The sequence below is a fragment of the Haemaphysalis longicornis genome, unplaced genomic scaffold, assembly GCF_048455015.1.
Source record: "Haemaphysalis longicornis isolate Haplotype H1 unplaced genomic scaffold, Haemaphysalis longicornis Haplotype H1 scaffold_5, whole genome shotgun sequence".
NCBI lineage: Eukaryota > Metazoa > Arthropoda > Arachnida > Ixodida > Ixodidae > Haemaphysalis > Haemaphysalis longicornis.
In genome coordinates, this window is record NW_027526385.1 from 120,766,259 (window position 1) to 120,888,371 (window position 122,113).

The window sequence follows — 122,113 nt, forward strand, 5'->3', positions numbered from 1 at the left end:
AGTACCTTTACGAAAATACTCCTAGCGAACTGATTTGACCTGGTATACTACCAAAAAAGACCCACGAGTGCGCGAGTATGTCCTTTAAACTTGTCGCGCAAGTTAGCTAGATTTGTTTTACGTGCCTTGACACCTCACTCGATGCAGCCACCCCCACACCGAAAAAGCAGAACGTGTATATCTGTAGAATTACTGGTGCATTAGGTTAAAATTTGGTACAAGGATGCTCTATTGTGTTATGAAAGAGAAGTGCGTAAGGATGTTATGGCATGTGCAGATTGCACGGCGAAAATAAAAACTTCGCGCTGCAATGTGTAAACACGTCTGCCGGGACGGCAAAGCTTCATTAAGCTTCTACGCGAAATTCACTGAATAAAATCAAAAGCGCAAACGTGACGAAATATAAACAAAAACTTGTATGATACATGGACTGGATGGTACAACGTCACGTTGACTGGATGAGCAACACAAAACGGAGGATGACGAAGGACCGATGTACTTGCAGCTTTTGCTATACTTTCCTACTCCACGTTCGGGGGAGGGTTCTTCCAGGTGGCCTCTTTGTTCTCTCTGTTATGTCGTAGCGCGTCGCCACCGGCGAGCGTCTCGGCCTGCATTGGCTTATAGCGCTCTGCTTCATGCAGAGGACTTTATGCCCAAGCAGATGACTCCTCTGCTTTTTTCTGTCTTCGGTGTCGCCTCACTCCGTTACGGGGAACGCGACGCCATTAAACCACAGTTGCCTAGGCTTAAGTGATCAGCACTCAAAGAAGTATCTCTTATGCTTGGCATTCACTGCGCACTTGTCGAACAGGGGCTTGCAACCCTGCTGCTTACAGTGTGACGCAAGCCACCCCCCAGTATTGTTCTTTACGTCATTGCCGTGTTGACGTAGATGGTCATTGAGGCACCGCCCTGTTTGGCCGATATACCTCTTCCCACAGTCCAACGAAAGGCTGTATACAACGCGTTCTGTGCAAGCCACAAAGCGGTATTTGTGCTTTTCGTGCACGTCGGTTTACAGCCATTAGTTGGACTGTGGGAAAAGGTATATCGGCCAAACAGGGCGGTGCCTCAATGATTGTCACCTTGAACACGGCAATAACGTAAAGAACAACACTGGGGGATGGCTTGCGTCACACTGTAAGCAGCATTGTTGCAAGCCCCTGTTCGACAAGTGCGCAGTTGTTGCAAAGCATAAAAACCAGCTTACGCGAGAGATATTAAAGCTGACATGATAGCGAAAGCGGACCACGACTGTGTTAGTACTGCGTCTGTCGCCTTATCGAAGAAAGAGCGTGATTTTTTTAATGGAGTGTGCCGTGTAAGATTGTATCGTGACGTGGACCAGTGGTCATGTCTATATATATCTGTTTTTGTCTGCTAATAAAACTGTTGGAAGTAGCGCCTTCTGCGTCCCACTCGCTTGTCCCTGTGTCCTAGCGCTTCAAGGCTCCGTCGTGTTTGTCAAGTACCGAACCTGGCCGTCGAGATCAATTACCTTATCTTTCCATTCTTTACGATATATTTTAAGGTGTAAATTTATGGAACTCAGGTGATTCAAATGTTGACTAGTCCACATTTGTATTCTAAATTCTAAGTGTTTATAAGAGACGTTAACTATCAGTGTTTTGCAAAGCAGAGTTTAAGACCCCTTTGTTGGTTCTGTATGTAACGAATGGGCCACGGACTACGCAAGTGGAGTCAAACGCTGTTTAACACATCGAAGACTGTATTCAACAGGAGGGAGGACAAGCACGGAACAGCAGACGGTGGGACTTTATAGACAGGACGGATTTTACCCATCCGGGAGCACATTCAACCGCCTGAAAATAGCCTCGCAGTTCGGAAGGTTCGAGAGCAATGCCCGATAAAAAAGTCAGCTCACGTTCCGTCGCGATGCGTTTCTGGCCGATGAACAGCAGGAACGGCAGCGCCGAACAGCCGGAACGGAGCGTCAGCAATTGGTGCACCAGTGCCGTGATGACGGTGCATGACCGAGGCGTCTCACGGGTCAGTGTCCACTGACCGCGCCCTGTTCCGCCGCTTGGTTCCCAGCCGTTTTTGTTCCAGCCCTCGAGATCACTTACGCGCGGTCCCTCTTCCTTGTCATCGTCGCTGTCGTTCTGCCTGTCTCAGTTGCGCGGCCAATCACTCGTATAGCCATTCATCCCAGTGTAGCTTCCCTTTCCAGCATCCTTTCCTTCTGATAATTGTCAGCTGTTCTGGAATATCGGCTGGGCTGCAAAGAACGCAGGTTTACGTTTCTTACACGCGAAGTGTGAGATCTTGTGTGAAATCTTCCGCACCACCTTCAAAGACGATGACCAGGTCTTTGAACATAGAACAGAAGGTGGAAAAGCCTGGAAGTTTTGGAAATGCACTGGTAAGAACATTTTGGCATGCAAACTGAATAGTATACAGAAAATGAAATACTTGAGTTCCTGAACCACGCATGAACAGGAACAACAGTATAGGTGGGCTCCAGAAACAGATGTGAATTTTAATATACCCGAATAGAGGGCACACAGAAAAACAAAAGCCCTAATCGAAACCTATTAGTTTGATATTTCGATGATGCCACTTTTTTATTTCTTGTATTCGGAAACGAAAATTTTGAATTGTATGGTTGACAGTTGTCATTTTTATGGGCAGTGAAAAACATCGTCCTCCCACCAAGCCATCACCTGAATCTGTCGCCTGTCCTTATGCAAGCGATAGATAACTACACGTAACTACTGAGCTCACTCCAATATGTGGATAGAAAACAATTACCAGCCTATCCACTCCGTGAAAGTGAATGACCAGCCAAGCTTAATACAATACCATCTCACACTGGTGAAAAAAGAATTTACACGTGTTTTTTTCAATAAAACGGTGATGGTAGTATGTATGGCTCTGTAACTACATAGAAAATTGGAAGGGCTAGAATTTTGTTTCAGCGAGTAACCTTATGACTGTTTTGATCCCACCGGTGGATACCCGTTCATTGAGAGGATACTAGAATTCTACCACGCTTGCTCCTTCCCTGCGAGATACTTGATGAGAAAAACAAGTGAAACATGATGCACCAAGATAGACATTTTTGCAATTTGTTGCCACATAGTTTGCTGGAATACAGTTGCCTAAAACATTTGTTAGAGATTTTTCTGTAACAGTACTCCTGCACCAGAAACGCATGTATGGAGAGCACACGCACACTATCTAGCGCTTTTATTTTCACTGTGAAGAAGTTAAGTAAAGAAAATGAAAGTAAGCATAAAATGACGGAGGTAATGGCAGGGAATTGTAGCGTCAGTGTTAGCATGAAAGTTTCAAAAAACCCAAGATAGAGCCATTTTGTGCGGAGCAGTTATGGTAAACTGAGCTTTACAGCAAGACGTAATATTGTTTTGCAAAACAGCACTTCACGAAATCCCATCCATAAGCAGCTTATGTGGCAGAAAGTTTACAGTAAAAGCTATCTCCGCTTTTATGCAGGACGCCAGCATCGCAGCAATTCAGCGCCTCTGGGATGCCGAGCTGAAAAACAAAAAATGTGTTTATCATTTTTGCGGGGTTAGAGTTGATTTTTACGCATGACGTATTAAGAATAAAAAAAACAGTTTGTTCTGTGATCCAAAAAGTTATTTCATACCACCAACTCTACAATACTAGTGTTACAATAGCTGATGGTTTACATACTGCGGTAATCAGATATTTTTCATAAATTCCAAAATACGTCAGTAGAATAGCCCAAAATTGGTGAGATGCCTACAACCCCAGGTACCAATTCAAAAGCCAACCTACCTGAAATAAAAAAGAATAATTTGTCTTCACTGGTTCACGTTACGCGTTGAAAGATGTTATATCGCTTCTGAATGTAAAAAAATTATTTTCATGAACCCAAGAAACGCCTCATCGCAACAAATGTTATAGGCTAGCTCTGGCGTCATCTTCTCTGGAGAGGTGTTTGTAAACAGCTCCGTAGCCCCAACAGAAGTTGTACAGTTGGAAATCTCCAATTTCTTCGAGTCTAAGGCTCCTAACCTCAAGGCAGAGCTTCCGACAAGTATATTCTCTTATGCGAATTAAAGTGACGTTTAAGTGTACGTACAGAATTTCGTTGAATGAGCACCGACTGCCGCCTCTTTGTCCTTGAGGTTTCACCCAGTTACATGATGCTGCTTCGCAACCATTCCTTATTTTTGCGGCACGTGACACACAACGCTCAGTTGTACTCAATTTTTGGTTTGCACCCATGGCTCGTCAATTCACACTGCGTGAACATTAAAGTTGCGACTACAAATCCGCCTGTGCGACATACCATGGCCTTCATGGTGCAGGAGCTTCATCTCTGCAAAAATGCTCGGTGACACGTATCATGGGCTCTGATTCGCCCCGTTGATCCTGTCTTCGGAGGTAGTGTGGCTCGTTTTGACACTCTCTTTGATGCCAAATACATACTGTCCTAGTGAGCCAAATATACGGCATTCAGAAGCATCCATTTCTGTGGCACCAAATCCCCTCCTTATAGTTGGGAGGAACGGTTAACACGACTTTGTTGCTCTTGGTTGTGGGATACTGGTGCATATCCTAATCATGTCAGATAAAAAACAGTAGTGGAAAACGGGCGTCCAACATGTTTGTTACTTTTCCGGGCATTTGTGAGGACGCGTTGATACGTCATTGTTACTTTCGACTAAGAGTGTTGTGCTTTCTCATCTCAAGATGAGGAAGCTTCCATCAGTGAAAAATTGCTACTGAAGTGAACGATTGGAAACGTAGCGCCCGCTCTGGCTGTTGAGCGCTTTTTAAGCGGTTGTCTAGGAGCGCTTTTCTCCTTCAAGGAAATTTACCCGTGCTATGGCTTTGGATGTCTCTGACCAGTCTCCGCATAACTCGCCGACATGATCATCAAAGTTGCATGGCACCTATAGCCATCTCCTACGCTAAGTTATTTCAGCTGCAAAAAAGCGGAGTTCCAGAACATCACATCGAAGAACGGTCACAACTCCCAGTGGCGGGGTATGAAATAAACAGTGTTTACAACCTCCTATAGGAAGTAAACTGGGTTAACTAACGTCTCAATTGGCTGAGCAGCACCCTTTGGGACGGCATGTTACGGTCTGATGCCTATTTATTCGGCCAACGGATTGATATAAAGCGAGTAGTTCTACACGTTCTTGTTTTAATCCTACGTCGTTAGGGGCCACCGTGGGTTTGTTTTCGCGAGCGCTTGTACACAACCTGAGTCCAGTCCAGTGTCTGTGTCATGTACTCACTGGTGTGCCGGCGACGACTGCACACATCATCGATGAATACCATATAAGATTGAGCCCAGCGGCACCGAGATCACTTGAAACCAGCAGTGGCTGTGGAATATGCGTCATCTAATACACATTTTAATGATTTATTTTAGTGGTGTGTTACGTCTTTACACCATTAAAAGATTTGTTCTTGCACAGCCACTGCCAAAAGTTTTCTAATTATTAGGTGCAGTGTGTACATTTGCGCCCAGCACAGCGGTAGTGGCGATAAGTTGCTTTCCTTGAAGCACTGCTAAATCAAAAGAACCAACGGATCGATGTTTTGGAATCACAAAAAAACATTTAGCGGCCAAGTGAAGAAGCGCACGCACGTGCTCCGTTTAAGAACTGTAAAATATATAGTAAAACCTAAAGACGCTGAATTCGAAAGAAAAAAACGCATAGAATGAACTGGCAAACTCATCAACAACAGGCGGTAAAGATTACGGCTTGGTGCATCGGCAGTGCGAACGCTAGCAGTGTCAGCTCCAGCCGTAGCAGTGTCAAAAAATAAAATCGCCCGTTTGAATGCTCGCCTTAGCGGGAAACAAAAGTAACCTTCCCTACCTAGTCCCTGAATACGTCTACTTTGTTTTTCCTAGCGCAGCTTCTATATAAATGTTGTGCAAGTGAAAATTCTATGTTCATTTCCAGCGCGTTTACTGGGGGTTCTGTTCGCTTAGTGCAGTGCTTACTGAGCTGTTTTCAAAATTTCTAGCCATTTTGTTAAAGAAGTAGCCCGCATTATTGTATTGAACATTACCTGTATATCAGGTGATCTTGGCGCGTAAGGAAGCAAGCAAAAAAAAGAGCACCTCATATTAATCAGTTTTGGAGGAATGTAATGTTGAATTAAATTTCCTCACTTTAACGATATAGGGGAAGGTAGTAGAGCAAGTTTTAACTTTTACGACCAGCGGCGGGGTCTTTAAATCGTTGACCGGGCACACACATTTGCTGGTTAGGCACAGTGACGTTCAATGGTCGCGCGGCTGCTGAAGTCACGGTGCAGGCCTTAGTGCGCAAAGAAGTGTCCGCCGAAGATCCCAAGCCATGGCGCAATGTCAGGGGGTATGACACACCTCATTTGGTCAGGAGGGTACATCATTCGAGAAACAGGCGGTGGCGATAGGGAGAATTACAAAGTGGGGCTGTAGTCATACTCCCTTTTAAAATAGCTGTGTTTCACTGGGCAACCCACTTCGTGGAAAACTCATTGAAAGAATTAGAATAAGCTCGCTTACAAAGACCACGCTTGCACCAACCCTTTTAAAGCCGGTTCCATCAATGAGCTTGTGTACATTTCCGAGGACTTATCTTCGGAAGAGCACTCTACCGTGGCCTATATCGTAATACAGACACCCTCAAGGTTTTTTATGAATTGTTTTTTACACTGAAATTTATTCGTCTGAACGCTGTCTGTAACAGGAGACAATGTGCTCGATACTAGCCAAAAACAGCTTCACTAAGATTAAAAGGCGCGTAGAAATAGTTAACAAGAAATTTCTATCACCTAAGAGCCTAGCAAGATATTGACAGAAATGCAAATTGTGTCGTTACTAAACCTCAGTTTCAAACGTTCATACACATCGTAACTTTTTTTATTTATTCCCAAGGCAAATGTTGTAGAGCGCAATCCTTTTTATTGCCTTTGTGAGCCTTGAAATTGAGAAACCTGTGCAATACACATCAATAAATCAATCCCTTCAATTCTCAAAGCCTTCGTAAGAACAAATATGCAAATGCCTTTATCTCCTTTTTTTGGCGTGCCTGCACATAAAAACGGCGATGAGGGTGCGGTTCAGAGCGTTCGGGAAGCGTACCGTTTGGCGCCCGAAATTGATAGGCAAATGATACTGCAGTGTTCACACAAGAATATCCCGCTAACAAATACCCAAAGCTCGGAAACTAAACCCCTCGGTTGATAGCGCGTGTCTGCGTGCAGGCCGTTACATTCTGCGAATGTTCAAGGGCTTCACTGGTGAGCCATGCACTATCTTTCCAACAACAGCAACGGTATATTGAAGCGTTCACTAGACAACTATTGTCGATGCCGACGTATGGACAAATATACCGTTTAAAAAACTGGTCGCATATCCCTGATGTGTGAACAGGTATCCAAAGAAGGACCTCTTCGCTTTTCGAGAACCTAATGGCGAAATTGGTATCCCCGTATCTTGCCTTCTGCTGTTTAGGGCTCGCACCAAGAATTAAGTCTCCCCATACGTCGGCAGTTGGCCGTAGAGATTGAATAACTGCTGATTGAGTGACGAAGAAGTGCAGCTTGCTGGGCCAGTTGGTACATTTTGAAGGTGAAAAAACCAGCGAAATAGACGGAAGACGTAGAAGAGACGAGACAACACACACGCTGGACTAGCAACTGAGAATTTAATTGAAAAACAGAAACAACCAGAGAACGACCAAGCCTACGCATGCGCAACAAGTACGCACGTTCTGATAAAACGCTATCGTAATACACTTTTTTCCGCTCAGCTTTGTAGGAACGCGATCTCTTTATCGCTGAGGGAGATGGAAGAAACACTCACGCAATTTCCTTCTTCCTGTTGGCTGATGTAGAGCGATTCAATTATTTCCCTCTCTGTTTTAGTCCTGCCTCTTCCCAGAATCGTCACTCTTTCAAACAAGGCCTCACATTTGCCCTGACGTTTGCACTGACGACAGTGATAAGAAAGATGACCGGCTCCTTGCCCTCTGATCAACGCGCAGTGCTCTCGTAACCGGTCGTTGATGCATCGACCTGTTTGGCCTATATATACCTTACCACACGTCAACGGAATGTTGTAAATGACTCTTTCGTCACACTTTACGAATTGCTTTTCATGCTTCGTTTTACACGCACCTCTCTTTTTTCCCGCATTTTCAATGCGCGTGCACAACCCAGACAGCTTACATGGCGCGGAAAACACTAATCGCACACCATGCCGCGAAGCAATTTTCTTTAAGTTGTGTGACACTTTATGAAGGTAAGGCATCACTTGAAATTTTCTTTTTTCTTTGTTTTCATCAGGCCTTTGTTCACTTTTCTGTTGCCTTTTAAGCTTAACATGGATGCACTCAGCGACTGCCGTAAGCACTGTGCTGGGAAACCCTGCTGCATTTAGCCTCTGAGCCTGACAGTCCAGGCTTTCCTGGATTGCGTGGACACAGCTTTTTTAGAGTGCACTGCGGAAACATAATGTGGCTATGCCTCTTTTTACCAATTTGGAGTTACTCGAATCAAACGGAAGCAGCGCCTTCTTAGTCCTAGGTGAGTAAATCCAGCAAACGTGGCTGTCGTCTTTAAAAGTTAGCGTTAAATCTAAAAACCTAATGGTTTTATTCTCAGCAAGTTCAAAGGTAAAATTTAGGGTTTCGGAGCACGCCTTAAAATGCTTTAAAATGTCTTCAGCCGCTTGTTTCGGGCAGTCGGGCAGCCGCTTGTTTCGGGCAGTCCTGTCTAAGTTCGATCAAAAGCTTAAGGGAGTCACAGAAAGTGACGTCAGAGTGCTTCGCATGTTTCGTTACGTGGATGATTTTTTAGATGTTGTAAAACTTTTGCCCTCTGACTGCCCGAAACAAGCGGCTGAAGACATTTTAAAGCATTTTAAGGCGTGCTCCGAAACCCTAAATTTTACCTTTGAACTTGCTGAGAATAAAACCATTAGGTTTTTAGATTTAACGCTAACTTTGAAAGACGACAGCCACGTTTGCTGGATTTACTCACCTAGGACTAAGAAGGCGCTGCTTCCGTTTGATTCGAGTCACTCCAAATTGGTAAAAAGAGGCATAGCCACATTATGTTTCCGCAGTGCACTCCAAAAAAGCTGTGTCCACGCAATCCAGGAAAGCCTGGACTGTCAGGGTCAGAGGCTAAATGCAGCAGGGTTTCCCAGCACAGTGCTTACGGCAGTCGCTGAGTGCCTCCATGTTAAGCTTAAAAGGCAACAGAAAAGTGAACAAAGGCCTGATGAAAACAAACAAAAAAGAAAATTTCAAGTGATGCCTTACCTTCATAAAGTGTCACACAACTTAAAGAAAATTGCTTCGCGGCATGGTGTGCGATTAGTGTTTTCCGCGCCATGTAAGCTGTCTGGGTTGTGCACGCGCATTGAAAATGCGGGAAAAAAGAGAGGTGCGTGTAAAACGAAGCATGAAAAGCAATTCGTAAAGTGTGACGAAAGAGTCATTTACAACATTCCGTTGACGTGTGGTAAGGTATATATAGGCCAAACAGGTCGATGCATCAACGACCGGTTACGAGAGCACTGCGCGTTGATCAGAGGGCAAGGAGCCGGTCATCTTTCTTATCACTGTCGTCAGTGCAAACGTCAGGGCAAATGTGAGGCCTTGTTTGAAAGAGTGACGATTCTGGGAAGAGGCAGGACTAAAACAGAGAGGGAAATAATTGAATCGCTCTACATCAGCCAACAGGAAGAAGGAAATTGCGTGAGTGTTTCTTCCATCTCCCTCAGCGATAAAGAGATCGCGTTCCTACAAAGCTGAGCGGAAAAAAGTGTATTACGATAGCGTTTTATCAGAACGTGCGTACTTGTTGCGCATGCGTAGGCTTGGTCGTTCTCTGGTTGTTTCTGTTTTTCAATTAAATTCTCAGTTGCTAGTCCAGCGTGTGGGTTGTCTCGTCTCTTCTACGTCTTCCGTCTATTTCGCTGGTTTTTTCACCTTGAGTGACGAAGAAGCAGTGACAAGCGTAGCGAAAAAGGAGGTGTCGAAGGGAAAAAACCGTGGGCTACGTAAAACGAGAAATAAGCGCGAGTAACCAGTGTCACACTGGACAACTGTATTATATGAAAACGTCATAAAAGATAGGAAGACGTCCAGATTCAGTGGTCGTGCTCACGTACATAGAGATGACATCGGACAGTGTGTAGTTCGGCCGTTCGGTAAGCCCATTCGTCGGTGGGTGTTTAAGAAACGAATGAAGTGAGAGCAAGTTTTCTAGATGGTGCTGGCCGCGAGAAGTGCGTTTCAAAGAATTTGTGGAAACGAATGCCTCCCCACAGTCGCCCATCGAAACCCAAACAACTTCAATACTGACGATGATGCGAGAAAAGGTCGGCTACATCTAAGCGGAACCAGACCCGAGGAGGGCGGTCTTTGAATATCTAGTCAGGTAATCGACGCCAGTTACGACCCACCGGCACCCATTCAATGATAAAGCCAGCGGCCCTTACACGTTAAGGCATACGTTTTTAAAGCGGAACAGAAGGGCAAAAAACCCGCTGCAGCAAAACGGTAAGAAGGGACACATCGCTTGCGGTTCGGGCTCGAAGAGCAAGATGTGACGTACTTGGCTACATTCGCTGATATGCCCTGCCACAAAAAGAACCACAAAAACCATTAAAATCTTCTGGAACTGGAGGTGTGCAGTGGTTGCGAAGTCATAAAAACCGTGACGTCTGCGAAGCCGGACCTGTAAAGAAACGGCAGGCACTCTATTATAGGCCGAAGAATTGTTTTGGAGTGTTACCGCACGGCAATTATAAGGAGAAAGTTAGGTCGGCGTCACACCGGCTATTCGGTGATGAACGAGAGCCACAGAGACTTCTAATTAATTGGTGGCAGTAATTATTTGCCCGTAATTGGAGCATGGTTGAGGGGCCCCATAGGTAAACTTGGCCGCCGAGAGTAGAGATAGGCAGCTTACCGTGGGAAGCATAGTGGGAATCGCGAAGCAGCGTCAACACCTCAGTGCTTTTTACATCACTTGAACGTAACGGTGATATGAAACTGCTTATGGCCCCGTATTCACTTTCCTAGGCACCCATATAAGTGTTTCGTCGTTGATAGGCAACAGATGGCGTGGTGATTTGTCACAATGGTGAAATTACGACCCTACAAATACGGGCGAAACATTTGAAGAGATCATACGACACCTAGGCATTCCTGTTACTTAATGATGTAGTTTTTATCAGCTTGTTTCATTGAGCGACTAGCATAGCCTGACTCTTTCCCAAACCTTAGCATCGCGTTGAAGGAGAAAGAAACGAAGGCCGCAAAAGCTTCCATCCATCAGCAACATATCAGGTGCTTTGTAGTCAAAATGACCCATGAATTGGTCAGATGTAAGGGCTCGAAAGGCTTTTTGCCAATTATCTTATCATGGAAAGGGGAAGTTTGCGCGTAAGATCTGGTAAAGGGGAAACGGAAGGGTGCCTCTCATGCCTATAAAGCACTGAAAATACTACGCCAGGCGAGAGTGAGTTCGCAGGGCTTTTTTCGGGAGTGCTGGGCATTCGAAGCATGATGTCTGTTCATGGGGAGCCATGTACAGGACTTTTGTAGTTGGAAAGTTATTCGAGCGGTTACTAAACGCATGCTTGCACGTTTTTTACCAATCTTGCCTTCTTTATCCTCCACAGTACGGTTTCATAAAGGGTAAATATAGAACAGCAAATCTGCTCGCCCTACATCATGGTTTATAAGAATGCTGCGATCGAGGAGGCCTGTCCCTAGGTGAATCCTTCAATTTCGCTGGACCTCTCGACACCATTTGGCATAAAGGTATATGTTTGTATTCTCATCACTTCCAAAATAATACGTATCGCCTTCTAGAGTTTTAACTCGAAGGCGGAAATATAGGATTTGATTCGGATCCTAGTTACAGTTTAGATTCAGCAGACACAGGAAACCCCGAAAGTGCCCCTAACAAGTCCCTTAGTTTAGAAAGTGCACGATGACGTGTACCTGACGTAAACGATGACGTGTACGTGACGTGGAGATGCAGAAACGACAGCATTATTGTCATGCATGGTCGCACGCGAAGGTAGATTCAAATTTGGGCTGCGTAGGCCTCGAAAAGATCACTGAATGCAACAGGCTTGCGAAAATGAAATTAATCCCAAACAAATGTTCTTGCTTACTCGTCACGAGGTGTGAGCGAAGTGCATGTCACAAACGAACAGTTCGCTGCATAGAACGTCCTTGAGCCATGTGTCCGAGATGCGGCTGCTAGCTGTGTTTTTAAAGGCGGTAGTCTTTCGTTGGCTACTTGGACACGAAAATATGGTCTTTCTGTGTGTCTATCTCTGTGCCCCTCGTTTAGCCGCTTGCCCAAAGTTAAGGAAGACGCTGAACAATAGGTTTATAAACCAGAGCCAAATGTAACCGTCTGAGTCTGGTGGCAATGATCATACTTCCCAAAATTCTTGACCAAGAACAAAAAATTTTAGGCATATCTGAGAAAGACATAGATACACAGATGATAATCGCAGTGTGGCGTTACTAAAAAAATATGCTCCAATCCACGCTGCGAAGGTGGTTGGAAAGCAAAGCTTTCAACGACACCTACAATAACTGCCCATGCGGCGTCACTTGAATTCACACACGTGTCTCTACAAAGAGTGAAACCAGAGATTCTGCCAGCCGTTACCTTGAATTCGCGGGGGCGACGTCCGGAACGCAACAGCAACGTCGGCTAAGGACGGGCTAGAGTGGCGGACGCCACCGCTGTAGCCCGGCCTTGAGTCGGGAGAAAGAAAACGGAGAGGAGCGTGTTTCGAAGAGTGAGACAGCGGAACCTAGCCATCCTGATGTGCCAGCTTGGGGCTACACCGTCGCGCAACACAAGCGCAGTCACCGAAACAATTCGGCATGCGAGCTTAGTGATTCCCATTTATACCGATTTAAACTAGTTAGTTCAGTAAGTTCGAAAATTCCGAGAAAGCTGAGGGACCTTTTATAATAGCTATTTATAAAAACCAGTTGCTACTTGCGCCTTTTGTAATTCCTCTTAAAACACAACCGAATTCGTATTCACCAATTTAGAAAACAGAGTCCTATTTGTGGCAAGCAGTGTGCAAAAGGAAGCTTTTACTAGTTGCTACTTTGGCCTTTTGTAATACCTCTTAAATCAAAAGCGAATTCGTATTCACCGATTTAGAAAACAGAGTACCATTTGTCTTGGGCAGTGCGCAAAAGGTAGCTTTTCTCTAGCGGCCAGATGTCTGTATAGGGTTTGTACATTTTGTTTTCCCGCCCTGCAAACCAATCCTGGACGTATGTTTGCCACAGGACCACTTAACTCCGTCGGGTTCGGGTTAATCTGGAGGTGCTGTCGAGCAAGTTAATCAAGCTGTGTGAAGGCAGGGAGCAATGGACGCGAAGCTGCACCAAAACAGGCCCAAAACAACCGCCGCTTTAGCTGACAATAAAGTCCTATCGCCGCCGCCACCGCCGCCGAGCAGGCACTTGCGCGCGGGGAACGCTAGGTAAATTGGCGGAGCCATCTATAGCAAGCTCCGTGAGTGATACCCTCTGCCCCCCCCCCTGCTATCCTTCGCCGCCGCCTCCGCCGTGTTGGAAGTTTCTTTTCCCGCACGCCATGAAAGAACCGTTGGCAGGCAGAGCTAGAAAGCTTTGCTTTAAAATGCAGACATGTTAACTTATTAAAAGCGCTCTATAAAAATTACAAAATTCGTCGGCCGCCGTTTTTCGAACGGCATTTTGAAATATCAAACGGCAACAGTAATGAAATGTTCCATTTAGTAGGTTACTCGTGCCGTAGGGTGCTTGATTGACGGGCGTATCTTCTGTACGGCACCGCTGGCATCGAGGCAGCCGGCGTCGAGCGCTGGAATGCGGAAAATGTAAATCGACTTGAGCAAGCTTCTACCGTGTTATCTTGGAAGGAGCGCTACGGGAGACGAACAGCATGAGAGGTGAGAGAGAAAGAAAAGGGGGGCGTTTACTGGAGTTGGGCGCCAGACCACTATCGTCTTTCGTCGCCATTTTCAACGAAGTGAGCAGATACGGGACGCATGTTTTAACACATGCTTCCATTGGTCGCCCATACGGGCCGCCAGAACGCAGGGGTTAAACAACCAGCGCTATTACATGCTCGTTTCTGACGCATGCACATTTTCATTGAAAGCAACGTCTCCGTATGTAAATTGACCTCGTCGCTTTGCTTCCGGTTTCATAAATTGATATGTCATTATCATCATCACCAACAATCAAGGGATCATCATCATCAGAGTTTGTGCTGCGTGGAATAAAACCGGCTTCCATCTTGCCATGTCGTTCATGGCTGGTGCTCGAAGTATTATTCGCTCGGAAGCGATATAGCAGTGGCGACGAGGATAGGACGGCATCTGGACCAGCTGAGGAGTCGAGCTGAAGAACAAGACTGTCGCTCAGAAGACGTTAACCAGCAGGAACCCGCCACCGAGAGTACCCCGTCCTCATCGCAGGTGGACTCGACTTCATCTCCCGCTACTACGACCTCAGTGCAGGACAGCCCGGAAGCAGCCGAGGCGGGAGCGGGCCACCCGCCAACTTTGCGAAAATCGACAAGGCTCCGACGGGCCCCTGACCGCTACGGCTTTTCTCCTGAACGCTTTACCTATTAAGGGGGGAAGAGATGATATGTCATCATCATCATCACCAACAATCAAGGGATCATCAGCATCAGGATTTGTGCTGCGTGGAATAAAACCAACTTCCATCTTGCCATGTCGTTCGTGGCTGGTGTTCGAAGTATTATTCGCTCGGAAGCGATATAGCATAAATGACATCTGTTAGATGGCGCATCAATCAGCATCACATGTGGGAATTTAAATGGCCTTCAGGTTCGCGTTACACACAATTTGCTTTAGCTGGAGCGTGCACCAACACGAGCGCTGCCATTGTCATGGCTATGTACGCCGCCGTTTAGGTTGACAGATATTTAAATATTTTAACTAACAATATAATTTAGTGTCAAAGGTAATGTCAAGATTACTGTATTTTCTCAAATGTATTCAAGCAGCCGCCTGTGCAAAAGCTGTTCGCAAGGTGGCTCAAGGGGGCTCGCTTTTTTCTGCAAAAACACATTTACGCTAGCAGATAGGTTTAGCCTCAGATTTGAAAGAAAACAGATAACTTGTTGAAGATTTATTTTTATTGAAATCACGTTTGGAGGCACAACAAACAGTGAAGGCGCAGCAAGAAGTAGTCAGCGACCAAGGCAAGTGCGAGCCGTTGGCATGGAAAGGATGCTCGATAGCGGTACCACTGTGGATTAGCGATCGCCTATTTGATGGAAAGCTGCCCCTATACAATTTACCAACCTTACTTTTAAACTGTGGATATTGAGAATACCTTGAAGATTCAGCGAAACCGCACTCTTCTGAAAAGGTGTTCTTCTGTTTCGAGAAATTGCTGAGGCTCTACCTTCGGGACTTCGATGGGGCCAAGGGCATTTAGTTCCTCTACATTTTCTTGAAATTCTTTCCGGTGCACGAAGAAGTAATAGCCAAAGAGCTCAAAATAACCGAGCAGTCTGTCTGTTCTCATGCACCCACAAGTACAGAAACAAAACATTCTGGCGATACTGCAAGTTTCTTGTTTATGCAGGCATGTGATATGACAGTAAGCCAATTGGGAAATTGTACTTTTTCTGAGCTATAAAAACAATCACTTTTTTTTCACAGCTACGACACCCTGAGCCTACAAAAAATAAAGCTTCTACTGCAAGTATTCACAAACGTATGGACATTTTGACCGAGCACGTTATCAATTTCCTTTTACGCGCTGTCATCAAAACCGTGTGTTTAGTGGCGGTTTTCTATTTGTTGACCAGAACTGTTGCCCAAAAAGCCTGCATTTCTGATTGTGTTCAGAATGCATTTCAGTTTGAGTTAGAGTGGTGTCGGCAAATGAGTCAAATGCCGAAAGGATTAAAAATGGTTTTTCACGTTTACATCGCACTCACGCTAATAAGCTGGTAACCGAAAAACGTTGGGAACATAACGAACCATCGCACAGGAAATTTATTGATTATGAAAAGCATTTGAGTCAGTGCCCGATTAGCAGTAATTAGGGCGTTATGTGATCGTGAAGTGCACAGGATGTACATTGCGCTCTTCGGATATTTATAGTACGCATGCACGAGAACTATGCGGCTGTATCATATAACTCGTAGGTTTCCCAAAATAGTTTCCGGCAAGAGGCACACTATTCCGCCAATATGTAAAACCTCTCTGGAGGCTCTGTTCAGAAAACTGAAGTGAAGAAAAACAGGGCCGCGAAATGTTGGGAATACCGGAGGCTCTTCTGCTTTGCAAACGACAGTGTCTTCTTCAAATAAATCAGCCGCATATTGTAGAACATATTCTCTCGATGATGATGATGATGTTTAGAGTTTAATGGCACAAGGCCGACTAAGGGCAAAGAGCGCCAAACAAAAGTGATTACATGAAAGTGACATGGAAGTAAAAGAACATTTTAGTAAAAATAAACAAAGTAAAACACAACGTAATGAAGATGACTGGTGTAAAGGGCCAGGTTGTCAACATGCATGATAAGAAATGAGGTGTAAAAATTTTACGTCGGTGAGAAACTCGAAAACGCGTTTGATTGAAAACAGGGCTTCGTCTCCTAAGAAGTATGACGGGTGTGGTGGAGTATGTCGTGTGTGTAGTTGTGGGAAGTGTTTTCGTCGTGTAATGTCGAGTGCCTTACATTGTATGAGGATGTGGATCACGGATAGGGCCTCTCCGCACCTGCTGCACAGAGGTCTTGGAGATCCAGTGAGCAGGTGCGAGTGCGTTGCGTGCGTGTGCCCTATCCGTAAAATAGCCAAGGCGACTTCTATGTATCTGTTCCGTGTGTCGGAGGTGTACGGTCCCAAGTGAGGTTTTATTACGTGTAACTTGTTGTCTGTCTGTTCACTCCAGTGTGTTTGCCATGTTTTGCGAAGTTGTTGTCTGCTGTGTGGTTTCACGTTGGTGTAGGGTAATGTGGTTATGTCTACTGTATTCAAGAGTGTAGCAGCAGCAGCCATTCGGTTCGCTGCTTCGTTCCCGGCTATACCACAGTGGCCAGGGACCCAGCAAAGAACCAGTTCAAATTTGCGTACATACACAGATATAATACCCTTGACTATTAAATTTATAACGTGATTTTTTGAAGCCTTTGTTGACGACAACGCCCGCACAACACTGAGAGAATCTGTATATATAATGGATTGTGGGATGTGGCTTTGAAGGATATGATTGACAACCAGAAGTACACCATAAGCCTCTGCCGTAAAGATACTTGTATTACTGTTAAGAGTTCTCGTGACACTAAGGCCGGGCCCATGCGCCGCGCAGGACACCGAGGTGGAAGTTTTAGAGGCGTCCGTATAAAATTCAGAATATTGGTACTTCTGCTGCAGATACAAGAAGTGCTGCAGAACTGCACATGTGGGAGCTCGGTTTTTATCTACCTGTGCGAAAGATGTGTCGCATGATACAGGGCGGAGATGCCATGGTGCTATAAAATCTGTTTGAGAACTTTGTATGGTGTCTAAAAAGGAGACAGAAAGCTCTGACGCTTCCTCTCTAACTCTGTAAGAGAAGGGCGCAGAGAACGATGGTCGATTTAAAAGGAGTTCACTCATGGATCTATCATAAAAACTGATTTAAAAGGATGGTGAGGCATGGATGAAATTTTAAAAGCATAAAGGAGGTCTGTGTATGCTCGCTGACGTTGTAGGTTCCATTTGTTGCACTCGACATACAGGCTTTCAACTCGACTAGTCCGGAAGGCGCCACACGCCAAGCGGAGCCCCAGATGAAGCACAGGGTCCAGCATTTTCAGGGATGTTTTACTTGCTGACCCATAAACAACACTACCATAGTCCAATCGTGAACCTATCAAGCTGGTAAAAACACGTAAAAGAAGTTGTTTGTCAGCACCAAAAGAGATGTGCGACAGACCCTTAAGGATATTCATTGTTTTTAGGCATTTATGTTTTAGCTGTTTTACGTGTGAAATGAATGTAAGCTTTTCGTCAAAGGTTATGCCTAAAAACTTGTGTTCCTTTTTGACAGGAATCAAGACACCATTGAGTTGAATGTCAGGATCCGGCCGGATACCACGCCTCTTGGAAAACAAGACACAAGTGCACTTCCCTGGATTAAATTTAAAACCGTTGCTGTCTGCCCAACCAGCTAGCTTGTTAACACCAAGCTGGACTTGGCGCTCGCAGACAGACAGGTTACAAGACATAAAGGATAATTGAACGTCGTCTACGTAAATGGAGCAGGAAATTGATGGTGGTAGCGCCTTCCGAAGGGAATTCATTTTTACAATAAACAAAGTGCAACTCAAAACTCCACCTTGCGGCACGCCGTTTTCCTGCACCTGAACCCTAGAAAGTGCAGTTCCAACTCGCACGCGAAACGTTCTTTCAGACAGGTAACTGGCAAGCGTGTTCATCATGTTACCCGACATGCCAAAGGACTTGAGGTCGCTTAGGATGCCATACCGCCACGCGGTATCGTACGCTTTTTCTAGATCAAAGAATACTGTCATACAGTACTGCCTATGGAGAAAAGCATCTTTTATATACGCCTCTAATGCAACGAGTTGGTCGTTGGTAGATCGCCCCGGCCTGAAGCCCGCCTGGCAGCTCTCGAGAAGACCATTGTACTCTAAGAAGTACACAAGCCTCCTGTTCATCATCTTCTCGAAGAGCTTACACAGGCAGCTTGTCAGGGCAATGGGGCGGTAACTGGCAGGAGAGGAAGGGTCCTTCCCTTCCTTTAGGACAGCCACTACTATGGCCTCCCTCCAAGAGCGTGGAATATGCCCCGAAAGCCATATTTTATTGTATAGGTGTAAGAGTGTTTCAAGAGTGTCTGGGTGTAGGTGCTGTATCATGGTGTATGTAATCTTATCTGCGCCTGGAGCTGAAGGTTTGCACGTGCTCAGGGCAGCCCTCAACTCATAGAGAGTGAATTCGGAGTTGTAAGAAATTTTTGATTTGTCTTTGTCGTGTAAGGGCTTTTTTCCTGCTGATGTTTTGTGTTTCATGAAAGTGTTTGTGTAGTGTGCTGAACTAGACACGTGTTCGAAGGGTTGTGCAAGAGTGTTAGCCTGGTCTTCTAGTGTGTCCCCTGTTGTGCTAACCAGGGGCAGGCTGTGTGTCTGTTGTCCTTTGAGCTTGCGTATACGTGTCCAGACTTTGTGTGTGTCTGTGTATGAATTAATGGATGTTAATAAGGTGTACCAACTCTCTCGTTTTTCCTCACGGCGCACACGTTTTCCAAACGCCTTGGCCCGTTTGAACAAAATAAGGTTACCCGGCGTGGGGTACCGACGAAGGATACCCCACGCCTTGTTCTGGGCCTCTCGCGCCCGCCTACAGTCCTCATTCCACCACGGCCTCCTCTGGTTGCACGGGGCACCAGAGGCGTGGGGAATGGACTTTTCGGCGGCGTCGAGGATGTGCGCCGTGAGGAGTTGTGCGGCTTAATCTACATGTAGGTGTGCTATGGATGTGTGGTGTAGTTTCGATGTCTCTGTAAATGTGTTCCAGTTAGCTCGTGCTTCGTTGAACCTATTATGGGAAGATGAACTGGTTGGGCCTTTACCTATATATCTAAGTGAGGTGGGGAAGTGGTCACTACCATTAGGGTCAGTTCCCACACCCCACTCGAGAAGAGGAAAGAGTACTGCCGAGCCAATAGCCAAGTCAAGACATGTGTATGTGTTGTGTCCTATGTTATGATATGTAGGCTGTTTATTGTTAAAAAGGCATGCTTCAGAAGATGTCAGGAATTTCTCTATCAGGCGACCTCGGGCATCCGTTCTGGATGAGCCCCAAAGAGAGTTGTGAGCGTTAAGGTCGCCTGTTAGAATGTATGGTTCGGGCAGCTGGTCAACCAGCGCCTCGAAGTCAGAGTTTAAAAGTGAAACATCAGGAGGAATGTATATGGAGCATACCGTTATCAACCTATTAAATATTATCGTTCGAATTGCCACAGCCTCAAGGATTGTGTTCAAGGTGACAGGGTGGCATGCTAAGGATTTGTCGGCGATTATGGCCACACCGCCAGAAGAGTTGTGCAGCAAACCCTGTCCTTTCTGTATACCAGGTAACTATTCAAGAAATTTGTGTTCTTGGAATTCAGGTGTGTTTCCTGAACACACATTACACTTGGCTGATTGCTATGCAGGATCTCATAGACGTCGTCAAGATTACTTAGAAGGCCTCTGCAGTTCCATTGAACGATATTTTCTCTTCCCATTATTATGTGTTAGAGCTACTGGAGTGTGACTATTTATGTAGGGTCTTTCGGGGCTTGGACTCTTGGACGGGGTTTCTTTACCTCCTCTGGAGGTTTAGATGGAGGGACCCGTTCCTTCCGCTGCGAAGCAGACAGGAAGGGTCCCACATCCAAGTCATCATCTGATTTGGAAGGGGTACCAGGCGTACCGGACCCCCCGGACCTCGCACCCTTTGCGGTGCCCTTCGTTTTGGCCGCGACCGCCGAGGGCGTCAGGAGCGCCCCAGGTGGCACAGGCGCTGCGGCGGAGGTGGGAACTGCTGCGGTTTCCTCCAGCTCCAGCTCCATCTCCTCCGGGCCCTCGCATGTGCTTCGGGCCGGTGGAGAGGAGGAAACAGAGGGTGCAGCAGTATCCCCAACGGACGTGGATGCCACCACAGCCGCTGCTGACTTAGCAGGCGGTGCGGTGGCGGGTTGGGTCGCCAGAGGCAACCCAGGGGGGGGGGGGGGGCGAGAGGCGGGACCAAGTCCGATTTGTGGTACTGGGTCCCCGCCGAAACAAGACGCCGCTCCGCCCCCCGGCGAGCTGCGTCGGCGTACCTCCCCAAGGGGAAAGAGGCGAACCTCTTTCGCGCCTCGGGGAAGGAGATGTTCTCAGTTACTTTCACGTGGATGATCTTTTTTTCTTTGTGAAACTTCTCACAGCTACGGGAGTATGCCGCGTGCGGCCCCTGACAGTTTGCGCAGGTGAAGGTGGTGGAATCACATTTTTCAGTGGGGTGGTCGTGTGCGGTGCATTTTGCGCAGGTCTGTTTGCCGCGGCAAGAAGTCGTAGCGTGCCCGAACCGCTGGCACTTGTAGCAGCTGCGCGGGTTAGGTATGTACGGACGTACACCACACCTAATGAAACCAGCATTGAAGTGATCAGGAAGTTTTGAACTGCTGAATGTTAAGAGTATGTGCTTTGTGGGTATTTCTACATTGTCGCGACGGATGGTGATTCTCCTGACAGCTGTTACACCCTGATCCTTAAGACCTTCTAGAAGGTCGGCCTCTGTTTCACTTAGCAGATCTGGTTGAGATATCACCCCCTGCGAGCTGTTGAGGCTGCGGTGGGGTGACAGTGATGTCCAGATCTGCCATGCGGGTTTGGGTCAGGAGATTTGTGGCTTGCTGCTGCGTCTTGACTTCAACCAACACTTCGCCTGTTCGTAGTTTTTTCCTCGAAAGATTTGCCAACAATTCCTTCAAGGAACTTGGAGACGAGGAATACAGATTGGGAGGAGACGGGTTTGGATTTGTCGATTGATTCAAGGACCAAAAAACGGGGATAGTTGTCATGTTTCGGAACGTTGATAGTTGGTAGGGGTGGAAAGGAAACTTCGGTGCGGCCCCTTTTCGGGGGCCGATCACGTCTGGGGGGGGGGGTTTGAAAATCCCATATGATACATTGGAAAGCAGGGAGACGGGGGTACTTTCTCCTTTGACCTTACCCTGGTAGTCAAAGAGGTCCCAGAGCTCCCTGCCTGGTAGACAGGCAGGAAGCCCATCGGCCGGAGCTTGACCAAGGTTCCGACGGCCACCGTTTACGGCTTCTACCCTTCACCTTAAAAACACCTCGCCACGGTTGGACACGGCTTATGTTGGGAGCTCGGGGTCCGCGGTGTCGCTGCTCACCGTCACCATGAATACTCAAGGTGCCCCGTGCGGGGGAACATATTCTCTCCCATTTGTGCTCGGGAAGTTGTCATGCAGGAATATATATTGAGGCCACAATTCAAACGTTGTGTACACTAAGCATGCCATAGAACGTGACATCAAGGTAGTTAACAAAATTGCGGCTTCAGTAGGCGATTAGGTCTATGTTTTGCAAGTCATAAGTGCTGATCTCCATCATGAAAAGAAATTACCCGCAGAAAAAGCTTTGGGGGGGGGCTGCTTTTATAGACATTCTGATATCTTAAATAGTGGGGTTCCCCTGTAACTTTGTGACCGTGTCAGGCGACTTCAAAGACAACTTACATCGGCCCAACGGGCTATGGAAATACAAATGGTAAGGGTCACGCATGGGCATAAGAAAACAACTGCTTGGATAACGGGACAGACTGATGGGCCGGACATTCTAGATGAAATAGGACAAGACAAAGAAAATGGGCATGGTTGGCACACGTAATGTGCAGGAGGCACAACAGGTGTACCATCCATTTGAAACGCTGCCAATAGACCCTTATGCGACAGGGTTCGGCCAAAGCCTCCATGGAAAGGGGACCAAAAAAACGTGAGGGCAAAGGATCCAATAGATGCGGTATGATGGAAATCTTTTGGAGAAGTATTCGTCCTGCATTGGACAAAAACTGATATATCAGTGTGTCGAACGTGAACCGAACCGAACCGAAACCAGGAGCCGCATCGGTAGTTTTGCCTGAACTGAACGAAGGAAAATAAATAACGGTTACCGGTTCACGGGAAAATTGTTGAACAACCCGTGGTTGATAACACACGGTTAATATAATTCAGGGCGTTTTTCCATCTCACGAGATTAGTTTTGTAACATATCACGCACATTTTACCTTCAGAACAGTAACAACGCTTTCAGCGCTCTTTGTGCACTCGAAACATTGGGAAAAGCATTCCCGGCAGTGTTTCAATGGTGTGCTGCTGCTGGTTGCGCGTGCAGAGTGCAAAGGTGAACAAGACACATTTTCCGTATTATGCAGGCCATATAGAACAGTGACTCTGCCCTTCCTTAGCAGCGACTGTATAGGAGCAGTAAGGCTGCATGTTTGTTTCACTGCGGAAAAGGAAATGGTGACACTGTAAGAGTTCCGCGTAGTTGCATTATATAATTTGAATTTGAGAGGTCCCGTACATAAAAAGTGTGAATACTTGACAAGTGTTAACCCCAAGATTGGTTCTTTGGCTGAGCCACGGACATCATGCATATTCTATTGCCACGCCTGGCCGCTAATTTTTTGATCTAGACGAAAACTAAAAACACCTGTGTGTTGCTTTCTCGACGCGGGTTAAATATTCCCAGGTGATCAAAATTTCTCTGCCACACCGCAATCGGTGCACCTGATAGCAGAGACATAGGTTTGGGGCCTCAAATGCTCAACATCATTTTTTACAAGTGTGTTATAAAATGACAAACCATATCACTTAGGTTCCCATTACTCCGTATTAGGTTCACATAAGTACAATTTCTGCTCATTTTCGGAGCCTTGAACCATCGAACAAGAACAAAACCACGGGATATATTGTTCTTTAGACGTCCCTCCTTTCTCCGACCATTCAAGTAACTAAACTTGCCGTCACTGCGAGGGCAACGAGTGCCGCGGTGCCTCTTACAATCGTTAGTAGCTCAGAACGCGTACAGCTGACAAGGTTCGACCGGCCATTTGCCGTTTAACGGTGACGCCAGAACTTTGTTACCAACCCCTCTAGTATCTAACCGACGCAAAGCCAACCAGATCACATCTCGTGCTGTGTAGCGACAAAACTACTTATATAATGCAACATGTTTTGAGGAATAGGATAACGAACACGGGATCTCAATCCACCATATGCTGTCATCCCATTCCCGAGTCTTACCTGTGCCGACGGGGTTGCGCTTAGGATTCGTGTGGTGGTGGCATATACTCCTACCATAGCCCGCCGATGGCCTGACTCTCGAGATTATTTTGAAAACAGCGGATGCTCAGTTTACCACCACGGCGACGAAATAGCTCCCATCCATAACTTGCTGTGGATGCCCATCGCCTTGCCTCCGACGAGGGCGCGCCATCTTGGGGCCGCAGACCTTTGCATAGACGACTTGACAACATAAACTTCATGGATACATGAGCCTCATCATCGTTCTCTCCAGGAAATCATCAGCGAAGCGAACATTCCTATGTCAATTTATTCAACTTTCCTGCTCATCAAGTCACACTCACTCATCTATGCCCTGTGGCAAAATAAACGCTCTAGAAAACGTTGGAGATTTGTGATAGTCCGAGAAAATCTAAGATGGTGTTTTTATATTGCTATCAAAATTAAAACATGTTTCCGACTTAGATGCAATACAGAGCATTGTTCGAATAAACTGCTTATTGTACATAAAGTAGGAGTTTCGCAAGAAATGAAAAGTTACTGGTGTATAGTACAAAAAATTTAATTTCGTGGCTTCTCAAGATGCAGAAAAACGGGACCTAACATTTTAGCAATATCTGATAATGAGCCATGGTTGTAAAAAAGTTCCTCAAAGAGTTATTTTTAGTAATAAAAAATAAAAAGGTAATTCTTTTAGCCGTACTTATTCTATAGCGAAAAAGGACTGCGGCGACAACGGAGATACTTTGCGTTATTTCATACGCTTCCTCCATTCACTTGGTCGTCGACATCTGGGGAAAGATAGTTCGCCGGTCTCCTAATTGCCGTCGAACTCAGGATAAGTGAGCTCTGAAAAGCAACAAAACTTATAAAAAACCCAAGAAAGAGTCTGAATAGATAAGCTAAAAGCAATCTTCAATTGGGTAAATGAATTGGCATATTTGTATCTGCTGGATAACAGGATTTGGGTCATTTTTATATGAAGTACGATTTCTGTAGGCGTTTGCAGGGCGTTACCTCATTCATTTTCTTGCCAACCCTTGTTTAGGAGAAAGTTGCCCAGTTTTCTATGTCAGTGGTGTTTTATCTACTTTGGTTTTGGTTTTTGGATCTGGACCGTTTCGAAAAAACAACCTTAGTTGCTCATATCCGGCTCACAGGCGTTCCCGGTGCACTTTTCTTCGAAACACAGCTTCTGACGACTGCACCGTGCACCACCCTCACTTACTACCAGCTACGGGCGGTGCCATGTCACGCTTGGGCCTCCTGTAAGGACCCCCGGCTCTCAAAGGGTCGTCTTTGGCACCGGACTACCGCCACATGGGCTGAGCCATGGGAGCCGCTGTGGGCGGCACCAGTCTTCGTGAGCGATTACTGACGAGAGCAGCGGCAACCGCGGCCGACGACAGGAAGCGGCAGGCATAAACGTCCTGCCGCCGATACTTTGAGAACGACCACCTCATTTTGCAAGATCAACCGTGCGCAGACCTTCAACGATGAGGCATCAATTGTTGTGAGCTTCGAATTAACCACCGGCGAAGGATCAGCTGCTTTGTGCTCTTTCTATGCTTGTTGTTTTCGACTGAGCAAGTATTAATGAGTTGGTTATACACATCCACCGATCTCTATCGACGCTGCGACATCTCTGGCAACTCCACGATCCGTCGGCAAGCAACAGGATGACCCCTCGGGGCCGTCCACTGCTTTGGATCCAGGTCACCGGTCGCTAGGCCTAGCAGCCCAGTCGGTGTACATTACCGCGTTTGGCGCCGTGCGGCTGTCTCACATGTCGGAGAAGCTCGGAATAGCTCGATCCACGCATCTGATGGTGACGCCCACTGCTACAGACGCTTCTACTGACATGGCACTAGACGACTCACCACCAATGGAGGTAACGCCACCGCTCCCGCTACCTCCGGCTGACCCGTCTAGTCTACCGAAGCGCCTGTCGGATCCAACAGCACCCGCAGTCCCGACCATTGACACAACTGCGCCAGAAGCCAAACGGGTGTGTACACTAGCCACAAACCCATCACTCCTACGGTTGGATGAACAAGCTACATCACCGGCTGCCCCACCACCCAATGGAGCGACAGGCGGTTTCCAGTGCGACACGGGTAAGGCTACGAAGCCCTCGACGTACGAGGTTGCGATCAAGCCTCGGGAGCGCTTCAACATTTTCTCACTTCCAACGAAGACGCTCGTCAGCTGCCTAGGAACGTCTGGATTTACAGGCTATGCTTACCACAATCGCACCAACTCAATATCAGTATCGGTGTCATCTCTGGACGCTGTCGAGCTATTGTGCTCCCTGGATTGTATTCCTCTTATACCTGAAAAGAAGCTGTCTCTGCAAGCGTAACTGCTATCAGGAACTGACATCAGGCGCTATGTCGTTTCTGGTGTGGACCCCGGAGAAAGTCCAGATGACCTTTGGTCTCGAATTCGGTGCGCCACCCACCAGGTGGTCCTTGGTCGGTACATGGCCTCCGGCCGTACGTGCCTTGTTACTCTACGAGGCCCACTGGAGCCACCCGAACATTTTCTGCACAACGGGTGCGTACTTCGCCCTCGTCCATACAAAGCCGGAGTGGTCCACTGTTATCGATACTTTCTTCAGGGACACATGACCAAGTCGTACCCATTCCCTGCACCAGAACCACCGGTACCAATGCATCGGAACCAACAGCTAAGCCGTCGGCTGCATCGCAACGGACCGACTTTCAGTGTTTCTGTGCCGTACAGATGACCATGGGATCACGCACAAAAAATGTCCCACTCAATGCAAAGCCATTGTCGCTAAGCGACGCGCGTAAGGACGCCAGTCTGGTCCCCGCGAAATCCCTACGTCGAAATGGTTTGGTTGATTGGAGGAGCGCGAGATATGGGAAGCCTACGCCATCCGAAAAGAAAAAGGCTGTATCAGTTCGCTATCGATTGCATTGTGGACAACTGAGATGGAACTACTTGACAGTTCGTAGGCAAGGGCATGCGCATGACAAATATTCTATACATTTTCATCAAGATTGATTAACTCTTACTGTCGCGTCATCTGAATTCTTCTTTGTAAGTTGTGTTTGTTGTGATTAATAATCATTTTGTAGTATGCGCTTCATTTGTGTGTGTATATCCTCGTCCGTGTCCCGCCTAGCTCCAGCAATGTTCCGAGTAAAAAACCAACCAGCCCAATTTCAAGCTCTGGTAAACTAATTGCCTGCCTCGCCGTTTTGATTTCACCGCTTACGCTAATCCATCTATACCGGATCGGCGCTGCGGCCCCACCAGCTTTCCGCCAGGCAAAGCCCACATTTATGTACTTACGTCTTCACCACAAACTGCGATCCCCTTGCGCACGTTGTGTACGGCATAACAAGAAGTGGTTGCGGTTAAGGTGCAACTGCTCCGATGCGCTGTAATTCTTGTGTCATGCTATGTGCGCCCACACAGAGGACGTGCACCTCGGCTACGATTGGGCTGGCTATCCTGTGTGCGCCGTTCGAACGCAGCCTGTCCCATACTTGTGGCTGGGGACTTTAATGCCCCTCATTGTGACTGGGGTTACCCCACCTCACGTGAACGCGGGCGTGTGTTACTGGACCACTTTAGGTATGCAAACTTTACGCTACTGAATGACATCGCGTGCCCTACGCGCCGATGTATTCATCCTCGGGTGCAACCGCACTCACCGGAATTAACATGGTGGCTTGGGGGTGATACGGTATCATGGCAGCGAGAAGCAGACTCTGGGGCAGGGACCCTCACCCCATTAGGAATGGCATTACCCCAAGCTCTACGCGTTGCCGTAGGCGTAGCTGCACGGTGGTCAATTGGGAAGACTTTCGGGGTACAAACAATACAAACCTCAGCCCAGATCCCATCGCTGTTATTAGGCATTCTCTGAATGAGGGCTCTCAGAAAACGTGGGTAGAGGAGTCCCTGCCAAAACCTGACCTCCGACTTTTGCAGCTACGGGCCCAGCGCAAGCAAGCTGAATTGGCTGCTTCCCGAGTTACCTAGTCTGTGGAGGCACGAATACGCTTACCACGTTTGACTGCGGCTTCCAGGCGTCATGGGAAGCATCTGTCAAGGCAGCGATGGCTGAGGTGCTGTGAATCGCTCGGCCCATCGGCGACTACATCATCCATCTGGCGCACTTTTTGTGCGACGGGAAGTGGAGGGCGCACTCCGGTGGCGGCCGCTAGTGCATGTCTGGCATCCGGCAGAACTCCCGACCAATTCGCCGCTGATGTTGCCCGTGCCTTGTACACTGCCTATGACATCCTTCCAGCCAGTAGCCCGTTCCAGCTTCCTTGGTCACACAAAGTTGGTTCACCACCATCAGAAGTCGCGGCTCATGGAATTCAATCTGCTTTTACAATGGCGGAGTTCCTAGCAGCGATTGACCACGCAAAACTTCGAACGACTCCGGTACCGGACGGCATTACCTATCAGGTGTACAAGAACCTCAATGAACCAGCGCTTAGCCATCTCCTTGACTACATCAACGATATTTAGCTCCATGCCGATATACCAGAGTCGTGGCTTCACGCCGATATCGTACCTATACCAAAGCCACGAAAGCCACACCACCCACTTCCCAATTTGTGCCCGATCACCTTGATATCCACGATTTGCAAGCTTTTAGAGCACATGCTGGTGGTCCGGCTTCAATGGCGGTTGGACACCTTCCAATGGTACCACCCAACCAAGATAAGCTTAGACCTCGCCTGGGTACAGAGGGTGGGCTAGGCTATTTGTCGTGAATGGTGCTACAAGGCGGTCGTTCACCCAAAGTGCGGACAGTCCTTGCCATCGACATCCCTAATGCCTACGACAACGGCATTCACGGGGAAATCTAGGAAACTCTCCGAAGCCTTTCTCTACCAGACAATGTGTGCGCTTTCATCGAGACCTTTCTTACTGAAATATCTTTTTCTATACGAATCGATCGGGCAAGCTATGGACACTTCCCACCAGTTCGCAGAGTACCTCAGGGGTCGGTTATTTCGCCCCGGCTTTTTATTATTATGATGGTGCCGCTTGCGTGGCATCTGGGCTCCATACCGGACCTGCATTTGCTCGTCTACGCGGACGACAAAATGGTATGAACCGTTCACCCAGACCTGCATCGGCAAAGCGTGTGCCTTCAACAAGTCCTGACAGACACGCAGACATGGTGCCAATACGCTGGACTGGTACTTTCAGCAGATAAAACAGCCATTATGACTGTGGCCAATGCTTGGGGCAGTCACAAACTGGCGATTTCTCCCCTCACAGTCCAAATGTCCGGCCAACCCATACGCACTGCCACATCTCTTCGCGTGCTATGGTTGAAAATTTCTGCGTCTGGGTCGGCTGCCATGTGGCTTTGATCTGCCCGACAAAAAGAAGGACAGATGCTTCACCTGATTCGACGCATCTCGCAGAAGTCTGGGGGCTCCTGCTCCAAGATGGCTCGGCTCCTGTCGAGGTCAGTACTGCAGCCTCGACTGGTTTATCAGGCCCAATTCCAGTACATGACTCAGATAGAGTGGGCCCGACTTGAGCCTATTAATAGAGCCGCAATGCGCACCATCACCTGCCTCCCTAGAATGACCGCGATACCATCGCTCGAAGTGGAGGCTCAGATGAACACGCTTGACAAACTGGTCGAACAACTTCGCTGAGCCCGTATGCACAAACGTACTTTTTTTGTGGAAGCAGTGGCCTTAGCTAATTATATGAGCTATTCCCTACCTACTTCACGAGATCGCGTTGTAACCAGGCCGCCATGGCTGTATAACCAAGTTACCGACAATCGACCGCTGACTCGACTTCACACTCGATCTACCGGAAACACATGTGCGAGAGGATCACTACTGACGGGGGAGTCCCACCACTAGGCGGTAGAGGCCTTTGTGGACGCTGGGGTCCACGATTGCCTTTTATCCACTCTGATTCAGTGTCCAGTCTACCCTGACGCCTCTCAAAGTTGCTTCGAGCAAATCATCCGCACCCTGCCATCTCTACTGGCAGAGCTCACAGCCATCCGGGATGGCCTCCAGGCACTAACGCGTGCCTTACAGCCCTCCCCAGTGTGTTCCATCCTGCATCTTTATGCAGACTCCATGGCGGCAATACGGGATTTACGCCGAGTATTCAACAATTGCGCTATTTCAAGGGACATCCACACACTAGTAGACACGTACCCCTGCCCTTTCCGGCTGTTTTGGGTTCGCCGGAATGCGCTCCCCGCTCACAATTCAGCGGATAAGGCTTGTCACCATACGGCTATTCCTCGGCCGCTGCCAATGTTAACAGCCAGCCCAATAGAAAACGTTCTCCAACGGAAGGACGATCTGCGTCGCGCCACACGTGCCCTAATTATACCGTTTGGAACGGACCTACCCAGTAGACTTGCTCGCTGGGAAGAGGTTTTGATGCGCAAGCTTCGCGTTGGATGGGCGCTTTCACTTGCTGTGACACGGGCGTGGCCACCACGCTACCATGCCCCGTTTGATTACACTTGCTCCTTCTGCACAGCTCCTGCCGCATAAGCTGATGCGGACCACCTAATATGGGCGTGTCCTGCACTAGACGCAGCCAGAAAGCGACACCTGAGAGGCACAGTCCTCCATCCTGGAAGACCCCCCGACCTTTAGCGCTGGCTCTGGGGACCCCACCACCGCTCCCATCTCGCCTTCCTCCTAGAGACGCGTACCCATCTCTACCTATAAATAGGTTTTTATGCCAACGGTTTTTATTCTATCCCCCCCCCCAAAAAAAAACTGCCTACCGTGTTGAACCATTGCTTCGGGGTGCGTGCATTGCTGGCAGCTGCAAGGTTGAACTACTTCAACCTTGAGTTTCTGATGGTGAGATAGTAGGTCTGCGCCCTGTGTTTGACGTCGAACGTTGCCGCCGCTTGCAGTAGTGGTGCCAGGATGGCTTAACAGCGGAGCTGGTGGCCCCTGTTCCATGATCAGTGAGCCGGATGTTGCAGCTCACATGCATGGCAAAGTTGAAAGCTCTTGCCGCTGAAAGTTTTGTATGACCAGTAGGTCCGGATTGTTTTGTCCGCACGATTTCACATCTGTCCTAAAGTGGACCACGTCAGCACGCATTAAAACATGCGGCAACCGCCTTCACTAACTTGGCCTCTCTGCTCCCAACTTCATGCACGACCGCACATGAACTAGCGAGCAGAACAGCACGAGAGAGATCACGCTAGGAATGGTGGGCAGAGTGTTCGCGAAGGTTGGGCTGTCCGACGCAAGCCGATCCGCACGCAGCGCACCTTCATGCGCGCTCAGTATTTTTTCTTGGTATTTTTATTTTGTGACTCCGGAATGAAAGGTGCAATAGCTCTGTTGTTAAAAAAAACATTTCGGTCTTTTGTTTCAAGAGGTTCCTGCAATGATTTATTTCATGGGCATAAAGGGTGTTTTCGGTGTAAATATCGACATTCACCAAATCTTGGTAAAACTGGGGCAACAAGACTTCTTCTGGATAAAATTTTCGAGAACCATGCCTACTCGTTTCTTTCAGAAACTCGACACTTTATTGTTGATTTCTGTATTCTTGGGCTGCGCGATCTCGGCTCTACCTTGCAGAGCATTGTGGTCGGATTTTATATCACGCGATTTACTCATCGCTGCGGGAAAAGTTCACTCATAGATAGAAACACCACTGTTTTCTGTATGTTTTACTGTATCTCTATAACATTATTTTTATACCGAACTCTTTTTCAGCGACTAATATTGTAGAAGAAAGATTCCGAGCAATGGCAATAAATTGGCCACACCCTGACATACTCATTTTCTCTGTCATACGACATTACTGCAGCTGTATCAACCCTCACGACGACCTATTCGTTAGGTACCAATAAAGATAAGGAAATAAAGATGTTGAGTCCAAAGGAAATAAAAATATTGAGTCCACCACCTAGACTTTCTTTGTCTTCGCAAACATGTCTGGTTATAAAGTGAGCAAGTTAAAGTGACCCCAGAGTTTCGTGTTTTACAGTCGTATCTTTAAGGGCTATGTATCAGAGAGGTAAGAGTCAATGTTATGCAAAGTTGACTATAGGCCCTGTAGTTGGTTCTGGAAGCACCTTTCCCAGCAGGCAGGCTTTTCGTCTAGTAGGAGTCAGCGGTTCAGGAAGACATCGGCTGGACCGTGAAGTGCACATATTGATGTTTCTTACGCGTGAATGGTGAAATCTTGTGTTGGAGTTTCTGCATCTTGTCTAGAGACATAACTAAGTGTGAACTAAAACGCAAAAGCTTTTGAAAGGTAGCGCTGAAAGAATTTCAGCCTTCAACGCAGTTACAATACAAAAACAGTAATGTTTGGGCCCCCGAACCTCCACACAGCAGTAACAACAGTAGGTGTGGAATTCAGAAACAGACATCTAATATACTATACCAACATAGAAGGCACTTCCACAAATAAACAACCATCAGTGTTTACTATCAGCTGTTCAATTCCAGTAAATCCCATTTTTTGTTGTGTGGTAAAATGGTAAACAATTGTTTCAAATTGTTTACAATTGTTTCAAATTGATTAGACAGTTGTCAATTTTATAGCCAGTAAAAACATTCTCGCCACACTAGCCCCGACCTGACGCTGCAGCTTGTTCTTCTCGAGATCGCCGTTTCCAGCACCTAACTATAGACGTCAGCCAGGATATGAGGAGTAAAAAATCTACCAGTAATTCCATTCTTAAAAAGGGGATGACCAGAAAAGTTTCAAAAATACTCGTCCCACTTGTGGATGAATAATGTACGCGTTTTTAAATTTTCATCAGATGGTGATGGTAATTGTAAGGGTTTGCAAAACAAAAAAAACTAGAACGCCTAGACTTTTATCTAGGCAAACTTAATGCTCTCCTTCACCCTCCGGCGCATACCCCTGTAATGACAGGACTCCAGAATTATACAACCCTTGCTGCTTCTCTGATAGTATAATAAAATAAAGGAAACCTGTTTTTATTACTACAAATATCGCAGCGGGTAAATGTCTAAGTGTTTGCTGCAAAATTGTTCCATAAAAATTTTTACAGGCGTTTTCTGTAACTTTACTACTCCCGTAGAAGCAAAAATATTGAGAGCATGCTGGCATACTTCAACGTTTACATCACCGTGAACAAGTTATGTGAAACGAATGAAATTTGGCGTTAGCACAGGGTCCTATATGCAGCCATTTGTACGCTGTTAATGCGAAAAGTTTGAAGGGAAAATCTTACAGCCAGTATATGCTGGGATTCTTCGTAAACTTAGTTTTTCAGCAAGGCGAAATGAGGCTATGCTAAAAAGATTTCACAAAATCATTGCCATAAACCGATTCTGCGTCACAACCAACATATGCTGTCTCCGGTTTCGTGGCATACATCAGCATCAAAGAGTTTTAAGGGACTGTTTGTATGCCACACAAAAAAACATCGTTGTAACCGGGTGCGTCTGATACTGATGCCTTACGTATTTACAATGGCAAATTCAGTGTTTTTGCTTCAGTGTTTTTGCTCCAGAGCGCGAACTATACAATGCCGAAGTTAAAAATAAATCAAGGTTAACGTTTTGGTGCATTTGATCTGTTTCAGCAAATATTCAATGCGCCCAAAGAATTCTTGCTAACACGTTCAATGCCGCCAACCCGCCGGTGCGCACCCAATGGCCAACCTACACGAAATATATAGAAATAAATAGGCTTGCTGGTTCATCGTAAGGGCTGCAATGTTTTATTTCATTTGTATATATGTACCCAACATTCTCGTGACGCTAAGCAACGCCTTGATCGGAGCAAATGTTGTTGGCCAGCATTAGCGCCATTTTCTCCGGAGAAGTGTAGCCTATACAGCTACGAAGCTCCTATAGTTGTGCGGTAATTTGAACGCAGCCATTTCTTTTTAATAAAAACTCCCAATTTAAGGAGGAGCTTCGGACAAGCATATTATTTGCTGCCAAATATGTGACATTTATATTTACACTCAAACCTCCTTATGACAAAGTTAAAGTGCAGTCATAAGTATTTAAATGTATCCATTATTTTGTTACGGTAATTCAAACACTTTACGCCCATTTAGCTCATTTAAGAGCCCTACTCTTAGCATGCAAAGGAAGAAATCGTTTCGCGTCCCACTGCACCTCTATGCTGATCCGCATGCAACGGAAATTGAATAGAACACCAATTATAAGCGCTTGTTCATTGCGCACACTGCTCATTTTATTGTCCGCTAAACACAGGTGGAAGTGTGGAAAAGGAAAAGCAGGAAAAGGAAGTCTGTCGCTTAGGATGTCTGACACAAGGAAGCATAAAACATTTTTTATGCTTCCGTGTTTTCGACCTCGCAAGCGACAGACTTCCTTTCCTGTGGTGGCACAGCGTTGATGCCGTTCCTGCAGTCGCCATGGGCACACAAAAAACGACAGTATTGGGCTACCTTAATTCAAGAGAAGACGTATAAAATCATTTAAATCGTGCTAGTGAAAGGAGCAAGTTTGAAAAGCAGTGTCACATTAGCTGCTCCTCGCAATCTGATGGTTTTTTGGTGCGCTTTTCTCACGTGTTCTAATAGTTTTTGTGCACTTTTCTCACTCAATGTTTGTGATCCTTGCAATGGGTATGGATGTTTTCTTTCCCGCCTCTTCATAGCTCGCTCACATGGTAACGGTAGTTGCATGGGATCTATAACCATTACTCACAGTAAGTAATTTGCGAAAGCTTGCGTCAGCAGATCAAACATCTGTGTCCTAGCCTTTCACACCGACAATTGTTCAGACAATTTTCATTGGCTGGGTTTAACAAAAAACCGGTGAGCAATAGTTCATTCTGGAAGTGAACTAACATTGCAAGTTGTCTAACGCCTCCAGTGGCCGCGAACGGAAGCATAGACTGGGCTGGCGCTTGGCTGCAGCAGTTGCACGGCATGTTACTACTCGAAGCATAATAATCCTGCCAACAGGTAGGTCGGTAGCCAGGAATGCTACACATTCTTTCATCCTACGTCCCGAGGGGCCAACGTGGGTTAATTTCTACGGGCTTTTGCCTTCACCACGAGTCGAATCTAGTGTTCGCGCCCTGTACTACCTGCCGCGCCTACTACAACTGCGCGCGCCAACAAATATCACATCATGGTAACCGAATGTGAAACGAGTCCACATTGTCGCATACGTTTAAACTATGTAATATTTAAACACCGATTTCGACAACTCTGCTACATCTCTACGCCATTTTAGGTGTTCTTCTGCCACTGCAAAAGTTTTTATACACTCTGTGTGGTATGAAAATCCGAGCTTAGAACTACAAAAATGGTAAAAACGTGCTTGTCCCGGTTTTTTACTAGCTCTATAAATAAAACAGGTGGAAGATTTCGCATCACAAAGTAACATGAAGCGGCCAAATGTAGGAATGCATTAGCATGTTCTGTTCTTTTAATGTGCACTTGATAAGTAAATAAATAAACACGGTGAGGACAAATGAGAGGTAACGAACAGAAATAACTATAAATACCTCAGCACAACATGGTGAAAACTAAGGCGAATGATATATGTGTCCTCACCGCATCTGCCCGCACCGCTATGCGTACCGCAATGCGAATTGTGTCCGCACTGCCATCCGCAGCGCTATTCCAATGATAACAGTGTAGCACCGCAACCATAAACATAAAACCACCAAAATCGCGTGTTTGATGAAGCACTTGCAACGTGCTCAGAACACAGCATCCCTTTTTTTTTGGAAATACACTCTGAAATGGTCTTCTTTGGTTGCTGCTGTGCAGCTTGGAAATAATTTTTTTTTCATTAAAATTTTCCAGCAGCTGTCCCGCTCTTGTCTACTGAGTTCCCCGGGTTTTGCGCAGTGCTTACGAGTTTGTTTGATGAATGTTTCTCCGTTCCAGTCTCCGATCAGCGCGCATTATTGCATTGAATATTATCCTTAAACTACGCAGTGTTCGCGCAAAAGGAAGCACCTGAAATAAGAGCAGCTCATCTCGAGCAGTATCGGAGAAAACTACGTTGATCAACAGTGTCCCTTTTGCGCTGGGCAAAGGCGGTTTAGGCGGTTGTGCTTTATAAGGCCTAAATCACTACATCACTACATCACATATCAAGACACACACAATGACGTTTAATTATACCGTGCTACGCCAGTGACCGTGCAAGCTTTAGGGCGAAAACAAGTGTCCGCCAAAGAGAACACCGCGTTGCACAAGGTCAGTTGGAGAGAGATCTGAACTTGGCCAAGAGTATACACAACTCTGTAACAACGCTGAGACGTTCGAGGGGGGTATACAGTAGCTATATAGCCGTATTTCTTCTGCAGATTTCTGCGCTCCACTGTGTAACGCACTTTTTCGCAAACCCTTAGGGATAATTGGGGGAGGGTCGCTTGTATAGATCAACCTTAAACCTATTTATTTCAAATAGGTTTCACCCGTCATAACAATAGCATTTCTGAGAAAATGTTTTTCCTAGGACAGTCAAGAACGTCCTATAGCTGAACATAAGGTCCTTATAGCATTTTTCCATACTCTAAAAGTTGTTGCTCCACAGCGGGTCTCCTCACCGGAGACGATTTTCTTGATCATAGCCGCAGATATGTCCGCTGTAAAAAATACCTGTGGATATGATTACGGACAAACGTCTAGCACGTAAGAGTCCAGAACACTGAAGATAGAAGGGGTCACTGAACATGAGTTTAGAATCGTTATATGCTGCATCATGTTTTTTTTCCCTAAGGCAAGGCTTCTGTACCTATTCGTTTCACTGCATTTTTCAGCCAGAAAATGTAGAAACTGGAGCATTAAGCATCAATGAACCAGTCATTACTATGCTGGTGAGCTTCGTAGAAACATAACGGCACTTGGCGTAAGAGCTTTTTTCAGCATGTCTTCATTTTCACTTTTAGCATAGAGACTGGAGTCTGCCACCGACAGCATGAGTGGTTGATCATTTCTTAAAGCTGAGTATTATTGACCAAGCAGCAGTAATGATGCTGCCACTATCTGTATTTCACCCAATATTAGAGGCGCTCTTGTACAATATCTGGCAGCCTGTCAATCGATGAAAGGCAGTGGTGGCATGTTTTGGGTAATAGTAGTAAACTTTATTCACAAAAAAGGTGGAATGGGAGTGGGTGGAGTTAAGGGTAGAATCTTCTTTCCAGGCGTCATATGGCAAAAGCCCCTAGCTTAGCTCTTTCCAGAAGCTCTCGCTGACTAGAGAGGTCCAAGCTGGCCAGTGCCACTTCCCAGGAATTTATTGATGTGTTGTAGTTATTCTGTTGCCATATGGTCGGGCAGTTCCATACACTGTGGAATAGCTCTGCCTCCTGATGGCATTTAAGGCATTCGTCGTTGTCCTTATGCGGAAACATAAGGGCTAATCTGGCCCTATGTAGGTAGGTATTGGTCGGGATTTTCCTAATATTTCTGGCCTCCTATGCGTCTAGTAGAAGGTGAGGTGTCGGCATTTTTTTGCTGGTTAGTCGGCATAACAATGACCGGTCCGTAGCTGCACTGCATGGAGAAGGGCCTATATATGCTCAGACTCCCCGCGGTCCATAATTTTTGAAATCCATCCGATTTTGTTTCGTTCATTTCGCTTTTTTGTTTTGCTTCGAGTCGCTGATGGGCTGCGGTCCATATTATTTTGTAAATGCTGTTTGGTGTCAGAGGCATTATATTCCTCGCTGTTTTATGAATGATTCGGCAAATTAGGATTTTAATTGCTCTCGTGGATTCAGTATTTATGGTGGCATTTTTCTTTTTGTGCTCGCTCCACCTTATGGCGATTAGGATGACGGTGGTTTCGGCTTTTTGTATGTTCTGTTTGTTGCTCATTAGGAATTCTAGAGTTTTCTCGTCGCAGTTGACTACTACCGTTGAGGCGTTGCCACAGCTGTTTGTAACCGCGTCGGTGTAGACTGTTTCCGGGTCTTTGCCGAATGTCTTCCTAATGTATCTTGTTCTACCTTTGTTGTATGTAGGATTGATTTTTTGGGGAATAGGTGGATATTGTGGGACAATCTATTACACCCGCGCGTGTAGTGTAGTGAAAAGAATAAAGCTCTCTCGCCCCGCACCTCGCGCCATTCCCTTGACGTCATGCGGGTGGTGCCGGGCAAGCATTCCTTCCAACATGGTGTCAGAAGCGGGATGTGCTGACCGCTGCTCTCCGCCTGAACGACACGTCAGCACACCCAACCAATCCTCGTTCTGAAGCCGCTTCTGCCTTGTCTACAGGCCTTTCCTCGACTACAGACTTGCCTGCAACCTTCACGAGCGACTCATCCTCGATGACCAAGAAGAACGGCAGCGCTGCCTCGTTCTAGATCACGGCACCTGACTTGTTCACCTTCTCACCGTCAGAGTGGCCACAATGGAAGAGACGTTTCTTCCGCTACCGGGCTGCTTCAGAGCTCAGCGATGGACCCAAAGAATGCCAGGTGGATGCACTGGTCTACCTCATGGGACCCCAGGCAGAGGACATCTTTAATAACTTCAGGCTGACCACTGACGAGCAGAAGAACTTCAACGCAGTGCTTAAGGGCTTCGAGGACTACTTCATACGTCGGCGAAACATCATCTACAAGCGGGCGAAATTCAACACCCGAGTCCAGCTGGATGGTGAGTCCGTCGAAGATTTCGCAACAGTCCTACACGCACTAGCAGATTCTTGTAACTACGGGGAGCTCCACGAAGAGTTAATTCGAGACAGACTAGTCGGGGGCTTCAAGAACCATAAACTGTCGCAAACTCTGCAGCTTGACCCCAGCCTAGACCTAATGAAGGCTTTAACCATCGCTCGTCAGAATGAAGCAGTCCAACAGCAGCAGGCAGAACTCTTATCGGGCACGCCAAAGAAAGCAGTCAACCTCGACGCTCTGAAAGTACGGCGGAGTAGACCCGCTAAAGACCCAGTTGCAACGCCACCCCCAACCACACACCACCCGAGGGGCTTCAAGAAATGCGGCTGGTGTGGGAAATAGCGTCACGCGAGGGCGTGACGCTCTGTCTGTTTGGCAGGCTATCTGTCCTGCCAAAGACTGCGTCAGCCAGAAGTACGGGAAAAAGGGCCATTTCCAAACCGTCTGCCGCTCAGCAAATGCTCTTCGAAACATCGAGCAGGAGCCAGATTTCCTGGGCCTCATGGCGACGACGGCTTAATCCAAGAGGGAAGTCTCTTCCCTCGTCGAGTCCCAGACCCTGGTCTTCAAAATCGACACGGGTGCGGACGAGACTGTTAGCCCGGAACGACAATTTCGACAGCTCTTCAAGCACGTCGTTCTGACTTCCCCCGACCGGAGGCTTCAGTGTCCAGATGGAAAGACTCTGCGCATCTCGGGACTGGCAAGGCTTCATTTCAAGCTCAACGGCTGAGAAAGCGTGGAAAAAGTCTACGTCTTACCTGGTCTACGCACAGCCCTTCTTGGAAAACCAGCCATCACCAACCTTGGTTTTTTCCTGTCAGTGAACAATGTGTCGGTACCACTTCCACCGTACGAGCAGACCAGGGCAGAGCTTCAGTGAATGTGCTTAGAAACCTTCTCAGAGCTGATTCGAGAGCGCTATCTTAGTCCCAAAGAAATGAGCTACACCTACGGTTACAACCAATCGTCGAAGCACGACATCGAGCACCGCCCTCCCGAGTACATAGCGGAACCGATTCTGCAACGGCTATCGACACCGCCCTGGACTCCCCGTGGCGGCCCCCTCCTACCCTCGCGGCAAGCAACGCCCGAGCGCTGGAAATTTCCGCAACATCCCCCAGCAGCTTCCGTGCCACAACCGGCGCAGCGCCCGCACCATCCGCGTGGCAGCCCTGCTGACAGGTGCCCGCGGCACCCTCGCGGGGAGACGAGCGATCCGTGGTACAACAATTTCGCCCACAACAGGGATTAATCGCTGCTCGAAACTTCGGTCTCCTGGCTACCTGACGGCGAGTTCTTTCGAACCACCTGCGCGCTACAGCGGTCACGCGCGGCAGATACGGAGACGATGCTAGAAAATAGTGCAGAGGCCCGTGCTGCCGTGCGAGGGGAATCCATAGCACAGCAGCACAGTCCATCAGAGCAGCAGCACAGACCATCGCGTATGAGGCAGTCTTCAGACTACACCCCGAGAACGAGTCGCTGTCCGCATCGACCGAGGTTCTCCTGTCGGACCTGCAGAGAAGACTAAAAAGCAGCAGCGAGGAGCCGCTCGCAAAAAAGCAGCGACGACACAAGCGGAGGCGACAGCTTTCACCAGGGCGACACGGACGAAAAGTGGATCGACCCCAAGTCCATGCCATTGCTGCGGTAGATCCGGCCGAGCTGGAACCGTACAGCGGCGAGCCGGTCCAGAGAGACAGCTCCATCGGAATGCAAGCTGTAACCATCCTTGAAAGGGCAGGATGTGGGAGAATCTACTACACCCGTGCGTGTAGTGTAGTGAAAAAAATAAAGCTCTCTCGCCCCGCGCCTCGTGCATTGCCCTTGACATCATGCGGGTGGTGCCGGGCAAGCATTCCTTCCAACAAATATTTGAGGCTTGCTGTTTGTTGAGGAGAAAGCTCTGTCGTTCTCTGTATGTAGTCTGAGTGGACTGATTGCCTGGCTCTTCTCAATATCTCTCTTCCAGTGTTGGTTTTCAGTAGTCGTTGTTTCTGGGCTTCAAGGAGAGTCTCTGTGACCTCTCGAAAGGTGTTTCACACTCCTAACTTGCACAGTTTCTCATTTGAGGTGTATATGGGAAAGCCAAGCGCTTCCTTGTAGGCAGTTCTGATTAGGGCGTCGACTCTATGGTTTATTTGCGTCGATGTGCTGGTACGATAAGCTGTAAGAAATTCTACTCATGATTATTGCTTGCACCAGTTTGAGAGTGTCTTCTGCTCTCGTGCGTTTGCTTGTTCTTGCAATTCTTCGGATGACTCTAGCCAATTTTTTTTATTGCGGAAGTGGTGTTGTTTTCTTTAGCTTGTCCAAGGTGGTGGCCTTCTTGCCGTTTTGTATGTGCATGCCTAATATTCTTGCTGTCGACTGGAAGAGAATGTTTTGGTTGTCGATTACTATGCTTCCAGAGGGAATTTTCTCTTTGGAGGGTCTCATTTTAAGGCGTTTAGTATTTTTTAGGGGCATATTTTAGGCCATTTCTTGTTATCGGCTCTCTTATCTCGTTGATTGTTTCTTGTAGGATCAGTAGTTTTTCTCAAAGGGCTCCAGTTTTGGCCCAGATGGTGATGTCATCTACGTAGATTATTTGGCCTATGGGTTCTTTCTCTTCAAATTTCTTGGCTATTTCAATCATTGTCAGGTTGAACACACTGGGAAGATGAAGGCCCCTTGTGGAGTTCCCCCGTTGGGCAATTCGAAATGTCCGGATCCAGTGTTTACAATGCCAATCGTGGCGGTTCGTTTGACTGGCAGTTTCTGATGTAATCATAAACTTTACTGCCGCATGATGCTTTTTCAGCTGCTTTCAATATTGCCTCATGCGACACGTGTTTCAGATGCGGGGCTAATACAATTTGATCGCAGTCATAATTGCGATAGAGGATGTCTTGTCTCAGCTGCAGAAAGGCAGCTTGGGTGAATATCCCACCGCGGAAACCAGTCATACACTGTGGAAACATATTGTTTTTCTCCAAATGCTTCGAAGCCCTGTTGTGATGATTCTTTAGTATACCTTTCCTACGCATGAGGTCAGTGATACCGCTGGTAGATTTTCAATACCCGGTGGCTTCCCTGGTTTGGGTATTGTCGTAAATGTCCAGTGTTTCCATTGTATAGGTACTCGATTCGGCGTCCAAAGCTTTACATTCATTTGTGCAGCTAATGCTTCCAATTGTGAGTCATTTAGGTTCCTGAGTACTTTATTATTTCCGTCTTCTTCTACCCAACTCTTCCATTTGCGGGCAAGGATGGCTTGATATACTTCCTCTTTTTTGAGGTCACTGTCGAGCTTTGCATTTTGGGAACCCCGGTATTCTCTTGTACAGATGGCTATTTTCGTACTCATTTCAAATCTGTCTTTTAGAGCTTTAATGAGTTCCTCGTTTGTGCCTTCGAATCCTTTGGCCACTCTGTTGATGTTTTGTCCTGTCTCCCTTTTGTGTCTCCGGATTCCGCACACCTTTAAATATTGCCCATGTCTTCGAGGTATTTAGGGTATTCTTGGCTGTGTCAAAGAAGTCTTGCCAATTCTGAGTCGCGAGTGGGATCGCGTAGTTCCTAGATAAATTCGTGATATTTTTAATTCTCGCTTTTATCTTCTTTTTGTGTCTTTTCTTTTTCCATCGCTTAGTTAGCTTTTGTTTCGTGTTATATAGACTGATCAGATGGTTGGCGACACACAGGTATTCGCTCTTTTGTCCCCATTCCTTGTTAGACTGTTTGAGAGCTTCTCTTCTGTCATGACGCCCGATGTCTATGTCTTTCATTTCTTCTTTTTCCCTTAGCTTTTCGCGCAAGAAGTCCCAATTAGTCTGGTTTTGCTTTGATGCTTTTCTTCTAAAGTTGTCTGATTTCGTCCTGATGTCTACTATATTTTGATCGCTGCTGACATTCTTACCCGTATTTGTCCAGGTACTGAGTCTGTCCTTAGTGGGCATGTATCGGCATGTATCGTTGCATTGGGTGTCACCCGTACTGGTGGGGTACGCCGTTTCATGGATCGTTTAGATATTTAGATATCCCCTAGTGTCGAATATATGTCTTGCTTTTCCAGAGTTATACTTGTAGTTCCATTCATTATGTGGAAGGTTCATGTCTCCCAACATCATGACGTTCTTGTTCCGGATTAGGCGTATCGTCACTTGGAAAAGAGGGGTAAAATTTTCTTTTGGGTTGTAGGGAGAGATGTATACGTTTAATATGAAGAAATTCTTCTGTCCTCTGTGGATGGGGTATATTTAAACCCAGTTCGCTGACGGTTCTCTAGTGGATAAGTAGTGCTTCCGGCAAGTTATGTTTTTTTTACCTATACGGCTTCTCTGAAGTCTTTTGAAAGGTCCTTCCTATTGTATCCTCGGAGGCTAGTTTGCACCTTTAATTCTTGCAGGCTCATGACGTCTAGTTTTGGTTCTATGGTGGTTATCTACCTTTTTAACGAGTATTTCTTATTATGTAGGCTCCTACAATTCCGTTGCCAAATTATTATTTGTTCTTGGATTTGGTACCGTCTATGGGTCACCTTCTGAGTCTGTGTCGTCGGATTCCTCCTCCATTTTGCGTTGGTCTTTTTTCAGTGATTATTTGTTTTGGATCTTTGCTCGTTCGTGTGTCTTCGAGGTTCCCGTTATTATTTCTAACTGTTTTTTCCCCTGGTCCATTAGAATTGTTGCATTCTCTTCCCTATGGCTTTGCTCCAATTCATGATGTTTTTAACTCTGCGTCTATTTCTATTTTAAATTCTTGAATTTTCTTGTTCATTCGACTAATTACCGTGTTGTCCAGTATTGCTATGGTTCGAGCGCCCGATGTAGGTGGGGAAATTTCAGTTCCTCTTTGGGTTGGGTTTTTCCTTCTGATCTCTCGTATGTGCCTAATTTCTTCCTTAACAATAAATTTTCTGCATTAATATCTAATATAAGTTCCTTGAGTGCTGAATTTCTATCCTTATTTTTATTTTGCTTGGACATGTTGGGTTTATGACAAATCTAGTCCTGGGAAGCTGCATCTGCCCAGCTCACCTTAGTTCTGTCGTCTTCTTTGCTTCTCTTCTTCTTGAGGGCCTTGGTCCCCGAGCTTTTTGGTTTCCCTTGGGCTGGTTGCTCCTCTCGGTCTTCTGGCTCCGGGTGGTATTCCAGCTCTGGCCACTTGCCATCGTACCACTTGGTCTGCGTTCCTTCGTTGAAATTTTGCTTCTGTTGCCTGGTGGGATTCTGGACTACGGAATTTCAGCTCGCACTCCTTGGTGGAGCCCGTGTGGTGTTCCTCTTTGCAAAGCGCGTATTTGGGCGTGCACTTGTGATCTTTCGCAGGGTTTTCTGCTCCGCATGACGAGCAGATGTTGCCATTATATTCTGGGCCTGGGTTCCGGCCTGCAATATGGCGGACCAGTCTTGTAGCCTCGTAAGGTAGCACGTCATTTCCCCTACGTAAACGTAGACGGCACGGGGAACCGTGTTGCCATCGAAGGTGACAAGAGAGGTGGTCAATTTTCCCAGCATGCGTGCAAACACTATCTTGGTTTCGATGGTCCGCACGCGCAGGCCGTCCATAAGTTCTTCTGAGGTAGTGCCAGGAGCAAAGCCGTGAACGACGCCTTTAACTTCTTGTTCAGAGTAAGCCACGTACGATTTTACATCATACTTTCTTTCTCCGGTGGTCAGGGTTTCTGTTTTTCTAAATTCGTTACCGGTTACTTGGTTCGGCGTGCTAACCAAGATGATGTTGGAAGGCCACTTCGGTATTGCTATGGCCTCTTGAAGGCGCTTCACCCCACTGGGGCTTGCTCTCACTATAGCTTGGGTGATTTGGGGCACCATGAACGAACTTATTGGCATTCCCTTAGGTCTTATGAGGATTTTGATGTCCTGCTTGGGAAGGCTTGGAGCCCTTCTCTTATGTTCTACGTTGAACTTCGGAGCGCTCTTCTCCGTTTTTCCCGCGCCTACGTGTCCTTCGTTGCTGCTGCTTGTATCTTCATTTCTTTCTTAATCATCTGGTTGGTCCTCATACAATGCGTCTGTTTCCAGGACGCGTCGTAGGCGCTGTTTCAAGTCTCTGTTGCGCGTTTGGTTTCCATGTCTTTATCGTCGGTTCTCTGTGTCAGGGTTTTGTCGCGTCGTTCGTCTTGTGTAAATCTGTGGGTCTGATTTCTTCCCCTTCCATAGATTCCGCAGGCGATGCGGGTTGTGCTCAGTTCTTGTTCTTGTAGGCAGGCTTCACAGGAGCACTGAGCTCTCCATCGTTGCGCGGCGGAGTGCCGGCGCACGTGGGCGACGGCCGGGCGATAGGAATATGACTACACTTACCAGCCTTTCGACCAGCGCCAGCCGCCTGATGCTGTTTCCCGCCTCGCCTCTTCTTCCACGGACAACCTAGATTTCCCGCCCAAATCCCGCCGAGACGTGGTTCCTCGACACCTTATCCTCGCTTTTCGTATCGTCTTCGCCCCGCTAATCAAGCCTTCGACCACAAGCCGGAAAACTAAAAGGAGCAGTTTTTGTAGGTGAAACTGCATCATTGAAAAATTTATTAGGTGGTCCATTGCGCCCATCAACTTCATTACTGTTTTCATGAAAGGCATAATTACAATTTCTCGTGGACACCGGTGCTAGCATTCCCGTTATTAATTCTGACTTATGCTCTCGGCTGCGTAAGGTAACAACTTATAGTGGTCCGGTTCTGCGCGGTGCTAACGGTGTCACAATAAACCCACCTGATATGTACACCACGCGTGTTCATCGACAGCATCCGCCATCATATCCCCTTTGCTGTGTTATCACTCTGCGCGCATCAACTAATTCCGGGATGGGACTTTGTATGTTCTGCTTCTGCTGTTATTTCTTGTCGGTAGCATTCTATTCACAAGACTAACACCCACATCACCACGCTTGCGAAAGCGGCAGAGTTACGGTTAGGGACAGTTACTGATTTTGTTCAGCCGCTTGGCCAGGAAAGTGCTATTTCCAGTGCGTCAAGGCACATCATTGACGGAGACGTGTGCATTGTGCCAACTGAAAAATTTGCACTGAAGGGGTAGCGATACCTCATTGCGTAGTATGATTTTCGCATGGCTCTGCCCTACAAGCCATACAGATCACTGCCCTGGAACCTATCCTACTGCCACAAGGAGCCACTATCGCTTCGGTCGCCCACGATGAGGGTTTTGTTTTTCGCTGTATTTGCCCCAATTCTCTTATTGCACCTACCTGCCAATGCAAAACTTAGGCATTCGGCCTCCTTGGATAAGCGCAGCACATACCTGAGGTCAGCGGAAAGCTCTGCGAGGCCTCCTGGATAAACACAAGGCAGCATTTGACTCCCATTCTCCAGTCCTGTGGCAGACAGCAGCAGCGACTCACCGAATAGAAACGGATGAGTGGGGCATAGTTTGTCGTCGCCCTTACAGTCTTTCTTCTGCTGAGCGTAAAGTGTTACAAGAAAATGATGATGACATGCTCAAGCAGGACATTGTTCGTCCATCATCGAGGTCCTGGCCTTCGCCCTTTGTTCTGGTCAAGAACAAGGACGGTTTTCTGATATTCGTGTCAATTACAGGGCACTTAACAAAATCACCAAAAACATGTTTACCCCATGCCACGTATCGATGACGCCCTCGACACATTACAAGGTTCAGAATGCTTTTCGAGTTTAGATCTCCGATCCGGATACTGGCGAATTGCAATGAACGAAGCAGATAAAAAAAACAGCATTCGCCACGCCTAACGGCCTTTATAAATTCAATGTGATGCCTTTTGGTTTATGCAACGCTCCCGCAACGTTTCAAAGATTGATTGATACCGTCCTTCGTGATCTAAAACGGACAACTGGCCTATGTTACCTTGGCGGTATGGTTTTTTTTCTTTTTAACCCTTTTCTGCCCAACAAAAATATTTTAGAAAAAATGGCCACAAGCAATTAAATTTTGTGTATTTACCCCTTCCTAATGATGCTTCGACAAGTAAAAATGGAAAGCTCAGAGTATTTCACACAGAAAACATACCCACACATATGTGCGGGCTGGGCTTCTATTCGTATGATCTGCGCATAGTAAGAATACCTTAAAAACAGCATCAGACGCAGAAAAACTGCGTTTTTACGTATTATTTATAGGTTTTATATTGTTTTCAGGAGTACTTCATTTATACATAGGATTTTGTAAAAATAAATAATAATTAGGTTTTATTCATTTTAAATATTTAAAATTAATATATTTTCACAAGTCATTACTGAACTAGTTGAAGGTTAAGGCGCAAGAAAACATTACCAACGAGCCAGCACAAAACCGCGAGTAAATGAGACACCAAGAAAGCAAGAAAAAATTATTTATCGCTAGCGCTGCAGTGCACGAGCCCGCCAGCCTATACCGCACAGCAAAATTTTCGTAACGACGAAAGCCCAGCCCACACATATGAGTGGGTGCATTTTTCAAGCATGATGACGGAACGCACGCGAAGGGAACGGGTGTATTTTTTAGCCGATCTTGCTTTCTTAAGTCCGGCAAGTCGTGTCTTACGCTTGTTATTTAGAAAATATGAGAATAACAAGAAGAAATATAAGTTTTCATCTTGAAGGCGGCTAGCGTGATCGCGCCTGCTGGGGCGCTGTTTTTATTGTACGATTTCTCGCCTCCTGGTGGCAAAATGAGTGAACTACCGAAACCAATAAAGTCTCGGAAGCGTTCGCCGCAGCTACCCACGGCTGTGAAACCGAAACTGAAACAGGCGCCACTAAGTAAAAGAATTTGTGGCCCCACACGTTTGTGTGGGCTGGGCCGTAAAGGGATAAGAGCCTCTAAGACGGCTACACCTAGTATTAAAACGACTTTACAAAGCCGGGCTTCAGTTTAATGCCAAGAAAGGGCCGATTTGCAAGCAAATGAATTGAAGGGCTCGGACATATCGGCAGCAACGATAGAATACAGCGTGATCCTGATAACGTTCAGGCGGTCGTTAATTTCCCGCAACCTGCTCGAAAGATTTACGCATTTTCTTAGATTGACATCTTTATTTTCGAAACTTTATTCGAAACTTTTCCACGATTCCATTCCATTCTCGCAATTCATTGGCCGCCGGTTCTTTACTCCACTGATCGGACTACGGCGAGGCAGCGGTTAAAACACCCCAGCAAGCCCTCACTTCAGATCCCGTTCCCTGCCCCTTTGAGGGCAACGCTTCGACTATCCTGCACTCAGACGCCACTGAGAAAGGAATAGGTGCTGTGCTCTTGCAACGCAGTGCCTCATCGCTGGAAAATGTTGTTTCTTATGCAAGCAGAGCTTTGACAGCCGCTGAGCGCACCTATTCGATAACTGAACAGGAGACGCTTGGGGTTCTTTGGGAAGTCCAAACATTTTGGCCATACTTGTACGGATGTCCGTTGCCATCGTTACCGATCCCCATGTTTTCTGCTGGCTATTCCCACTTAAAAATTTCTTAGGATGACTCTGGCGCTGGATCCTCAAGTTGCAGTAGTATGACTTAACTGCAATTTACAAGTCTGGGAAAAGCATATGGACGCTGACGCCGTCTCTCGTTGTCCTCAGGCGTTGGCAGATTGCGACGGTCCTTCCCCTAGTGCCTCTGCAGCCTTACCCATGGCGCCATTAGACATCACCCAACTGCAATCCTCCTCGGACTTAGTGGCGCGTCATCGTGAAGACCAACACTGCCGGACCTTGATGGACCAACTGGCAGGACTGGTACAACCGCCAAATAGCCGCTGCACCCGTCAGATGAACAAATTTCAATTTTTGAATGTAACCCTGTATCGTTATAACTACCATCCGTATGGCGATAAATGGCGATAAATGGCGATAAATGGGACACCCTGTATACAGGGTGTCCCAGCTATCATGCACCAAGGTTTAAAAAAAGGGAAATTGCGTAGCTCGAAGAAAACCTTGTGCATAATGTTTGCAGTACTGTGAAGAAGCGGAGAGTAATTTTTTCGTTAACGTGACTTAATTATTAATTATAATTAATTATCTAACTCGAGAAATACTGTCTAAATCACTAAAGTGTCAATGAGGCACTTGTAGGTAACCATGAGGGGCATCTAACTACGCTATTTTCAGCGACGAACTAATTGCGTACTCATTTATTTTGACTGATAAAGGAAACCCGCGAAATATGAAAAATACCACGTGACGACGCTTACGCGCGCATTGTAAAGCAGCGTCCCCAAACAAAGCTGATTGAAAGCAACTGCTTCGCGTGTCACCCGCCCGAAGAGACAGCGCATCACCTTGATAATAGCATGCATGGAAGGAGCAGCAGCAGCAAGATTCGCGGGACGCGTGTGCAGATAAGGAACAAACTCGGTCGCGATTTCTTCTTTCTTTCTTTTGTCTATTTCATTCTGGCTAACTCAGAGGCAGCCTGTTTGAGGGCGTTGCTTTAGGGTGCGCACGGAGGCGTCGTCACGTGGTATTTTTCAAAATTCGCGGGTTTCCTTTATCAGTCAGAATAAATGTGTACGCAATTAGTTCATCGCCGAAAATACCGCAGATAGATGCCCCTCATGGTTACCTACAAGTGCATCATTGACACTTTAGTGATTTAGACAGTATTTCTCGAGTTAGATAATTAATTATAATTAATTAATTAAGTCTCGTTAACGAAAAAATTACTCTCCGCTTCTTCACAGTACTGCAAACATTATGCACTAGGTTTTCTTCGAGCTACGCCTTTACTCTTTTTTTAAATCTTGGAGCATGATAGCTGGGACACCCTGTATATGTGTGTGTGTATCTGACCACCCTCAAGCGTCAGATACACTTCTAGTAAATATAAATAGCCCAGAAAGTGAAGGAGAACACAGTCGCCCAGATAGCCGAATTGGTAAGGCATTCGACATGTAATCGAAAGGCGTGGGTTCGGTCCCCTCTCTGGGCGCGTGTTTTTCTTTCTTTCTTTGTTCTGTATAAAAAAAATGTTTACTTCATTAACCTTAGTGAAAAAGAAAAGAGCCCAACCACACCCCTATGCCTCCTTTGGCGTTGTAGACTGCTGCCCTATCTTTCTGTATATATATATATATATATATAGAAAGAAATACCGGCAGTCTACAAGGCCAAAGAAGGCATAGGGGAATGGTTAGAGAATTTTTTACCGTTAGTGACGTTACAATATTGTTATTTTTTTTAATACGTCAGAAAGAAAGAAAGAAAAACACCCGCCCAGAGTAGGGACCGAACCCACGCCTTTCGATTTGATCTCGAATGCCTTACCAATTCGGCTATCTGGGCGACTGTGTTCTCCGTCACTTTCTGGGGTATTTATATTTACCACAACTGTATCTGACGCTTGAGGGTGGCAGCCAGCGCCACTCAGACTACACGGGGAGAAGGGACCTTCTTTTCAACCCCCGGGGCATGACTCAAACGTTTAAAGCCTGTCATGAGCGGGTCAACTGGCGGGGAACCCTCTTATGCTACCTTGGCATCAAGGCTGCCAGAACCGAGGCCCTCGCTAAGCTTTCGCACGATAATAAGGTTTGAAAATGAGGGGCTCGTTAGGAAATACAGAAAGAAATACCGGCAGTCTACAAGGCCAAAGAAGGCATAGGGGAATGGTTAGACAATTTGTTACCGTTAGTGACGTCACATTATTATTTTTTTTAATACGTCAGAAAGAAAGAAAGAAAAACACGCGCCCAGAGTGGGGACCGAGCCCACGCCTTTCGATTTGATCTCGAATGCCTTACCAATTCGGCTATCTGGGCGACTGTGTTCTCCGTCACTTTCTGGGGTATTTATATTTACCACAACTGTATCTGACGCTCGAGGGTGGTAGCCAGCGCCACTCAGACTACACGGGGAGAAGGGGACCTTCTTTTCAACCCCCGGGGCGTGACTCAAACGTCTAAAGCCTGTCATGAGCGGGTCAACTGGCGGGGAACCCTCTTATGCTACCTTGGCATCAAGGCTGCCAGAACCGAGGCCCTCGCTAAGCTTTCGCACGATAATAAGGTTTGGCAATGAGGGGCTCGTTAGGAATTACAGAAAGAAATACCGGCAGTCTACAAGGCCAAAGAAGGCATAGGGGAATGGTTAGACAATTTTTTACCGTTAGTGACGTTACATTATTATTTTTTTATACGTCAGAAAGAAAGAAAGAAAAACACGCGCCCAGAGTGGGGACCGAGCCCACGCCTTTCGATTTGATCTCGAATGCCTTACCAATTCGGCTATCTGGGCGACTGTGTTCTCGGTTGGGCGACTCTGGTTTGGCGACTCTGGGCGACTGTGGCCTCGGTTCTGGCAGCCTTGATGCCAAGGTAGCATAAGAGGGTTCCCCGCCAGTTGACCCGCTCATGACAGGCTTTAGACGTTTGAGTCACGCTCCGGGGGTTTAAAAGAAGGTCCCCTTCTCCCCGTGTAGTCTGAGTGGCGCTGGCTGACACCCTCGAGCGTCAGATACAGTTGTGGTAAATATAAATACCCGAGAAAGTGACGGAGAACACAGTCGCCCAGATAGCCGAATTGGTAAGGCATTCGAGATCAAATCGAAAGGCGTGGGTTCGGTCCCCACTCTGGGCGCGTGGTTTTCTTTCTTTCTTTCTGACGTATTAAAAAATATTAATATAATAATAATAATGTAACGTCACTAACGGTAAAAAATTGTCTAACCATTCCCCTATGCCTTCTTTGGCCTTGTAGACTGCCGGTATTTCTTTCTGTATTTCCTAACGAGCCCCTGATTTCCAAACCTAGATATATATATATATATATATATATATATATATATATATATATATATATATATATATATATATATATATATATATATATATATATATATATATATATATATATATATATATACAGTAGACTCTCGATAAACGGGAATCGCTTAAACGGAAAAGTTGCCTGGAATTTGCTTGGTTTTGTATTCAGATAACGTAAAAAAACTCTTGGTTATCGGAACTAAAACTTCTACGTCACCGTGTACATGGAACCAGAAATGGAACTTCTTGTGAAATCCACTGGCATGAGAATCAGCTTTTTACGGTTCCAGCTGTTTCGTTCTTGTTTTTTTTCTGCTTTTTTAGCCTTGTTGGCCTCGTAATCCTTGTCTAGTAAGTGGTTAGCCGTGTTAGCGCAACGAATCCAACATCGCAGTTCTTGTTCCAGTCGTTCGGTCTCGATTCTAGACGCCGATGCTACACGCCTTACCTTCTGTCGCCTCGTTCGTGGCATCATTGTGCTATTCGTCCTTAATTACCACGTTGCCGTCTTCTAAATTCGGGGGCTCGTAAGCACTCACGAAGTTGAGGCCTCTAGCCTCTGTGAAGATGCAGTTGCAATGACTGAAACAAAAATGACTGACGCATTTTGTAGTGCACAGCGACTCATTGTTGCGAAATCAACTTTGTGAATGCTGTGCCTAGGCTTCTTGTAGTTATCTTGCTTTCTGAAAACTATCAAATACAGTCACTTCCTAGTGGTTAGAGTGGCATGAAATGCCCATAGAAGTGTGCACGCACATAAATGTGCACCTTAGAACATTTCTCTCAGTAAACAGAACTCCTGTTAAACGGAACTAATTTTTGCGGTCCCTTGAAGTTCCGTTTATCTAGAGTCTACTGTATATATTTATATATATTGAGATACAGAGTTTCGGGATGCGAAGGGACGACTTTTAATTAGGCTGCCGAGCATAGGCCACCGAAAGAAGGAACCACGTGGGAATGATGATGATTATACACAGATGATAGTGACGATAGCTTTGAATGGGTAGAAGGAACAGAAAGATTGACCCGCCATGTTCCAAACTCCATATAACCATGATGATGTCACTTCGACGCATAAATATTAGAGTAGCACACTACCAAGAAAGTTTTTCCTGAGAACAGTAACTGGCTAGGGCCAAGAAATCCCAGCATCAAGCCTCCTACGCTGTGTGAAAACAATTCTTAAGATTAAAAAAATTTTCCACGGTATTTTACTGCGGAGGTAGATCCCACGGGTTTTTTTGCTGAACTTACACCTGGTACTGCTGGATTCTCACCATCTAACTTGTGAAAGTGGCAATAGGTAGTATAATTATACTCGAATATTTGTCGATAACTACGGGACTATGTACCATTGCCTCTGCCACGAAAAAGAAAATCGTTACTCATAGATACGAGAAATAGATTGAGACTTTCTACGCAGCAACGAAACCATGAAAGCCTCCGCCCCATCTCGAACAAAAGTAAGTAAGTTTTCCAGATACAATATGCCAGCAGTGACTACGCCCACGAACAAAAGTTTGCAGCAATACAAACGGCTCTCCCTAATTTCGCAACCGAAATGAGAGTGACACATTAAACGAGAGACGCGTGTCAAATACTGACCTCTCGAAAGCGCGCGTGAGCGCAGATATATTTCAGTCGCCACGTTGTGTCAACATAAACAAAAATTTCCCTTCATAGTCTCTGAGCTCTGTCCAGTAATTCGCGCAAACAAAAATCTGACTGGAAATGTGATGAGATTCTCCCGTATGGCTATATGACTATTTGACAAAAGGCAATTCATGTTAGGGCAGCGCTTAGTAGAGCAATTAGTTTCGTAGGAAAACTTGGGTACGACAAGTGGGTTCATAAACTGTGAACTGTGGTACCTGGTATTACATCATCTACATTACTGCGCCAAACAACAGACAGAGGTAAACAAAACACGTTCACCGCATAGAAAAAAAATTGCCCGCATTTCCCCGAGGGGAAGAATGTGAAAGTGCGAATGCACGAGTTGAATTTGCGCGGTTCGGTAATGTTCGCGAAAGAGAGATCACACACACACACACACAACTACAAAGAAAGAAAGATGCATTTATTCACAGACACCCATTTGTGTTGTCGTTGTGCTTGATTGCTAGAGCGGATCTCAGCTTTGAAATTTCGTGTCAGTACTCCTTTAGGCGGGTGCATTAGCCCTTCTAACGCCCGATTCCTGGCCAATCCCCCACGTGGGTATGTTCTATGTCAGCGGCCAGGCAGCGCGCGCCCATCTCCCCCCGTTGCTAGGGAAGACGAGGAGCGCGCGCACCCGCAGCTGTTGCTATGCGGACTACGGCGGCGGACGATTCAGGCTCGCTTAAGAAGTGCATTCGCACTTAAAACCGCAATTTTATTAGGAAGCAAGGAATGTGTAACATAAGGCAACATCTCGCGCATTCAAAGAATGAACGCGTCGTGCAATTCAATGAACATGAAAAAACACTTAAAGGACATTCATCATGCACCAACAAGCGTTCCTCTCAAGGACTCATTATTCGTGTTATGCAAATTTAAGAAGAGATAACTTGCTGTTATAGATTATACTGCAATGTGGGGACGACGCAAATTTTTTAAACGAATATTGTTTAATGAAGCCAGCTTGTGCTATGCCAGTTCTCTAACAATACACAGCCGCCAAAGGCGTCAACCGAGGGACGGCTACAAGTGATCGTCGGCCAATACAATGCCACTACTTCTTTATCTGCACGAATTAATGTGCAGTGCTCTTGCGACAAAGCGCACAAACGAATATTCATCCTTTCTAACTGCGCTGGTCTTCATGTCTGAACGAATTTTCACACACCTAACACCTGTTCGGTCTGCAGTATGGCTGTGGTTATCTTTGTGTTTACAACGTGCACCAGACGTCAGTCAGGATCTTTGGTTTGCAGGTCTCTCTTCTTTCACATAGCCTGCAGACGCGTTCTCACTCGTGCGGTTCACAGAATAAAATCCTTCGCGAACCAGTACAGATTATATTCCACCATTTCGCATACTAATCTGTTTAGAGAATGGGGGCTCCAGCTGCACTATAGCAGCAGCTAAACAGGAGAAAAGGTCTGGTCTTCAAAAATTGAGTAATATTGCAGGTTCGAGCATATATATTTTCTTTTATGCTATAGGCTGCAGTTGTCGATCATATTTCACAGATTTGCTGGCCCCCAAAATATTTGAAACAAGACGTCACTTGAGGGATGCTTCAGAGACAGAAACAATCGCGCATTCCTGTTTTCATGCTTCTGCATTGAGAATGCTACCCAGAGTATCGCTACATTTGCCCTACGTGTACACTACCTTTAACACAAAATATTCTATAAACAGCTGCCATGCATTTTGAAAGGTACTCTGATCGGGGCTCCCACGATCACCTTCAAATTGATTGGGACTGTTCTCTTATTGGTGAGAAAAAAGTCGTTAAAATGTTTTTTTTAAGAAGTCACTTTTGGGTATTGAAGTTTGCGCAATACCGCGCATTGTGGTGGTTTTATTTTAAACAATTGTCGTGGAATTTCTTGTTTTCAGGCTTCATACATTGTGAGCTGTACGTATGGCGAGATAACAACTAGAAACCTCGTGAAATGTCTAACCTGTGCTACAAAAAGTAGTGCTCAACTAGGTCTTTCCCTGTTTTCAGGAAAAACTGCAATAAAAATAAAACGTATGGCCAACCCATAGCAATTTTCTGAAGTGCTGTCAGCATTCTCCTTCTGTATTTGTTTTTGGTGATCTCTTAAGAGTATGCCTATTTTATGTTTTGCTTTGCTTTCCCTATTGGAAGTCTGAAAAACACAGCAAGAATTGACGTGAGCTCTCACTGTTTCCGCGGTACTTCTCTTTTACCAGAATATGTTTTTTTATTTTTTGAAATCTTCCACATCACTCCAAAGTTGAGTATCCCGTGATGCTTTCGAGCAAATGCAAAGCAATTCAAAGATAGGATAGAGCGAATGTTTCATTTCATTTTCATTTCATTTCACTTTATTTTCAATTCCAACATGATAGTTCAAAAGACTGCTTGGACCCATAGCCGGAGGCTAGTATAGGGTCCAATGTTGAGATACAAGGCATTCTAACAGGTTACAGAATACAAGATGCTAAACATTGCGAATATAGAAAAGAAGGTTAGGGCATTGTACAGACATATATATTCACATACTCAAACTTGGGTAAGATAACAGAAATATGCAATTTTTATACACAAACAAAAGAAAGGCAACGAGTAATAACAACTACACAGTAAACTTTCGCTGGACGTGTGATACTTGTACACAAGAGTTGAACGGTTTTGTTGCTATTAGGAGGGTGACGGAGACTCATTAAGGATTGCAAGGAAGTGTTTCTTTATTTTAAGAGGAAAGTTAACCGCCGATTTTATATCCTGGGGCAATCTATTCCAGATTTTGGTACCGACGAACTGTAGTCGTCGTTCTCCATATACGTTATTGGTAGGAGGAAGGTTGAAATTACCGGCAGCAGAATTCCTCGTAGGGCGGGATGAGGAGCAAAGAATGGACGAATGGACAGGGCGGTTATACCTTATGATATGATTAATGGCAATGGCTGTTTTCTGTTGACGCAAACTGTCCATTGGTAAAATTTGTAGTTTACTAAACAGGGGTGCGCTGGGATGATCATGGCTTGAGTGCGTTATTATTCTTAATGAGCGCTTCTGCAATTTTCGTAAAGGTTCAAGGTATGTAGTGTAAGTCCAACCCCATGAATCTATGCAGTAGGATAAATGACAGTGGACGAGAGAAAAGTACAGAATCCGTAAAATTGCAAGGTCGAAATAATTTCTCGCTTGCAACAATGCATGACAGCCCGAAGATAACCTCGAGCACACTAATTTTATATTGTCTTGCCAATGGAAATGGTTGTCAATAACTACACCTAGGTATTTAAATGAATTGGTGCGTTCGAGTGCATAATTATTTATCTTTATTTGAATGCTGTCTAGATTTATGGGCTTATGTCGGGGATGAATTATCATGTACTTTGTTTTTTTGGCGTTGAGGGTAAGTTTATTTGCCTTGAACCAATTTGATATATTTGATAGTTCAGCATTTGTCTTTGTTTCGATTTCTTGCATATTTTGCCCCATAACAATTAAAGCTGCATCATCCGCGTACAATAGTAGCTCTGCCGAATTAATAACCAGTGGTAGGTCATTTACATATAATATAAAGAACAAAGGGCCCAGGACAGATCCCTGCGGGACCCCTGTGCGTATCGGTTTTTGCGAAGAAGTGATGCCACCTAGAGTAACAATCTGACTACGATGAGTTAAGTAGCTGGAGAAGAATTCAAAGCTTTCATTTCTAAAGCCATAGTTATTTAATTTGTTCTGAAGGATGCTGTGGTCGATAGTGTCGAATGCCTTCTGAAGGTCAAGAAATACAATGGAAACTAGTTTATGGCTATTTAAAGCTGTGTTGACATTTTGCGTCAGTGTTAGAACCGCAGTGGAAGTAGAATATCCCGGACGGAAACCATGCTGTTGCGGACATAGTATTTGATATTTTTCCAGACATTTGTTGATTCGTGAAGAGAGTAGCTTTTCAAAGATGTTGTTAATTATACTGAGAACTGATATCGGGCGGTAACACGAGGGGTCAGAGCGATCACCGTCTTTGAATACGGGTAATACTTTGGCGATTTTTAGAGGATCAGGGTAGGACGAGGTGGCTAGGGAATGATTGAAAATGTGGCACAAGATGGGGCCTAAAACGTCTATGTTATCCTTGATGAGGCGGACTGTGATTCCATCCAGCCCTGGGGTTTTATTATTACACAATTTTTTCACGGTAGATAACAGCTCGCCTAACTCTATGTCATGAGTAAAGAAGGTATTGGATATGGAGCTGGCTAAACACATGTAATTAGAGTCAGGATGACTAGACACCAAGGACGGGCCAATACTAGTGAAGTATGAATTGAAGCTTTCAGCAGTTTGTTCGTCTATTGTTAAAGGGAGAATACGATGCGCACTAGAATTTCCTACAACTCCTTGTATAATTTTCCATATTTTTTTTGAATCCCCATTCGCGCGTTGAATCAAGCTGGAGTAGTAGTTCTTCTTGCGTACGCGGGTTATTGCCACAGATTGATTCCGAAACCTTTTATACTGACCTAAATAATAATTATTATGTTTATGCTGTTTCCATTTATTGTACCAGAACTGTTTTTTCTTCAAGATAGCAAGAATTTCTTGAGTCATCCAAGGGCAGATCGGGGCGTTATACGAGCGAGACGATATGGTACTGCTAGCGTTACTGATTGCAGTCTTTACAGTTTCGATTAGATTGGCAACCTCAGTATTTACATCATCATGGTATAGACTGCTTGGGACGAGAGCTAAAAGTTCATTCCTTAATAGGGTATAATCGATTTTTCTAACAGCAGAGTGATTTTTAGGTACAGCCTTGGATAGGTCCATAATTGAAATAAAAATAGGTAGGTGATCAGAGATTGGTTCGCCATACACACTTGCATTGATCGGGGTGGATATGTTTGTCAACACATGGTCTATGATCGTCGCTGAGGTGCTAGTTAAACGTGTGGGCGTAGAAATCAAGTTTCGAAGATTGAAAGAAGCAAGTAAAAACTCGTAATCAGAAGACGTTGGACTGCGCGTATCAATATTAAAGTCTCCCGTAATGACAATGGGAACAGTGTAGTTTGCCGCAAGTGTAAATAGCGCCTTTTCAAGCATACCTATAAAAGAAACGTAAGATGAGTTCGGAGGTCGGTAAATAACTCCTATGATAAGGGAACATTCCAAGTTGATGAACAGTGATTCGATATCTGCGCAGCTGCATGTGACAGATTCTAATTTCGAAAACGAGTATCCTGATTTAACAAAGAGGGCCACACCACCGCCGCGCGTGCGTGACTCTCGTGAATTAGATATGAATGAGTACCCATCGATGTTGCCATTTTCGCCCTTTTTTAGCCATGTTTCTGTCAACGCTATAACATCGACAGGTTGAGCATGCGTAGAAAGGAACGCAAGGAGCAAGTTCAAATTCTTGTTTAAACTGCGGATGTTCGTGTAGAAAACAGAGACGTTGTTGGTTTTAGATACGCTGTCAGGAGTGATTACTGAGAGTGGCATGATGTTAGGTATAGGAGTACCAGTAGCTGCAAACAGCTATTTATACTATTTTGACCAGGTCGTCATCGCATGTGACGTGTACAACTCTCGAGCTCTCGGACTTCCTCATTAGAATTTTGCCGTCAGCAACCCATGCGAATTTCCAATTTTTTTCCCGTTTGCACTGGATAGCTTTTCCGAGCAGGATTTTGTTTTCAGGACACAAGTGGTCGTTCACGTATACTGGGCTATCAACTTGATATCCCAGCAGGGACGCGTTCAGCCTCTTCTTTTTTGCGGCGAGCAGAAGCTTGTCACGGGTAGCTCGAGAGTTGAATTTGACGATTATGTTGGGCGGCCCGCCCCCTTTTGTGGGGACGCGGTGCACCACATCCACGTCATGATCCGAGAGCGGAACACTCAGGCAAGTGGCCACCTTTTGCAGTGTTTGACCAAGGTCTTCCTTTTCCGTTAACGGTACTCCTTTAAGTTCTAGATTAGTCCGCCGGGAGTACTGGTTCAGGTCTACAATTGCTTTCTTTGCGTCTCTGAGTTCCTTCATCAGTTGATGACGTTCCCTTTCGTCTTCAAGACTGCGCTTTTTAACTTCACTCAGCTCCTGCCGGACAGCCTTTAGCTCAGCTCTGAACTCGTCAAAGCCCTGACTATGGAACTTCAGAGACTCCTCAAAACTACTGACGCTAGTTTTAACCTCTGTCATGGCCGCCATGATGGTGCTGAACATATCTATTAGCACCTTTGTGAGTTCTTTAATAGAACTGGGCGTTTTGTCCCCCAGCGCTTTGGTGAAGACAGCAAGGGCATCCATCGAGGCAAGCCAGTGAAACAGAGAATCAGACCAATACCCACAAGAACAAGAGAAGGATGCCCGTGAAGGGCGCCAATGCACAAACGTGTAGGCACTCAGAGCAGACAGACAGCCATTTTCAAAGCAAGCAGAAAACGCAACAAGCTCCCATAACCCACCTGCAATGCGTAAACGCAGGAATTAGCAGTCGTGCCGGGACGGCTGCCAGTCTGCTCTGAATGCCGTCAGTCCAGTTGAGGCCGTATTTATAGATGAAGGGGACGCCACCAGCGGAGTTGCCGGGAAAGCAGACGCCACATTCGGTTGAGGCGGTGAGTCGATGCGGCACGTGCAGATGGGACGGCCGCAGTGCGACTGCGCGTAGCCGAGCGTAGTATCTTGCTATCCGGTGGTGATATCAGGCCTGGATGAGGTACCCTGTCAGTGCCTGCAATGCGTAAACGCAGGAATTAGCAGTCGTGCCGGGACGGCTGCCAGTCTGCTCTGAATGCCGTCAGTCCAGTTGAGGCCGTATTTATAGATGAAGGGGACGCCACCAGCGGAGTTGCCGGGAAAGCAGACGCCACATTCGGTTGAGGCGGTGAGTCGATGCGGCACGTGCAGATGGGACGGCCGCAGTGCGACTGCGCGTAGCCGAGCGTAGTATCTTGCTATCCGGTGGTGATATCAGGCCTGGATGAGGTACCCTGTCAGTGCCTGCAATGCGTAAACGCAGGAATTAGCAGTCGTGCCGGGACGGCTGCCAGTCTGCTCTCAGTCTGCTTAGATAGCTTTATTCGGCTCGGTAATCCAAAATTCTCTCTCGTCGTTGTCGCATACGAAGATGCGTGGTAAACGAAATTACCTTTCTGAAAACATAAAAATAATTTGCTTTGTGCAATTGTGCGACATTTTACATAGATGTTGACCTCGCAGGTAAAGCACCTGCACGCACGTTATGGGTACTGCCTGAGTTGTGAAGATATATTAATTTTTTGTAAATGAGTGCATCGTTATTGTAACGTCCCTTTCTAAATTTTGCCTGTTCGTGACAACCTATCTTAGATGATAACATACCATGGAGCACTGTGTTGGCTAGCAAATACAAAAAAAACCCCTCCGGCCTTCTCGAGCGAAGGAGCCTTCGCCTACAACACTTCTATTTCAACATTGTTAAGAAATCCGCAAGGAAATATTCAGACTGCGCCTTTACCCGCCGCGGTGGCTCAGTGGCTAAGGCGTTGCGCTGCTGAGCACGAAGTCACGGGCTCGATTCCCGGCCGCGGCGGCAGCTTTTCTGATGGAGGCGAAAAGCAAAAACGCCCGTGTGTACGACATTTCGGCGCACGATAAAGATCCCCAGGTGGTCAAAATTAACCCGGAGCCCTCCAGTACGGCGTGCCTCATCGTCTGCGTTGCGTCGGCGCGTTAAACTCTAAAATCAATCAATCAATCAATCAATCAATCAATCAATCAATCAATCAATCAATCAATCAATCAATCAATCAATCAATCAATCAATCAATCAATCAATCAGACTGCGCCTTTCCAACACTCACACCCATAAAGCCGCCGCAAGGGGCACAGCGATGAAGAGCGGGTTTCTCTTTCGGCAATGTATAGTGCGCTGCTTGATCGACCACCTTGAAGTACTCAATGTACCTGAACCAACGGCTTGGTTGCGAAAATTGCATCTATTTTTCATTGAGTATGTGTCTTCGTCAAGAAACATTTCTACCGAAGAATGGGAACTATTGACTGCTCTTCTTCGGCACACCTTCGTGAAAAATGTCTTTTGTTTGAGATGGCGAAACGTCCTCCGGATCCTTCGGCATTGCCCGTGGGCTTGTAAAACAAAATTAACCTACCACTGACCTCAACCTACATCTAATGTTTCAAACTACGAACGGAGCTGCACGACTCCCAGTGGCGGGAATCACACCAGGCGATAGAAAACGTATTTCTCAACCCATCACCTTTCCTCCTAGATGCTTTCAAGAGGGTGAAATTAACCTTCTAGTCGGGTTTTCTTCCGAAAAGGGACACTAAAGTGATTTGTAAACATTGCCGGATTACTAGCGCAAATTTTAGTGTAAAGTCTCTACGCCATGTTTCAACCACTCTCGCTGCGTTTACACTGCTTTATTCAGAAGAATAAACTATTCGAAAACACTCTCCTCTTCTCTGCGTCGTCCTCGCCGTTTTCCTACGACGTTTCCTACGACGTCATAACGAGATGGCTAGGCTTGACTTCTATGGCGCGGCTCGCCGCACCTCCGATAGAACAAGTCGGCCCAGCGCATAGTCGGCCCGCGAGTCGTCGCACTTCGTTCGTTCAGTTGGAGCTAAGTAACGGCACCTTTGTGCCTGATTAATGCGCATTTAATTTGTTATTTTGTATACTGTATCAAGCTATACGTTTAAGTCGTTCCACACAAGCGCACATTCGACGCTTCTCCAATTGATGCAATAGCAGAAATCTCTAAGGCCAAATAATAGCGGAAGAAGAATCAGCGAAGTTTATATAAGTACCTGGAAATAAAAATCAACCCAAACTTTATAAACCTGTACCTCAAGCACATTTTGCCGTGGGTGAACAGCACGGTGGTCAGAAGCACCACCACGCATCTGCGCACGTTTTTCCGTCTAAGGAATGCAGTCGCTAGACATGAGATATTGTGGAAAAGTAGGGGACGCTTATCCCTCGAGCGTTATACAGGAAATGGTCAGCTAATTTGTTTGAAATGCTGAAACAAAATTAACATATAATGTACCTATCATTTTATACTGTATTATAACGTCTTTGTCCTCGTTAGCTAATAGCCGGCTGGTATGGAGCTCTAGAGAAGGTTTTTTGTTTGCAAGTTGGAAGTTCGTATCCCCGATATCACAGGTGATCTTTGAGGTTGATTTCTTTGTTTTTAAGCAATGTTTTTTATAATGAATTCACTGTTTTTGCCCTGTAACGTGCATTGCTCAACGAGTGAGATATTAGAAGGCGTGCTGACTGACACTCACTCCCGGGCGAGTTCTTGTAGGCGTGGTGTTGCCATTACCACCGACCGCTTGCAGGCACACTCCCGATTCAGCGGACCCTTGGCATGGGGCGAACGCGTTTTATACGATGCAGACCTGACCCAGGCCAGCTCCAAAATGGGGGAAAAGATCATCGCTTTGAGCTTCTGATGTGAAGCGGAGGGTGTTCATCCACCGCGTATGCATCGGCTAGTCAATGTTACGATTCTAAGCATTGCTGGTAGAGTTATCTGACGCGTTTTACCTCCGATTACATAAAAGAAACACGGTATGCCCATTACGGAGCTATCAAGAATTCCCACCGAAACAAAACGTCTGATGGCAAGCATGTTGCTTTGCAGAAGTGACCGAAACAGTTTTTAAATCTAATCTTGTACATCGTTTATTCACGTAGCACCTTGTTTGACGTCCCTGCTGTTGGTGCGGCGGGCGCAAAGCGCGCATGATAGTTTTCCTTCTTTCAGTCTTTATAAAATAAATGCGGCCTCATCGAGAAGATAAAAGATGAAAAGGGTGTTTAGGTGAACTGGTATACGCAGTGCAAGCAAAAACAGGAACTTGGAAATTTCGCTTCAACGTTCCGTCAAGTGACCACTACCATAGGACTATTCCAGCCAAGCACTAAAAGAAACTTCCTCGGTTATTAGCAGAGCTGGGGCGCTGTTATAGTAGTGCGGAGATCAGCCTGCCACCGAGTTTTCAGCTGATTGAGCTAAGGATGTGTTACTAGTGGAGCGCGCAATACACCTCAATCGGAATTGAAGCAACGGCTCGAACCAGCGCTTGTTATATTCAGTGCGCCGCATTGGGTCCACTCCGTTGAAGAAGTTCTGCTTGTGCTGCTATCGCCCGCACGCAGCGCTCTCTGACATCGAGTTGGAATACGTACGCCATAGTAGAAAGTAGATAGCCCCCCTATTTTGTTTTCAAACTGTAGCCTGGATGTTGGCCACTCCTTTTTGTGTATGGGTTCTTTTTCCTAGTTGTTATATTTTGCGAATTCGTCCTGTTTGTTTCACCCTTTCGGGACAGGCCCAGTGAAGAAAACTGCTAGAAAATTGAAAAACGTACAAACGAAGGTCACTGGCAAGCTCACGCGCAGAACGCATCTGTGACCTCTCTTGCCAACTATATTATTAATTTAGCGGTACGTTGGGCACCGCGAAGCTAAGGCCACACGTCCGGAAATCCCCTAGGAGTGCTACTCGGGAATACTGGAGGAGATATAGTGTAGTGGATGGAGTGTCCGTCTTGCAATCGTCGTTATTGAGGTCGATTCCGGGCGTGGAACAATTTTTTTTCATATGCAATGAGCGTAATAAAAATGTGTTTTGAAGCCGACTTGCGGTCAGGATAACATGTATTGTATTATTGCAGAGCTGTGTTACGCTAGGATTTCGATTCTCGATTTCGATACATGTTTCGATTTTCTCGCATCAAGACGCCTTGAGGCACCGCCATCTTTATCGACGTCTTTTAAAGAGCGAGGCGTCGAATACGGGAAGGCATTTGTGGCTTTGTGTTTTCTTTTAGACTGAAGCTTCGTTGTTCCCACGGATTGCGTCTCTAACGCGAAAACCGGTGATGTGAAAGGAAAAAAAATCGCTTCCAGTGGTGGGAATCAAACACGGCTCCCTGGCGTTATGAAGCCGGCGTCTCTCCGATTGCTCCATCTATTTTGTTGTGCGCGGGACTATTTCATTTCGACATGGCGGAAGTGGTTTCGATTTAGGGAGGGCTGCAGGGACGTGTAAAGGTAGGCAGAATGAACCTGCACCCCACCATGTACAAACGAATATGCTCCGTCACAATAAAACTTCGCGTACAGCCATCATCGTGGTTAAACGGACGGGCTCCTGTATTTTTGATTGCGTGCTTGCTTATAGCAGTTGCAGAGGATCCATATGTGTTTCAAGAGCTAACGGTAAAAATAGGTGCTTTAACCCGACAGAAGCCTAATTAATCAAGCAGAGGTGTAAAGCGCATAAGAGTGATCGAATGCTTTTGTAAGCGCCAGTCCGAGGAATATGGCGAAGCGAATTTCCAGAACTCGGGGTGGAAGAAAAATGTCCCATACAAGATCTAATTTCGAACGTACGAAGAAATATTAAATCAAAATAAAACACAAGACTGATCAAAAAATCAATTCAAAACTTCTGAAAATTACGGTACACCGTAGGTGTGCTCTCCAGTCACCTAAAAACTTTAGTTTTTGTTTTTCTTAACGAGCCTTCTTTGACTTTCTTTAATCGGAGATGCCTTTGCGCAACTAAACGAAACGTATTGTACAATGAGGGATCAGTTAGGGGTGAAAGTGGAAGTGGAACATCTGCAAGCTTGTTGCATCGCTTTAAAGAGAAAAATAGTCTCGGTCTTCATTAAAATGGCGGGTCAACACTGCATTCCCGTGATTTTAACACGGACCTTTTTTACCAGAACTAGCTTTAATATTGGTGCGCGGTACAATCTGTATCGGAACCGGAATCGACAGTCAATATTCCCCTCTTTAGGTTTCATGCTCACAGGAGCTGGAGCAGAACGTTTATGATGCACAAGAAATTTTTAATCCCGCCATTGACTGCGTCAAATAAAAGGCATTCTGCCAGGCCTGTCATGTGATGTTTTTTCAATCTGCGCGGTAGAATAGGCGTTGAGGTATTTTTAGAAATATAAGAAAAAAAATACTAGCCCGTACGATTGAGAGTGCGTTACAATCGACTGAATACGGTATTCCATCTATCCCCGAGTAGAATAAAACTTGCGGCAAAGAAGACCCCCCCCCTACTCACCTTACACCGTCAGTCGTTTCTACGCAGAGCCCATAATGCTTTGTGTGGTACAAAAAACCCATCTCCCCGCGAGGGGGAGTCGAGTAAATGCGTCGCATAGGGGGTGGGTGTATTGCGTTAACGTCTAGTGTTTGGGGAGTTGGTGGTAGTGAATGCGTTGTATCACCAGCTTCTTGACGTAGTTTGAATGAGTCAAGAATATAAGGCGCGTTCGTAGCCTTTCATTCTGTGTCGGTTTTGTGGCGCAGTGGTAAGAGCACCATGTACCTCGGGTTCCGCCCGCAGGGTCGTGGGATCGAAAACATGCGCCGGTAAGTATTATTTTTCATATAGTGTAGGGGGAGGGGTGCTGACCTGTTGTTGAGAGCGAGGAGGGTAGCGTGATGCGGGGGAGGAGTAGTCGGGGAGAGGGCGCACCTGGAGCGGCTGTTGCGGACGCCGAGGCACGCCAACGCCGACAACGCCGGGTGACATCGTGAGTTAAAGAAATGCTCTGCATTTAAAAATATTTCGCGAAACTCCGATGTAATGTGGGAAGACAAAAATAGCCTGTATAACGTGTGCACTGACGCCATTTTTTTAATGCTGAAACGGCGGCAGATTAGCAATGTTCCGGAAGATATAGGCAATCCAGAATGCGAGCTTGTCAGACGAGGTGTTATGGGCACTTCCTCCAGAGCGAAGTTTTCAGAAGCCAAAGCAATTCCAAATGCTGCTTGGTACAGTTCACTGAAGTATACCTGTTCACTCTTACAAGTAGCCGGCTACAGACGCAGATTGACCTTGTGTCTCGAGGAAGAGCGACTGCCGCGAGTCGCGGCTATACGGACCCACAACAGCAATTTTCGTTGAACTAAACGTTTCTCCCCCCTCCTTGCAAGTAGGCGGCCTTTGGTAGGGGAAGAGGGGAATTGGGGATTGGGGAAATCGTACAACCGTCCTACCTTGCCTCCTCACCACTTAACCGATATGCCGTAAGCCATAGCAATGAAACGTTTTATACCCAAGCATTTTTTATCTTTAATCATTACAAGCATTCACACATTCGGTGTTTTGCAAGCAGTAATCACTTTTACTCATTTAATGTGTTTCTAAAAAAAGGAAAAAGTGGCTTGAATCTGCTCTCTCAAGGGGGTTGGAAAGCAAAGCTGCAAATTACACCGACAAGAACTGCCCATGCGAGATAACTGGAATTCACACATGTGGCTCTACAAATAATGAAACCAGAGATTCTGTCAGCCGTTTCCTGGAATTCACGAAGGGGCAGGCCCAAACGCAGCAGCGTCGGCCCCGCCAGGCCTAGAACGGCGTACGCTGCCGCTGTAGCCCGACCGTGTGTAGACATCGAGTAAATGGAATTTTCAATAGCCACCTGGTACCACCGAAGTACAAGCGGTTATACCCAATTGCAACATTATAAAACAGGCCAACCGGCAAAGAGAGCTTTGTCCACCCGAAGGTGGAGAGAAATTAACGGAAAAGCTATCTTGCGACCCATCGCCAGGGGGACGGGCCCGGGAGACCCCTCCTTGTACCCCCTAGGAAGAAGCCGGATTGGGTGGGTTGCTGGGAACGGAAACATGGGCATCGGGATGGGTTATGGGGAAAAGGATGGGAATGGGGAGGAGAAATTTTGCTCTGATCCAGGTGTATACACTTTTTCAAGACTGATTGCTCAGCGAATGCATCAGACAGTGCCAATTGCCAAATGTGCGGTCCATGCCACGGGTAACCGCTCAACCATAGGGTCCGTTAACTGGGCCCCAACCGTCGGAGACAGGAAGTACCCTATTTGGTGGCAACGGCCAGCCCCCCCCCCCCCTCCCGACCGCCAGCTCAGCGGCCGATGCGTACCAACGTCCTAGACCGACGGTCCCGCACCAGGTACTCACGAATTACCAGTGAAGTTTTCCACTATACCCGGGTACTTGCAACACCTGCTTTTCACGGTCTCCAGACACCGAAAGTTTGTATGCGAACGTTAACTGAAATCCACGTTCGGAAGGTCCCTTCGACAGCATCGGGACATTTTCTTATGTCCTCCTCTTTGCCTACTCTGTCGCTCATAGGAACAAGAGTATTCGGTCATTGCCTTGCATATGGCAGAGAAGATCGGTCCGGGCCTACTTGCCGTTACTAAGCCAGGAGAGTTTCCGCGGTCGGTGTACTAACCTCACCTTTGCTCATTTTCCCCGTGCGGGACACCAAGTAGCTCGTTGTAGGTGGTCCCTGCGGCTTTTTATGAGACGAGGCTCGCCTACTGCCTCAGCTAGAGAAGGTCAGTCTATAGGCCCCTCGCAGCAAGGTTACAGGGGAGCGCGACACCCCCCCCCCGCCCCCCCCCGCGGCCCCATACGGACTGTACAACATCTAGCCCCCAATGACGTTTGGTTACAGGGGTCTGTCACTCCCCCCGACAACTCTGTCGAGCAGGTCGCTGGCCCCGCCAAGCTTGCGGTTACAAGGGTCGCCAATCCCCGGCCCGTAGTGGTTTCCCGACAATGGAGATCGGTGCTGCTAACTACAAACGACTGTACGCGGGCATCACTCGCTACTTCGCAACTTGACTCGCCGGCCTAGAGGGAAAACGGAGAATAGCGTTTATCGAAGGGTGGAAAACTGGGACCTAGCCATCGTGATGTGCTAACTCAAGGATACAGCACCGCGCGACACAAGCGCAGACTACAGAAAAATTCGGCATGTGAGCTTAGTGATTCCCGTTTATACCGATTTAAACTGTTAGTTTAGTAAGTTTGAGAATTGCGACAAAGTTGATGGAACTTTTATAATCACTATTTAGCAGAATGAGTTACCGCTTTCGCTTCTTGTATTACCTGATAAACCGCAACAAAATGAGTATTCAGCAATTCAGAAGTTCCATTCGTGGAAAGCAGTGGGCAAAAGGTAGGGTTTATCTAGCAACCGGATTTCTGTATTTCGTCTGAACATTTTGTTTCCCCACCCTGCAAATCATTCCTTAACGTGTCTTTGCTATACGACGACTCAATCCCGCAGGGTCCTGGTTGCCCAGGAGGTGCTGTCGAACGTGTAATGAAGCAATACAAGAGGAGCGTGCAGTGGACGCGAAGGAGTGCAAAAACAGTCCTAAAACAACGGTCGCTAAACAAGACGACAAAGCCGACAAAGTGGTTTCGCTAACGTCCCCATCGACTGAGGAGGCTCCGGCGAGCGGCGAATGCTAGGTAATATCGCTTGTTGGAACTTGTTCCTCTTCTGCGCTGTAGCAGACGAAGCTGCCTTATCATGAGTTTTATCTGACAACAAAGCGGTGTAACGCGCTCGCGATGCATCCTCGCACTCCACCCGCAATCAGTGCGAGTAAAGCCGTGATCCATATTTAATGTTTGCTCTAGGTTTTCTCACAATGACGTGGGAGCCGGATGACCTCGAGGTCTATTACATGGTGCCTGAACCCCGGATCTCAAGACAAGGGCAACCACATCGACGCACAGGCACGGGCAAGCTTGTGAACCGATGCTATACCTGCGACCTCGGCCTCAGAATCCCTGGCCCTCCAGCTGACCGCCAAGGAATGGCTACTCCGACATCGTCCGAGCCCCTGCTCACAACTGGACAGCAAAATAACCGAAGCGGAAGGTTTACTGCGAGGGAAACCAGGACTTTCGGCGTCCGCGGATGCGACTGGATGCACCTAAGCGTCCATTCCACTTCCTCCATGATAATTTGTGCCCTCGAATGCACAGTGCAAAAAAAACGTTTTGCTCATATTAGCATTGCTTGGAACCGGTAGCTAACCACACGGCTGACCAGTTTTCTTGGAAACCTTCATAGAATTTGAATGCATTGCTTTTAACCTTTATGTTTGCGTTTGACCTGTTGAGGATATTGAGCCTGATCCTCATTTGCATGTGCTTTTAGTGGTGTTCCTTTTCCCTTCCACCCTGAGCCAGCTTTAAAAATGTTTGCAGCTGCAGGTGGGTCACTATCGTTCTTTCCCAGCGGGAAGTGATGCAGGCGTTTTCCATCTTACCGTCGATTCAAACAGCCCAGTACAGAGCAGCTCGGCATCGCTACTCTGTCTGGGGGCTTAAAAACGCAGTCTGAACGTGTGATACCGCCGCACTGCATTCCCCAAATCACGACTTATGGAAGTGCGCGCGCGCGGCAACACAGAGGCACCAAAATGTCAGCGCCCATCGGGCTTCCCGGGCCAAACAAATTTTACGTGACGCAGTTCGACCAATGGCCGCTGTAGGCGCCATAGAACGAAGACAGAAAACAGTGCAGATGCTCTAAAACATGATCTAGTGGATCTAGTAGCGCATATCAGTCGGCCGTTTTCAGGGCGCAGAAGACGGAGCACCACTTATCTGGCTCGCCGTTCGCAACTGGCTAATCCAATGTGGCGTCGTTTTGTTTACATTTTACCCCCCAAGAATTGTGGGTCGGTCGCTGGGAGCTAGGGCAGCGCATGCAAAGAGCGCTACTGAAAAAAGGCCCATTGGGCTTTTCCGAAGCTGTTTAGACAGTGTTGGAATTGTGGTTACAATTTCGGTAGCGCACGTTCACAATACTTCCGTCACTCTTTAGGAGTGTTTTATTGAGTGAGTGCTCTGGAATAAAATTGTTGCTCTATGGTGAAAAATGTATACACCTAATTTTAAAACAGTCACGAACATCGTCACGCACTGGCAAATCGCCACTTGGAAAATATGTTGTCTTGAAGAAATATAGCCAGCCAGGCAACAATTAACTGAAGCCAAAAACCAGTATTGTAGGTCTGTCTAAACAGAATGCGGTAAATAATATTTGGAACTGTTGACTGAGTCTAAAATAGCGCGGAAGAATATATTGAGCCATTATTAAAGTATAAGCTTATTAATTAAACTAACGTATATCATAAACGTTAAGTAAAGATCGTTTCCCCGAAGTCCGGTGTCGATCAGGAACCCAATCGCCCGGGCTCCGGTTGATTTGGCAGGAGGCTGGCAGGGCGATTGTGTTAACGTTCTTGGAGACGGCGGTCGAATATACGAACTCGAGGCGTTGAGGTTGATAAATGAAGCGAAGAGTTTATATACAGTTATTTACAGCAGGAAAACTGGGTACATGAGTAATCAAAAGAAAACATTCGAACTTCAGCTAGACACTAGCTCCGAGTGCGCACAAATCACTCGAGCTCCTCAACTTCGTCTAACTCTCCTATTCTTGGAGCGTACACAAACAGCTCGAGGAACGACGGCCGAGACTCTCGCCGCAAGATCCGTCTAGTTGCCCGGTGCGGCGCTGCACCCTAAACCTCCGACGCGATCTTAACCTCGACTAGGGGGCTCACAAATTTCAACCTAGCTTTAACGGTTGAGACACTTTGTCCCGCCGGGAACTGCCAGCTCAGCGCTCAGACAAGAACGATTTCCGACGGCCAATTTCTGCCTTATAAAACCTCGAGATCAACCTCTCTCGAGAACGTCCCTGTAGCGCCCAAATTCACGTAGTCAACTGTCACACAGCACGCCATGGAATATTCAATGAGGCGCCGCCATCTTCGGGTCAACGGCAAGCTCGCAGACGAGCAGGAGCGGGCGACCCCGCGGGGTGAAAGCGAAAGACGGCGACAGTGCCCTGCGCCGGCGGGGGCGCTTTAACAATGGTTTCTTGCAGAGCGCGCGCTTCGACGCCGGCAATCCCACCACCTCCACGTGTCACGCCGACGGTGGTTCCTGGAATCCGGCGGCGCTGTCTGCGTTCTCAATGGAGGATTAGCCTTGTGGTATGCGGTGGGCCAGACAATCCGTCTCCCGTGCACGCCGTGACGAATTGGCGGCGGTTGCAGCGCAGTGTTGGCAGTGCTACGTCGCTAGACAGAGCGGCGGGTTCTCACGCGCAGCCCGGGGCGCCCGGCCGCTAATCTCATAAGTGAACCTTACACGTTACTTTCACGAAGACGCAGATATGGCACCCAAAAATCACAAAAACCATATTTTTTTCGTATCTGCTTTACTGCTGATTTTGGTTTCACGGTGAGCCTGATCTCACCGTCCTTGATGTTATGCCTCATCTCCTGCACGCACAAGCTCGTCTGGGGTTTACAGTGAAGCGCGTAAATGTTCAGGGCGGGCAACTCAACCACGTAATGGAATACATCTGGAGAACAGCTGCTTTCAAGAGTGACGGCTTCCCATATTCTACTCAACAGCCATTCACTCTCATGGCTGACGCCGCGCCTATATATTGCGCTGTAAGCAACGCCACAACGTTTCGCGAAAACACACTGTAGTCTCAGATAATTTACAGGTTAACCTAATGATAATATTTGGCCTAATAACAGCGCTGAACACGAATTGATGGTAGCCGAAAGCCCTCCGTCTTCAGTCCCACCATTGGAATGTGTAATGTGAGAAAATCTAAGCATGCCGATTTGGTTTAACGAAGATAAATCCCATTAGCCGAGTATTAAGGACTCCTGCTGCTCGTAGCATCTCTCAGTAAGACGGGGTGGTGGTGGGGGTTGTGGTTGGCGGGAGAGGAAAAGGAAAGTAAGGGCACTGGGAATATTTTGAGCTCGGCAGTGAGCTCACCTACATACAACCCAGTGCAGGGGAAGGGAAATAGAGGGGGAGTGACAGGATAAAGTGGAGAGTTACAGAGGGAGAGAGAGAGAGATAAGGTACAGAGTCCTACAGCTAGTCAATCAGGCCTAGAAAGAGTGAGTCCTAGAAAGCTGTCAGTCCGGGAACATAAGTTCGGGCACTGCACTCCGGACTACAGTCGCTGCGTGAGGCCGGTCGTCTCGAGGTAATTGAGCAAACGGGGGAAGACTTCCCGCTGGATTGCTGGAGGCCCATTCGGGAAGAGAAGTCCCTTCAAGCCGGCGCTGGGAAGGCCTCGACGCTGGAGCGCTTGGTGGAGCTCTGCTCTCGGGCCCACGTGGTGGGCGCAGAAGCAGAGTAGGTGCTCAAGCGTCTCTGCTTCCGGACAGTCCACACATGTGGGGGAGTCCTTGCGCCCTAGTCGGTGCAGGCGCTCCGCCACATTGCAGCAGTCGAGCCGCATGTGGAGAAGCAGGCTACGGGCGTCCCTACTGGTACGTTCAGGCAGCGGCTGTGGTGCCAGGCCACTAACAACGCGAGGGTCGGGGTGCATCGCCTGCACCATGCGGGCCAGGGTGTTTCGGGATCAGCAGCCACTTGTTCTTTACAGAAGCGGGAGAAATTCACATCAATTTCAACTTCATGTTACGTTTGCGGTGTGAATTAAGCGCTCAAGAACAAGCCACACGTTTGCCTGTTTGCGCCAATTATTACTTTTCGCGCGCACAAAAATAATAACGGGTGTGCTCTAAACGCCTAAGTGACGCCTACGGTTTATAGGTACAAATCGTTTCAGTACAGGGTTTTCCGGTAGAGTCTCTTTTGTGGACAAATCTTTCCGTGCGCAAATGTTTTGGCACACAACCGTTTCTGCACACAAAGATTCAAGCAAAGGAATGATTAACTTCCACGCTTCTTGAATTGCTTCAATCCATTTCACCTCGGATTATAATATAATTTTTTACACAATAATATAATTTTTGTATTGCTGTGGAACAATTTTTTCATTATTTATTCAAATCCAATGGTTCCGAGCAGGGTCACAATGTATTTATATTTTTTTGTCAAATTTCTCGAACGGTATATATTCTTGACCAAGTGCCTAGAGTGCCGTCCGACGGCCATGTAGCTTATCGCAGCCAGCATGGCTAGAGTGCCGTCCGACAATATTGGAATATTAAACACCTTGGCTAGCATCGGCGCAAGCGTCTCAAGACTAGGTGAGTCATGTATGGATGTGAACGTGCCTCAGTGCTCTTGCGAAGCAGAAGCTTGTAGACCTCGGACGTTTCCCAGTGAAGTCATTAAAGTGTATGGTGTTTGAGCTGGATTTGCGGGAGGTCAAGGTAAAGCTACTTTGGTTACCCCGCCACATGGAGAGCCGACGAATCGTGGAAGCGCTGGAACCGTACGGAACTCTCCCGTCTGTAAACCGGATGAATTCGGGTTGCCCTGGAATGAACACTTGGAAACGTCTAACCGGCATGTCTGCCTAGAGTTGAAAGTAGGTGTCTTCGTGAGCAGTGTCCCGCACATGCTAGATGTCTATGGGATCCAGAGCTTGGTACTCATTCCGGGAAGACCACCGCTATGCCTTCGTTGTAGCAAGATTAGGCACGTGCGACGGCCGTGCCGTACACCCCGGTGCTACCAATGCCGTCGCTATGGACATATGGTGCAAATCTGTGTAATGACGTATGCTGATAAACTGCGTAAGGGCCAGGCGAAGACTACAGACGACGAAACTTCCGAATACCTGATGAATGCATCTGAAATTATGGATGCTTCAGGAGAAGTCAGCGTCGCCCCAGAACTGGCCACCGTTTCCTAGCAGTCTCGATCTGCCAACTTGGAGACCCCACAGCTTGACCCTGTTCTTCGGGAACCAAACCCACCCGATGGTGGGTTTTCAGATTCCAGGAAGTGCGGGCCAGTGGGGTCTGTCTTGCCTTCAGCTGAAAATTCGAGGGACTTTGATGATGTTAGCCGTCAAAGGACGTCGAACTGCTTGAGAGCTCCTGGACAGCGCATCTCTTCCCTTCAGCGGAGTGGCTACGTAAGACAGCGCTACTTCGGTAGGCTTCACCAAGGCTAAGAATGGTTTTTTGGAGCCTAACGATTCGTCGTCGGCATTGCGGGCTGATGCATCTCCTTTTTCTGAAAAAATGACTAACGCTGTTTCAGGGCCCTAAAGCGGCCGGCCCCTCTTTACTCAGAGGAAACCTGTTCTGGTGCAGAGAAGAGGCATGCGCCTGACCTTGCAGCAGTGGCAGGGGGAGATCCGGGAGCTAGCAGGTCAATTGTGCGGCCACCCCACGGAGGCAGTCTCAGCGGTCGTCAAAAACTAGGGTGACTACTTCTTTCGGTGAGGGGAGCGAGTAGCCGAGTCCTGTGGCCAGCTTCGCAGCAGTATACGTTGCTTCACTTAATGTAAGGGGATTAAGGCAGTATCAGCTTCTGCAGCTGTTTCAGAGAAATTCTATACCTATTGCGTCCATTAAGGAGACCAAGCTAAGTACAGATGAGGACACGCAGGCAGCTATCCAGCCCTGCTTATCTGAATACAGCGTTTGCGTTAGCCACTCGGTTGGCCTATCTGCTGGGTGTATGCTATTTGTTAGTAAAAACCTTGATGCGACTGTCCTTGCTTGCAAACTGGATGATGTGGGGCGGTTTGTCTGCTAGGACTTTGACATATTGAGAACTGAATGACGCATTTTTTGTTTGTATGCCCCCAGCGAATTGCTTGAGAGGAGGAGTTTCTTCCTTTCCTTGGATCAATTTTGTGCACGGAGAGAAGTGTGCTACTGCTACGTGATTTTAATTGTGTGTACTCCGGAGGATCGTTCTGCAGGTAACTGGCGCTATGATTCCAGTGCCGCGGTTCTCAGTGACCTGATTAGTGAATATGGCCTAGTTGACATAGAAGCGTCATAGGGAGCACTGTATACTCTTCTTATTTTCATCGTTTTTCTAGCGCCCGTCTGGATCGAATTTATGTTTCCACGGGAAAGTGCTTCATTGTGCTTGATTATGCTGTTAGGCCAATATTTTTTACTGATCATTGCACGGTCTCTGCACAGATAGGTCCACGGGGCTGGTGCGCTCCTCCCATCCCTTGGGAACTGTGGAAACTGAACAATACTATACTCAGGGACGGACTTTTTCAACACACAGTTACAGCTTGCTTGAACGATGCAATCAAACTTTCAAGCCTTAGTATTTTCAAAAAATGGGACCTTTTTCAACAAGAAATCAAAAACGTAGCTATAGAGGCATCGGCTCGGACATACTTTTTGAAGCGACTTCACATGCGTGAACTCCGCAGTTCCTTGATGCAATTACATGAATCTGAAAGAGGTGAGCATGGGACATTTTTTGATGAAAAATGCTATGTTAAAGCCCAAATGGAGCAGCATATGACTGAACAATATTGGGGAGCCCTTGTTAGATCCAGAACGCGTAGGTTTTTGCAGGGGCTGCCAACACGACGTACATTTGGAGATGAAAAGCTAGAAAAAGGTATATTCGAAATTGCGTATTGTTGAATTTTAATGGCAGACCCGGAGCACTTTCGGAGCTACGTTTCTGCTCTGTCTGCAGCAGACGCGTTCCAATGGCAGATCGTGAGCAACCAAATCCTGTTCCAATGGCAGATCGGGAGTGCCGTCACAGCCGAGATCACTCCGTTGAGCAAGAAATGAAACTCCCTAGGACGCTTACGTTTTCCGCGTGACGGCACCAACGTCGCTGCCGTCTGCACTTCCGGCCAGTGCTCGCCTTCTCCGCCTCCTCAAGCCGCGGAGCGCCAGATGAACGCGCCCGTGGGAACCAGACGATTTCGGGGGAAGTTGCGACGAAAGGATGCTGAGGATTTCCTGTTCCCGTCACGGTTCGGCACTTTTCTCCTGCGGGAGCGGCTGCGTTCCAAGGGCAGCTTCGGTGTTCCTGCTCTTCGCGGAGTTGGCACGCTCCGCGGTGGAGCACGGTAACCGCTTTGGATCTGCTATTGGAACTCAACAAACGGAGACTAAAGCTACTCTGATAGCCGCAGTGTACTTGGAGCAATATGTGTCCATTATGAAAAACTGTTTAATGGCACCACGGGTACCTGTAGTACGCCTGATTTTAATGTATTCCTCCAGCCTTTTCCTACACTCTAAGCTGGGTAACCCTTAATAGAGGTATACATTTTCGAATTTTTGTAACCTATAATTTATAAGGTACAAATGTAACCTATATCCTCGTAACCCTTATATACGTATACACGTAAGGGTTACTCAGTTATGGGTTACTTTGCCGCTTTCAGCATGTATACCTATATATAAGTTACATCTACCGCCGTCCAAGGCCACACACCTGGAAGGTTGCGCGCCAGGCGCGCTTTCGCCGGCGCAGCTGTGGGGTCGCCCCGAAGGCGCCTTTCCCGCGTGGTAAACAAATATCGCGTTAGTGGAAGACGATATGTGCGACCATGCTGTCCATTGCGCAGTCTAAACTTTTCGTCGGGTGTCTTTTATTCGTCCCTTGAATAAACTGCCGGCCACACGGCTGGGGCTAAAAGAGAAGTTACTTTTATAATTCCTAAAATTGCGGTGCTAAAAAGCTTGAAAATGTTCTCTTAATATATATGCATTGCATTACCTGTTCGATAATCGTTACCCAGGTTGTCACCCCAAAATCTTTGTGAGTTTTGGCAACGCTTAAGTCTTATAAACTGGCAGAACTAAATTTGATGTTTGCATCAGCTTTGTGCCGTTTAGGAAACCAGTATCAAACGTGCATGATAGGTCTTCTGGTAAATTGTGGGCATGAATTTTAGTTTTAGTTAAACAACATTAGGCTTTAGTGAAACCAAGCTTTAGTGGAAACATGCACTTGATAGCATACTTCAAAAGGAAGCCAAAGTTATGATAACATAGCCTTAAGCCAAAAATTCTTGTCTGACAACTTAGGCCATGATTATCAAAAGAGAATTGCAGTACATGCACACATATTTGCGCATTTAACAGGAGCTCATTTCCAGAAGTTTGGCATCAGTAGTTTTGAACATTCACATTTATTATTATGAAACACCTGTGGGCTATTTATTAAAAAGCAAAGTGCGAACCACCCCAATGTAATTATCGTTCCTTAATGAGTATTAGACGAGTTCGGATTCCTGAGCGAACTGGTGTTTCCTATATTGCTTTAGACTTTCAGGTAAAACTCGGTTTATTCATATATCCTTATTAAACCTGTTTAATAAATGTTGCGTGAACAGCTTCACAAACATGGCCAAATATACAGATTCTTTACCTCAATATTTGCACGGACGTATGCAAAGTATTTCGAATTGTTTGGTACTGCAATTGAACCATTTCAGATGAATTCGAGTTTGAGCTACATTTATAAGATGGTTCTCAGAGGTCCACTTTCCCAGTACAGCATTATTGTCATGGTTCCCCACAGAAAAAACGCAGAATGTGGGAAAGTAGAAAGAACATTTATTAAAAATTCACTGTTTCATACAAAGCAGTGTTTAACATTCTCTGTTTCACTCAGAGTCTAATTTTACACTTGGAATTCACTTGTCTTTACGAATCCATCTTTACACTTCCCTCTTAGGTTCCTCTTTACAGTTCCACCTGAGTTGTGATTCCCACGCCAAGTTATCATTTTTTATGCAGCACTAACAAGTTTCTAGGCCGATTGCAATCTGTCTTTTGGACAAACTTTAAATGGGATCTATAGTTTCCTGCATGAAAAAAGGCGCTTGGAAAAATTCAGAGATAAGCTTCGCAATTTACGTAGAACACAAGCAGGCACAAAATCAGGGCACGCTGAAGATTTCCCGAGGTCATCTGAATAACTTGTTCCCTGCTGCCGCAGATGGAGGTATATATGTGAGGGGACGTCACTTGGATTTCCCCACCTTGAAGAGCCATCTACAGAAAATTTCAGAAAAAGAACAAAATCCAGTGCAACCATAAGCCCCTCACACCAAACCACAGGCATGTGAAGTACGAAAAATATATTGCACGAAAATGAAGACGTAGACCAGAGAATTAAATGAAAGGCCACACCAGAGAAGGAGTGATTTATGGCCTTTCAAATAATTTCACATCATTTCAGTTCTCGTTACACAGAATAATTTGGCCGCATTGTTCAGAACAACGCGAAGCCACTATAGTCATACCGGCCAACCTTCCTGAATTTTAATCGCGCCGTGTTCCTGTTTATCTCGCGAAATGTTTCTGCATGCTCACCCAGAACAGGCAGAAACTTTGGGCTACGAGATAAACTCACATACATTTGCAAACGAGAAAGCAAAAACATTTCCGCGAATTCATGTGGAATCACTAGTACACGCAACAGGGCGAACGTCGCACTAAACCCAGCAAACGTCCTTTCACGATGCTGACACCGTCTGCGTCACATTTTTGGCTGTACTTAAACATCTCCCTGCCCCCCCCCCTCCCTTGTACTGGCAGTTTCATTTTGAACGAGGATCCCACGTGGAAGCCGAAACGTTTTTCATTTCAGTAAAGTGTTCTTCTACCGGTGGTTTCTTACTCGGCTATTCGTAAAAAAGAATCGGCAACTTACATTTTTTCTTCGTCCAAATGTGTTGTGGGAGAGGATACATCTAGAACTTGCACCAATCTTCAAGTGGCATTCCCGGGAGATCTGTACCTGTAATGACTCAAAGGGTTATTTGGGTTATAATGTAATAGGCTTTAGAGCTGGGCAGTTGGTATACATTCATAATGAAAGAACACCTCAAACTTGACAAGACGAAGAAAAGAACACAGCACAAGCCCTCACTAACAACTGAAGCTTTCTTAAAGAGCTCTTTTCGAAAAAGAGTTCTTCTTGTTGGCTCTGCAAAACCACGCATCTTATAGAATATGTGGAGTTGCTGAAAAACTACAAACCTCCATGCTGAGGAAATCGTTATGTGAATTCATAACGTTCATGTAGTAACGAACTGATAGAAAGAGTCACTAAACATGAGGCAAAATAAGATACGAAATATAGCATCATAACACTTGAAGTAAGGCCTCGCATTTTTACAAGTGATTCATACTTTTGTCTGTGTAGGCCTGGGTGCCATCTTTACAAAGAATATTTGAATGAATGTGTTTTAGTTATTGCGTTTTCATACCGTTGTTTCCACGGAAATGAGACTTCTTGTGTCATGCGCAGGGGAGTCCTGGTTGTCAGCTCAAAGAACACTGCCTGCAAGAAAAACAGTAGTGCTCATAAGTCATAGCATAGGTAGCCAGATGCAACCACACTTTTCGAACAGCCACGAGCCGATGAGGGTGCAGCAACCGTTTTTACACCTGCACTTGTCTCTGTTTAATTCGTCACAATTTCTGTATCATCAAAAAACAACAACAATCAAGCAGCCTGCATGCTGGCTTATACATACCACCATTCTGTAAAGTCGCTTTACTGCACTACACTAGTATCACGCGAGACAACCATTTGCCCGGCAATACCACGCGAATAAATAAACGGCTGATTCGTGCGAATGAGAATAATAAACCCACTTAACATGGGGAAAATGCCCCGCTACCTCAAAATGACTAACACCAAATTTACCCACTCAAGGAAAAGAATGACAAAAATGAAGAGTGTTGTACATATGAAAACTTTTTATTGTGCGGTAGGGCAAACTTTCACAAAAAAAGAGGCTTGTGCTGGACAAAAGTGAGTCTAGAAATTTCGGGCAGCATTTAGTGGGCTACTTTTCTGCAGCACACACCTTGTGTTTATCCGGATATATTACTACAAGACAAATAAACTAGACACCATTCCGAATATATGCAGCGAGAAAAATGAATATTTCCCGACGGCTGAAACAAAATGATAATACCCGGAGAAAAGCGCGATAATATAAGACTTCATTGGGAAAAACTTCAAATATTCAAGCAGAGCTACCTGACAATTACATGGGCCAATAACTCGTCAAGTGCGCCCGATGCAGCCAACAGCGTAAACAAAACGCTCAACACATGACGAAGGCGCGCAGAGCAGAAAGCAGGTCACGAGCGCCGTTGTCTTTTATAATGTACGGGCTTTCCCAATCGTCCGCTCTAGTCTGACGCGACGAACGTAAACCCGCGATTTCATTCAATTGCCGCCGCGGGCAACAGAAAACGTCCAGCGAAGCAACCAGTCGGGTAAATAAAATCCCTCTCGAATGCTGCAATTTCAAATTGAAAAGCCCCCAGCGAAAAGATACATACAATGAAAACACGGAAACCGTTACGGGAATATACTCACCGAGTTCGCTTTCACTGGCGCCGGGGCATTGGTCCAACATGCGAACTTGATGTTGGTCGTAGAAAAACGGGCCGTGCAGCGCTGCCAGTCACAAATGCGCTCGCCGCAGCCTCCGCGACTCACGCCGACAAATAAGTCTTCTAACAGCAATCCTCGCTTCATCGTATGGGTATCACAGCGGTAAAAAGGCTCGAGTGGCGCGAAAACGCGGCCACCGGACCTGCGGGCGCCGCCATTTCTCTATATCCCGTCATGCAACGGAGAAATCAACGGCCGCCTGGAGAGAAGGCGCGACGAGCATCCTTATAGGTTACAGGGCATTTTATAGGTTACAACGTAAAGGTTACATTTCGGATTTTGTTGATGTAACCTATAAATCATTAATGTAACCTATAAACCGCTTTTAACTTCACGCTTGTAACCCTTAAAATGGACTGGGATAAAGAAAACATCAAAATGGATTCATTGTAACCTTTATTTTATAGGTTACTTCCGTTTAGAAGTTACATTATGGGTTACAAGGATTAGAGTGTACGCTCAGTGACAATGAGCGGGCTCTTATAGGAGGACCAATTACGCTTCAATAGGTGAAAATTGCCATTTCAAACCAGCAAATCCATAAGTCCCCTATACCTGATGGCCTAACTTTTCAGTTCTACAAAAAAGTCTTGAGTATTCTGGCGCCTGCCTTACATAAGATATTTACAAAGGCCTATGAACTCGATGTTCTGCCTCCTACATTTTCCCAAGATTATACTGTTATTTTTCCCAAAAGTGACAACGCCGAAAAGTTGAAAAGCGTGGATGGCTACAGGTCGATATCTCGGTGTAACGTGGATTACAAGATATTTGCCACGGTGCTGGCAAGCAGGGTACGAATTGCAATCACAAATGTGATAGGTTTGCACCAGACGTGCGGCATTCAGACCGCAAGTCTGGATTGTTTAGCCATATTACTTTTTCAGTACTGCAGTGCGTATTCGATGGTGCTGGGCAGGTTACACTACTTCAAATTGATTTATTTAGGCATTTGACATTGTGAGTCATCCCTTCCTTTTTTGTTGTTTTTTAGTCTGTTGGGCTTGAGGGAGCCTTGTATAAAGGCATGTCTCTCTTTTATAAAAGCTGTACGACCCGGTTGAATATAAAATCGCGAGCCATCTAAACATATTTGGCAGCGGCGACGACAAAGTGCAAGCAGCACCTCACGCTCTTCTGCTCGTTTCTGCAGATCAACCCTGCGCGCAGCTCTACAGACCACCCGATACGCTCCAGAGCAGCGCGCTTCCTCGGACACGCAGAGACAACGGACATCCGGCACCAGGAAGTGGTTTCTGTCAGCGGCGTTCGTGGTCAGCAGCCGCTGCAGCAGTGACGCGCCACCACCAAGCTATAAAGGAACTACTGCTGGCTGTCATCGGCATTTCGCTGCGGCGACGAAGAAGTGCAAGCAGCACCTCACGCTTCTCTGCTGGTTTCTGCAGGTTGGTAATGCGTGCATGCACACGTTCATGGATTGCTTATTTTGTCGTCACTGCTGCCAAGCTTTGAGTTGAAGTGTATTGGTACCCCTTGTGCAAATGACTAAGGACTAAAAGAAGTTGGTGGAGGAGATGCGAGCTGAATTCTCGAAACTAAAAGATGAACTGAAACCAGAATTGAAGTCATCAAGAGAATCCTTTGAACGGAACATTCGAAGTGACATTAGGTAAGTGCGAAACGAGCAGGAAGAATTGGCTCGCAGCATTGAGCACGCGCATGCAGTTCTTGCTGACCTCGGGAAACGACTGGAAGTCGAGATAGAAAAAAATTTCAGGCTGGCTAAGGAAAACGAGGAACTTCGAGCAAAATGCACCACTTCAGATAAAAGAAAACAAGAACAAAAGAAGCGCTTTAATCTACCTGAGCAGTACTCGCGCTGTTCTAACCTAGAGATTCAAGGCGTCGTAAAGCAAGAGGGCGAAAACGTGGTTGGTATTGTTACAAGACGACGACGAGGATGAGAACAAGGAAGAAGTAGTAGGGCAGGCGCGCAGCCAGCACCGGTTCGGTCTCATGTTCGCCCATCTCATGGTTCACGTCCTTTGTCCTGCCACCACGTAACATGTTTGGTGGAGTGTGCGGGGCGATCACCTTCATCCTGGCCCACAGCATCTCGCCGTCTTGACTCCTGAAGTGATCTTCTCCAGGCTCTTGGAACGCGTCGGCATGCCCCAGCCCCGGTGAGCCATCACGGCATCTGTTCCCCAGCCCGAGCCCCAGCCTATGACGAGCCGAAATAAGCCGAGACGTGAGAAGCCGCGACCAGACAAGACGACGATGCCATCCCCCTGCCCCGTTCGCCGGCGCGTCTTCTCAAGGGCTTTGGACATTGCTTCATGACGTCGGCGGGCATGGGTGTTCTGGGGCCAGTGTTCACCAAGCTGTTCATCCTCACCGTGGTGGTAACGACGTATTCACTGTGTTATAATTTCATCGTTCGTACTCACTACACTCGCTCATCTACTAAGGCCTCGACCAGGACGGTCACCCTCGACGGCGGGGTAATGTTACAAGACGACGACGAGGATGAGAACAAGGAAGAAGTAGTAGGGCAGGCGCGCAGCCAGCACCGGTTCGGTCTCATGTTCGCCCATCTCATGGTTCACGTCCTTTGTCCTGCCACCACGTAACAGTATTTTGGCTAAGCACGGGGATACCATTCAAGAATCCATCACCGAATCAGGTATTGAGAGCTGCCACCGCGTACCAACCAGGCACACCGATAAGTCGAACATTGTAGTTCAGTTCAGGTCACGTGCGAAGTGAGATGTAGCATGTCAGAAGGCAAAAATGATGCGATTAACCAACGAGGACCTTGGATTTGCTGACTCGACTGCGATATATGTGAATGAGCACCTAACACCGCACAACAAAAGGCTTCGTGGTGCTGCAATAGCAAGAAAAAAACTCCCACCTCCCCTCGCGGCAACCCCTGTGTAGAGGGGACGCACAGGGGGTTCACGGCCCGTTTCCATTGAAGGCAGCGTTGGACAGCGGATGAACGGCGCTGGAACGATGGAGCGAAGCGGCGCAGGCACCGCGTTTTATAGCGCGCATAACGGTGAGGGGACGCGCCGGCGCCAGTGCGTCTGCCGCGGCTATGACGCAACACAATCCAACACAATCCAACACAATTTCCTTTAATCAAATACAATCCAAATCCAATCCAATCCAAGCCAAGCCAAGCGAAACCAATCCAATTCAATCAAATCCGATCCAATGCCCCTCGCGAGATAGTGCTCGCTATCGGAGAGGAGAGGGGTGAGCGGCGGAGAGCGAAGCTGGCGCGGCGAGGAGAATGGGGGAGGGGCGGACGCCGACAACGCCGACGCCGGATGCAGGGACAAGGCGGGTGAATGAGATGCGTTGCATCTAAAAGAAAATGACATGGAAGTTCCTGAGGACCAAAAACGGTGCGATTCTTGGTCGTCAAAATGAAAACGGTAAAACTGTTCGCATCCATTCCGAGGCCGACCTTTTGAAAATGATGCCAGTGACGCAGTTTCCCAGCCCACAAGAAGCAATCTAAGCCACACTTGATCAATAGAAGTCACACCGCTTTTCACACCCACTAAGTTTAACGAATTTCTATCTCAAGACCACAGTCTGTGCTTTCAAATTATACCTATCAACATGCAATCACCTGTGAACAAGCCAGACCAGCTACAATTCTTTTTAGGTGGATTTACCTGCTCCTTCGATCTTGTTCTCTTATCAGAAATGTTGTATCGTTCGGATATTGACATCATCCGCCTCCCTGGCTATGAATATTTTTTTCTTAATCGCCCTACAAAGAGCGGTGGAGGTGTTGCTTAGCTTGTTACAAATGCGTACTCCTGTGATGTGTTATCTGAGCACTGGTTCAGTGATACAAATATTGAAACGCTGAGAGTTAGCTCCGGCCACCTAGCTTTTTGTGTCGTTTACCGTCCTCCTCAAGGCAACTTAGGGGTGTTTTTTCACCGCTTTGAGCGTGAATTTGCCTTTCTTTCTGAAAACGTTTGGACATATATAAGCGGCGACTTTAATATAGACATGAGCGCAGGCAGTCCCGTGCAAGAACAATGGCTAATTACTCTACAGTCGGCAAGTGTTTGTAATATTATCCTGCGCCCCACACGTATCACCCCTAGTACTTCTACTAGCCTGGACTTTATTTTAACAAACGATGAAAATATGTTTCACGCAGGTCGTATTGCAGTAGATAGTAGCGACCACCTACCTATTGTTGCTCTTATTCAAAAGGAATCTAGCCCGGAACATAAATTAAAAGCACGTCGACAGCTCATTTCGGAGAAACGTCTTGACCAATTTAGAATCTCATTGCACTAGTGAACTGGTCATCTGTTTTTCTGGAAGCCACTGCTGACGATGCTTATGATGAATTTGTCCGACCGTTTCTCCCTATCTAGCATGAATGCTTTCCGATTGTCGATATCATGCCCGCTAAAAATGCTCGTAAACCATGGATGACTGCTCGCCCTATTCGACAAGTAAAAAAGAAAAACAAACTGTTCGCTAAATTCCTGAAGAGTAAATAACCGCGGGATTTAGTTCGATACAAATCTGTGCGAAACCGGCTAAACAAAGAAATTTGGTAATCGAATGTTGCCTACTACCAGCACCTGTTCGATAAAAGCTCACTTGCAACCCAAAAAAAAAAATGGAAGAGGCTAGGAGCACTTCTAAACAGAAACACAGTCTCTAAGCAAATCGAAATTCTGAACATTGACGGATAGGTTCTGAAAGAACTGAAGAAAGTCTGAAAGAACTGACAGGTTCCTGTCTCGCCAATGTTTTCAATAAATTTTTCTGTGAAGTCAGCGACAGTCAGTACAACCCTGTTTTTTACCGTTTTCCGGGCGACAGGGTGGGACCATCTCTGTTTCTTGAACCTACCGATGAAGTCGAGGTTTTTTCATTGTGCAGTAGTCTGAAAGTTACCCAAAGGCTTGATTCACGTAATGTCCAACGCCGGCCAGTAAACTACGTGGTGCCTTTGATTGTACCTTGCCTCTTGTACATCTATAACTTCGCACTCAAGTTGGGACAATTTCCTGTTTGCATGAAATGTGCCAGAGTAGCGATAATTTACAAAAAATGCGATGCAAATGTTCATAGAAATTATAGGCCAGTATTTGTGCTTCCGTTTTTCTCTAAGGGGCTCGAACGCCTAATTCATCGACGGTTATAAAGCTTCCTTTTAAAATACTCTGTAATGGTTGATTGCCGATATGGCTTCACCACAAACAGGACTACTGAGCACGCATTGCTTGACCAAAAGGAGTATATCCAAAAAAAATTTGAACCGCGGTTTCTTACCTTAGGCATTATTGTCGATTTCAGTAAAGCGTTCGATTGTTTGAATCATGAGATCCTCTTAAAAAAACTGGAGCACTATGGTGTTCGTTGGCACGCCCTCAAACTTATTACATCCTGCCTCAGTTCCCGCTCCCAATACGCTGTATAAAACCACTGCCTCTCTAAAAATCTGAAGATTAAAAACGGTGTACCACAGGGCAGCCTTCTAAGACCCCTTCTTTATAACGTGTATATAAATGATATTTGCAACACCAGTAAGGGCCGTGAAATATATAATTTATGCGGACGACACCACCTGAATCTGAATCCGCCCCTAGCCCTCTTCCTAGTGATCCACGCTCCCGCCTTTTAGCCATGAAATCTCTTCTGAGAAAGGACACACGTGCCCTAATTCCCCCGTGTGTCTGCTCCCTCCCCCCTAATCTTTCCCGGGTGGAGGAAGTTTCTCTGAGGAGGCTTCGGGCTGGGGTGGCTCTCACACCTTCAGTCACCTGGACTTGGAGACCCGCACCAGAAGACCCAGGAACATGCCCCAAGTGTCCGGCTTCGGCGGCTGCAGCTGATGTCAATCATCTCTTGTGGACGTCCACAGGAACCAGAACAGCTCGGGACAGTGCGCTAAGAGTGGTTGGTCTTCGGTGGGATAAACCGGGGGACTTCAACCGGTGGGTGAACGAAGACCGCTACTGCAGGTCGCTGCTGAACTTTTTACATGAGACCGGACTCCATGCCTACCTTTAGACTTGTACAGGGTCATCAATTTCCTGGCTACCTGTGCTTTTGTACCCGGTATTTTTATTCTACCTAATATCTTATCTTTTCTTTATATGCCGCATGGCAAAAATGCGAATTAAAAAAAAAAGACACCAGCAAATTCCTTTCTTCCCGGGATATTGAACTAATCAGTGCGGCCAATCGAGTATTGACATCATTAACAGAATGGTCTTCCCTTAATTCCTTAAATACAAATAGGGTGAAAACTCAAGCTGTAGTATTTCATCCAAAAGGAAAACAAGTTCTGCACCCGCCTCGTCTTTTTTAGACAATACTGCCATTGAATACGTAGACAATTTTACGTCACGTGGCGTGGTGTTTCCTTCTACGATGTCGTGGAACGCCCACGTAAGCAAAATCCTTGTCGCACTTTCAAGGTTTAATGGGATAATTTGGCGCAACAAAGGTCTTTTACCGGCAAAAACCAAATTGGATCTCTAGTATGCCTTTTTTATTCCCATGTCATTTACTGTTTCTTAGTATGGGGGAACACCACGGTAACAAACATACAAAAACTTGTAAGTGAACAGAAGAAACTACTTCGTGCGGTTGCAAACGCGTCGTATGATTAACCAACTTTTCCTTTGTACCCGCAGTAAATACATTGTGAAAATTGACCGCATGTTCGATTACAAATTTGCCTTGTTTTATAAGAAAGCAGTCAGCCGAAATGACCCCTTCTCTTCGAGTTTCGTAACGCTCACACATTATCACAATCCGTACCCTACTCGCAAAACAAATAAATTTGTCTTGCCACTGTGTAGAACGAAATATGGCTACACTATGCTAGCGCACATTCTTCCAACCTATCTCACCACGCCATTGTATGAAGACGTGACGCGCAGTTATTTACTGCACTTCGCAATACCTTTGTAACATAAGGTATGAATAAATTTTTGTATAAAATTGACTGTCATTGCTTCCTATGGAAAGTGCCTTACATTTCGTGAAGCCGGAAACCCGTCTGTGAACAAAGTTTCGGTAGCGAAGCCGAAGCGTCTTGTTGCTTTGTTTTAAAGTTTTCAAACTTTTTAACTGCGTCTTTAGTCAGTGTATCCGTTTTTACTTCGCTTTGTATTCCGTGATATGCTTCTATGAACAAATGCTTCTGATGTGTGCATATTGGCTGTGAACAAATGTTTCGAGTGCCTGCAATCAATCGTGCTGTTTTTGTTTCCTCTAAAGAATGACCTTTTTTTTAAAATTGCACAGTGTTTTTGCGTATGCTGACATGTGGGGTGTCGAGGCTCGTCAAGCAGTCGTTAATGACTGCTTTGTTCTTGCCATCGTCACTTTTTTTGCCTGTAAAAAAAACTGCAATAAAGTGATTGATTGATTTATTGATATTCCCTTTAGATCTTCCGTACGGCAATGTTGCCCGTTGTCACCCCTTTTATTAGGTTTGTACCTTGAGCCCCTTTAGTATTCTCCAAAGCAGTGCCATTAATGGTTTCTCACTGGAAAATTATGACGTGAAAGCTTTAGCCCATGCGGATGGCCTTGCCTTTTTTTGTACGCACAAGAAAAGTGTTTTGGAGGAAATGATGCTGACACAGCGGTTTTCTGATGCAAGTGGTGCTAAGGTGAACCTTGAAAAATCAAAAGATTTTTTGAAGGGCTGGTGGGGTACGCAGCCGCGTGAATATGAGGGCATAACATAGGACTCTGAAACAATCCTTTACCTTGGGGTTCCTCTACATTATATTCGGAACAGTGGACCTCATTGGTCTTCTGCACTTAAAGTAGTGAACCATAAAACGCAGGCATGGATGGGGCGGGAGTTGTCATAATTTGCGCGTGCAGAACTGCGTAATGTATTTCTTGTCTCCGAAGTTGCTGATGTTAAGCACGTCCTGAGTTGTGCACAAAATAAGGTTCACCCATTTTTCAGAGTGTTGGCTACCATCGTATGGCCGTCCTAGTGGGAGCCTATGCACTACGATAACCTCTTTTTTCAGTTAAGGTTCGGTGCTGTTGGATTAGTGCATTTGTTTGTACACACGCTTGTTCTGCCGTTCATTTTTTTAAATGCGGAGCTATTCTTAGGCTCGCCTGGTCCTCCGTCGTTGATAGCGGCGCCGTCCACACGCTCACTGCGCATGCGCAACTCTCCTCCTTACACCCACAGCTCCGCGATACCACACTATAAAAAAAGAAATAGTTAGCGGCGCCCGGTTTCGATCCCACGACTCTCTGGCCGCAACGGGAGGTACGCGGTGCTCTTCCCACTACGCTACAAATTCGGGACAGGAGCAAGTGCTACGAACGCGCCTTATGTCCTTGACTCATTCAAACTACGTCAAGAAGCTACTGATACAACGAAGGCACGCGAAGCTGAACGTCAACGGAAACGACGAACTGAAAACTTTTGAGGCGGATGGTGAATTTCCCGTGGGAAAGCTGTGGCGGGAAGCGCCACACGCCTTGCAGCTCAACCAGCCCCGTCCGCAGCGCCTCTGATGCTCATTGTGGCAGGATGCCCCTAGGAATTGGCCAACCAAAGAATTCATCACGAGATAGGTTCGCGTTCAACCACCGTCATCTTCCCGTAGGGGAACCGCCGAAGAAGAAGAACGAGAAGACAAAGCTGCGAAGAGGAGGGCGTGTACATTGCTCTCAGCCGGTGCACCAATGCCAACAACCTTTACCTCACCAAAGCTGACGGAGACTATCGATTCTACCACAGAGACAGCATCGACAAGAACATTATGGACGAGTTTCGGCGCCTCGAGAACCACCGCCTACTCACCGTAACACAACCGCACTTGCGTGCCTTTGCCACCGGTGTGGACCCGGACGCGGAATTCCCTCTGGCGCTAGTAAAAACCAGATCACTCAACATAACGGCAACACAATGGAACCACACGGAACCATCACGATGCTTCGCATCCTCATCAGGGTTCCCCACGGGAAGATGGTGTAATTTTTTTCAAAACGGCTGATTATCCGTTTTTAAAGGTTTCTATTCAGCATAAATGAAGTGGTGATTTGCGTTTTTCATTTGCTCCAACCCACCCCGCGAATCCTAGGCCGCTTTGGGGCTTTCTGAAAGAGGTTGCTGACACTTGCAAGTTTCGTATTGTGCGTTTTTCTCTCGAGTATTTGTACGGTTTCTCCAGGAAAGAATTGACGGGCATTTTAATTGACAGAAAAGTTTATTGCCCATTTATCGTCAACCATTACTGATGATTTTAGATGACAGCGTGTTGAAGCGCGTCAAGAAAATGTGCATCCAAGCGGCTGCAAAAACTTTCTTTTTTAAGTTGCACACATCAACGTTGCCTGTTGAATCATGGCTCAATAGTAAATGTGTATATGTGCCTTGGTCTGTTAACTGTCGTTTGTGTAACCAGCCAGAGACAATTAATCACTGGTTTGTTTTGTGTCGGGATGCTGTGTTTTTTTGGGATGTTCTGCAGCGGACTCTTAAAAAGGACATAGACATCACCCCCCTTAGCGAAAAGTAATACGTTTGAAATACGTACGAGTACGCTTGAAGTGCACTTCAAATATGCTTTGTATTTGTAAATGTATTTTAAGTGCATTAAAAATTGCATTTTCTCAATTTTTAGTAAATATTCAAAATACATTATTAAAAATGCGGGAAAAATACAGTGCTTTTAAGTACCCTCCAAATAGATTAGAAATGCACTGAACCTCACGAATGTGCGCTTAAGGCATTCAGAATATATCCAAAATGTATTTCTTCCCGCCAAACGATGAAGGTGTAAATGCACTGTAAATATTATAAAAATACACTTACCTAACTACATTTAGAGCAGCACTTTGAGTATACTTTAAAAGTGTGCTGAAGCATGGAAATATACTCCGAATATATTCGAAATAGATTTCAAATGCCTTTTACGTTTGTGGAACGAACATGTAGAGATACACTCTCAATGCATGAAAAATACCTATTGAAAATACATTTTAAATGTATTCATAAAGCTTTGCCGAAATACATTTTGAGTACACTACACGCGCTGTTTCAGTTGCTTAATTGTAAGATTCACGTAAAGCATATCTGAAGTGCCAGATAAAATACATCTCAAATGAATAAACGTACTGAGAATTTCTCCTTCATGTTTACTTATAATAAAAGAAACTGAGGGAGATACTTTCACTTACTGCGCTGCCCTAAAGCAGGCATAACTCTGCGTATTAGAGAGAAACTCGGCGTACAAATATGTAAGCGGAGGTGTTCCAACGCAATCGGCAAAGCATAAACATCGAATTCAACGAGTATATATATGTACGAAAACATTTGCACTTTGCCAGCGTTGTTATGACGGTATCGCTGTGGAGGCTTGGAAAAGTTTCTTTTTCTGAAAAATATTCGCCTTAGATGGACAACCCTGGCTATGCTTGCGAGGGCGAGCAGCTCGGCCGCCTCGCGGCCTCTCACTGCCACTCACTACCTCCTCCTCTGTGCCCGGCACCTGCGGCGCTTGTTGAGCGGCTCACCCGTCTACGTTTTGTCTGCCTTCGCTGCGTTTCTTTTGCCTGTCTTGTGGTGTTTTCGGACTCCTCAACGCGCGGTCGTCGGGTGGACGCAGTCTCTGCTTGGACGGCGCGTTGCAGCGGCGTTGGCCGTCTAGCCAAGGTAAGCACGATATACCGGCTATTTGTGCGTACGGTGTTGCACTACAATTAATGGGCGTATGTTTGTCTTGCAATTGAAGAGTGTAATGCCCTTTATGAAATCCGCACGTGGTTGTTAAGCTTACCTCCACCTGCGAGCAAGATTTCCTGCCGTAACTACGCCGTGCAAGGGAATGTACTCACAAGTCAACGACAGCAAGAAGACGTAACAAAAATGGATTTTAGTGCTTTCCTTTTTGCGCCTAATTTTTAGCTCGGGCCTGCTGAATGTACGGGGGACTGTTGCTACGAGTTTCCCTGTAGAACGAGTTATTCCGTTCTGAACTTATTGAGGACTAACACTTGCATTAAACACATAACAGCCAGGAACGTTTTTAGCACAGCCTGTTCACAGAAAGTCCGCCGTCCATGTTTACGCGCTTGAGAAATGTGCGAACTGTATCCAGGGACGCAGCTTTCTTTTGTTTTCTGTTCCCAGCAGCCGCTCACAGCTGCGCATGTTCACAGCAGCCGCCGTACGGGGAAGGAACCCAGTTTGTGGCATACATGCTTCGGACTAATGCGCATGGCCGGGCCATACGGCGAGAATCCGAGCAGCCTTCGTGATTTTTGTCGGTCGCATGTCGACATTCTGTCAACTACAGCCATGAAAGAGTTTATGCCGTCTGTTTCGAAGTGACCAAAAGTGTTAAAAGCGACCTATGTAATCTTCGGTGGAAGTGGCAGTAGCGAAAGTGCATCATGCTCAGGGAACAAATGATTTGTCAATGTAAGACAAACTGTATGAGAGTAGCCGCTAAGTTACAATCAGATTCTGTTTTTACCGCCACCCAGAACCAAGAACCAGCAAAGGAAGGAAGGAGAAGGAATGCGGGTGGGGAGGGGGATTCGAGGGAGGCAACCAGTTCCCCGCACGAGACCCCTCGGTTCCCGGAAGGGGTCGCCCGGGCGGGTTCGTCTCTTTTTGTTCCTTGGATTGCTCCCCCAAAACTTCGCGAAACTTCAGGACGTTGGACCCTTCCTCTTTTGTGTTTTCGAGCAACTTTTTCCCTCCTTGCTGAATTCATTTCGTAGAGCCTTCACGAACATGTGTGCGCTTTCCGAGAGGCCCTTCGGCCGCTCGTGGTCGAGTGACAGACACGCGGAACCCGACGCGCTACCGCTGGACCACGCCACGGGAGAATTTCAAAAATGTGCCCAAAGGCACCGAAAACAGCGTGGGCTGCTTGGCGGTTGTGTGTGTTTAGAAGCCGCAATTGCCCATTTGCGTCTAAAGGGTGTACTTAAACGAGTTTCTTTTAGGTGTCAGGAGTATGTATGAAGCAACTACTTTTTACTTGATGGTCCCTGACGCTAACAGGTGTTTATCTTTTTTTTTTGTATGTTGAGGACGCGAGCATTTACAATTATTTTCCGCGTTGCTCCCTAATTAAATGATGATGTCTGTGTACAGCAAAAAGTATAAAATTACCGGCCGGTGACGTGCGCCGGAGAGCAAAAAAATTACATGTGTGTGCAAGCACAAATACACGTTTTCTGGCGTTGCTTGTTTTAATCACTTCGGTTAGGTGCCTACGATTTAAGAGCTTGTTATTTTTAAGACGGCGTGAAATTTTTCTTGTTTTTCGAAATAACCTTACTTTGCCGTTCCTTTGAAAGCATTGTTGAGTGCACACGCCAGTCTAATGACATTTATGTAAGCTTTCTACTGCAATCCTGCCCATGCATTTTTAAATTGTTTCGCTGCGCACTATATTTTTAGAACGTAATCTCCGAAGAAGGTGACTTCGAAATATGGAACGCATAACAATAATTGTAGTTAATAAGATTACTGCTTATCTTACTTTATTAGCGTCCTGTGAGGTCACAGACCAGTTTTGTCCCAGTTAGCTTAAAAACTAGAATTGCCACCATTTCAAGTTAACTCAAGCGCCTAAGAAAGAGAAGTAGCATAACTCTTAAGAACTCTGTTGCATGTTTGGTAACGTTGTTATCTTAGCTGTGTCTTTTTTTCCCTAATTTTCGCTAATTTTTATCCCTAGACAATGTCCGAACATAAGCCTCCCGCCCGCCCACCCAAAATTTTTTCTTAAAAATGGTATTGAAGATCCGATGCCGCATGACTATATAAACTATGCTTACCATTACGTTACATAAATTGTCTTACGTCCTTCAAAGGGGAATTGTTTTCACGGTGGGTTTTTTTTTATGAAGGGGAAACTAAAAAATCCTTGCTCGCGAGGGACGTTGGCACGGCTAGAGAAAAGGCCTGATTGATTTGACATTTATTTGCCTCTAAAAAAAGCGTTTCACTAATATTTTCATATTTTCTTTTCACTGCAGGTGCTCGTGAAATTTCCCGCGTGGAGAATCCGAAGTACGAAGTCTCTGATGCACAACCCTTCATCTGCGCTGGCTACTGAGGTGGCTGAAAGGCATTCATTTCTGCTACTTAGTAATGGCAAAATTGGCCACTCGACTTAAGTGTACAATAAACAACTTTCAAACTACCAACTTTTGCGCATACATGCTGTTCCTTTCAGTCATTTGCTGGCCCGCATTCCAAGCATGGCCGGTTTACATTCTCACAATGGAGCATACCTTTAGCCTAGTGCCTATTAAACTTTTTGAAACCACAATATGATAGTTTCTAGTTGAACGTTAACAATTCCCCCTAAGACACATTGCCATGGCATCTCTCAATGTATTTAGGTTTTATTTAGTATACACTAGTAACACATTTTGAGTATATTTGAAGCAGTATTTTCTGTGCATTTAAAATGAATAACTAATACATTTTGCACGTATTTATAAATAAATTTCCTGAGCATTTTAATGCATTTAAACTGCATTAAATATATAATTTTCATGCACTGCTTATGTATTTTTGAGGTACATTTTAAATACATTGTAAATGTATTCGAAATGCATTTCGAATGTGGACAAAATAATGCAGAATAAATACGAAGTTATTATATGTATTAAATGCATTCAAAATACATTAAAAATACGGCATCTTTTCGCTAAGGGCCCCTACACTATGCGATTCCTGCCAGTGATGAAGAACTTTTCCGTGCCATATGACCTTTTTGTGCTGATAGGATTGTTTAGCCTATAGAAATGTCGCATGATTGACCGCAATGCCGAGAACCCTCGTGGAACTAAGTCAATTTTTCTCGAACAATGTGCGCTTGTGTACAGTGTCTATGCAGCGCAATCGCAGCCGCAGGACTGGTTGCATCTTCTTGAGGCCTGTGTGTGCGTGCTTGACTTTTAAAATGTAATAATGAATGTACCGTTATTGTAGTTAGGGTGGGACTTTAAGCTATTCGGGCTAGTTTTATATGCAATAAAGAAACAAAATGTCGTTGTAGTGTATAGGATCCGTTTTAGCTTAGTGATCTCAAAGACGGTGGTTCGAGGCCGGCTTCTACCTTGTTATTTTTTTTTCTATAATTTTATAGCTTAGGTTAGTTTCGCTGTTTACAATGCTTTCTTTGTGAGCGTTAGGTCACATTATGTTATGCTTAGCTTAGGTTGCCATTTTTTACATTATCTAGAGCGATGTAGTGGCAGACTCGCCAGTGGACGTCGGCAAGTCTGGCAAAACGCCAAAACGCCGTGGGATGTCGCTATAGTGAAGTTCTTATTATACCTTGGGATGGTACTCTAGACACGGCCTTTTCTTGACCGATTTTTTTTATTCTGAATGTAGCATTTTTTCTAGAAGTACATAACCCAGGATTCATGTTCAGAATTCATTTTTTATATTCTGCTGGTGTGTACAATTGCTGCACATCTGTTAACTGCCCTTAAAGCCTTCCCAATAAGCATAAACAGTTTTCTAATAAATGACATCAAAATTGCCTGTGATACACCTAACAAAACGTTTGTTACTTAAATGTGCCCCCGGTGATATAATAAAATTTAGGAAGCTCATTTTTATATTTAGAGTCGATTTAAGTTTTGACGGCTCAACCCATATGTGCGCGCATGTGTGTGTCGTGAACGCGTGCGTGCGTAGTGCTTGGAGAGGACTTTGTGTGGGCGCATGTAGGATTGAGCTCTAAAAACAGTGGTACTCTATCTTCCCGTCCCGGTGTGAGGCTCAAGGACGCACAAGCCGGCTGCGACAATGAAGGGTGCAGATTTTTCCTTCTTGGTGTTTTTGCTTTTGGGCTACCTGTTCGCCTTGCTTCCCTGTTTTGAGTCGTTAACAGTCCCATCAACTTCCCCCAGGCCAATATGTGCTTCAGAAAAAAAAACCCATCCGTATTTATTTTGTCAAACCAATGACGAAGTTTCCCAATTGTTGAACCGCTGGCTGGCCTATCACGATTGTTCCCCTATTACTAACCGGTAAATTACCAAAGAAGCTTATTTAGTGGCTCTATTACCAAGTGCACATTGCCGAAACGCCATGTGACGACGGGCCTTTTCCCAGGGCAACAACGAGTGACTACAAATTTCATTTTCTCACTATAGCTACGCCCTATCCTTGCGGCTCCAGGGCCTGCTCCCACCAAAACCATCAGCCAATTTTCTATGTCCCCGAGTAAAAAAAGAAACAAAATCATGAGGGGGTCGTCAGTAAGCACGCATGGCATTCTTGTTTTTAATTATTTAGAATGGGTTACTTCTTCACGTTCATTAGTGGTTTTTTTTCCCCTCATTTTCGTTTCTTTTTTTTTGTTCTACCTCTCCTCATCCGCCTTACCCCCCCGGTCAGAATGTAATCCTGTATGCGCTACTGCTAAGGTTGCTCTTACCACTGCCAGAGTGCCGCTACCAACTAATCGCCATGCTGACGCGCCAGGAAGGAACCGATTTCATTTGATGTAATGAACTCGTGTATTTCTATCACTTAAAGGGACCCTGCAACACTTACAACCCACTACTCTGGATGTATTTCAAGGCAAAGACTATTGTCCCAGCAAACTCCTTGCGCAAGAAATATGAAAATTCGTTCGCTATCACCGAAACTACGCGCGAAGAGAAATCGCGCGTACTTTTTCCCTATGAACTCAACCTCGGACAACGCGACGAAAGCTGCGAGCTCTCTCCTGGGCAGGAGGGCGGCTCGCGGCGTCTTCTCCGGCGACCTTCGATATAAGATAGGCCGGGGAGTTTTCCCCCTTACTCCGAAACGTGAAGGCGTCTATTTCCGGATTGGTGCCACAAAAAATCGGGCACGGCGGCCTTCTCGCAAGTGTGACCTCAGGCTGGTAAGGCGTTTTCGAAGCAATAAACGTCTGTTGTCATGTGATCTGGTCAAAGGGGAGTATTAAAGTTCGCCACTCAAACTCCACGCGCACTTAAGACATAAAAGAAACATCAAAACTGTGAGTACAGGCTCTGGCATAGAAGAGGTTGGTACACAGCACCGACAACGGCGTATCGTCACACGAAAGGCGAGAAATGAGCCGCGAAGCTCACCAGTGACAGCCAATAGGCAACCATGGCCCCAATGACGTCGCTTAGGCCATGCCATGGGTGCTTAATGAAAAAAATTGAACAGAGCGCGGTTTGTTTTTCCGCGTCTTTCACGGCGATTTACGCGCTCACCGCTTCACGTGCACGTGTACTATTTGGCTCAGGTATTCCTTGCAGTGTAATCTAAACGTCGGGCAGGTTTACTTCGACTGCTCAATGAGTGTTGTAGGGTCCTTTTAAATATTATTGGATGGCCCAAGCACCCAGTGACACTCTTTGCTATTTTACGTCGACCTCAGTCTGGAAGCTACATTAATTGCGTCACAAATATCAGTTCACAATATTATAAACCCGAATAAAACAGGTGGATTGGGTCAAGTTAGGAGATGTGTCTGAGAAATGTGCCTTTAAGATATAACATCCATCGTCCCTCAAACATTGGATATAGGTTTGTAAAAACATAAAGAATTTTGTAAAAAAACATCGCTCGCTCCTCGCGGTATCGGCTACAGTCGGTTCAGCGTCTCATATAGACGATTATGAACATTATGGGAAAACATATTTGAACCCTTACGAGTGCCACTCCAAGACCCCTGAGTCTTGCAATAGGGCAGTAAAATTTTTTCACAAAACACATATGAATAGGGATAAACGTAGTTTCTTTTTATGCCATCTCTCATTTTTTATTTTGCTACGACCGTGGGGGGATCAAAACGATGGCCGAGCTGTCCCTCGCCGTCTTGCTTCGTCGTGTGCAAATGCTTCTCATTGCGGAAACCGTTTCAGCCGCTTTCGTGCTTCTGGAAACCGTGATGCGATTTTTTTTCCCGCGTTCACGGGGTTTTGCCGGTCGACGTGGACGGAGTTGGACCGACTACTCGTCGCTGTTGCCTTGCAAACTCCGGAATAAACGCTCCCTCCCCACAAATGCGACGACCGGATCTTTCGCATTCATTTCAGCTTCCCCGCTTCCCCCTCCTAACCCCTCCAATCCCTTAAACAGAAGTGTTAACTGTCACATGTACTTTCGTATCCCTGGAAGTGGGAAAGGTGCCTATTGGTTCGGAGTAGTGCCACACCCGAAGCCTTTACTTTCCCTCGTACCTTTCGCTGCCTGTGTCGATGGCCAGCACTCCTAGGTGGGGGGGTTGCCGGGTTAGCGCGGCAAGGTGTTTCTGATCCAGCCAGATCGAAAGCTCTGGTGGTTTGTGAATTCTATTCAAATTACGCATTAGCTAAAGGAATACGAAAGAAACTATACTCTTAAGCAAACCCTCGCAGATAACAGTGATTTGAGGGCGTAAAATTACCAAAAAGCTATATATGTATATTTATCTCCATATGTTATCTGCTCAAAGTCACCATCGTAACAAAAAACGCAACACGTGAAAATGAACACAAAATTATAGCAGAGATCATCAATGGAGCAAAAAGTAGGCAGTCTAAATAGGAATTTAATAAACATGCAACTCAAAACGCCCTAATTAGGAGCCGTTTCATGAAACCCTATTTCCAACTCATGTATACCTTGATATCAGCTGACTCGTTGCATTAAAAAGTGATCGCTCGGAATATTCTTGATACTAACATTGATTTCTGCGTCGCCTGCTCAGACAACTTTTGCCGTTTGGTTTGAAACACGTCGGAGGGACTACTGGGCAGGCCCTTACTACCGTTGGCGGGTGTATTCGCTACGGGTCAGGCCAAAATAAACGTTAATTTTCAAATGTTTTCTATTTTTAATTAACATTCAGCACGGTGGCTCAGGGGCAAAGGCGTTGTGCTGGTGAGCACGAGGACGCGGGTTCGATTCCCGGCGCGGCGGTCACTTTTGTGATTGAGGCGGAAGGCAAGAAAGCCCAATTGTAGGAGATTTCGGCGCACGTTAAATATCACCAGGTGGTTAAAATTAATCCGGAGCCCTTCACTACAGCGCGCCTCATTGCCTGCGTTGCGTGGGCTCGGGAAACCCTACAAGCAATCACTTTAATTGACGCCGTTAGTTAAAAACGCCCTATATAAAAACAAGCATAGACAAACAAATACCTATAGTTTAAAAAGCGACGTACTGGAACATCAAAAAAAGTATTTGGGTGAGATATTTTTTTTGCTACCTTATCTTCGGGACCCTTTTTATGAATTATTTATTCCTGGACTTTTTTTTTCTGCACATAAAATGATGTTTGTCAGTCCATCAGGAGGCTTCACAAAACATAATTAGAAGTTACTATTTTTAGTGTTTTCTGACCAATCCTCCCCCATTACCTACAAAAAACCTCAATCCTCGAAAAACCTCATTCTCTCCTCTTCCCCGAGAATGCAATCACAAAGGAGTGCTAAAAGTGCAACCAACCGGCTGCACAATGAAAGTATTAGGCATAGAAAGTAATAAACGAAGACATGCAAGTGCTGGAATTCTAAACATAACTTCCGAAACACATAAATAATCAGCAAAGTTAAACCACTGCCGTAAATTGCCATCCACAACCTACAATCTGAAAAATAAACAGTGACAGTTTTGAACAACGAAGCACATAATGCCGTTCACAGAGAAGTCTGCGCACCGAAACATCCCTGACACATATGTGGGGAAATGCGCACTGGAAGCAACATGAGAGGAGGATGAACAGCGTAAATGAGGGTCAGACGAAAAAGTCCATTTTCATTACCGTGCAAAAAAAGCATATGTACAACAGCGCAAACACCCACGGACGAAAGGAAGGAAAGACACGCAAGAGCTGATCTCAGTGGGCCATATTTTACAGTAACATGACGGCAATATAGGAAGGGACGATGAATGTAAAGTTAAAACCTGAGAACAAGCAATAAAAGGCGCATCCCATCGGTAAAATGGCGTTAGTAAAAACTATCGTAGACTGCAACAGGCTGGGCGCACAAACCCCAAGAAATTGGTGAATTCAACACGTCGAGTTAACAAAAATTAATTTCATGCAACCAGTGCTCAGAAAAGTAGGCAACGAAGAACCTCAGACCAATACTGCAGCTCTACATCCATCAGAGAACGCAGGGACTTCATCAAAATATGTTTATCTTTCTCGGTCTGTACAATGTTCGGCTACATGAGTGACGTCACTTAAGCTATATCGCGGGTGTTGACCGGCTTTCTTTCGGTCGCAGAAATGAACTCACTTGGTAGCTACTTTAAACAAAACGGCCACTAAAGCAAAGCAGAAACTAAATGGCGTATCTGTTTCGGCGAGCAAATCACACATAGCCGTTGGTCCTGGCGATACCGCTAACCCTCAAAGGGGTCCGAACAGCGTTTTATCGAACGCTGTTTCATCCAAGCCGTTTTATCGAACGCGTTTTTATCGAACGCCGTTTTATCGACGGACGTTTCATCGAAGCCCTTTTATAGAGTGTTTTTTTCTCAACCTTAGTATTTAGAAAGTCATTTTTTAGTTTCTTCCATGCTACGTATTTCAAAAGCTTGTCTCCACAGCGGCTCTTTGTTATTTACCGAATCTTGTAGTACTTATAAAGGCCGCCTTTATATTTCCTGAGCTCGTTTTATGTATTTGTGGTGCGCAATTTTTCTCTCTATAAATTTTTATGTTCTTTGCGCAGGTGGAATTGCTATAGCGAACCTCCGTCTCCAAATTGTACCCCATCTGATCTCCAGCATACCACATCATTGTAGCGTATAACCTATAATGCTGTGATAGGCTTCTTGGTTTTTCATACTACGCTTTTGTATCGGCGCATAATCATTTTGCCGCGTGTGTTTATCAGCCCCTTCTTGGTGCTTGTGCGAACTCGCCGTTGTGGCGCAGCGGCTAAGGCGCTGTTAGTTAGTGGCTCTATACGTTGTTCTCCTGAGAGCAAGGTCGCGGGTTCGCTCCCAGCCGCGGTGGCTACTTTTCAGACGAAGGCGAAAAACGAAAACCCCCGTGTGTCGAGGTTGCAGCGCATGTCAAAGATGCCCAGGTCATCATAATTTATCCGCAGCCTTTATTTACGGTACACTTCACAGCCGAGGTCCTGATTCGGTGCATTAAACCCCGAAATCAATCAAATCAGAGCTTCTCCGTTCAATGTGAAAAAACGAAATAGACAGCCAGTAAAGGTCTCCTCTGAATTCTGCATTTCGTGGTCTTTATCGGCACGGTGTTTATTTGTAGTGAGCTAGCAAGCCCCATTCTACTGTTATCAACAACTTAGCTAAGTTTAAATAAAAAGAAGAAAAAAAATGGAGTTGCAAAGTTACTCCCCATACTGCCTGTTCTTTCTTCTTCTTCTCTATCGCTATTTTTGGTCCTCGGCATGTTACGTGTTTTCAGCCCGCAAGCTTCTTTTTTTTGCCTAGTCGTTTCTCAATGCCAAGTATCTCAAGATCGGGGCTATGTCCCTCCCTTGTCGCTGTTGTTGTGTGAGAAGAGAATTTATTATAAAACCCCATGTCAGCACACAGAGACTAGAAACAAAAAAAAATCTAATCAATTTCCAGGTACTCCGTGCAGTCTACACTTTGCACAACAATTGTATATGGTGGCGAAACACTTAAGCTACTCTGAAATTAAGGCACAAAAATTTCACATGTGTTCAAAGAAACAGTTCAGAAACTGGTTGAATGTCAATACGGCCCAATAGTCATGCTTAGGATGTTATTTCTGACCACTATGAAATGCGTGGACCAGCGTAACAGGAAGGCTTCTTAACCTGGAACTGCCAACTCATTTTTAAGTGATTCATAAGGATTGTCCGCACACGCCGCAGCAGTGTAAGCAGCACCCGTTGTGGTGGGGCGCGAAGACACGCGGCACCACGATTTCGATATAATAGAAATGCACCAGCACACATGAGGAAGTTAACCAACCTGTGATTTGAACGGTTGGGCACTCTAAGTGTATGATCAAACAACCTGCTTAGCACACTCCCAAACGTTACCGCTAAACGACACGGAAACAAGGCATGTTCCAGTGTTTCAGTGTGCCCGCAGTGCGGGCACCGTGAGGAACGCACAATGACGAATCTCACCAGACGGTCACACGTCGGAAGAACTTGCCAGCTACGCAACCATCCGAATTCCCTAACATCAGAAGGAAGCTCCATCGAAGTCAGCTTATGGCAGCGGACACCACGTGATCTTGCTGTCTACTGATTATCTAATTGGTTTAGTGCCAATTTGTCGCATAATTTGCTTGCTGTACGTTTCCTAAAATTTAGGCTTGGCAAGGTTGACTGGACGTTTTTCAGTGTTTTGAAAACATAGGCATAAAATGGCGGTGACTGCTCAGCAGAGGGACCTAAAATGCGTTCGTCATAAAACATTGAGCGGTCATTTCCCAGGAAGTGTTGCAGCAGCACCCTCCCTCGGTACTCAGTTGAGTCCACAAGGTCGAACACTGGGCGTACCGACAGCACGCTACACGTGATTTGCAAGCAAGGAAGACTGAAACAACCCATTCACTTGGGCAGTCTCAGCAGCGCACGCGACACTCTATCTGTCTTACCCGCCTACAAAAACGACTCAAACTTCGTGGCGAGCTGACGGGTGAAATGGCGCGGCGGTTTCGCTACGTGTGCTACATAATAAAGCGCCGCCGAGACGAACGGCTTAATTATGTAGCTGTGCTTTGCGACGGAAAGTCTGAACCTTAACGCAAACGCAAGACGCTGCTCCGCTGTCTCGAAGAGGCGCTTCCACGTACTACGCGCCAACTCACCCATGGAATGGAAAACCACACCATGTACTCGAACACCCGTAACCTATTCTACGTCACCCGCCAGGCTAGATGCAAATGTGCCGAAGCGCACCGCCATACTTTTGCCCTGTTCGGTCGACCTCCAGACAGCTAACCATTCTCATAAAATAGGCGCATAAACGCTTGGTAGCTGTCCACGCCCGAATGAACAGGCACACATCGTCCGCATAGGCAGACACCTTGACTTGGCTTATGCCTGGCAACGGGTAGCCTTTGTCGTTGTTGTTACGCCGTCCACACACCCCACTGTACATGCTCGGCTTGCTGAACGCCCGGTCCTGTCTTACCCTTTAATGACTCCTGGAGTGACAGTGTTGCCAATGTCTTCCTGGGCCGGCACAAGACCTGCACGCTTCCTCTTTAAGGGCTCCTGGAGCGACCGTGTTGCCAGCGCCTTTTGGGGCCGGCACAAGACCAGCACGCTTCAAGCGCCTCGACGTTTCATCGTCGCGGCAGTGGCGTGCGTCGGCGAGTCTCTGCGGGCCGTGATTCCATGGAGCCCACAACCATCCGGGGAACGTGCATCGACCTCATATTCAGCAACTTTAGGGTTCATCCACTACATCATTCCTGGACTTCACATTCCACAGGCGGTAACGCGGTCATAATCAGAGCGGAATGCCAACGACAGCTCGACGTGACCTACGTTGAATATATTGATGATAATGCTTCAATAAAGACAAACTAGTACCACTCACAACGTCTCTGTCTCTCTTTAATGCCTCTCCACTCAGCCCCCCCCCCCCTCCAATAAAATTACACCATCTTACCGTAGGGGAACCTTTAGTTGTATGTGAAACAGCCATGGGGTTGTAGCGGAAGCTGCTTAGCACCGCCACATTCCTTTCTCTCCCGTCTGCAGCCGGCCTGTCGACAGCGCTCCTTTGTGAAAGACTGGTATTCGCGACGCCAGCGCCAGCTCCCTACCCTCTACGGAGAACAACTTGTTTTCCAGCCGACTCCTGGGATTAGTTCAGGCGGCATTGCCGTCTGCTCGCACGGGGGCCCTTTTTCCTCTCTCTTTTTTGAGGACGCTGGGGTTTTCCTTTCTCTCTCTCGTCGGGGGGCACTTTCGGCACTCGCATCTTTGGAAAATATTAAAGTGTGTCTTGAAACTCCAAACCAGCTCCTCGTCTGCTTTCTCGCTTCCTTCGGCAGCCGACATTCCCGGCTGCTAGAAAATTGGTCACCCGTACAACACTTCAACGAACACGCCGCGATGAGCTCCGATGACAACACTGCTGCCTCCACGCCTGCAGCCATGCCCAAAAGACTGCAGCTACCAAATTTGTGGCCTCAAAATCCAAGAGTTTGGTTCAGCCAAGTGGAGGCCCGTTTTCAGCTCCGGCACATCACCTCGCAGTCCACAAAGTACCTTCACGTCGTCACGGCCCTGCCACCAGAAATCGCCGACGCTATCGACGACATTTTCGTTTCCACCCCCCACAAGGGGAATGCGACACCATAAAAAAAAGACGGTGCTGGACGGCCTCGATGCGACTGAAGAAAGCAGACTTTAGCAGATCTTGTGTCGTGAAGAGTTGGGCGACCAACGACCTTCCCAACTGCTGCACCGGATGCGGCAACAACTCGGTGTGCACGCGCGTCAGGATGGCCAGCTCCAACTTCTCCGTCAACGTTTTCTGCAACGGCTGCCCCAGTCGGTGCACTTGGTTCTCGCGGATCCAAATGGGACTTCCCTTGATCGACTAGCGCAACTTGCCGATCCCATCACGGAATACTCAACTCCGACCTTCGCGCCCATAGCTGCTGCAAGAACACACGAACAACCAGATCGACTGTCGCGCCTTGAGGAGAAAGTGCAACAACTTACCGAGACCATGCAGCAACTTTTGCTATCTCGTGCTACCCAACAGGACGAGCTACGACGCCACCGATCCCCTATAAGACAGCCAAGCTCTTCCCAGAGAAGCCAGTCACGAGATAGACAGGACGGAGTTTGCTGGTAGCCTCGTCGTTTCGTCACGGGTGCTAGCCGCTGCACTCAACCTCGCTCATTTGTGGGAGACGCTCCGGCCAGTCGTTAACGGTGGCTTACGACATCGGCCCTCCACCCAGCCGCCTGTTCTTCGTAGTCGACCGCGTGAACAACTCGCGCCTGCTAGTCGACACGGGAGCCGAAGTCTCCATTGTCCCGGCCAACCCCGAGGATTGCCAACGTAGCAAGAATGCATCGTCACTGCAGGCAGTGAACAACACTCCCATCGCTACGTACGGCTTCCGCTCGCTGACAGTAGACGTCGGGCTCAGACGCCTGCTTTGCTGGGTCTTCGTGGTGGCGCATGTTAATTTCGCCATACTAGGAGCAGAGGTTCTCAGCCACTTCAAACAGGATGTGAGCATTTGTGACCATTGCCTCCCTAACGCCCTTCAATACTAGAACTAACATTTTCAAATTCTCCTTTTTCCCGCGCACTGTAACCGAATGGAATCAAGTACCTGCATTATTCGTAAACAGCATAGAATCAATTCACCGTATTCTAATTTAACCTGTATAGTTAAAGTGTGAAATTTCTTTCTTATTAATTGTTTGAGTTATGTCCTTAGTCTTCGCGATTTTTATGTTCTTGAACTTCTGTTGTCCATATTACGAGCTTTGTAAATACGTCCCTCCAGCTTGAGCCCTTTCACTGGGCCTGCAGTATTATGTAAATAAATAAGTACATAAAAAAATAAAAACACATCCCTCAATGTACGTGGTTTGGAGTCAAACATCTGCTCATCTGGCATCTGGGCCTTCCAGCCAGTATCTGCCTACCACCACGTACTGGCCGAATTCTCTTCTCTCACCAAGCCCCGCAACACGGAACAGCCGGTGAAACATAAAGTGACTCACCACATCGTCACCACCGGGCAGCCAGTCACCACCCGACCACGATGGCTGTCCAGCAACAGGCTTCAAGCTGCATGCAGTGAGTCCGAGCTTATGCTGCTGGGCATTGCTCTCCCTTCGTCTAGCAAACATTCATCGTAGGTACATATGGTGCCTAAAGACGATGGGGACGACTGGCGCTCGTGCGGTGATTACAGAGCGTTGAACGCATCGACAACGCCGGACCAGTATACTCTGCCACACATTCACGATTTTAGGGCATGGCTGGCAGGTACGAAAATATACAGCACGATCGACCTCGTAGCGGTATGCCACCAAATCCCCGTCGAACCGGAGGACATACCAAAAACAGCCATAACAACTCCGTTTGGCCTGTTTGAGTTTGTCTGCATGCCCTACAGCTTGCAAAATGCCGGACAGACCTTTTAAACATTCAGGGATGAGGTCACCCGGGGTCTCGCTTTCGTCTTTGTCTACCTGGATGACATTTTTGTGGCTAGCAGAACGCCTAAGTAGCAGGAAGAGCACCTCCGCCAAATCCTTCAGCGTCTGGATGAGCACAGTCTGGTGTTGAAACCTCAAAAGTGCGTGTTTGGTGTCGAGGGGCTCAACTTCCTTTGCCACCACATCACTGCTAAAAGCGTTATGTCATTGGAATCGCTGGTAGAATCCGTCAAGAAGTTTCCAGCTCCAACATCTTTCCGCAGGCTGAGAGAGTTCCTCGGGCTCTTAAACTTCCACCGGTGGTTCATTCCGTCTTGTGCTCCAGTACTTCAGCCATTGACCGACCTGCTGCGCCGAGACGGGCAAAAGGTACCAGAATTTTGTTGGTCTGACGAACACCAGAACACTTTTCAGAAAGCTAAGGACGAGCTGGCCGCTACCCTTCTCATTCATACACTGCCTGAAGCTGCTACATGCATCATGGTGGACGCCTCCTCCACATCGGTTGGAGCAGTGCTGCAGCAACAGGAGGGTGCATAGTGGAAGCCACTGGGCTTCTTTTCGAAACGTCTAAAGCCTCCAGAAGTACGCCACAGCACTTTTGGAAGGGAGATGCTCGCAATATATTGTTCCATTAAGCATTACCGCTACTTCCTCGAAGGTCGTGAGTTCTGAATCGTGACAGATCACAAGCCCCTCACCTACGTATTCAACGAAAACAGTTCCTCCTACTCAGAACGGAAAATTCGTCAGCTCTCATTCATCTCTGAGTTTTCTAGAGACATCCGCCACGTTCCGGGAGCCGAAAACGAAGCAGCCGACACCTTCCCTCGCGTCAACGCTTCCGGCACAAAAGTCCTGGACTTTGAGGCGATGGCCGCGGCCCAGCGGGAGGTCACTGAGTTGACAAGATTGAAAGGTGCGGGATCTTCACTCGTGTTCTCGGAGGTTGCACTTCCCTACGTCCAGGGCACGATAACCTGCGATACCTCCCAGTTAACCTCACGACCTTTCGTCCCACTGAATTTTCGCCGAGTGGTATTCAATACTCTCCACTGCGTCAGCCGCTCAGGTGTCCGCGCCACCCAGCGGCTGATAACAGAACGCTTCGTTTGGCCCGGAGTCAACGTAGACTTGTGACGGTGGGCTCAGACGTGTGAAACGTGTCACCAAGTGAAGGTGACTCGCCACACTCGTGCTGCACTACAGGAATTTCGGACTCCTGAGTCGCGGTTTGACCGCGTTCACCTCGACCTGGTGGGACCACTACCGCCCTGCCAAGGTTTCAAGAACCTGCTCACATGTATCGACAGGTACAGCCAGTGGACCGAAGCTATACCAATTGCGGAAATATCAGCTGAGACCGTGGCGCAGGCCTTTCTTCAAACATAGGTGTCCCGTTTGGTTGACCCGTCCGCATAACAACTGACCAGGGACAACCGCTCTTCAACCCTCCTCGGCACGAGGCTGCAGCATACAACCGCCTACCACTCCTCCTGCAACGGAATAGTTGAGCGCTTGCACAGGCAACTCAAAGCTGCACTTGCAGCGAAACTCGTTCGCCAGCACTGGGTGCAGAAGCTCCCGTTCGTTCTTCTTGGCCTACACTCAACGGTGAAGGAAGACATCGGCTTCAGCGCAGCAGAAATGGTGTACGGTTCAACATTGCGCCTCCCGGGAGAATTACTCTCCGACCAGACACCTTCCGCCCCAACAGCCTCCGACCACACCGAGAAGCTGCACGCATGGCTTGCGCAACAAAGGCCAACAGCACCTTGCATCGCCCGCAACAGGAAGGTTTTCACTTTTCCCGACGTGGACTCAGCTACACATGTGTTCGTGCTACACGACGCAACGAAGCCGCCCCTCAGTCCACCTTACGATGTCCGGTTAAAAGTTTTGGGACGTTATAACAAGACCATCACAATCGACATGCGGGGCAAACAAGAAGTCGTTGGCGTTGACCTCGCCAAGCCTGCTAATATTGAGGTTTCTGTTCATGCAGCCTCTCACGTACGTTTTCAGTAATAACCAGGGGACTCTGACCCTTCGCCATTCATCAGGTAACTGCTGCCTTTTTTAAAAGCTCCGCAATCTAGGGGGGGGGGGGGCGGAGCTTCAATAGCGGAAGCTGCTTAGCCCCGCCGCAGTCCTTTCTCTCCCGTCTGCAGCCGGCCTGTCGAAAGCGCGCCTTCGTGAAAGACTGGTATTCGCGACGCGGGCGCCTGCTCCCCACCCTCTTCGGGGAACAACTTGTTGTGCGACGGAATCCTGGGCTTAGTTCGGGCGGCATGGCCGTCTGCTCGCTCGGGGGCCCTTTTTCCTCTCTCTTCTAGAAGGACGCTGGGTTTACCCGACTCTCACTCGTCAGAGGTAACTCTCGGCACTCGCATCTTTAGAAAATAAAGTGTGTCTTGAAACTCCAAACAAGCTCCACGTCTGCTTTCTGGCTTCCTTCGGCAGCCGTCATTCCCGGCTGCTACAGGGACAACGCAACTTCCCATTTCTTAGTTCCGGTAAGTGTAAAGTGTGGTAGTTGCCAATGAAACCACGCGGTAAATATAACGGTATCTACGTACCTCAACCTAACGGACACTTCAATCGACCCTATGGCTGCTTCGAATACTACTCTCAGGGTTACCCTACGGGAAGACGGTGATTTTAACGACATGTCTACTCATGCCGTGGTGAACCCCGTACTCCTAGTCGAAACTGCTTCGCCAGACACTGTTTTCAAGGCTAAATACAAGGTTGGAGATAGCAAGAGTACAATCGTGTTCTCGTGACCTTGTCCCCTCCTAATTTATTTTGGTACCACTCATTCTACAATTTCAAAGCATTTTTGGTGCTGGAGGCGCGAACTGAGATGGTTTCAGATGTGCCACACATTAGCGCCTGCCGACTACATATCTCTGCCAAAGGGCTTGTTATGGCCACGGAGTATTTGTCTCGGATAGAAGGGACGGCGGCTACCGAAAGCTACCAGTGGTTGTGGCCTCCCACCTCTTCTGGGGCATCCATTTAACCGTTGAAGCCCCTCGCCCATGTCCTCGTTCATTCATATAGCACTGGTCATTTCTTGGTGCAATATTTCTCCAAGACGCAACAATTCTACCACACGGTACTGTTCTGCACGTGTGTATAGCACTGCACATGTTTTCCTTTTTTTATGTACAACTTCAAGGTTCTGCTCGGAATAATACCGAGAAAGTATCCTGCGACCTGTAATGTACTTTTTTTTTTCAAAAATAATTTTTGTACTTCTATTCTGTAACGGCCCGCTTCTGGGCTAACAGTATTAGTAAATGCAATGAAATCAAATGTGTAAAAAACTGAGTAAAGCTGTGCAGAATTGGAGCTTCGTTTTGGCGTATTCCAATCACCACGAGAAATATCGCTCCACAACCTATTCAAATAACCATGGATTTTTCGAAAGCTCGTGTGAGCAAGCTCTTCAAAATAACCGTAAAACACCAAAAATAAAATTTATTTGTTTCCGCATTACCGAATAAATCAAAACACGTTCCTTTTTTATGGTGAGAAAAGCAAAATTTATTCCCGACGTAATATGGGAGAGTCACTCTTGCATGTAGTCTGTAACAAATATGCCCTTTAATACCGCCGGAATGTATGAACTTATCCGTAAAGAAACATGAAAAATCAGTTCTAGTTCGAGTCAACTGCTAGAAAGCCAGAACGTCCAGTGCGTAGAGTTCTAAAAGCGGCCTCCGTGATCGGCTGCCGGCGCACCTCCGACTGCATATCGTGGAGACCACGGTTTACAGAGCCTAGTTCGTAGGCCGCCGTTTGGATGGCTGCGTTTCTAGTGGCAAAGCCAAAAAGGAGGCCCTTGTGGTATGAATGCATTCGCTCGTGGTGGTGGGGAAGCGTAGGCCCTCGTGGTGACAGCGCGTGCCACGGACCGCGAAAATGGAGTCGAGTACGGACTTGCGCCTGCGAACGACAATTACGTTTCTTAGAGCCCATGCACCATCATTTTATGAGGGCCCCCCTGTTTTTCTTTCCTTCCTGCTTCGGCGAATTTCATCCGCGGAATCCTCGCCCACTGGAGAGAGGGAACCGTCGAGAGCGGCTACCCGCTGGACGTATGCTCAGGTAGATAATTTTCAAGTGTAACGCGTGTAGTGCTGTGCCAGGTGATGGATTCATTGCAACTGGTGCCGAAATTTCTACCCGTGCAAGCGACCATGACCCCTATTTGCACTTTGCGCTTAGCTGTTTTCTAACTTGAGGGTCCATTGCTCATTTTGATTCTAAGTACAGCCTCACAATCAGTTTTTTTCTCGTAAAGAGCAATCAACTCGTCGCCTGTTGAGATAGATGGCTGGGTGTTCGGACGACTCATTTGTTTACGCACAAATTAGCGCAAACTAAGTGTATTCTTAGCGTCCGATACATGCGTTAAGTGCTCTGGGTATCATGCGTGAAACCGGTCGTCTGTGTGAGTGTTAGAATGGGAAAACGGACCATATTTTCCTGCATCGGCGAAATCAAATTCGATGTTGCTTAGCCTGAAGTCTTCAAGTTAGCGTCGCTAGACGATCGGGAATGGGAGATGAAATCGTGTTTTACAGCAGTTCCAGAATTTTCATAGCTTTGGTTCACAAGGCAATTATGTACTGAGTGTAAAAGATAACTTCAAGACGCTTACCTGTAGCGAGCATTTTTACTTTGCAGTTGTCATCAGCAACTAGTGCGTTTTTCCGCGTCTGTGAAACATACATATTCATTACGCTTGGGGATCAACGTTTGCTATTGTCAGTAATATTTGTGTTATTGTTGACGAGCTTCAAATATTTGATTGGTCGTTATTACTCCGGCCGAATCGTATGCAACGCAGTGTATCAACATACCTTCGCCGAGAAACGTCTGTCGATCACGCATCGCCGCTCCTTGCCATTACCCGCCGCTCGATTGACACTAGGCGCTTTTCTTATTAACATCGAGATTTTTTCCAGTCGCACCATGTAAAGGACCCACTGACTGCAATGACTTGTGCTTTGGAAATCTGAAACTGTCCACAGGCATATGTGCGAGATGGGAACGACGACGCTATTAGGGGATTAACGACGCAGCAAAGAGACTACATGCATGCGTTTCGTCTTCCCGTTACTCCTTATAGATCGGCGGGGACGAACAGGTAGTCCGCATTTGTGCACACGGCACACATTCTGCTACAGATACTACCATTGAAGATGAAGTGTTGCCCGCGAAGACTAATAGCTGTATTTTAGTCCTTATTTTAGTCCTTTTTGCCTAAGAATGCAGATAGTGTGTGAAGTCCCTGCTTGTCGTGCAGGGGAGGGGGGGGGACAGCAAGAGAGAAGAAAAAATGTCTCTTGTTCGGTACGCCACGTGGTGTCAGTCTTTCGAAGCTTGATGCCGTGTCGCGAAATCCTTACCATTTGGATTAGCGGAGGATGGTACAGCGTCTGGGGAAAGTGTCAGTGGGAGGGAGCTCTTTGGTGGTGACACATGAAACATGTGTGAGGGAAAGGCCGTGAGAGAGATGACGCCATAGCCGCACGTATCGTGCTCCACTTCACTCTTCGCAAGACGCTGCTCTCTATTTTCTTTCTGTCGTAACTGCTGCGTTGGCTCACTGGTTACGCCGACATAGACGCTGCTCCCGCGAAGCTCAGATAACGACTGCCGAAGGGCTGCCCTCGAAAATAAAACCAGCAAAACCACCCGTCACCGTTTACACTCAAGTTCACTTCCTCAAGTAGACGCGAATCCCTCCCGGTAAAAGATAAATTTCCCTAGTTGGAACGCCGGCTTGGGCCCATATTTCGTTTTTAGCTTGGAAGGCCTTTCGAGCAACATTTTCGCTGGCGTCTTTTGCACCTAAGTATGCGCCATCACCGGTCGCCTATTTAAGCGTGCACGGGTGGCGGGTAGAAAAAGGCGGGCGGGCATGCACAGCTATGCTTCATCCGGCTATCGAAGAAATGCCTCTTGTGCGGATATTTACATGTCAAAGCAAAATGGCTGAATGCGGTTAGTCGGCTGTCCTCCCCAATGGAGTGGTTCGGGTATAGGTTGATGGGTTACACATACATCTCACACACACAGTAAGATGCATACAATGTAGAAGGATTACGGACAGCCACATGTTTGTACGCGGGAATAGAGCTCAAGGGCTTCCAGGATTTAAATCATCATGGGACGGATGCATACCATTCGTTTGGAGGAAGAGCAAGAATCGAAGCGTTGGCCCGAACAACCGCCTGAATGGGTGCAAAAACCACGGAAATCTTTTGGCACCGCCGTAACCGCCTCAAATTCAGCTCGTGGATTACCGGCGAAGCCCTCCCGTATTAACAGCAAATTGGACGCTTGGAACGCCGGCGTGAGCCAGTATCACTTCTTCAGAGGGCTTTCAGGGGATATCTTCGACGTCATCAGTCGCGTCTAGGCACACCCACATGACCAGTTGCCGGTTTATGCGTGCGCAGGTTGATAGTGGAGAATAGTGGGAGGGAGACCAGGGGGCCTTACCAGCGCCGCTAGAGGTCTTATGCCCGTACTGATGGGAGGCATATTCTTTGTGCAGGTTCGATATTTAACTAAGGTGATTACACGGCCCAATGGGGCCTGTCCGCAGCTGTTAGTGGTAGAGCGTATTGGGTTTGGGTGTAAGGCTATGTTCAGATTACCGACGAAAAACCGGTATCGGGGTCTATGGACGTAAAAAACGCAATGTGGTACAGTTGGGATCCCTGAGACGTGAAATGACGGCATTCATTAAAGTTATTACGGCTGTTGCGGCAGCAGTCTGAACCTGGCCTAACACAACGTGTATGATGCTTACGACGAGGGAGGGACACAGGAGGTTCCATATTTATCTGCAAGTAAAAAGCATGCATCCGTCAGAGGTTCATTCAGCTAATGGGCTAGAAATATGCTCTATCGCCAATTACGATAAACGTGTTTTGTTTCGTGCACTCCGTGGCCTGCATCCACCTTTGTAGCTTATCCTTCTTCACCGACTGAAAGGGCAGTACTTTTTACTGAGGAATGCACACTTTACTGGAAACTAAATGACCCCACTAACCACTTAACGCTTCAAAAAGACCTAAACCTAATCTGCGATTGGTGCAAGACATGACAAATGACTTTAAAGATAAATAATTGCCAAATAGCATTCTTTTCCCAAATACGCGCCAACTCTAAGTTTTCGTACTTCCCGAACAACCATTTAGTTTCTAAGGCACTAACACAAAAATAGTTAGCACGCTCCTAACTGCAAATCTTTTGTGGTCCACCCGCATTGGCGCCGTATATGATTAAGCCACAGGATCATTAGGACATGTAGGTCGAAATTTGCAAGCTTCTCCGTCTAACATTCGCCAAGTAGCCTACAAAACATTTGTAATACGAAAGCTAGAGTTCTCGTCCTCAGTTTGGTTCCCTATAAAACTTATTTGATTGACAAGCCAGAAGCCGTGGAAAATCATGCAGCACGGTTTATATATAACTCATAAGACCTTAGTCCAAGCATAACAAAAATAAAACACGATCTTTCACTAGAACCATTGATTATCCGACGGCAAAGTGCACTTCTATGCACTGTTCACGAAAAAAAATGATCGTATCAGACCCTTCCCCTTACCTATTAAAAGCCCTCTTTCCACATCAGGCATTACTAAACCAACGCTGCTTCACCACATTATACACCACCAAAAACTCACCAAACTCATGTATTCTTTCACGTTCTATTGGCTTGTGGAACCATCTCCCTGATAATATTGCATCGCTTACGAACCAAGAAACATTCTTGCAGCACCTCAACAGCCACGTTTTCATATAAAACGACCAACCAGGAATGCTCGCGTTTTTTTTGGGGAGCACTATGAGGCTTTTCTTCTTTCCTTTTTCGCTTCTTCTTCTTCTTCTTCTTCTTCTTCTTCTTCTTCTTCTTCTTCTTCTTCTTCTTCTTCTTCAGTTCCGGTGATTGCACTTGATGTTATTATTGCTTGTATCAGTTCTCTTACCACGCTTGCTGTGATGTTTTTCTTTTTTCTTTTCGTACTGACTTGTTGATGCATTATAGGTATCGCTATTGCATAACTTGTTATTTTGTGAATATTTGCGCTTCTACTTCCCCCGTTGCTAATGCCCAGATGTGCCTCTAAGGTATTTAGAATAAAAACTAAATTATAAATATGGCTCTATTCTGTTAGTTCTTAGACTAATAAACATGGTAAGGTCCATGATGTTCACACAACTCAACACTAGCGCTAATGTAATCCGTATTTTGACTTACGACGCTTCGGGTCTTCGCAGTAGCTACAATTTGTTTCCGGAGTTGCAAACTGCATGTTCGCGTCTGACCAGCAACGCCTGCAGAAGATATAAGCTTGGCTAAGAGCACAAGAGTATGGGAAGGTTTATTACGTAATCGGGAATCAAGATCGAAAAAAAGTTTTGGTGGAAAGCAAAAAACAAAGGTCCGACGAGAAGGATTCCCAAAGGAGAAAATTGCAGCCGCAACCGAAAACGTGGACTACTTGTTTTGTGTTATCATGTGCATATACGAACAAAGAGGCGGGTGCGCACGGCCCCGAAACTCACACAACTCTTCCCAGACCTCTCTCAATGTGTGTTAAGGTGTATTTGTCCACTAGTTGATAAACACTGGTCGCTTAGGGGTTTTCCGGAAAAAAAGGGGAAGGGGATGGGAGGCGAAAATTGAATGCATTAAGCACTCTAAAAATGTCCCTGTGCCGTACCGCGCACAGTCCTTCGTCTGCGTTTTTATTAATATTTTAAGTATAACAAATGTGATTACGGAATGGAATACTACAGCTGCCTGTGTACGCGTTCATGGCGCCCCCACAACGCGACCAACCTCTACACTGGCGCGAACGAGCGACCAATTAGGCAGTATATAAACCGACGGCGGTTCTGAACGCATGTACGTGCTCACTCTGCCTAATTTTGAGTCTATTATTTAGGAATTCGCTCACTTATTTTAGGCTCTTAAGTACCAAGACATGTCGTCGCCGCGAAAGCGCGGTGACAGAGTTGTTTTATGTTCGTGTGATCTTTCTGGGTGGTGTGTAGGCGTAAAATGCCCGCCCCATTTCTTGCATCAGCTCTTGCACTCCTATTGGAGTGCAGAATTTGTGAAATAATAAAAAATCACCCAAACGGAGAGCAGAAAGTCAGACGACTCCGCCCCAAAGCGATCCAGCGGCACAGAATATCCGAGCACATGACGCGCGCCGCCGGATGTTTTTCCAGGCGTCACCGAGCATCGAGGCATCATGGCCCTCAACGCCCACGCGGAGGAAGGAGGTGGAGGAAACGAGAGGTGAATGCGCCCTGGGTAAAAATGTGATGACTTGATTTTCAATAACTCTAATATTACTCGGTGCTTTAACAAATGTCTTGAAGGAGGTGGTTACTAGGGCAATATTTTAACTGAAAATCTGAACACCCATGCATCGGTAAAAGCTCTTTCAGGGCCTCTTTCATTTAACAGGTGCAGATGGTTATAATCAAAGCTAACCAGGATGGTACTGTGGCGTAGGTAGTGCGACGAGCCTAAAACATATCATTTTATTTACAGAGAAAAGTGAAACCCCTGGCGCATACCAGGAAACACCAGGTATTTCCCTCATTACCAAGGTATCTGTATTTATCCACAGTAGAAAATGAGTGTGAAAAAATGGAATGTTGGAAAGGAAAGACAAAAGGTAATTCGCGGGAAGCATGATTACTTTTATTTTGAGAAGAATTGTGAACTTCACACTCGAAGGAGAGTGACTTCCTCTTGCGTGCTCGAATGGTCTACACTCATGTCGTGGAGCAGTGACGGCCATCTTGAGCATGCGTTGTAGACTGGTTTATGTGCTCCGATGAAGATCTCATACTGCGTACTTTACGCGTAGAATAACAGTGCCGAAAAAAGAAACCCTAATAATTTGCCTGGCTTTTTGGTGTTACAGGAACGCAGTTGACATTTTAGATGCGACGCATCTCTTGCTCTGCGGCATGTCCCTCCGGCGTCGTCGTCGCGCCGTCCGTCTGCATCCCTCCTCCGTTCTTCTCTCCGACCGCTCCGACAGCTGTGTGCAACACTCTCACTCAGGCTCATTATCATAACAACAGCTGCTGCGCTGGTTTTTGCGCGCGCTTCGCTGCGTTAACAACTGCTCCGGCGCGCGCTGTGTGCGCCAGTGCGCGCATGCGCGACTCTCCTCCGTTGTCTCCTCTTCTTCAAGCGCTGTGAATATAAAGCGGGTATTGCGCTGCGGAAGTTCAGTCAAGCGCTCGATGCGTCGAATCACACCAGGGCTCCCTCGCGGAAGATGGGCGTAATTTTTGGAACGGCGCTGTTATGACAAGAGGAGTAAGGTTCACGTTGACCTCAAAAGCATTCGGGAATTCAGAGCGGCTTTTTTTTCTGCTCAAGCATACAGCAACCTCCGCGACTATAAGACCGGGTAGAGCTACGAATTGTGAGGTTGAGAACACTGCCGCAAGTACCACAAATTACTGCCTAATGCGGCGGGGGAGCCTCTTTACAGTAGTTCCTTCCGTCATTGTGCTGAACATAGGCGCTCGCCACCAACATCCGATAGGACCGCCATCGCTTTATCGTAATAATTAAAGCGGTGCATAATCGGCAAACGTGAAAAAGGCGTGATTCATTTTCCCAGGTCTTTCAGGGATATTCTCGAGCTTAGCGCTTCAAAGCACTTGTGATATTCGGCTTAGGTATTGCTGGGAGTGTAATTTTACATTGCGGGGGTTTATTTTCACTGCTCAAAGCGGAATGAAGTATTGGCCGCGAGGCCCACCACTGGAAATGCTGGCGCTGCGATCGTTTTGACGTCACTTGTAGGATCCCCTAGATCCCCGTTCCTATCTTGCTGCGTAGTTGGGTTGCAGCGCGTGACGCTTCATTCGCGACTCACTGTGTGAGTGCGTTTTCGCCTTAATTCTTGGTGTTTGAAGTTATTTTGGAGTAAGTGAGGCGTGCTTTGACGACCTGGGACTTCATAGCCGTATCAACTGTGGTAGCTTGCCTACAAACGGCGTGAGAATGGTGGTGTATTGCGCGGTGCAGCAGTGCCGGACGTATGCGACCAAACCAGGTGAACGCTTTCATATTTACCCCAAGTCTAAAAAAGTGCGGGATGTTTGGCTAGGAAAGCTGAAAATGGAAAAATATGCCAGCGTTAACTCACGGGTCTGCAGCAAGCACTTCCGCGACGAGGATTTTGTGTATGCCGCCGCCGCTAAGATGTTCGGTAAGTGCTCGCAGTCACTCACGCCAACTTTTCGCGGACGTTTATCACCGGTGTGACTAAAAAAAGCTGATTTGTGTCAGGCTGGAAGAAGCGTGGACTTACACCCGAAGCTGTGCCGTCTGTCAATCTCCCCGTGCGCCCTTTGGCCCGTCCGCGACGGCCAGAGCGTCGTCCAAACCGGGCGCAAAACAACGGTGAGTGAATGGTAACCTGCTTTACCAAATTGCGAGCGACAAAAAAACTAACGAGCGCCCTTCTACCCGACCGCTTTCATTTTTTCCGATGTTCTTACGAAAATAAGCAAAGCCATTCGATTTCATTACGATACACTTCCCATCTCTGTAATTCGCAATACTTTCGTGAGCATGCTCGAGTGCTCTCATTCGCGAATGCATTCAGAGCTACTGACTGACTGTGGGGTTTAACGCGCCGACGTAACGCAGGCGATGAGGCGCGCCGTAGTGGAAGGCTCCGGATTAATTTTGACCACCTGGGGATCTTTATCGTTCGCCGAAATCTCGTACACACGGGCGTTTTTGCATTTCCCCTCCATCAGAAAAGCGGCCGCCGCTGCCGGGAATCGAACCCGCGACCTCGTGCTCAGCACATTCAGAGCTACTAGCAGAGCTGGCTTGCAAATACATTAAATGCGAGGGATTGAATATCTAGAGAGAAAATTATGGGTTATGCAGTACCCACGCCAATGGCGCACTTCCCACATCTAAATGTCAACCTAGCAAATTTTTATGCTTGTTCAGAATAATTTCTATCACATATGGAAGTTTCGTTGTTGTCGGTAATAAAGACAAAATATTACCGACGGTAAAAAAAAAACAAATGGGTGAGTTCTGTTGAAGCGCTCTTTCTGGGGTTATTTCTATCATGTTGCTTTTTCCACTTGTGATATGTATGACTTGTAGTATTGTGCCTGACTGGATCGGAAGTTTTGGCCTGGCACACAATTCGGGCTACTGCCTGTATCAATGGGGCCATCACCTAGCACGGCAATAAAATTAGCGGCGAGATTATGCATTCAATAATGTGACGTTTATAATAAAACATCTTGTGCTAATGTTGCATTTGTACAGTAGTGGCACACATTTGCTTATGATGCAAGCTAACTTTTTTTTAATTTCCTCAGTGTACATTGTTGCAATGTACAACCTACGTTGATGCATCCTGTCCACAATGCCCCATATAAATCAAGGCTTGTAGAAGATCGTGTAGGCAGCACCTTGCAACTAGAAGATCGTGTCGACAGCACTTTGCTTCCGAAATATTTTATTCATTGTTTAGTCATGTAGCCTTTGTTTTACTGTTTGCCACATGCACTCTGAGAAATTGAGACAGTTTGGGTGGCGCAGACAGGACTACTTTTATACATGCAGGCTTAACTGTCTTCAGCATTTTTAAATGATATCAATGCTTTTCATCAACGGTCTTGAGTTACTGCGCTCAGTCACAGCAAATAATTTACAGACTTGAGAAGGAGCGCTTACGGTTTGCTAGCCATCGAACCGAGTACATTGATAAGAGGTTGCTGTCTACTGTGTGTACTGAATATTTATTCATCGAGTAGACACTAAACAAGTAAGTTGGCTGCAGGTGCACTTGCCTAAGCATTTGTGTGTAAGTACGGCTCAATAGCTTTTACGGTCATCCTTTCGTGCCAAAATGTGTTTTTATGACTGAGTATAATTGAAGTTTTGTTGCATAGATATCGGCTATTGCATTAAAAGAAATTATTCTGCTTTATTGTGCTTAGATGGTCAACATAAATTTTGATTTTCAGAAGAATCAGTTCATTGCATACGCAAAGTCTAAATTTCTAAACAAAATGTGGAATTGGTAGTCGTGGCAAAATCGTAATGACATGTGCATACCGTGGCGCTACTAATGAAATACTTTTCAAAATAATGGACACTGCTCTTATTTTGCCAGAGGACAGACCCCTGGCCGTAGTCTTCCCCAAACACGCCTTGAACGTGTTGCCCACTGGTGACGCCAAGCCCAGCAGTAGCTCGGATGGCGTTGCGGACCCCGCTGACCTGAACCCTGCTGAAGATGACAATGAACGTAAAATTACATCACATTTTTCAACCACGCATTTATTGTTGTTTGTTGAGCGCTTGTTTCAATAAATACACATTGTGTTCTTCAGGTGTCCCTGCTGATGTGATAGCTGTCACTAAAGAAATAGGTGTTCAGGTGGACACTTCTAACTGTCACCGTAACCAGCCCTTGAGCATTTCCAAGGTCCAAGACAAAAAGGAGCTCCATGTGCTTGCTCTACTTCCATTTTTTTAATTATTTTACAACATTTGTGACCTGTACACAGAAAGTCGTGTACTTGCACATGCAGAAAGCTTTTGCATTTCTAATCGAGATGCAGTGCTCGTGACTTTTACGAGGTTACGCCACAACATGTCATTTTCAGTTCTTGCTGTGCTCTTTGGTTTCCACCGCACTACTGCACCAGAGATTTTTAAGTCCACTGTAACAGCCTTAGCCGCAATATTAACAAAATCTGTGTACTGTTGTGGACAATTTGAAGCTGTTGTGGACAATTTGACCTTGCACTTCAAGGACAACACTAGTGTGAGGGCAGTCTTAGACTGTACCGAGGTGCCGCTGCAGCGGCCGAAAGACATGGAGTCTCAGTTGCTGACTTACAGTTGGTACAAATGCACTAACACAGGGATGGTGTTAGTCTGCGAAACACCATGAGGTCACATCAGTTATGTAAGTCAAGCATATGGTGGGAGAGCATCCGACTCTTTTATAACAAAGGAGAGCAAAATCATGTAGAAGTTTCTTCCATCCACCGACAGCGTGATGGTGGATAAGGGTTTTTTGATTGATCAGCTGTGCCTCGAATACCATGCCGAAACGGTGAGACCACCGTTTTTGAGGGAGAAAAATCAACTTTCCAAACATAACGCGGAAAAAAACCGAAGTATTGCAGCTGCCCGTGTGCATGTTGAAGGCGCCATTCAGCGCATGAAACAGTACAAAATTCTAACAGGTAACCTGGGCATCAAACGTTTTCCTTACATCGATGACATATTGCAAGTTATCGCTGGGATTGGAAACCTCTCCGAGCCTAAATTCACCAACGACAAGTTCTTGGCACAGCCCATGGACGTGTAAATTAGTGTTGCTGGCTGAGCAAACTTCATTTCTTCAAGGAGCTATGAATACGAAACACGACTTTGTTTGATTGAAAAGCTTTGGTATTTTATAGTACCCTCAGAGCTTTTATGGCAGCAAACAATGCTTCATTCACCTAAAAATTAAATAATTTCAGCCACAGTTTTGATTCTCTCGGAGCACTGTATGTTTCGTGATGTCAGCAATGACATATCATTATAACAAAGCAATCTTTCGAAGGAACTAAACTTGCAAACTCTTTATGGTCCCTTTAAAACCCTGCAACACGCATTGCAACGTTTTGAAAATCTAGCGCTCTCGGAACGCAGTTAACAAGTGCATCCAGTATTTAGGTTAGGTGGCCTGAAAGTAACCAAGCTAAATATTCTTGCTGTACACCCGTCACATAACTTAGAAACTTGCTCAAAACATTATTTCGCTCTTTCTCTGTCTGGGCATTTTCACATGCTTGAACGATGTCGGTGAAGCAATTCTGTGAGTATAGAGTGGTTTTCTTTCTGTTGCTGAAATATAAATTCTAAAGACACTTTAAAAATATTTACAACAAGAGCACATCAGAAACTGTAAGCTGTATCTGCTGCGGTGATCATATTTCATGATGCCGCTCTGTGCTGCTTCCAGGCAAGAAAGCCAGTGCTAGTCTGCAGTGCTGCAGGTTCCTTTAAAAGAGTAAAAAGTGTTTTGTGCTGCCGAGCTCAAGGACGCAGGTTCGATTCATGGCCGTGGTGGCTGCTTTACTGATGGAGGCAAAAATCGAAAACGCCTGTGTTAATTTTTTTGCACAATAAAGATCCCCAGGTGGTCAAAGTAATCAGGAGTCCTCCACTACGGCGCACCTTACCGCTGGTGTACTGTCAGCATGTTAACCCCCTCAATCAATCGAGTTTTTTTGTAAGAGTTTGAAACATTCCGTGCCTCTAGCAAAAACAAACGTATAAAAATTCTGTACAGCTGTAAATTTTTACCTTGGGTCATTGTTTCATTTTCTTGCTTGTCAGCAATTGTCCACTGATGTGGCCCTTATGCCACGACGACGCTTTCGCTTATGATTAGCCATGACTGTTTCTATGTAATTAATAAAAGCGCACAAAAAATCAAGACTTCAGGTTGTTTTTTCACTTTGTAGCGTGTGGCAGCACACATGATTTAAAAACGTCAACTGCACGATCCACAACATTATAAAAAAGGCCTCATCAAACGTTACAGAAAACAACAAGGAATTGGTGCTATCCTGGAAAACAAAGATATCAGCCCTTGTCAGGTGGGCAAGGGCTTCTGTATCTGAACTTGGCAAAAGTATTTGCTCGTTTTCTACAAGCATGGAGTCTCGCTTTTTCCAATTTCCTTCTCTTTGAACTTCTCTAATCTCAGGGGGCACTTCACATCCAATATCCTGCTAGTGCAGCAGTCGCAGGAGACTATCCCATCTGGGCTGCACCAATGCAGGGGTGTTCTGCTATGATGAGAAGCCCACTGCTCTCTACTCGCAAATTTTGATGGTGCGCCTGAAGTACTCCATACGCCTACTTTGCAGTTTCTTCGAGCAGTGCGCCTCTCACCTTGGCAGAAGTCTGCATATTCTGCTCCCTCATCCCTGTTTGGAGAAGTGACCGAATGCCGTGAGGGCCCATTTTTGTCCTCACAGTGTTCATTCTAGTGTAGACATTGTAGGCAATGGACGCAGTGACCATTCCCTGCCTGTACAACATCCACAGCAGCGATTCGGCTTACTGCAGGGTGAGGCTTGCTATCTCTTCCCTGATTTATGGCATGAAAGTGGTCTGGATGTATTTGTACGTATCGTCTACTTAAGATGCTCCTGGTGGAACTGCTGCCTTGCTGTCTTCAGCAATAGTCTGTGGCCGTGGTTGGGCATTAGATGTTTCTGGGGCCGATAGCAGCTGTTGAACCTCGCAGAGGCCCTCCTCGGCAGTGGTTCTGCATGGCTCCAAGAAAACATGCTGGCAGTTGCAGTGTTGACACGAGCGTTTCCTGCCACATAACACATCAAAATAATGATAGTTGGATTTTTTTGGCCCAAGGCCAGCTAGGGTAAAATGCATAAGTTGCAAAGCATAAAAAATCATTTTGCAGTACGAGGCAAAGTCACAAGTCTGTGCAGTCTATCTAAAGACACAGATCAGCAGGGCATGTAATGGGAACATCTAACCAAACAGGTGGTGGCACTGGCTGCGGTGCTGCTGTTTTCACATCACTGTATCTGCTTGACACACCCGTTGTCCAGCTGCGGCACATCCTTTCACCACTTTTATGCGTTGTAAAATCAACTGTGACGTGAGAGCAGGGCAAAGTAGGAGGCAAAGTAGTGGAGAATAGATATTATGGCGTCGAAGTGCTAATAATGGACAAAAAAAGGAGTGACAGGCAGCCAATGCCGCTGCAAAAGTAAGAAATCATGAGAATTCAAATGGTTAAAAAAACATTAACGATTGTTGTATTCGTTCGCTTTGTACCGGCCAACAAAACGAGCTGCGCTCGCACCTTTTCTTTTCGGCCCTGTGCGCCTTGATTATCTCTCTCTCCCCCTCCCTTTACCCACTCATGATGGCAACGTATATAATCACCGTTCTGGCAATAAACGACGTCGTTGACTGCCCGA

General features: G+C 46.5%; 1 pseudogene; it reads left to right on the top strand.

Moving 5' to 3' along the window:
- The first annotated feature begins 26,265 nt into the window (after positions 1 to 26,265).
- On the top strand, positions 26,266 to 119,472 carry LOC144139874 (uncharacterized; annotated as a pseudogene).
- The last annotated feature ends 2,641 nt before the right edge of the window (positions 119,473 to 122,113 follow it).